This window comes from Giraffa tippelskirchi, chromosome 4, assembly GCF_054371585.1.
Source record: "Giraffa tippelskirchi isolate mGirTip1 chromosome 4, T2T-mGirTip1v1.2.pri, whole genome shotgun sequence".
NCBI lineage: Eukaryota > Metazoa > Chordata > Mammalia > Artiodactyla > Giraffidae > Giraffa > Giraffa tippelskirchi.
The window spans coordinates 57,405,141-57,549,319 of record NC_137278.1 but is presented as its reverse complement, the minus strand read 5'-3'; the positions used below and the strand labels follow the sequence as shown (position 1 = coordinate 57,549,319).

At 45.6% G+C, this 144,179-nt stretch overlaps 2 protein-coding genes, 2 long non-coding RNA genes, 1 other non-coding gene and 2 pseudogenes across 12 annotated transcripts; 4 read left to right on the top strand and 3 right to left on the bottom strand.

Moving 5' to 3' along the window:
• Positions 1-34,009: 34,009 nt before the first annotated feature.
• LOC145546517 (uncharacterized) lies at positions 34,010-40,034 on the bottom strand. Its single transcript, XR_014082981.1, has 2 exons — positions 38,977-40,034; positions 34,010-35,716 (listed from the first exon to the last, which is right to left on the bottom strand). It is a non-coding gene; the product is annotated as an uncharacterized LOC145546517 (long non-coding RNA).
• Positions 40,035-40,172: 138 nt separating this feature from the next.
• UXS1 (UDP-glucuronate decarboxylase 1) lies at positions 40,173-97,265 on the top strand. 8 transcript variants are annotated; one of them, XM_081593550.1, is made up of 15 exons: positions 40,173-40,297; positions 53,223-53,250; positions 54,441-54,489; positions 55,497-55,540; positions 59,483-59,543; positions 71,954-72,134; positions 78,639-78,743; positions 80,998-81,057; positions 82,631-82,752; positions 86,340-86,459; positions 86,959-87,002; positions 88,894-88,954; positions 90,533-90,590; positions 92,242-92,345; positions 94,401-97,265. In XM_081593550.1, the coding sequence occupies exons 1-15, from the start codon at positions 40,204-40,206 to the stop codon at positions 94,530-94,532; spliced, it is 1,263 nt and encodes a 420-aa protein (XP_081449676.1). In that variant the 5' UTR covers positions 40,173-40,203; the 3' UTR covers positions 94,533-97,265. The 8 variants fall into 8 exon arrangements, with proteins under 8 accessions (XP_081449676.1, XP_081449675.1, XP_081449681.1 ...); XM_081593549.1 differs by having other exon boundaries at positions 54,426-54,489; XM_081593555.1 differs by lacking the exon at positions 92,242-92,345.
• LOC145546516 (uncharacterized) lies at positions 55,542-60,798 on the bottom strand. Its single transcript, XR_014082980.1, has 2 exons — positions 57,767-60,798; positions 55,542-56,700 (listed from the first exon to the last, which is right to left on the bottom strand). It is a non-coding gene; the product is annotated as an uncharacterized LOC145546516 (long non-coding RNA).
• On the top strand, positions 95,232-95,343 carry LOC145504158 (U5 spliceosomal RNA). Its single transcript, XR_014052134.1, has one exon. It is a non-coding gene; the product is annotated as a U5 spliceosomal RNA (small nuclear RNA).
• A 14,344-nt stretch (positions 97,266-111,609) lies between the features above and the next one.
• Positions 111,610-112,868, top strand: LOC145545611 (cytochrome c oxidase subunit 3-like; annotated as a pseudogene).
• Positions 112,869-115,182: 2,314 nt separating this feature from the next.
• On the top strand, positions 115,183-117,055 carry LOC145545610 (NADH-ubiquinone oxidoreductase chain 5-like; annotated as a pseudogene).
• Positions 117,056-132,403: 15,348 nt separating this feature from the next.
• On the bottom strand, positions 132,404-142,073 carry ECRG4 (ECRG4 augurin precursor). Its single transcript, XM_081593563.1, has 4 exons — positions 141,562-142,073; positions 136,843-136,890; positions 134,762-134,919; positions 132,404-132,772 (listed from the first exon to the last, which is right to left on the bottom strand). Exons 1-4 carry the CDS (start codon positions 141,980-141,982, stop codon positions 132,614-132,616), a joined length of 786 nt encoding a protein of 261 aa, XP_081449689.1. The 5' UTR covers positions 141,983-142,073; the 3' UTR covers positions 132,404-132,613.
• Between the last annotated feature and the right edge of the window lie 2,106 nt (positions 142,074-144,179).

Below are 144,179 nucleotides of genomic sequence, written 5' to 3'. Positions count from 1 at the left end.
GTGTTCCTTTTTTGTAGATATTTGCCTCATTCCATCCCCAAGCTTTTCTGCTAGACAGTGTGATTCAAATCTATGTTCTAAGGTGTTTCGTGTAGTTGAGTCATTGGTTGGCAGCATAGTAAGTCAGGCTTTTCCACTAAAAGGGGAAACAGAGGGTGGTAATCCACAAAATAAGCTAATGTTAAATTGTTAGAAGAATCCCTTGATCAGAAATTTTAGCTTTGCGTTTTGTTGCTCTCTTTCCTGAAAATAACTTGAAGGTGCCCCAGATGTGTCCATCTACTGCTCTGATGCCTTGGATTTTACTCACTCTTTTCATGTTAAGAAAAAAAAAAAACCACAGTAATTGTTGTAGAGGTCTTTGTATTTTGAAGCTACCCTTTTGTAAGAGGCGCTTTTCCCAAATAAAACAATTTCTAACCCCCTCCCCCCACAAAAAAAAGAAAGGAACAGAGACAAACATGCTACAATAACACTAAGTGAAAGAAAGAGGGGTAGGTAATTCAGTTTAAGACAGAGGGGACCTCAGAGCAAAGAAACAAAATTATTAGCTTAGACATAGAGATTACAATGGCAAACGGGGTCAATTCTTCCAGAAGACATGACAATATTTCAGCTCAGTTCAGTCGCTCAGTCGTGTCCGACTCTGCAACCCCATGGACTGCAGCACGCCAGGCCTCCCTGTCCATCAGCAACTCACAGAGCTAGCTCAAACCCATGTCCATTGACTCGGTGTTGCCATCCAACCATCTCATCCTCTGTCCTACTCTCCTCCTCCTGCCTTTAATCTTTCCCAGCATCAGAGTCTTTTCCAATGAGTCAGCTCTTCACATCAGATGGCCAAAGTATTGGAGCTTCAGCTTCAGCATCAGTCCTTTCAAAGCATATTCAGGACTGATTTCCTTTAGAATTGACTGGCTTGATCTCCTTGCAGTCCAAGGGACTCTCAAGAGTCTTCTTCAACACCACAGTTCAAAAGCATCAATTCTTCAGCACTCAGCTTTCTTTACAGTCCAACTCTCACATGCATACATGACTACTGGAAAAACCATAGCTTTGACTAGACGGACCTTTGTTGACAAAGTAATGTCTCTTCTTTTTAATATGCTATCTAGGTTGGTCATAGCTTTTCTTCCAAGGAGTAAGCATCTTTTAATTTCATGCCTGCACTCACCATCTGCAGTGATTTTGGAGCCCAAGAAAATAAAGTCTGTCACTCTTTCCATTGTTTCCCTATCTATTTGCCATGAAGTGATGGGACCAATGCCATGATCTTTGTTTTTTGAATGTTGAGTTTTAAGCCAGCTTTTTCACTCTCCTCTTTCACTTTCATCAAGAGGCTGTACAGTTCCTGTTCACTTTCTGCCATAAGGGTGGTGTCATCTGCGTATCCAAGGTTACTGATATTTCTCCCAGCAATCTTGATTTCAGCTTGTGCTTCATCCAGCCTGGCATTTCACATGATGTACTCTGCATATAAGTTAAATAAGCAGGGTGACAATACACAGCATTGACGTACTCCTTTCCCGATTAGGAACCAGTCTGTTGTTCCACATCCGGTTCTAACTTTTGCTTTCTTGACCTGCATACAGATTTCTCAGGAGGCAGTTAAGGTGGTCTGGTATTCCCATTTCTTTCAGAATCTTCCACAGTTTGTTGTGATCCACACAGTCAAAGGCTTTGGCATAGTCAATAAAGCAGAAGTAGATGTTTTTCTGGAATTCTCTTGCTTTTTCTATGATCCAAAGGATGTTGGCAATTTGATCTCTGGTTCCTCTGCTTTTTCTAAATCCAGCTCAAACATCTGGAAGTTCATATTTCACGTACTGTTGAAGCCTGTCTTGGGGAATTTTGAGCATTACTTTGCTAGTGTGTGAGATGAGTGCAATTGTGCAGTAGTTTGAGCATTCTTTGGCATTGCCCTTCTTTGAGATTGGAATGAAAACTGACTTTTTCCAGTCCTGTGGCCACTGCTGAGTTTTCCAAATTTGCTGACATATTGAGTGCAATACTTTCACAGCATTATCTTTTAGGATGTGAAATAGCTCAACTGGAATTCCATCACCTCCACTGGCTTTGTTCAGAGTGATGCTCCCTAAGGCCCACTTGGCTTCACATTCCAGGATGTCTGGCTCTGGGTGAGTGATCACACCATCATAGTTATCTGGGTCATGAAGATCTTTTTTGTATAGTTCTTCTGTGTATTCTTTCCACCTCTTCTTAATATCTTCTGCTTCTGTTAGGTCCATACCATTTCTGTCCTTTATTGTGCCCATCTTTGTATGAAATGTTCCCTTGGTATCTCTAATTTTCTTAAAGAGATTTCTAGTCTTTCCCATTCTATTGTTTTCTTCTATTTCTTTGCATTGATCACTGAGGAAGGCTTTCTTATCTCTCCTTGCTATTCTTTGGAACTCTGCATTCAGATGGGAATATATTTCCTTATCTCCTTTGCTTTTCGCTTTGCTTCTCTTCCCAGCTATCTGTAAGGCCTCCTCAGACAGCCATTTTGCTTTTTTGCATTTCTTTTTCTTGGGGATGGTTTTGATCACTGCCTCCTGTACAATGTACGAACCTGTATCGATACTTCTTCAGGCACTCTATCAGATCTAATCCCTTGATCTATTTGTCACTTCCACTGTATAATTGTAAGTGATTTGACTTAGGTCATACCTGAATGGTCTAGTGGTTTTCCCTACTTTCTTCAATTTAAACCTGAATTTGGCAATAAGTTGTCCATGGTCTGAGCCACAGTCAGCTCCCAGTCTTGTTTTTGCTAACTGTGTAGAGGTTTTCCATCTTTGGCTGCAAAGAATATAATCAATCTGATTATATTTAATCAATCTGGTGATGTCCATGTGTAGAGTCTTCTCTTGTGCTGTTGGAAGAGGGTGTTGCTATGACCAGTGTGTTCTCACAGCAAAATTCTTATCCTTTGTACTTACCTTTTGTACTCCAAGGCCAAATTTGCCTGTTACTCCAGGTATCTCTTGACTTCCTACTTTTGTACTGCAGTCCCCTATAATGAAAAGGACATCTTTTTTGGGTTAGTTCTAGAAGGTCTTGTAGGTCTTCATAGAACTGTTCAATTTCAGCTTCTTTAGCATTAGTGGTTGGGGCATAGACTTGGATTAATATACTATTGAATTGTTTGCCTTGGACACAAGCAGAGATCATTGTATTACATTTCAGACTCTTGTTGACTATGAGGGCTACTCCATTTCTTCTAAGGGATTCTTGCCCACAGTAGTAGACATAACAGTCACCTGAATTAATTTCACCCATTCCAGTCCATTTTAGTTTGCTGATTCCTAAAATGTCCATGTTCACTCTTGCCATCTCCTGTTTGACCACTTCTAATTTACCTTGATTTCTAGACCTAACATTCCAGGTTCCTATGCAATATTGCTCTTTACAGCATTGGACTTTACTTCCATCACTAGTCACATCCATAACTGGGTGTTGTTTTCCCTTTGGCACCATCTCTTCATTCTTCCTGGAGTTATTTCTCCACTCTTCTCCAGTAGTATATTGGGCACCTACCAATCTGGGGAGTTCATCTTTCAGTGTCATATCTTTTTGCCTTTTCATTCTGTTCATGAGGTTCTCAAGTCAAGAATACCAAAGTGGTTTGCCATTCCCTTCTCCAGTGGACTACATTTTGTCCAAACTCTCCACCATGACCCATCCATCTTTGGTGGTCCTACATGACATGGCTCATAGTTTCATTGAGTTAGACAAGGCTGTGGTCCATGTGATCAGTTTGATTAGTCTTCTGTGATAGTGGTTTTCATTCTGTCCACCCAATGACAGATAAGGATAAGAGGCTTATGGAAGCTTCCTGATGGGAAAGACTGACTGTGGGGGGAACTGCATCTTGTTCTGATGGGTGGAACCATGCTCAGTAAATCTTTAATCCAATTTTCTGTTGATGGGTGGGGCTCTGTTCCCTCCCTGTTTTGACCTGAGGCCAAACTATGGTGGAGGTAATGAAGATAATGGTGACCTCCTTCAATAGGTCCCGTGCATGAACTGCTACGCTCAGTGCCCTCGACCCTGGAGCAGGCCACTGCTTACCCACGCCTCTGCCAGAGACTCCTGGACACTCGCAGGTAAGTCTGGGTCAGTCTCTTGTGGGATCACTGCTCCCTTCTCCTGGGACCTGGTGTACACAAGGTTTTTTTGTGCCCTCCGAGTGTCTGTTTCCCCAGTCCTGTGTAAGTTCTGTAAGTTCTGTAGTCAAATCCCACTGGCCTCCAAAGTCAAATTCTCTGGGAGTTTTCAGTCCCTTTGCCAGATCCCCAGGTTGGGAAATCAGTTGTGGGTCCTAGAACTTTCTTAACAGTGTAAGAATTTCTTTGGTATAATTGTTCTGCAGTTTGTGGGCCCTCTGCTCAGCGGCTCAATGGTGGGGTTAATAGCAACCTCTTCCAAGAGGGCTTATGCCACAGGCTGTGTGACCCAGGTAGCTGCACCCAGATCCCCTGCCTCTACGGCAGGCCACTGCTGACCCATACCTCCACAGGAGACTCAAACACAGATCTGCCTCAGTCTCTGTGGGGTCTCTGGGTCCTGGCATGCACAAGGTTTTGTTTGAAGCCAAACATGGTGCCTTTGTTTGTGTCTGACTCTTTGCCATCCCTTGGACTATAGCCTATCAGGTTCCTCTGTCTATGGAATTTTCCAGGCAAGACTACTGGAGTAGGTTGCCATTCCCTTCTCCAGGGGATCATCCTGACCCAGGGATCAAACCCACGTCTCCTGCATTGCAGGCAGATTCTTTACCATCTGAGCCACTAGGGAAGCCCTTGACAATATTTAATATGTGTGTATCCAAAAGAAAGCACCCAAATCCATGAGGCTAGAACTGCAAGAAGAAACAGGTGAATTCACTGTTACAGGCCAGAGAATTTAACTCCCTGCTAGCAGGCAGAAAATCAGGAAGGATCCGCATGGCACCGTACATAAACTGGACCAAACTGACATTTATAAAATTCATGTAAATGTATGGCAAAAACCACTACAATATTGTAAAGTAATTAGCCCCCAACTAAAATAAATAAATTTATTTTTAAAAAAATGCCTCATCCAACAACAGCATCATAAACATTCTTCTCAAGCTCACGTGGGACATTTACCAGTATATACCACATTCTGGGCCATTAAACCTACATTAACAGATTTAAAAGAATATATATCATACAAAGTGTGCTCTCGGACCATAATGGAACTTAAAGTCAATAACAGAATGAAAATCCCAAAATATTTGGAAATTAAACAACACACTCCTAAATAACAGAGGAATTTCAACAGAAATTCAAATACATTTTAAACTAAATGAGACTGAAACCACAGTCTATCAAAATTTGTGGGATGTAATGACAGAAGTGCTTAGAGGAAAATTTATAACGTTGAATGCGTACATTAGCAGAGAAGAAAGATCTAAACTCAGTAACTGAAGCTTTCACCTTAGAAAACTATACAAATCAGAACAGATTTAATGCAAAGTTAAGTGGAAGAAAATAAATTTTTAAAATCAGAGCAAAAATCAATGAAATTGAAAACAAGAAAATTATGAAGATATCAATATAAACAGAAGGTGTCTCTTTGTAAAGGTGAATAAGATGAATAGACCTCTAGCCAAGTTAACCAAGAAAAAAGAGAAGACATAAATTACTAGCATCAAAAATGAAAGACATGTCGTTACTACCGACTTGATGGACATTAAAATGATAATAACATTATACATAACTCTATATCCACAAATTTGGTAGCTTAAATGACATAGACTGAGCTCTTAAAAGATAAAATCTACCAAACTCACACAGGAAAAATAGATAATCTGAACATTTAATAAATTTTCAACATAGAAAGCTCCAGGTCCAGATGGGTTCACTGGTAAATTCTACCAAATATTTAAGAATCTATGCAAACTACTATGTGGGAAATACTACAAGGATATATGCTACAACACAGGGAATAGGGGAATACAGCCAGCATTATAATAACTATCAATAGAACATAAACTTCAAAAACTGTGAACCACTTACTGCACACCTATAATTTAAATAATATTGAATATCAACTATGCATTGATTTTTTAATAAACTAAATAAAACTTAAAAATCATTCCAATGGGGCAGGGGCTGTATGATACTATAATGGTCAATATATGACATTATGCACTTGTCACAAATCTATAGAATGTCCAACACAAAGAGTGAACCTTGATGCAAACTATGGACTTCCGTTAATAATGTGCCAGTGCTGGGCCATCCACTTTAACAAACGTACCGCACCTGTGCCAGGTGTTAACAGGGGCCCCTGAGGGACTGTGCATGGTACCTATGGGAAATAGCTCTACTTTCTGCCCGATTTTCCATAAACTTAAAACCACTCTTAAAAATAGTCTATTAATTTTTCCTTTTAAAACTGGAAAGGTGACCAAGTTCCGTCTCAACAGTAACCAGATGACCAAATACAGTATTTATTCCACGGGGCAAGGCCCAACAGGTGATGCCAGCTCTCTGCAGGGTAACCAGGTAGCTTGGGCTCCGAGTGGTCTCCAGCCCCTCTTCCCACCAGGGGACAGCCCAGGGGCACCCCTGCCCCCCGAAGGAGCCCCAAGTCAGCAGCATCTGCAAGCCTGGCAGCTGCTGGAATTTCAGGTTCAGCTTCCTTCTGGGTAGGGGCTGGGAGGCAGCCGGTACCAAGCCCGCAGGCAGCCACGAAGGGGATGAGATCCGAGGGGATCCTGCCGTCCTCAATGCCCACCGACCTACCGACGAGCCTACTGGCTTCCTCCCAGCAGCTTCTCCTCCTGCCTGTCTCAGCGTACACGGTTGCTCCACTTTCTCTAAAAGGAGGAGAATGACTCATCTTCTCCTGCTCCAGTGCCTTTCACGCTCAACAGTGATGCATCCATCTTTTTGTCTTACAGAGAAAATGGCACTGAGGCAGGGCAACATCATCCCCTGACTCCTCACCCAGGAGCACAGCAGCACCACACACACCCCGCCTTTGTCCCCTGGGCTGACAGTGAGGATGTTGTCTGTCTTCCCACCTGTGAGCAGTGACTCCCCCCCCCGGCCATTCACCCCATCAGCCAGTCTCCAGGGCCTTGTCCTCTACAGGACATCATGTGTTCAGTTCAGTTCAGTTCAGTCGCTCAGTCGTGTCCGACTCTTTGTGGAAAATCCTGAAAGAGATGAGAATACCAGACCACCTGACCTGCCCCCTGAGAAATCTGTATGTAGGTCAGGAAGCAACAGTTAGAACTGGACATGGAACAATAGACTGGTTCCAAATAGGAAAAGGAGTACATCAAGGCTGTATATTGTCACCCTGCTTATTTAACTTATATGCAGAGTACATCGTGAGAAATGCTGGGCTGGAAGAAGCACAAGCTGGAATCAAGATTGCCAGGAGAAATATCAATAACCTCAGATATGCGGATGACACCACCCTTGTGGCAGAAAGTGAAGAGGAACTAAAGAGCCTCTTGATGAAAGTGAAAGAGGAGAGTGAAAAAGTTAGCTTAAAGCTCAACATTCAGAAAACTAAGATCATGGCATCCAGTCCCATCACTTCATGGCAAATAGATGGGGAAACAATGGAAACAGTATCAGATTTTATTTTTCTGGGCTCCAAGATCACTGCAGATGGTGATTGCAGCAATGAAATTAAAAGATGCTTGCTCCTTAGAAGGAAAGTTATGACCAACCTAAAGAGCATATTAAAAAGCAGAGACATTCCTTTGCCAACAAAGGTCTGTCTAATCAAGGCTATGGTTTTTCCAGTGGTCATGTATGAATGTGAGGGTTGGACCATAAAGAAAGTTGAGCGCTGAAGAATCGGTGCTTTTGAACTGTGGTGTTGGAGAAGACTCTTGAGAGTCCCTTGAACTGCAAGGAGATCCAACCAGTCCATCCTAAAGGAGGTCAGTCCTGGGTATTCATTGGAAGGACTAATGTTGAAGCTGAAACTCCAATACTTTGGCCACCTGATGCGAAGAGCTGACTCATTGGAAAAGACCGATGCTGGGAAAGATTGATGGCAGGAGAAGAAGGGGATGACAGAGGATGAGATGGTTTGATGGCATCACCGACTCAATGGACATGGGTTTGGGTGGACTCTGAGTTGGTGATGGACAGGGAGGCCTGGCGTGCTGCGGTTCATGGGGTCGCAAAGGACGATCAAGTGTGGGTATGTGTAATAACTGTCTCTGCTGCAATTCGCCCTCTTTAATCAGACACATCCACCAGCTTTAAATTAACCACCTCCTGCTTCTCTGAGATCCTTCCCACTGCTTTTGAGTAAGTTTCTGCTTCTTGTATTTTAAAGCACACTGGGATGACTGGGTGGTGCTACTGGGACAGAATCTGTCTCCGAATGCAAGAGATGCAGGAGCTAAGGATCCGATCCCTGGGTCAGGAAGATCCCCTGGAGGAGAGAATGGCCACCCACTCCAGTATTCTTGCCTGGGAAATCCCACGGACAGAGGAACCTGGCGGGATAAAGTCCATGGGATTTCAAAGAGTCGGACACCACTGAGTATTTGAGCACAGCACAGGGATGACCTTCACTTGACCTTTGCCGCTACCCTATGTCCTCTTGGACCCTTGTAAGTCTCTTTAAAAGTTATTTAGAGGGTCTAGATGGAGTAATAAGTTCATGTTCTAGTCCACTCCCTCTGCTACCAGCCATGATACTTGAAATAGAGAGGAAATCAAAGTGAAATGACTTGTCTCAAACAACAAAACCAAAAAGGATAAACCATAAAGGAAGATATTTATAAGTCTAAGGACATTGAAATTGAAAACATCTGTTCAAAGAAAGACACCAAAACAAACTGAAGGGTAAGGCACAGATTGAAAAAATATTTTGTAATGCACATTCCTGAGAAAAGATTTAGGTACAGAAAACATAAGAAATTCCCAGATGTTAATAAGGAAAAAATAGTAGAAATCTCCAGAGAATAATGGGCCAAAAGGTGAGGTGAGGCAGAAGAGGAAGCCAAACTGCCCATAAATGAAATAAACACATTCACCTCCATTCAGGCTCATCCCAGGATCCCACTTTTAAGAGTCCTCTGACACATGTACAAAGAGGCAGATGATGGCGAGTTAAGAACAACTGTGTAACAGTAAAAACCTGAAACAGTTTAAATGTCCATTACACATGAGCATCACATATATACACATGTTCATACACGCATGCATTATACACATATTTCACAAACACGTGTGTTTACATTACATGCATGCACACATATGCATTCACGTTACATGCATATGGACATCACATACATGAATGCACGAACACACACATACACATTCCGTTACCTGTGTGTGCACCTAGTGCACACATATACACACTGCATGCACACATGCACATGAGCACACATATGCATGCATGTATATGCCCAGAAGCCTGTACTCTGTCCCATTCCACAATGCCCCCCTCTCTCAGCTACCAATAACTCCCTTTAAGGCAGTGGCTCATGAGCTATATTAAATGACATCCTCCAGTGTATTTAACTGACTCAAACACTAAAAGGTAAATTAAAAATCTGAAACAATCAATATGTAACAGTGGAATGACAAGTAAATTGCTCTTCTTTCATGTGAGAGCATCATGTCCTTCTTCTTTCATCCTCAATTTAAACCCCATCTGCTCTTAAACCTGGCCAAATTGCATGACAAGTCAGGAAATAAAGCACGTATGTTGGAACCAAAAAAGCCTCCAGCCATGTCTGTGGACAAAGTGCCAGCTTATTAACTTAGCGTTCATTTTATTTCCTGAAGTTTAATTTACTAGACTTAAAAACCTTTAGTGATAGAAAAGAGGAAACTTCAGAAGTGCTTGAAGCTTTAAAGCATTCATGTGATATTCTAGGAGATATCTGTGCAGAGAAAATTAGAAAATTAGATTGCAAAATAGAAACATTTAACCCCATCTGAGTCACCCGAGCCTCAACTGAGCCATCCCTGGTGGCTCAAATGGTAAAGAATCTGGTGTGCCAGGTGTAACTATTGAATATAATAACCTGTGAAGTGCTAGTGAAATAACTAATTTTGAGCCAGCCAAAATAAACATTGCCGTCACAGGCATTAGTTTCTGGGGAAAAAAAAAAAAAAAGCCGGCATTTTAAATGCACATAACCAATGGCCCAGCAATTATCCTTCTTAAACTCTATTTCACAGAGAAATTCATCCCTTTATAGTCATTGATTTGATGGGTCTCCATAGGTCACAGTTTAATCGACGTAAGAATATTTATTCACTATTTGCATTTAGAGGATTTCTGGAAGGGGAAGGTCACACGCAGGGCAGAGGTGTGAATAAATATCAACCAGAGGGCTGAGGACAGAGGTCCTCTGAGATCCTTTGATCCGCTCCTGCGGTCCCTGCCAGGCCAGGGCAGATTATAAGGTGAGTGATGAGTGAGAGGGGAAGCCAGCTCTCAGATCTCGGTGGTTGGATTTGGCTGTCTTACCTCGTATGGAAGCCAGATGGCAGCACCACCCGCGTCTTTCTCTGTCCGGGCCACGGAGCCGACGCAGCAGCTGTGCGGGTGCAAATGAGGGGTTCCGCGCCCTCCTCGAAGGCGCGCGTGCAGCCGGCCAGGGTGAGAGAGAGTCTCCCCATTGCACACAGCTGGCCCATTCGCTCAATACCTGCAAACCCAGGCCACAACGCACTTTCAAGTTCAGAGAGGGAGCTGTGGTCTGTTTGATTAGGGGGTTTGCACCAAACCCAACGGGCATCCCTGGGCTTCCCTGGTGGTTCCATTAGTAAAGAATCCGCCTACAATGACGGAGACCGGGTTCAATCCCTGGGTTGGGAAGTTCCCCTGGAGGAGGAAACGGCAACCCACTACAGTATTCCTGCCCATGGACTGAGGAGCCTGGCGGGCTATAGTCCATGGGGTCACAGAGAGTTGGACATGACTGAGCGACTAATATTTTCTCTTCAGAGGGCACCCCAACCTTTCATGGGATGACCCCAAAGCTGCTCCACTGTGCCTGGCCCAGCTGGGTCCCAGGACCACACAACCTGTGTGGTGTCCACAGGCCCCTTGGGACCACCAGGGCTAAGCCCATAAGGTCTCCTTCCAGCTGTTCTGTGCAGGAGGAACAGAGGACCAGGGGCCACACCTACAGTGCTGGACCCTCCGCTCTTTCTGTTCACCCAGAGGGACAGCCTAAAAAACACACTTATAGATGAAAAGGGAAGGAAAGCAGTGATGAGGGAGAGGGCCAAGCAGGCCAGGAGTCAGGGAGCAGAAACAGAAGAGATAGACAAGCAGCACAGTGTTACCCTGAAGCACGGATGCTATGGTTCTGAAATGAGATGGTGAGGGAACTTGCTCTCTCTGTGTCTCTCTGTCTTTGTCTGTCTCTGCCTTTAACACCCATTTCATGTAAAATGTGGGAAAGGAGAGTTGGATAAGATGAGTGCACAGATGTGAGATGCGAGTGGGGCAGATTGACAGGCAGGAACGGCTAAAAAGAAACCCTGCCAGCCTGTCTCGCCAGCAAATATGTCACTTGAGTCTCTCATCTCATTAGGGAAGTGGAAGGAACAGAAGGCCCGGCTTCTGCTGGCGGAGGGGGAGGGGGGGATTGTGAACGGGTGGTTCCACTTGATAGAACAGGTGGGGCGGGAGGTGGGGGGTGAAGAGACGCTGCAGGAGTCCACAACCCACAGCCGGCAGACACGTAGCAGACAGGACAGGGTGCCCCGAGCAGGTCCACCTGAAGGTGGCAACGATGAAGCATCTGAAAAGGCCAGGACCTCTGTCATGGGACCGAGGACGGAGGTTGAAGCTGTAGTTGAAACTGGGCTTCCCTGGTGGTCCAGTGGTTAAGAATCCAGCCTGCCTAACAAACACATGAAAAGATGCTCAATATCACTGATTATCAGAGAAATGCAAATCAAAACCACAATGAGTTATCGTATGGTAACGATAACTCTATATGCGAGACAGAATAAGAGACACAGATGCATAGAACAATTTTATGGACTCTGAGGGAGAATGTGAGGGTGGGACGTTCTGGGAGAATAGCATTGAAACATGTATATTATCATATGTGAAACAGAACACCATTCCATGTTCGATGCATGAGACAAAGGCTCAGGGCCGGGGCAATGGGATGACCCAGAGGGATGGGATGGGGAGGGAGGTGGGTGGGGGGTCCAGGAAGGGGAACACATGTAAACTCATGGCTGATTCATGTCAATGTATGGCAAAAACTATTACAATATTGTAAAGTAATTAGCCCCAAACTAAAATAAATAAATTTATTAAAAAAAAAAACAAAAAACCACAATGAGGTACCATCTCACACCGGTCAGAATGGCTACTATCCAAAAATCTACAAACAATAAATGCTGGAGAGGGTGTGGACAAAAGGGAACCCTCTTACACTGTTGGTGGGAATGCAAACTAGTACAGCCACTATGGAGAACAGTGTGGAGAGTCCTTTAAAAAGTGGAAATAGAACTGCCATATGACCCAGCAATCCCACTGCTGGGCATACACACCAAGGAAACCAGAATTGTGTACCCCAATGTTCATCGCAGCACTGTTTATAATAGCCAGGACATGGAAGCAACCTAGATGTCCATCAGCAGACGAATGGATAAGGAAGCTGTGGTACATAAACACAATGGAATATTACTCAGCCATTAAAAAGAATACATTTGAATCAGTTCTGATGAGGTGGATGAAACTGGAGCCCATTATACAGAGTGAAGTAAGCCAGAAAGAAAAACACCAATACAGGATACTAACGCGTATATATGGAATCTAGAAAGATGGTAATGATAACCCTATATGCGAAATAGAAAAAGAGACACAGATGTATAGAACAGGCTTTTGGATTCTGTGGGAGAAGGCGAGGGTGGGACAATCTGAGAGAGTAGTATTGAAACATGTATATTATCATATGTGAAATAGATTGCCAGTCCAGGTTCAATGCATGAGACAGGGTGCTCAGGGCTGGTGCACTGGAATGACCCAGAGGGATGGGATGGGGAGGGAGGTGGGAGGGGGGTTCAGGATGGGGAACAGATGTACACCCATGGCTGATTCATATCAATGCATGGCAAAAACCACCACAATATTGTAAAGTAATTAGCCTCCAACTAAAATAAATAAATTTTTAAAAAAATAATAAAGAATCCAGCCTGCATTGCAGGGGACACCAGTTGCGTCCCCATCCGGGAAGATCCCACATGCCTCAGGGCAAATAAGCCCATGTACCACAATTACTGAAGCTCATGTGCTCTAGAGCCCCTGCTTCACGAGAGAAGCCACTGCAATGAGAAATCCGCACACCACAACTAGAGTGCAGCCCCCTCTCATGGCAACCAGAGAGAAGCCCAAGCAGCAAGCAAGATCAGCACAAATAAATAAACAAATTTTGTTAAAAGTTGCAGAACAGAGAACATTTTGGGGAAAAAAGGGGGATGTAAAACAAAACAGAAAAGACCCGGCAGCTTTGTTGACACAAATCAGTGCAGAGATCTAAAGAGCCCTGGTGATGACAGCAACCTCCAGGCCACTCACCAAGGAAATTAGATGAAGATCCAAAACGTTCCCTCCCTGGAGTGAAGTGTTGACAGAAGCAGGAAAGCGTGAGCTCAGCAGCCAGCTCGGGAGGGGTGAGCATTGGCCTTGAAAATCTCGGTTCTGTTCCATTCTTTCCTCCCTCCCCCATCATGGCCCTGGAGCAGGGCAGTGAGTTTCTGCTCCTCGGGTTTAAGTGACAGCACCCAGCGGGTCAGAATCCACAAGGTGAACAGCAGAGAGAAGGGACAGGAAGCCCCTGAGGTGATGGAAGAGCTGAAAGGACAACATCACCCTCAGATGAGCAGCAGCAGAGGGGTGGGGGGTCCTGGAAAAGCTGGTTATTTGGGGGAATCAGGAACTAGGATTACAAGTATGTATGTTTAAATATAACCTGTATGCTCAGCAGACTAAGGATGAGATAACGCCATTTGCAGCAACGTGGATGGACCTAGAGATCATCATACTGAGTGAAGTAAGTCAGACAGAGAAAGATAAATCTATGATATCATTTATATGCAGAACCTTTGAAAAGATGACACAAATGAACTTATTTATAAAATAGAAATAGACTCACAAACTTAGAGAATGAAATTATGGTTGCCAGGGGGGAGGGAGGGGAGGATGGGGGGAAGGGATAGTTAGGGAGTTTGGGACGGACATGTATACACGGCTATGTTTAAAATGGATAACCAACAAGGACCTACTCTATAGCACAGAGAACTCTGCTCAGTGTTAGGTAACAACCTAATTGGGGAAAGAATTTTAAAAAGAATAGATACATGTGTATGTGTGAATATACATATTTACGGGATATGGATACTGGATAAGAATACTGGAGTGGGTTGCCATTCCCTTCTCCAGGGGATCTTCCTGACCCAGGGATTGAACCCGGGTCTCCTGCATTGCAGGCAGAGTCTTTACTGTCTGAGCCACCAGGGGAACTCCACACATATGTGTAAATATATATGTATACATATATATATATGATATGTATTAAATAAAAAATAAGCATATACATACCATACTGGTATATATAAAATATGTGTATTATATATATAATGTATAAAACTTATATGGGAGAAGTTAAACTCAATATTACAGGTACCATATTTTTAAGGAAAAAAATGAATATACGGCTGGACAAAAAAATGTTTTTCTGATTTGTGAATTCTTATGTGAAAATCTATAAACAGGTCTGAAATGAAGCCCGTTTGAAGGAGTCCGTAGGATGTGTGCTCAAGACCAGGCCCCTCAATGGACTCCTGGGTGCGCTCCTACCAGCCCAGGGGGACAGTCTCCTCCCTCCTGAGGGGCCGGGGAACCAACATTTCAGCCTCAGTTCTCATCAGCATGGCCGAAGGCTGCTCCTGCTGGTGTCATCTCCTGGGTGCTTCTGGAATGTTCTAAGCAAGCCGGGCCTGGCAAAGAAACCTCTCAGTGGAGAACCCCAGGTGCTTGCAATAGAAGCTTACAGAATGCTTGGGGAGGACCACACCTGAGGGGCCTCTGGCACCATCAGCATCCTCTGTGCATGCAGGTGGGAGGCAGCCGGCAGATCGTCATACAGCCTGTAGACGTGGCCCCTGGGGCCGGTGCCCTGGGAGACACAGACCACTGCCCGGCCTCCCCTGGTTCCCAGGGAGCAGCTGTTCAGTCTCAGGAACAGCCAGTCAGGTCTGTTCACACAATTCCTCTCTGCTCCTGGGGCAGCAGACATCCTCCAGGGCAGTTTTGACCCCAGGCCACCAAGTTCACCAGGCCCCGAGATGAAGATGGGAAAGTATTCTCTGGGAGTCACCCCGGCCAGCTGTGCCCGTCAGCAAGGGCTTTGGCCCTGGGCACTGGGCAGGAGGTGACCCCTGGGACGTGAAGGGGTGCCTTCTTTATTTTGCTGGCTGCCTGGGAGTTTTCATACATCCAAGCTGACTGGAAACCCTGGACATGACGTGCAGAATGAAAAAAAAAGACCATTGACAACTTAGTTAGTGGATTCTGCAGACATTTCACTTTCCTGATTTAGTCTGAATTCAGATCTGCCCCGATGTTCGTGTCCCCATCGAGCTAACAATATTTAAACGTCTAAATTGGCCAACAGCATGTGTAACTGGATGAATTTTTGTCGTGTGGTCCAATCTGAGTTGGTCTCTCACCCACCTTTGAAGGTACAAGACTCATTTCTCTGATTGTTCGCCTTCTGAAGTTTGATCATAGAGCATCTCTAAACAGAGTTTATGACATAATCAGCTTGAGATTAAAAATACCCATCTCATTTTTTTTTGGTTTCACAGCCGCTCCTGCTTCAAAAACCCATCGCTTTTCTGTGTTTATTGTCGTATCATTTATAATATGCCCATAAATCCAGAGCCGATTACTCCAGTCTCTCATTTGCTGCCAATAAAAAGTCCTCCACCATTTCAGCTTCTCCACTGATGGATCCTTTCCATAAGAAAATTAGAAAGCTTCCAACAATGCATCTGATGTACAATTTATGATGTTTTCTGCTTTCCAAATGACACAGGGGCTTCCCAGAAGGTGCTAGTGGTAAAGAACCTGCCTGCTGATGCAGGAGGTTGAGCACTTAAAAACAAACAACATGGACCCAGGGAAAGAGGGTTGAAGCTGATGCCTGTGCCCACCTGTGGGGCGGGGGGAAGCAGAGCTGGGGAGTGGCCAGAATGTACCAGTGAGGGTGAAAACCTGTGCCCATCACCCAGCCTCTCCCCTCCTCCGGAAGGGATCAGTCCGAGTGCCACAGCTTGGCTGCGGTCTCTCCCGGATTCCCTGGACACAGATCCCTTGCTTCACGGAGTGCTTTGCCCCTAAACATCTGCATGTACAGCTGCCAAAGAGGAGGCTTTGTGGCCTCTGAAATGATGGTTTTCCTCCTACTGTCTGTTTCTTACAACAATGTTGGGGAGGTTTAACCATGATTCATCTTGGTTTCTTGTAGTAGTAGTATTATTGTCATTGTTGTTATCTTAGCAGAGAGTCTCCACGCGTTTTGGCAGGAACAGGGAGCCAGTCTCTCCTGCTTCTGTGATTTGCAGAGATGGAGGGGCCGATGCTTTTCCCACTCTGCGTCGCTCCCCCCACTTCAGTCTGCCCTTCTTCCTCCTTTGTCACTATGACCCCTTCTCCCTCTAAAGAGAGTCTACTGGCAATTTTCCCTGTGGGGATCTCTGTTTGGGAGAAAGTTTCCTTTCCAAGTTTAGGGTCTTTCTGTACCTGACTCCGACCTCTCAGCACCTCACAGAGCCCTGCAGACACCCAAGGGCCCCCTCCAGCTCAGCCTGCCCCACCAGTGCCCGCTCTCCCCCGGGAGTTGTCCTGCCTTCTCTCTGGTCCTGGGCACAGGCATTGGTGTGGGTAGGGATCCCTCAGCACCAGGCTCTCCAGGAGATGCTGGATGCAGGTCTCTGCCTGAGCTGTCCAGTGCCACAGGCTGACCCACCACCCGGAGATCCATCTAGAACAGAATCTGCAGAAGAGAGGGGACATGCTGAGAGAATCTGCCAAGACCAGCACTGACATGAGCTCTTTCTTTGCAGCTAAGATGTTTTTATTGTCAAATATCTATGACCCGCCCCTCACATCCGTCTATCAGCTTGCTGAGGAAAGCTACCCTATTTATCCATCCTCCTACCCCCAGGGCCTGCGATGGTGCCCATCATGGAAGAGACACAATCAATCATGGTTGCATTGAATCAAGTCATGTTTCTTGCTGGAAACTGTGGTTCCTACCAGGGCTAGACAACCACTGGGAAGTAAGAGATGTGTGCAGTCCATACAGTTTTGAAGACCCAAACACATTTTCTTTTCTTGAAGGGACAGCAAGAGAACAAATAAACCAAGGAGACCTGAGGTCAAAGTGCTAAAATCTGAGCCCCTTGTTGATAAACTTCACTGATGGACACTCCCTTGTTTAGAAAAATAATTGGTGTAAAATTTTCAAAATTGCATTCTTAAAAAGTCAGTGTGGGACATCCATGGTGGCATGGTGGATAAGAATCCGCCTGCCAGTACAGAGGACACAGGTTCCATCCCTAGTCTGGGAAGATCCCTCACGCTGTGGGGCAACTAAGTCCATGTGCCACAACTACTGAGCCTGTGCCCTGGAGCTGCAACTGCTGAGCCGACATGCTTGCAACTACCGAAGCCCACGCCCCTAGAGCCCGTGCTCCACAAGAGAAGCCACTTCAATGAGAAGCCTGAGCACCACAACGAAACAGTAGCCCCCGCTCGCCACAACCGGAAAAAAGCCCACACAGCAACAAACACCCAGTGCAGCCAAAATAAATAAACAAATAAAATTATTTTTTTAAAGGTCAATGTAAAAACGGTAGCAGTTGTAATCATGCATTTTGTTGATTTGCTGCCTTGTAAGATACAGTCCCCGTTCAGGCAATTTTCAGAGAAATTTTGCAAAGGAAATAACTTTTATTTTCCTCTTGAAATGTCCATAACACCTCCATATGCCCTGCTCACTACAAACTTGGGGTCTTATTAGCAGAGGAGGACAGGGAAGACTGGTGGGCAAAGGCCAGTATTTGCCATTTTTGTCATTAGGGAAAAAAAAGTGGGTGCAGTTTCTGCAAGGAGCAGCAGAGGGCAGCAGTGGGCCCACGTCGCACAACAGTAGGACCCTAAACAAACCTTGAGTATCTGCCTCTGACTTTGCTATTTGAGCATCACTGAATGGGCTGCCTAAGCAGACAGCAGTGACACGTGTGATGTACCCGATAGCAACACTTCCAGAATTTAAACGTCTTGATGCCAAAATGATAAAAACATCTTAGTAGAGTGTAGAGTATAATAACACAAAGTGTAAGGTATGCAAGAAATCAATGAATCAAACTGTATTTAATATAAATGTTCATTTCAGTTCAGTTCAGTCTCTCAGTCATGTCTGACTCTTTGTGACCCCATGAACCTCAGCACACCAGGCCTCCCTGTCCATCACCAACTCCCGGAGTTTACCCAAACTCATGTCCATTGAGTCGGTGATGCCATCCAACCATCTCATCCTCTGTCGTCCCCTTCTCCTCCTGCCCCCAGTCCTTCCCAGCATCAGGGTCTTTTCCAATGGATCAACTCTTCTCATGAGGTCACCAAAGTATTGGAGTTTCAGCTTCAACATCAGTCCTTCCAATGAACACTCAGGACTGATCTCCTTTAGGATGGACTGGTTGGATCTCCTTGCAGTCCAAGGGACTCCCAAGAGTCTTCTCCAACACCATAGTTCAAAAGCATCAACTCTTCAGCACTCAACTTTCTTCACAGTCCAACTCTCACATCCATACATGACTACTGGAAAAACCATAGCCTTGACTAGACGGACCTTTGTTGGCAAAGGAATGTCTTTGCTTTTTAATATGCTCTTTAGGTTGGTCATAACTTTCCTTCCAAGGAGTAAGCGTCTTTTAATTTCACAGCGGCAGTCACCATCTGCAGTGATTTTGAAGCCCCCAAAAATAAAGTCAGCCACTGTTTCCACTGTTTCCCCATCTATTTCCCATGAAGTGATGGGACCAGATGCCATGGTCTTAGTTTTCTGAATGTTGAACTTTAAGCCAACTTTTTCACTCTCTTCTTTCACTTTCATCAAGAGGCTCTTTAGTTCCTCTTCACTTTCTGCCATAAGGGTGGTGTCATCCGCATATCTGAGGTTATTGGTATTTCTGCCGGCAATCTTGATTCCAGCTTGTGCTTCTTCCAGTCCAGCATTTCTCATGATGTACTCTGCATATAAGTTAAATAAGCAGGGTGACAATATACAGCCTTGACGTACTGCTTTTCCTATTTGGAACCAATCTGTTGTTCCATGTCCAGTTCTAACTGTTGCTTCCTGACCTGCATACAGGCTTCTCAAGAGGCAGGTCAGGTGGTCTGGTATTCCCATCTCTTTAAGAATTTTCCACAGTTGATTGTGATCCATATAAATGTTACATGATTCCAAATGAAAGTGTTCATGAACTGTGTTTATCATTTTCTGAAGACCAGGCATATCTGTGGGGACTTAGAAAACAAAATCTTGCTTACCAAAAAGGAACGTGTTAGTCACTCAATGGTGGTGTCTGACTCTTTTTTGACCCCATGGACTGTAGCCCACCAGGCTTCTCTGTCCATGGAATTCTCCAGGCAAGAATACTGAAGTGGGTTTCCATTCCCTTCTCCAGGGGATCTTCCAGATCCAGGTATCAAACCCAGGTCTCTGCATTTCAGGCAGGTTCTTTACCCTCTGAGCCACTGCTCATTTTATGATGGATAAGAGGTGGCCAAAATGACCCCACAGGATTTCAGAGATTAGGTCATGAAAAGCAATAGGGCTTCCTCTTGCCCACCCCTCTCTCCCTGAGAGCCTTAGGCCACAGGGAGAGGCCCCAAGCTCTGGCAGCAGCCCCAGCTGGGGTCTCAGCCCCTACACTGCCCAGCTGCTAAGTGGAAAGGAGTCAGAACCCGCCACCCCACCCCAGTCCCTTCTCAAACTGCAGATTTATGAGCAAAATACAGGTTGTGTGTTATTTGAATCCACTCAGCATTGGGGTGGGTTGTTTTGCAGCAAAAAACTAAAACAGACATCAAAAGAGAAGAGCATGTTATCTTGAAAAGAAAATGTTTGGTAAAGAGTTTTTTTCTACAACAGATGGGTCTATGGAGTTAAGCACGTTTATATTTAAATGTTAAAACATTTAGTTACAACTAAAAGTGTGCTGTTCTAGTTTTACAGGCATTCTCCTTAAGAATTCAGAAAGTTAAAAAATAGATTAAAAAGTTAAAAAAAATAAAAAATAGATAAATAAACTAATTTAAAATTAAAAAAAAAAAGAATTCAGATATCCATTTTACAGCAAATGGTCAGAAAGTCACAGAATTTAGAGCTGAAGTGACATTGATGGTCCCCAGCCTAGCTTATGCAGCACAGAAGCCGGAAGCCAGCGTTCTCTTTGTTTATTCTGCAGAAACTGGGACACAGAGATGGACTTTCCTGCTTGGCAAGAGCTCTCCATTGAGGGTGAATTATACTAAATTTGATAAGGACATATTCTTTCTTTCCTGATACAAAAAAAAAACCAAACACTTCTGTTTAGTAATTTGTCTCCAGTGTTATTAAAATTCCAACTTGCTCTCCATCCAGCAACAGTCCTACGGGCCCCACAGATAATTTAGGGCCTCCCAATACCCAGATGTCCCTCAAAGATAAGAGGGCAAAGGTCCTGATGAATTGAACATTTACTTTCTGTTACCCCAAAGAAGGGTTGCCAGATGAAACACAGCTCAGTTCAATTGAAACTTCAGGTAAACAGTGTTTTTTCTTTTCCTTTTCCTTTTTTTAACTGTAGGTATGTTCCATTCTTTCTTTCTTTTTTTGGCCACATTGAGAGGTTTGCAGGATCTTAATTCCCAGACAGGGCCGCTGGCAGCAAACACACCTAGTCCTAACCACTGGACCACCAGGGAACACATGTCTTGCATTTTATTGGCTGAATCTGGCAATAATACCCCCCAGAGACTCTTTCAAATTGAATCAGTCCGAGGCACCCAGAATGAATATGTTTAAAATTCTTCTGGAAAAACGGGGTCGGAATATCATGTGGAAGTTTTATGTTATTAGTATCATTTTATTACTGAATAGAAATAGAGACCCCCGAATAAGAGGAGCTCAGTATTTAAGATGAAGCAACATTTGCTACGTATCAGAGTGTCGCATTTTACCTGACTCTGGTGATCTGCACACAGTGGACAGCATGCATGAGGAAGGCTAAAGGCAAAATGTTCTCATTTTCATCAGAGACGGACATGGAGCTGCCATCTGACAGAGTCAGTTGCAGAGATCTCAGTGTGTCCAAAACCAGGGAGTAATCACAGCCTGAAACACACATGACAAAATTTTAACTCACCCACACACAAATAAAACAAAACATAGGAGTCCCGAATCCCACAGTAAGAGTTATCTTGTTAGGGGTCACCTTGGGAGAATTCAGCTATTGATATTGTTATTTTCTGCTGCTTTTCATCAGAGGGCTGTCCTGAGTAGCACAAGGTGGTCTGGGAAGTGTGACTCACACTCTAAAGTGCGGTTGCTTCTGCTCCATGGAACTCAAGTTCCCTGCAGAACCCTGGTGACCGGAGCATGAAAATGTGACTGTCAGCCTCTTACTCTCTGCAGGAAACAAGCTACAAGGGAGCAAGGGTGGTCTGGCCATCTGCATTGTCTGCCTATCAACAGACTGAAATGTCTAAAATGTACATAGCAGAACTCTAGTGAATGACACTGAGAGCCTGAATGAATGGAAATACACACCTATTTCTTTAGTGGAAATAATTAACAGTGCAAAGATGCCAGCTATCCCTAAGTCACTGCCAATCAAATTTCAGAGCAAGATTTTTTGAGGTGAAATATTCTAGAAACCCTGAGTTTCTGTAACCCAGCTGGCTCCACTCCAGCTGTGGGCAGCTGTCAGAGCACACACCAGGCCAGGAGAGGGTGGCGGTGGAGGCAGGGGCGGGACCCAGCTCTCAGTCTGGTCTTGGGGAAATCTCAGTCATTCCCAGACTGTCTCCCCCAGCATGGATTATATATCTGTATCACATTTGCTCACATGCTCTAGGGGAAGGCAGTTTGAGAAGCCCTACATTAAAGTCACCATTTGGTGACTTTTCATCTGGCAACAACCGCACCCTAACCTGCTAACCTCATCTTCAAAGTCTGCAAAGTGTCCTAAACTGCAGAGTCACCGAATCACCCCGCTGGCGTCATAGGTTCAGATACAGGGAAAAGCACAATATTTTGTTCAGTCTTCTCAAAATAGCAGCAGAGTCACTTCCCCAGATAACTGCCTTTAATAATGCCTTAAAGAGACTGAGAGGTTTAACATGAGTTGCTACCCTCGGGGCAGACCCTGAAAACCGCACAACATGTGCAATGTGCAGGATTTCTTTTCCTCCCAGGTCCTCAGGTCCCACTCTATCCCACTCCAGGCATCCAGTGAGTGACGTCAGATGGACGGAGAGCTCCCAGCAGTTAAGGGCAGCAGCAATGAGTGAGGCTGGAACAGTGCACAACAGTTGAGATCTTCCAAGAAAATCAGCATAAAAGACTGGTCAGTGACTCACTTGGCAACCAGAGAAGCTCACAGGGCGCCTGGCAGCTCCTCCAGCTCAGAAGTCGCTGGGCAGCTGGTGTGACTGGCGCTCAGCCCCTCGGGGACTCTCCTGGGCTCACGCTTCCCTCCCCCACCCCATCCGGGGAGCTTTTCCCAAGTTCAGCGTGTACAGCATTTTAGAACCAGTGCCAACAACTGAAGGGATGTAAGAGAACCTGAAATCAGTAGAGGAAAGCAGCATTTCTCATAAATGGAGTAACTTACCTAAGCCCCACATCATCAAACCGAGACTTCACTACTATTTCCACTCTCCCAGAAACAGAATCTGAACCTGGTTCATCAGGCATCGCCTGGCCAGCACTGGTGAGGACAGCTGCCTGGCAGACCCCTGCTGTCCCTCTCCCACAGGAAAGTGACCTTAATAACCAACCCATTCTGTCCAATGTAACCTCTTGCTCCCCACTCCCTTTTGCCCATAAAGTCCTTCATTCTATCCAGCTCCTGGGGCTCCTCTCTGTCTGCTGATGGGATGCTGCCTGACACATGAATAGTTGAATAAAGCCAATAAGATGACTAACACTTAGCTGAATTTTATTTTTTACCATTTAATATAGACAGATATCTAGACAGGTAAAGGATGGATGGATCGATTGGTTGATCGATCAATTGATGTAGAGATGATAGATAGATAGATAGATAGACAAGACAGGATATACATGTAAATCTTCAGATCACCGCAGGCTGGGGAGGAACGAGGAAGGGAGTGGAAGGCACTGGAGAAATGTGGGGAGGAGGTGGAAAACCACTGGGTGTGAAGCAGGTCCTGTGAATTGTTGAGCTGCCAGATTCAGCAAAAACACTGAGGTCAACTTCAATCATCAGAGGTTAAATTTTTCTTAACAACACAGCTTCCTTTAGTTAATATTAAATATCTCTATTCTACACAATGTACAAACACAAAGGATCAACAGAATAAACCTGCAACTTGAATTTATGAAATAAAACAGCACAAACACGGTGGGCTCTGGACCATCCGTGCTGCCTCCGCCTCCTGCCCCACCCCCTTGCAGCTCCCACTCATGCTGCCTGGGATCTGGTGTTTATAACAGGGTGTTCTCACCCTGCAGCATTTTCCTATGTGTCCGTGGACAATGTAGATTATCTTTCTGCGTGTTTTAAGTCTTTGACATGAATGATGTACTTCATGTCTTCTTCTGCAACTTTTATTCTTACTTCAACACATAATTGGGACTTATTTATGCTTCTTCTGTCTGTTATTTGTTATTTTCACTGATGTGTAGCATCACACAATATGAATGAACCAGTTATTTATTCTCCTGCTGATGGCCACTTAGGTCATTTCCACGTGTTAAGCTCCTGTAAACAGTGTCAAAATAAACATTCTTCCATACACTTCTGTTAGCACATGTGTGAACATTTCTCCAGGGTATAAAAGCAGGATTGGAATTTCTGGATCGAATAACAACATAATTTTTCAATTCTCTTCTTATGATAGTTCTCTTGATTGATCTCTATATCAACCAAAAAAAGATTTTTATGGAACAGAGATAAAAAATGTCTGATTCAACATTTCATTAATTCATTATAGTGACTATCCATCCTTGTTTTCAAGAATGAGATTGAAAATCTTGTGACTTATAAAGTCTTCTCAGATTTGAACTACATTGAGTTTCTTAGATACAAAGTAAAACATGAAATCCTGCTACCCCTTTTTATTGTCTGACACACCCAACCTAATCATTGTATTTCCAGCCAGGCTGTCATTCAAATATCAAGTTTACATGGCACACTCAGAATTTATGCACCAACCTTGGTGCCCTGAGGCTGGAACTCAGACCCTGTAGTTCACTGCTGGGTGACCGTGAGTTCAACATATATTAACTTTCAAGTCACTTTGTCTATAAAAGTAAGAAATGCTTAATGTAGTGATGAAAGATCAGAGATTGGACATGCAATAGGTTTCCTGACAGAAAAAGAAAAAAGAAATAAGAGAATTGCATCTGATGATGAGAATAAGTATCTAACTTCCAGTCTGGAAGGAAACTTCACTGCCCCCACACACACACACACTACCTATGGTCACAAACAGTCTCTGTTGATGGATTAGTAATTGGTCCATGCCCCTTTCTTAACCGCATGATAAATACCCACAGTTTCTTTTTTTTTTTAATTTTACTGATGTTTAGTTGATTTACAATGTTGTGTTAATTTCTGTTGTACAGCAAAGTGATTCAGTTATACGTATATATTCTTTTTCATATTCTTTCCTATTATGGTTTATCATAGGATAATATAGTTCCCTGAGTTATGCAATGGAACCATTCTATTAATACATATAATAGTTTGGATCTGCTAATCCCAAACTCCCAATCTATCCCCCCACTCCCCTCTCCCTTGGCAACCACAGATCTGTTCTCTGTGTCTGTGAATCTGTCTCTGTTTTGAAGATAAGTTCATTTGTATCATTTTTTTTTTAGATTCCACATATAAGTGATATTATATATTTGCCTTTCTCTGTCTTAGTATGATAATATAAATATACGTACATTTTCTTAGTATGATAATCTCTAGGTTCATCTGTGTTCCAGCAAATGGAATTATTTTATTCCTTTTATGGCTGAGAAATATCCCATTGGATATATGTGCCACATCTTCTTTATCCATTCATCTGTCAGTGGACCCTTAGGTCACTTTAGTGTCTTGGCTGTTGTAAACAGTGCTGCTATGAACATAGGGGTGCACGAGTCTTTTAAAATAATGGTTTTGTCTGAATACTCCCAGTTTCTTGAGGAAGACAGTGATTTGCAGTGATCTCCCTTGACATTCTTGGCTCACATAACTCCTGATGCAGCTAGCTGAGGCACCTGTGTGACCTCAGCCCCGCAAAAGCCATCTAGACTAGCATCTGCCCTCAACTGACCTCCGGCTGGGCTCCTGCCAGTTCTGACCAAAGCCCCAGTGTCCTTTTGAAGCATCTGCAAGTATGTTTCTTTTCCACACAGAAATCATTTTTATTCAAGGAGACTTCCCCCAACACAGTCATGGATTGCAAATAATCAAATGCCTTCCTCGCTCTAACACTCCTCCATGTGATCAGCACCTCTCTATTCTCTCTATCTCCGTGTACTTTTCTTGTCCTTTTTGGGTTTAATGTATGTTTTGAATCTTACAGCCTGTTTTGATTCCTTCTATATAAAAGAAAGTGTTTCATAAATTCCTAATAACTAATACATTGTCAAATAAGATTAGATGTTAAACGATTTCTGAAGCAAACCACATCATTCTAGGTTTATATTTGCCTTTTGTATTCTGACACCTTTTTACCGCCAGTGACATCTGTGCTAAGACGAAACAAACTCTGAAGAAACCCTGAATCCTGTGTTACTGATGAAACAAACCCTGAACACTGAGCAAAGTGTATCAAGCTGAAAATTTGCCTGGCATTTACTGGAGGCGCATGCCTTGCCTTTTAAAAATTTATTTGCCTGTCTTTTCTGTTGGAGCCTCACAAAGAGGAGCCCAGACAAAGCATCAGGCTGGTAATATGAGCTGCCTGACAAGTGCTCCATATGGACACATATGAGCTGCTAATAAGCTCTGAAAAAGATGAGGTCAGCACAGAGCGCTTGGCTCAGTCCATCCCTCTGGTTTATGGCTGTGCCGACCCTCATGCAGATAATGGTACAGCTTCTGCCTCTAGACTTCCTCCGAGGAGCCCAAAGTGCCTTGCAAATGTCTTCTTATCGATTTTCACGTCTCTGATGCAGGGTTTTGAAGGCAGCAGACAGAAGAGGTGAGTAGCCAAGCCAACCTGTTCAAAGTCAATGAGAGACCCAGCTCTGTGTCCCACAGTCCAGCCTTGGTGGGCTCCTCCCCGGCGGTGGGTCTGCCCCTCTACACATCTTCCTCCAAACAAGCGAGGAGCTTGCGGGGGCAGGGCAGGGGAGCGCAGGGATGGGGTTTCTCTGTGCCTTCAGTTTACTCATTTATATGGCTATTACTTCCTTTGGAGGCTTATCCCAGTGAAGGATTTCTCTACTGGGAAAACGACTTCCCACTGTCCCAGCCTGCTTTCTTGTATCTATAACACAATGGACAATGGCAGACACTGAGAAATTTGTTTAAACAGAAAAAGGAGAAAAGGACAGGAAATTTTTTAAAACTCCCAAAGGAAATACTTCCTTGACTTTAAATCAGCTTAAATATATATTTGTATATAACATTTACATATATTTATTATTTAAAATTTAATATACAAATTAATTTTATGTATTTTAATAAAAGTATACATGTATGCATACATATTTGACCTTTCAGAACTAATTAGAAGCAAACAAGCCTAAAGCATTTAGCTTTCTGACTTGGTTTTCTGGAGACTGGAACACAGCCCAGTAAGGGTGTCCAGGTGGGGCCGCGTGGAGGAGCAAAGCAGAGGCCAGTGGGAACTGCCGTTTCCACACACCAGCTGCTGTGCTGTCATCACCTGGCTTCTGGGAGGCTGGGCAGCATGGACCCGAGTGGCCTGTGCAACCTCCAAGGAAGCAAAAAGCACTGCATCCAACTCAGTTCCCAGCATCAGGACCAGAAATTCTCTGTTGTGTTGGGATGGGAGCGGGGGTATCCTGGGCTCTGTAGAGGACTCAGTGACATCTCTGGTGTCTGCTCACAGATGCCAGCTGACCCCTCCTGACTCTGCCAGGGAAAGACGTCTCCAGAACCAGTGTCCTTGGTCAGCCACCCTGAAGGGTCAAAAACTAAATGCTCCGAAAGCTGGCTGTTGTCAAATGTCACCAAGAACACTGTTGTTCCACGGGGGCTGACCCAGCACCTCAGTAGAAACTCGAGATAACAGCAGATCTACAAGACTTGCATTCCCCCTCAGCCTCTCCTGCCGTCCCCACACCCTCCCCGTCCAGGAACAGCTGCTCTGATGTCCTTTCCAGGGAAAACCAACCACCTTTCAAATGAAAACACTTGCTTTACTACCCAAGACTTTAAGGATGAAGCACATGCGTGCTAAGTTACTTCAGTCGTGTCTGACTCCTTGCGACCCCATGGACTGTAGCATGTCAGACTCCCCTGTTCATAGAATTCTCCAGGCAAGAATACTGGAACAGGTTGCCATGCCCTGCAGGGAATCTTCCCCCATCCAGGTTTTGAGCCCACATCTCCTGCAGCTCTTGCATTACAGGCGGATTCTTTACAGTCTGAGCCACTGGGGAAACCCAAGGATGAAACACATGTTCCCCTAATTACAGGCAGAGGGAAGGAAAACTTGGCCCTCTTCCCTTCTTGGTTCGTTGGCTGGTCTAATAATGAAATTGACAGAAGACAGACTAACAGAACAAAAAACAAATTTAATTTTGTCCATACATGCATGCTCAGTCGCTTAGCCGTGTCTGACTCTTATGTGACCCCCATGGACTGTAGTCCTTCAGGCTCTTCTGTCCATGGAATTCTCCAGGCAAGAATACTGGAGTGGGTTGCCATTTCTTACTCCAGGGGATCTCATAAAAATAGGGGATTCAAAGAAGTGACCAAAGCAGGCGGCTTTGATACTTTTCAGACAAAGAAACTGCACATTTTTGAAGAATTGACCTGACGAAAGGGGTTTGGGCTGGGTTAAATTAGAGAGGAAGTAACAAGGTCTGTTTGTACAACCTTCTCAGCCCTTAAAGCCTGGTCTCCGGGGGTAAGGAGGCTTCTTCCTCCTGTCCAGGGAAGGCACCTTCACCCAGGAGATCTATATTCTGTGTTCAGGGGGACAGAGCGGGACGGAGTGTATCAGCTGTTTCTTAAGTAACTTTAATTCAAAATAATCAATATGCCAAAATGGCATATTTGGGGTGGCATAGTCTGTTCCCCTTCACAGGTGTTAAGAATTCACTGAGGGCTTCTCTGGTGGCTCAGTGGTAAAAAAAATCATCTGCCAAGGCAGGAGACAGGGGTTCGATCCCTGATCCGGTAAGATCCCACATGCTGCCAAGCAACTAAGCCTGTGCACTGCAACTACACAAGCCTAACAAGAGAAGCCACCTCAATGAGAAGCCCACGCACCAACTAGAGAAAAGCCTACACAGTAGTGAAGACCTAGCACAGCCAAAAATAAACTTAAAAAAAAAAAAAAAGAATTCACTGAAATGTTGCACTTAGCAATCAACTTGAAGATGAACTGCTTTGCCCTTAAAAATGCGTTCTGATTGTAGGAAAACTTAGTGATTAGCCAAACAAATTGAGATATGCTATAATCATGCTATCACACTGAATCTTTACCTGTTGATGACTAAATTATAGATTTCCACTTCAAGAGTAAACAAATTCCCTTGCATTAGAATATCTTTGACTGTTGGGAGTTTGTAGAAAGATAAGTAATCAATCATTAAGAGTTTTTTCAAAGTGACTCAATTTACTGGTTTACAGGCAGTACTGTTATCATTAATTTGACTGTTACAAGTATTAATTAAGTTATCTACCATTTCCTTTTCTTTGAAATGCTCAGCTTGGACAAAGTGCAACCCCAGTGAATTGAGTCCAGTGGCTGCAGACAGACCTCATTTATAGCAAAAACAACAAAGGCAGTATTTTCCAAGGGAAGTCACCCGGCAGGACCCTGCTGGTACAAACATTTCGATGCTGCATCAGTAAGAATATACCACCATGCACAGTAGATCAAACACAGCCAGCCAGGAAACAATGGGACTGCAGGAAACGTTTTTGAAATGGGATCAAAGAGAAGCGAGAGGAGGCCAGGAGTTGAAGCCCAGAGCCTTAAAAGGAAGCCTACAGCAAGTGAAGTAGCAGTTATATGCCATCACCAGGGAGAAATCAGGAATTAACCAACAGAGAAGGCTGTGGTATGTGTTTATAATGAACTACAAGGAGAGACTCAGAGACCAGACAGAATGGCTTTATGCTACCTGACGATTATGGATTGGGTTGTAGCATTTGTTCTGAGAGTTGCCGGCACTGTGACAAAAACAGGATAGTAAGGTAGACATGCCAGAGCCCTCACTTGCCTTTTAACTAATAAATGCTACAGAGGCTACTTTCCAAAAAGAGACAGAGTATGCTTGGGGGCTGGAAGAGTCAGTACCGTTCAAATGAAAATTCTTCCCAAATTGATCTAGAGACTCAACATCATCCCAACCCATCTCCCAGCAGGCTTTTCCTGCATATATAGACATTTATGTGTATGGTGTGTTTATGTGTGTTTACCTGTGTATATATATATATATGTAGATGTGTGTATGTATATTGTGTTTATATGTGTGTTTAAGTGTATATGTGTATTTGTATAGACTTGTATGTATATTGTGTGTTTATGTGTGTATGTATATTTGTGTAGATCTGTGTGTATGTATATTGTGTGTTTGTGTGTGTATACATACATGTGTAGATGTGTGTGTATAGTGTTTGTGTATAAATATGAGTGTTTATGTGTGTGTATGTATATGTTTACATGTGTATGCACATATGTGCTTATGTGTGTAGGGAGGTGTGTGTGTGTGTGTGTGTGTGTGTGTGTATAGAGGTGGATTTGGGAAGGGAAATGTCAGAGGACCTGACCTGTCCGGGTCTGATGAGGAAACAGTCTCCACTCTCGGCCTTCTGTGTTCATAGCATCATCTGGGCTTCCTGACTCTGGGAAGAGCAGGAGAAGAGCATGTCAGGAGGCTGCCAGTGAAGGTCAAAGAAGCCGAAGGTGAAAATATCAGTGGAAGTGTCAGGGGCAGGTGTCAGGGGGAGAACTGGAATTCTACTACCTCCATCAGGTGGGAGCTCCTGCAGGGCTGTGTGCCCACTGCATCGGTACCCGGGGAGAGACCCACAAACCAGTCCCATCCTACCAGCAGCCCTCCTAGAGTGGGGTCTTCCCCTCCCAAACCTCACGCATATCCTCATTCTCTGACTGTAACCCAGAGTCACACAGGTAGGGCAGCATTCCGACCTCAGATGGGTGGGTGACAGTGCCAATGACAGCCCACAACCCCGCCAGGCACCTGTCTGGTTTTACCAAGTACATTCATAAGGTCAGAATCTCAACGTGTGGCCCCTTCTTGTAAATCCTGTTACCACCTGGATCACTCCCGGAGTTCATCCAATCCTCCACACAGCACATCCACTGGGGAGAAATTGCCTTTAACACAACCACTGAAAATGTGACCACAGTTCCTGTTAATTAACATCTCTTTATTTTCATTTGAACAGAAATAGGTTCTAGCAAATTGATGGGCATCTATTCAAATGAATCATTAAAAGCCCGCTGACAGCTGCTCACAGGCGATGATAAATGCCTCTCGTAGAGATTTATGATGGAGAAAAGCAATGCACCTCATTTGCCTTTTTCTCTCCAAGAAGGATGCACAGGGGCTCATCCTCAGGTTACCGTATGTATCACTTTGCTATCTCTTGCTTCTGGCAGCCTGAATCCAGAATATGAAGATAGACAGATTTACTGCCTGTATTGCCACTTCCCCCTCCCAGGATGGCAGAGATCAGTTTTTTGTTTTTTTTTTTTAATTATTTGTTTATTGGCCACAAGAGCAGCATGTGGGACCTCAGTCTCCCAACCAGGGATTGAACATTGGAAGTCAGGAGCTTTAACCAGTGGACCACCAGGGAAGTCTCATAGCAGAGCCCAGCTTTGCTTGAGACTCTGAAGAGTTTGACTGATCTGAGGTATTCTCTTTTTGGGAATCGTTCCAGGCTGCCCAAGGAGCCTTGAGGGACTTGGGGGAGGTTGTGGGCTCCTCTCAGAAAGGTTTCCCTCGGTCATCCGAGGGGCAGGCAAGACAGCATCTCACCTCTTGGCAGATCTCGTCCTACCTGGGTGTGGCACCCAGACAGCCATCTTCATGGTGAAGCAGTGTGGGAAGCGGCCAGACTGCCGGCAGCACAGGGGGACAAGGCTCCTGGTGCCTAAAGTTAGGATGGAGTGCCGTGCCTGCCCCTTCTCTGGACTCACAGGACAGTGGACATTTGATGTCGGTTGCTTTCCATGAATGGACCTGGGGCTATTTGCCTCCCAAACTGTTTTACTTGATAGCAACTGCTCTTATTAGAATCCTTAATTATGACCCCGGGTATCCTCGCGTGCTCAGCTGCTTCAGTCGTGTCCAACTCTTTGCAACCCCATGACTGTAGGCTGCCAGGCTCCTCTGTCCATGGGATTCTTCAGGCAAGAATACTGGAGGGCATTGCCATGCCCTCCTCCAGGAGGTCTTCCCCACCCAAGGACTGAATCTGCGCCTCTTGCATCTCCTGCATTGCACGTGGATTCTTTATTGCTGGTCACCAGGGAAGCCCCTTCCTCTCCTCAGAAGTGAAATTTAATGGGAGTATGAGGTCACATTAAAATCTAGACTTGCTGCCTTCATAAGCTCATCTCTGTTCCTCAATTAAATCATCGTGATAACCGATATTTCCATTCTGTCATGTTAGGACTAGTTGCTAACTTTAATCCACCCTCAATGGATTTGAATAAAAGCCGGTAATGAAATCAGGAAATCAGCCATGTTGGGTCCATAAGGAATCTTATGACTGGCAGGGCACTTTTACAATGCTTGGGTCACTAGGATCTTCCCAGAGCAAGCTGGAAAAGCAGCTACTCTTTGAACAGATGAACATATTTTATTATTTTTTATTGATTTTATTGATTTTTCTTTTTGCTTTTATGCTTCCACAAATATAGGCTGCTTCAGCAATAAATATGTGAAAGTTTTGTTTGAAAAGTTTAGACTGATTTATTAACAGCCATGCTTTCTTTTGTATTTTGGGCAATGAATCTGATGGAATTTGTCACAAAATGTTTCAAGCTGAAATAGATGTTACCAACCACATAACTGTTTTCTTTCATTCTTTCTACTGTTAATAAGGGGCTTACCTGATGGCTCAGCAGTAAAGAATCTGACTGCAATGTGGGAGACACTGGTTCAATCCCTGGGTTGGAAAGATCCTCTGGAGGAGGAAATGGCAACCCACTCTAGTATTCTTGCCTGAAAAATCGCACGGACAGAAGGGTCTGGGGGGCTACTGTCCATGGAGTCACAAAAGAGCTGACCATGACTGAGCAACTAAGCAGGAGCGCTGTTAACAGCGTGGGTTGATTGGTTGTTGGTTAATTCTAAGAAATCTTCAAAAGTGGATTAAAACTCTATAAAGCATTCTATCAACACATTTAATCACACAATACTTTTCCTTGAGCAGAGAGAAATAACTTAGATTTATGATGATATAAAGGGATTTGTGTTAATATGGTAAGCATAATAATAATGGAGCTTCCCTGGTGGCTCTAGTGGTAAAGAACCCACCTGTCAATGCAAGAGACAAGAGAGATGCGGGTTCAATCCCTGGGTTGGGAGGATCCCTTGGAGGAGGGCATGGCACCCCACTCTAGTATTCTTGCCTGGAGGATCCCATAGACAGAGCAGCCTGGCAGGCTACAGTCCATGGGATCACAAAGAGTCAGACATGACTGAACTGACTTAGCATGCATGCAATAATAATATTGTAGTGATTTTTTAAGACCTTTATCTTTTGAAGATAATTTCTGAAATATTTATAAGTGAAATGCTAGTGTCTGAAATTTGTCCTAAAATTCAGGGTGGAAACAGTGGGTGGAATAAAAATGAAATCAGATCAGCTGTGACTTGATAATTAATGAAGCTGATGGCGATAAACTTTTGCATATGTTTGAAATTTTCAATAACAAAAAGTACTTCTGAAAACTTTCAGGACAACCCAAAAATAAAATTTTAAAATACACTTTCATCTACAATAACATCAAAAAGAATAACAGAAAGAATACCTAGAAGTAAATTTTTTAAAAGAAGTACAAACTTAAACGACAAAAGTACGAAACAAATAATTTCATCTACATAATTGGGGAAGGATCCCATGATCATGGATCTAAAGATTTACTGTTATAATGTCAATATTCCCCAGGCTGATATACAGATTAAATCAATTCCTATTGGTTGGATGGCATCAATGATTCAATGGACATGAGTTAGAGCTAACTCTGGGAGAAAGTGAAGAACAGGGAAGGCTGGTGTGCTGCAGTCCATGGGGTCACAAAGAGTCAGACATGACTGAGCGACTGAACAACAATCAGAATCTTGGCCAACTTCTTTGTAGAAATTGATAAACTGATTCTAAAATTCTTACGAAATTGCAATGGATCCAGAATAGCCAAAACAATCTTTTAAAAGAAGAATAAAGTAGGAGGACTTACATTTCTCAGTACAAAGCAAGTATTACTGATGTGGGTTCTTGGACCCTTTAATCCATAAAAATTGAGGCCAGATGAGAAATTCAGGCTTTATTGGGACTTGTGCTGGAGCAGGAGGAGGGAGCAAAAATAAGTAACAAGTTAACTAACCCTAACTCTACCTACTCCCTTAAATGGAGTACCGGTGCAGTGGTGAGCTGATCCCGTAAGTGGAGGGAGGGTGGGGGAAGATCAGTGGTGCTTCCAGACACAGAACAACTAGACATCAAAATGAGAAACCCACAGAAAACATTTACAACAAAACTAGGAGACAAGGTACCTCTGTGTGCCCCAAGATACAAACATCCGCGCAGGAGAACTGAGAGAAAAGCTGACAGAAAAAGTAAAGGGGTCCTCCTGGGAGTTGACGGATGACTCCCGATGAGAATTGTTTCAAAGGATTTGGTTTAAAGTTCTAACATTATTTGCAAATTTTCTTTAACAGAGGTCCTAGGCAAATAAAAGCCAGCCTGCATTCCAGCTCTGTGTAGCTTTGTAATGGGCTCACCAGGTGGTGCCAGTGGTATAGAACCCTCCTGTCAATGCTGGAGACAAAGAGGCATGGGTTGGATTCCTGGGTCAGGAAGATCCCCTGGAGGAGGGCATGGCAACCCACTCCAGTATTCTTGCCTGGAGAATCCCATGGACAGAGGAGCCTGGCGGGCTACAGTCCATGGGGTCGCAAAGAGTCAACACAACTGAAGTGACTTAACGTGCGTGCATACATAGCATGCATTGTATCCCTAAAGTCCCTCCATGGAACTTTCTAGTGGTCTGGTGGTTATGACTCCATACTTTCACTGCCAAGGATCCAGGTTCAAACACTGGTTGGGGAACTGGGATCCTGAAAGCAGCACCGTTCAGCCAAAATAAATAACCAACTAAACAAAAAAGTTAAAGTGCCTCTTCTTTCCTCCCCTTTTTCTTTCAGTTGGACTGTGTCCTGTAATTTTTTTTAAAATTCCAACTCAAAACTCATCTCCTAAAGAAACCTTATAGGATTGGTCCTTCCAGGTTAATCCCTACTTGAGGATGACCCCCTCCAGTTCTCAGATGCCTAGTTTCCAGGATTCATTTCCTCGTGTTGAGGTTTTGTGCTTTTTCCAGGTGGGCCCGCCCAGTGAGTGGAGGTTTTCCTGGATAGGAGGCTGCTTTCTCTGCATCACCCCAGGTCGACCAGGATAGGTTAAGTAGGGCACAACAGGAAGGCCATTCTGATGCCAGTTCCTGCATGATCATGGGCAAGTGGGGACCATTCATCTTCCACTTTAAGCAGTCTGCCTACGGATGTGTGATTTCTGATGGCTCATCCAAGTGCTCTGTCTTGTTTTAAAATGCTGAGAGGATCATTAAAGAAAACCACAGTGTTCTTTTTACCTACTCCTGAGGGAAGTATTGAAAGTATTGCACTATACACAGTAAACTTCCCAACAGCTTTTCTGTTTGAAAACTTGTTTATAATTTAGAAAGCAAACTTAGGTCTAGGTGAGCCAAAGTGAGGTCCTGTGGTACATTTTCAGCAGCCCACTCAGAACATCATTGGTATTCGGCCAAAGGAATGAAGAGAAGTGGATATTACGCAAACCCACTTGACCAAGCATATTTTACAAGGCTGTCCTCCCCCGTAAAGGGTGATATATGATACTAATTTGCGATTTAGATACTAATTAAGCAGTTGGGAATGGGTCATCTTTTCCAAACAGGGAGATCTCCTTTCCATTTCAAACAGGTTTCGCCTCTTCTCCTGGGAAAGAAAAAAACAAAGATGGGTTATTAAACCCCGCCTTTTTTTTGCAAGGCTTTCGAGTTTTCACTCAAAATCCTCTGGTATCACTATATAACCATGTAGTTAGAGTGCTTAAAAATTAATTGGACTTCTAACAGTGAACAGATTCACAGTAGATAAGGTGCCTGTTGAAAAGGCAAGGCATCTGCATCTCAACTGCACATGCTGCTGCTGCTACTGCTGCTAAGTCACTTCAGTTGTGTCCGACTCTGTATGATCCCATAGACGGAAGCCCACTAGGCTCCCCTGTCCCTGGGATTTTCTAGGCAAGAACACTGGAGTGGGTTGCCATTTCCTTCTCCAATGCATGAAAGTGAAAAGTGAAAGTGAAGTCACTCAGTCGTGTCCAACTCTTAGCGACCCCATGGACTGCAGCCTACCAGGCTCCTCTGTCCATGCGATTTTCCAGGCAAGGGTACTGGAGTGGGGTGCCATTGCCTTTTCTGCAACTGCACATAATAATCGTCAAAAGCGGACTTTGTGAATTGTGATGTATGTCTGATGACTGCTTTTTATCTTCGCTGATGGGAAGTTAATTATGCAACACACCCCAGAGAAATCATCTTCTTTAATAGCCAATGCAAACTTCAGAAAATAACAAGTCAAAAACATAATTTGCCTGTATCTGGCACTTCCCTCAAGTCCACTGGTTGGTAAGTATTCACTGGGCATTCACACTACAGCTGGCACGTACATTAACAACCAGAATTTATTACTTGCTCATCAGAAACCTGGCTCTAGCGGAGAGACGATATTACCAGTTGGATACACAAATCACAGTTTATGCTTCCCAAAGGACGCAGAGGGAGAGCCTTAAGGAGACCCCAAAGGCAGCGTCTTTTTCTCCCCTCGACTCCTCAGCAACAAGAGCTCAACAGGTCCTTCAGCAGATCCTTCAAGTTCTATAGAGTTTAGAATTAAGTCACTTTAAAAATGACTAGTCCCAGCAGCATGATCTACTTCTCAACCTGATCTTGGCTGATTGCGGGTAAAACCCTCTGCTCAGATGCTCTGGGGCACATAAGCCAGGTGGACCAGGGAGGTGCAGAGGGGAAAAGCTGTCACATTGAAACAGGAAGAACACATCTGACTCCCTATCAGATCTGTTTCTTTTACCTTAACCTTTGTATCTGTTTGCAACAACCAACCCTTTAGATATAAAAAGAAAAAAAAAGTGTTAGTTGCTCAATTGTGTCTGACTCTGCGACCCTGTGGACTGTAGCCTGCCAGGCTCCTTTGTCCATGGGATTTCCCAGGTAAGTGGAAAACCGACTGGAGTGGGTTGCCATTTCCTACTCCAGGGGATCTTCCCAACCCAGGGATGGAACCCACATCTCCTACATTGGCAGGCGGGTTCTTCACCCCTCATTGAACCATCAGGGAAGCATTGGCTTAATAAGAAAAGTAGCAGAAAGAAAAGTAGATAAAGTGCGCAGGGGTTGGAGGCCTCGCTTCTGCACTCTCAGATACATTGCTAGAGGCTTTCTTATCCAACATTATCTGCACCTTTTTTTCCTGCTCCTCTAGCCAAACAGGTTCCACTATGTCCTATAGGGTCCTCTCCCTCCCCAACACCCCTGCCTGATGTGTGTGAGGAAAAACCTTACGTGTGATTTCAAATTCAGCCCACATAGCCCTGGCTCTGCACAGCCTCCCTCTTGCTGTTCTCACCTGGAAGGGTAGGTGTGCTGGTAAAAAAACAAAAAACAGAAAAAGGCCTGATCTGCAGGGCTTTAATCATCTTGGCTGTCAAGAACACTGCCTTGTAACTAAGTAGTCACTGTCGAAATATTCTTGTTGATGTATCCACTGAAAAAAAGGAGTAGCTGATAGCAAGGTTGAGGCAGGAAGGGGACCTGAGCACAGAACTCACTGGGGCAGAGGGCATGGGCAGCCAGAAGAGGGAAGAGAAGCTCAGGGAAGTGACCTGCCCAAGCCCACGGTTTCCTTGAAGAGCCCGAGGTGATGCCTCCTTCCCTGAGGCCTTCTCATCGCTGCTGGGCAAGCACTTACTGCTGCTTACTCCCAAATTCTGGCTTTGGTTGAGCTGAAAATCAGGGTCAGGGCCACCCACAACCTTCTGAGGGGTCATAAGGACAGCAGTGGCTAATCTACATGTACTTTTTGATGGTGTTCCCATACACTTCATCCCTTGGGGCAAGAGGCCTTGGCAGCAGTGTCTGGTGGTGGAAAGGAGGCTCAGGTAGGAAAGCTGGATTTAGGGACTTTTGTGCATAGGTAGAATGTGTTTCACAATTTCTAGCCTGCTTGAACAGATAAATATATATCAATGAAATACCATTTACACCCAAAAAGCTTGGAATCCACTTACAGCTTCTATCTGATTTTGCCGTAGGGCAAATGTTAATCTTTCCTCATATCTCTGCTGCTCATCTTTTATCTAAAAATCACGGAATTCCTACTGTATAGGACAGGGAACTCTACTCAATATTCTGTAATAACCTAAATGGGAAACGAATCTGAAAAAGAATAGATATATGTCTGGTGGTGGTTTAGTCACTTAGTCGTGTCTGACTCTTTGCGACCCTGTGGACTGTACCCTGCCAGACTTCTCTGTCCATGGGATTTTCCAGGCAAGAATACTGGAGTGGGTTGCCATTTCCTCCTCCAGGAGATTCTCCTGACCCAGGGATTGAACCTATGTCTCCTGCATTGCAAGCAGATTCTTTACCACTGAGCCACCAGGAAGCCCTAGATATACGTCTATGTATAGCTAAATCTTGGCTGTACACCTGAAACTAAAACAGCATTGTAAGTCAACTACACTCCAATATAAAATAAAAAATTAGAAGAATAAAGTGATCATGGTAAATAACAAAGTAAAATAAAAATCATGAAATCATAGGGTCAGAGGAGCTCAGAGCACTACATGCTCTAGATACATCTTTTCAAAAATTAGAGGTTTAACCCAAACTTAAAATGTTAACAATAAGGAAACAAAGTTGCTGTTGTTGTTGGTGTTTAGCCACTAAGTTGTGTTGTATTCTTTTGACCCCATGAACTGTAGCCTGCCAGGCTCCTCTGTCCATGGGATTTCCCAGGCAAGAACGCTGGAATGGGTTGCCATTTCCTTCCGCAGGGGATCTTCCCCACTCAGGGACGGAATTCTGCTTGGCAGATGGATTCATTATTATGGAGTCACCAAGGAAAAAAGACTCCCAGACAAAAAGAAACTTGTCCTTGGCTGGTGTCCTCACCTGCAAGCCCACCCAGGGGGTCTCTGTCTGCCTCCAAAGGAAGTGTCACCTGGCAGCCTTCTTGGATACTGGAATGGGTTGAGAGCGTGTTGAGGAGTGGGCGTCCTGACAGGAGGCCGTTTCAGATTGAGTATCGTCCTCTGGGAAAGGGCTTAACGATTTTCCTCTTGTTCCACAGTTCTCAAGGTTAATGGGGAGGCCTGGGACGGGAAGGCTGTCTTACAATCACAGAGTCATGGCATTTGTGCTGAGTAGTTAGAAAGATGTAACCAATTACTGCTTTGATTTATTGCTAATTGTGATGGTTATTTTTCTCGGAGGTTTATAACAAAGTTGAAGAAGGGCATTCGACTGTTTAGCAAAAGAGCCCGGCGTTCACAGAGGTTAGAGGCACTGCGGGCCGCTCTGCAAGGTCTATAAGGTCAGCCTGCAGCCCCCGCACTTTGGGTCTCCCTTCGGGTCGCTCCAGTCCTGGTTTGGCTAAGGTCCACGCGCACCTGTCTTCCTCCGCCAGGGGCCCAGCTCCCCACGGGTCCAGAACTCCTTTGGCATCTGTGCGTCCTTGGGCACAGCTCCTCGCTGGGAGCAGGCATGCAATATCCGCTTGTGGAAGAAACGAGCTAGGACAGCGCGTGCATCCGCATGCTCTCGGCACATAGCTATGGCTAGTGCACTCACTCTCCTGCAACGAGGCTTCCGTTTTTCTGCAGGCAGACGGCGCGGTCCACCCTTTCCTTCCTAGTCTATCCTCACTCTACATCACTAGCACTACTTTTTAAAATAATAAACGCCTTATTTTTAAAAGAAAGACGTCCTAGCCGATCAGAGGGGAAAACGCACGGAATCTGGACATCAGTGATATGTAGGGGACTAATCGTTGCCGCTGTTTCAGCTAAAGAAGCCGGGAGAACAGGTAACTTTCAGAGTGAGCGGGTAAAGAACTCCAAACACCTGCCCAAATACAACACAAACCAGCCCGGTGGCCGCCTGGTGCGCTGGTACCCAGGTCTGTGGCGCACCGCCCACCACGGCGTCCACGCTTTCGCTCGCGCATGCGCACGCGCCGCCCGCTGGAGCCGCCGCACTGCGCCTGCGGGGTGGGGCGGGGCGAACGCGGAGCATGCGCGCGGACCCCGCCGGCAGGAAGCGCGCGCGGGGCGGGGCGGGGCCTCCGGGCCGCCCCCGCCGCCGCGCTCGGAGTCGGGCGGCCGCAGCGCGCGGCCCGGGATGCTGAGCCAGCCGCTGCTTCGCCTAGCGTCGGCCGTCAGCCGCAGGAGGATGAAGTTGCTGCTGGGCATCGCGCTGCTCGCCTACGTGGCCTGTGAGTGCTTCGGCCATTCATTCCCGCCCGCGGCCTGCTCCCTCCAGCTCCGTGAGCGGCAGCCAGCCGAACAGCGGACCCTCGGCCCTCGGCCCCGCCGCACACCGGACTGCGGTCCACTGCTCCCGAGCGTGCGGCGCCGCTGGGCGGGACGCGGGGCTGCGAGGGCTGTCTGCTGGCAGAGCCCCCATCGCGGCTGTCAGCTCCTAGGAAAATTACTGAGCGTTTGGATGCTTGGAGCCCAGTGTCGCCCGACCCCGCCGGCCCGCGGCCGAGCCCAGGGGTCCTGGAGCCCACGGGTCTGACGCCCCGGGGTCCTTGCGCCCAAGTGTCTGGACGCCCCGGGAGGGGGGGTGGTCCTCTGCCCCCAGGTGTGTGCATCTGGGATCCTGGCGCCCAGGGGGCTCCCCGCGCCCAGTTGTCCGCTCCAGGGATACTGGCGCCAAGGAGGGGGTCCACGAGCCCAGGTGTCCGCACGCCCCAGGGGTTCCCCGCGCCTGTGTTCTGAGGCTGCGGGTCGACCCAGAGCTGAGGCGCGCCGCGGGGGTGGGGAGGGTCTCGGCGCCGCTCCATTTTGTGTGGTTCCCCTGTCATCACTCGCGGAGGCTTCGGGACAGAGGGCAGGAGGGGACACTTTGCTGACAGGTGGTGCACCCTGTGTCTTAGAGGCAGGAGCCGTCCCTTTAAAAAAAAAAAACCTATTGGATGGGAATGTGTTTTCCTTGATGCTATTAATATTTCCCCAAGTACCAAAATTGGACCGAGTGTGAGCTCGTTTGAATCCTAGCCACGAGGCTGATCCACGCTGAGATGAAACACCTGCTCACTGGTTGGGTTACCGAGGTCTGCCTCCTGAGTTGAGGGGCGCCTCCGGACGTGGCTTCAGTTGAGCTCTAGGCAGATGCGCCGTCATTGAGGCCCGGCCTGTCTGCAGCCCAACTGGGGGCTGTTAGATGCAAGCAGTTTGCCGGGGAGGAAAATGGCTTCTGAAGTGTATGCCAGTCTTGAGTCAGGAAGCAGAGACCCCAGGGGGAAGACTGCTTCAAGTTGTGTAATTCCTGTTAGGACTGTAGTAACAATGTTCAAACTTGCTGCCAGCTTCCCCATGTGTGGTGCGTCTGTTTCCTTGTCTCATTTAAGTATCTCAGCAGTCCTAGGAAGTAGTTCCTATCATTATTCTCATTCTAGAGGTGAGTCTGTTAAGACCAAGAGAAATTAGGCAAATGATGATCACACAGGTGAGAAGCTACAAAGACCAAGAATTTGAGCCCAGAAGGGCTGGGGACCTGCGACTGGAACCCAGGTCTGCCCGCAGGCTCCATGTTGATTTTGAGACTTCTGCAGGTCAGAGATCGTGGAACGTCATTCACCATTCTCCAGATCAGGAAATCCTCCTGTGTCCTTCCTTTTGTCTGCCAAGCCCTTGTCTTTGACCCTGTGCTAGGTCCCAGGGATCCCCAAGGTGTGCAGAACGCCTGGGCAGTGGTTCTCAACCTGCTGTGTGCATCGGAATCACCTGGAGGGCTTTCCAAACACACGCTGCTGCCTCCCATCTCAAGCTTATGATTCAGTAGGTCTGGGCTGTGGCCCAGCTAATAGTTTCACCTCATATGCTGTTGGTGTGTTCTGGGGACCCCCCTACTTGAGAACCACTGGCTTAGATGGTGAGTTGGCCACGAATTAGATTCTCACCTAAATGAGGGTGAAATTACAAACTGGTAGGAAGGAAGGGAAAGAATGCATGAGGGCTCCTGACAGGGGCAACCAGCCTGTTTTCCCGTGGAAGTGAGGCTTGAGCTGAGAAGTGAGGCATGTGTGGCAGTTAATGGGCTTCTGAGGTGGCGCTCGTGGTAAAGAACCTGCCTGCCAGTGCTGGAGACTTGGCTTCCATCCCTGGATCAGAAAGATCCCCTGGAGGAGGCCATGGCAACCCACTCCAGTATTCTTGCCTGGAGAATCCCATGGACAGAGGAGTCTGGCAGGCTACAGTCCATGGGGTTGCAAAGAGTGGGATGCCCTGAGGCATCCAGAGCAGGGCGTGTTCTAGGAATGCAGAGAAGGGAGTGTGTGGTTGGAGCGTAAACATGAAGCGGTGATGAGGCTGCCCTAGCTGACGGGCTGGGGCAGGCGGGCCTTGTGCCAGCTCACTGTGTGGGTGAATTTAGCTGTGAGGTTTAAGATAGGTGTGCAGGCAGTGTCAGTAATGGGCATGGGGTGGTAACTGCAAGACGCTTTACAGGAAAAGCGAGATAGCGACTACTGACAGTGTCCGAGAGCGGTGATTTCTAGTCTTGGCTCTCCTTGTTAATATCATAATCTTGTCTCCTTGTTTGAGAAAACTCCCTGCTCCCAGATGACACACAACCCCTTCTGGAAAGGCTCTCCCTGGTCCTCTCAGGCTCTCTCCCATCTTCCTCTGTCTCTTGAGCCCGTGTGGGCCCAGCCTCCTGTCTGCTGGTACGAAACTCTTTGGCCCAGGGCCTGAGCACAGCCAGGTTGTGCTGCCCTGGGTTCCTTGCCTGCACGTGTTTTCTCCTATGGGGTTCCAGTCCTTGTAGCCCTCAGGTCAGCGCTGGTCACTGGTTGGAGGAGCTCAGAGGCCTGATTGTCTGAGAGTCACACCAACCTACTAGGGGAATCCCTAGGCAGAGACTCAGATGGAATTACCTGTAGTGTTTTTGACATGAGTACAGTTTAGAAAGTCAGATTGCCTTTGCCTGGTTGCTTGGCGTCCCCGGGCATCTCTTCCCTGCCCAGGGGCAGGCGCTTCTCTTCTCTGAACTGATGATCTTGGTGTTTGTGCTATAGCATCCTCTGCTTCCTGGTTTTTCGTTTGTAGATACTGTTGTATACCTCGTGACTTTCCCCTTTAGAAGGTGACTGTTCTCTTTGCTTTCCCCCCACCCATGCTCACCCCCACAAAGACTTAGTGTGATTTTGAGGAGGTCAGCATTTCATGTTTACACATATGACTAAATGTTGGAGGAGAAAATGACAGCCCACTCCAATATTCTTGCCTGGAGAATCCTGTGGACAGAGGAGCCTGGAAGGCTACATCCATGGGTTCACAAAGAGTCAGACACAACTGAGGGACTGAGTACAGCATTTGGTGTTCACAGTACGACTAAATGTAATCCACATGAGCCAGGTTGTACGTCCGTCACCTTTTATTCTTCCTGGAGCTGATGCCTGTGCTCTGTTAACTCACTGCACTCCAGCGCTTGTCACCTGTGTCATCTCCCTCAAGATTTCCCCAAGGAGGGGCCCCTGGCCTCAGCTGCCCAGCTCTGTTGGCCTGGAGATCGCCTGTCCACTGACTTACCTCACCTGATGTCAGGGAGGAGGATTGGCAGGTGTTGACTGTGCCTTCTCTGTCTTCACATTTAAGTGATAGGCGGGTGGTGCAGAATTCTAGACAAGGCCCCTCAAAGCCTCTCAGGCAAGTCTCCATCCCTCCTGGGTCCTGGGGTCCAGGCTCCAGCCGGCACCCCTCTCTCTCTGTGACTTGATTTCTCCTGGGAGATCCTAGGTGCTCCTTCTGCCCCAGTGCCATCCTCCTACCTACCACACACCTCGGCTCGGGCTTGGTCTCTCCTCACTCTGGTGGCCTCTCTTGGCCTGTGTGCCCAGAGTGTGTCCTTGTGAACGGTATCCCTGTGGTGGATCACTGGCCTCCTTCAGGACCGTGGTGCTCACATGCAGACCCCTCCCAGAGTGAGGCCTGTGTCCTGGGGGTGGGGGTGGGGAAGCCAGGGGCCCCTGCCAGTCCACGGATGCTGGTGACATGTGCCAGGCGCCTCCAAGCCCTGGCCACCAGGGTACTTGCTTTGCAGTTCTGAAACTTCTGAACTGCCCTTTGGCTACCCCCCTCCCTGGAACATTCTCCCACGGGTGTGGGATTGCCAGGTCTCATTCATTTCGTTTCTTCACTCCTGTCATTTTAGACTTTTGCTCAACTTTTCGGGAACTTTGTCATCTTTATAACCGAACTCTTCCAGTGATGTAAAACATTTGTTTTTGCTATTATTTTTTGCTCATGAGACTTTTTTTTTTTTCTCTCAACTTAAAAAACTAAAGCATGTGGTCTGCTTGGTGGTCCTTTGCTCCCTTTTCTTCCATAGAGGGTCTCTTCCCTTTGGGGGTTCCTTTTTCCTGAGAGCCTTTCCTGGGAGGGACCCTGGGCCATCTGCTCCGTTTGAGCAGATCCTAGGTGCGTGGAAGGCCACCCACTGCCCCAGACCCTCAGCTGCCTCCCTTGTTGGTGGATCACTCAGCATCCCCTAGGGGCACTGCCAGCTTGCCTGGACATCTCAGGGGCCCCAAGGGAGAGCAGAGGGGCTGAGTGGTACCCTAGTCATCTCCCCAGCTGACAGGGGCTCGCCTGCTGCAGATCCTCCATCCTACCCTCTGCAGAGATGGGACTGGGCAGGGCTGCAGTTGGCAGGTGCCCCATGTCCAGGTGTACCAGGCAGGCTCCTTCCTCACCTGCCACAGGCTGCAGGCGCTTCACTTCTCTGTGCTGGTCCCAGGGCTCCTCCCCTTCTGCCTGTCTTATCTCCCCTGTCCCTTATGAGGACCCTGGTCAGGGGATAGAGGGCCCAACAGGATAATTTAGGGTTATCTTTTGGTCTCAAGATGCTTAATTACACCTGCTTAGACCCTTTTTCCAAATCAGATCCCCAGGTTCTAGGAATTAGGTTGTGGACATGTTTTGAGGACACCATCAATTTACACCCCTCTTTTTTTTTTTTTTTAAATCACTGAGGACTCAGAGGTTCTCCCAATCTTTGAGCACTTCCTTGATCTCCAGATGCTCCATGCTCATCCTGTGTTTTCTGTGCCCAAATCTTCAATCAGCCACTCCTCCAAGGCATTCTGCTTCCGTTCAGTGGAGAGTGTGGACTAGAACTTGGGGTCTCAGCACTGGCTGAGGTGCCCTTAGTGGACGGAGCCAGGTACAGATTTTTTCCCACCATGAGTTTATGCTGCTACCCCCAATTTGAGGTCATGATGAGGTTCTTCCTCCTCCTTCCCATCTTGCTAGTTCCTTCTTCCCACAGTGAAAATCTTGTTTCTGACATCAGTCCAAACTCACTTGATGCATACCACCAGGCAAAACAGTTTCAGAATTACTGCATCATTACCAGTACCAAGAAAATTCAGAATTCCTCTGTCATTCCTTTTGTCCTTACACTCTGTCACACTCAGGATGTGCTGTTACTGTGTCAAAAAAGCTCCGTGAAATGTGTTTTTCTGTGCCTAATACAAGTCATGTTCCTTTTTTCTGTTTGTTTGTGTTCCGTTTATTTTAGGATTTGCTTTTTCCTTTCCAATTGTTAAGATGTATAAGCCATTTACATGGTTCAAAAGTCAAACTGAATGAAAAGTTATGTGCAGACTTGTCTTGCTGCAATTGCTGGCCCCCACCCTCTTTCCCATTGTTCCTAGTCCGTTTTATGCATCTTAGGTTTCTCTTTGCAAATGCAGGCATTCATCTGTGTGTGTACAAGCACATGCTGTTCATCATTCCTGGAAGGTGTCGAACCACCTGGACCATTTTGTTCTCTTTTTTCCCTGCATTGTATTTCCTGGAAGCTCTGGCATCAGTGTATGGAGCACACCTTTGCTCTGTCTGTCACTCGCGTGTACGTGCCCTGAGCTATCCATGACCACCTCCTGTGCAGGACACTTTGCTTATTTCAGATGCCCTGCTCTTAGAAATAACCACCGCAGTGAGCAAGCTTGTGCCCACTGTCCCCCAGCCATGTCCCAGAACAGCTGTGCCCCCCCCCCACACACACACCATCAGAGCTTGTGGATGGCATACCAGGCAGAAATGGTCCCTCCTGCTTCAAGGGGCCTCTTGCTTCATATGAGTGATGTTGAGCATCTTTGCAAGCATTAAAGGACTGTTAATACCTCTTTTTCTGAAAACTGTACTGTTTTTGCCCACTTTTCTGTTGAACTTTGGGTCACCTTTCCCCTCGTTTTTAAGAACTCTTCATCTAGTGGGGATGTTAGCTGGCCTCTGTGAAGTGAATCGCAACTGTTTTCTCACACCTTGGGTGGAACAGAGGAAAAATGTCTGTGATCTCTGTCCCTTTGTGGCACAGAGCTCCCAGAACTCTCAGGGTTTCCCATGCTGTAGGGGCAACTTCTGTTGTTCCTAAGAAGCCCCTTTTGATCACTCTGAAATTTTGCCCAGGGGGTGACTCAGGGTGAGCCCTAGGTTGGCCTAGGATGGAGGCAGGTCATTGTCAGCCTTACCCACCCACCTCCAGGAAGGGGTTGGAGCTGGAGGTGGAGCTTTGTGGAAAATAAAAGAAACTCCTCAACAATGATATCTGATGGCTTCCCAGTAGGTGAGGCTCGGGCTCCCCCTGAGACCTTGTGTTCCTGAGCTGTAGCCTTCATGATGAACTGGTCGTTGTAAGGAAGCTGTTTCTCTGAGTCCTTTCTAGCAAATGATCAAACCCAAGAAGGTGGTTGTGGGTGCCCTGACTTAGAGCTGGTCGGTTAGTCAGAAGCACAGGTGGCCCTGGGCCTAGAGGCAGGCATCTGAAGTGGGGTGTCCTGTGGGCCTGGGCCTCTCACCTGTGGAGCTGTACTCAGGACAGGTCGTTAATGTCCAAAGGGCTGGAGGGCTGGTCGGTAGTGTGGAAAACCCACACTCCGGGAGTCAGCTGTGTTCTGGGAGTGGAAATAGACCTTAGCACAGTTTTCCTGTTTTCCCACATGGTTCTTAAGAAACTAGTCCAGGTGTCCAGCAGGATTCCTCAAAGTGACCGTTGGATTTGGGGTTTCTTTGCTAACTGGCCAGTTGGGGGATTTCATTGATCACCCTGTACTTTGCAAGCGAGGCACTCCCCTACCTGGATGGACAGAACCCCTCGGCTCCTCAGCAGATCTCAAGGGAACGTCCTTCGAGCTCTCTCACTGCAAGCTATGGAAATTGCAGTAATGCTGGAGCCCAGAAAGTTCTTCCTTGCGTTCCCCAGCTCCTTCTCTGAGCAGCTATACCCACTCGGCATTTTAAACGTGTGTCTCATGTGACAGCAGAAATGGCTTCTAGGAGGTTTCCCTTCTGGGTTTCCCATCTCACTTAGTGACATTTTTACATGTGAAGACTTTTTAAAGGAACAAATGTCATCTACAAAGCCTATGGTTTCTTGCATTTTTAACCATTTTATTTAAAAAAAAAAAAAAGGAACATCTTGGGGCAAAAAAAATTTTCCCATGGTAATGTTAGTGTGGTTTTCTTAGGAAAGTCTGTGAGTCACTCAAAGGTGTTTTATTGCCAGAGCTCAGACCTGCCAGTGGGGACTGCTGGGGCTACAGAGCAGAGAACTGGGGAGCCTGTTATGGGGCTCATCCTGGAGGCCAGCCTGGGGGTGGGGGTAGTACAGGGCAGGCACAGGGTCCCACAGTGCCCCGACACGCGGCCCGTGAAGCATGCCAGCTGGCAGCCTGCTGGGCTCCCCAGGTCACCTTCTCACCTGGGCAGCTTCGTCCTGTGTAACCACATGGGTGAACACAGACCTGGCCAGCTAGGCAAAGGTGTGGGGTTTGGGGTCAGCTCTCTCCAGGTCGGGAAGCGGAAAGGCTCCCCACTCTTCTGTGTGTGATGCTGTCTGAGCCTGAGCACCTGGTTCTTTCAGGGGAGTTGACGGGGGAGACTCCCTCCTCTGATAACCTCATTTCATATTTGGAGAATTTTAGCAGAAGAGTATCTTCGATTTGAACCTTCTGATCTGTTGAAACAGCTCTTCCGATGCTTCTCCTGTTACACTAATGATGCTTTGTGCCACTGTGGAGTTTATTCAGGGTTGGCAGATGTCTGTTTCTCTGGGGCCGGGGTTGTCGGGGTTCATGGGGTGAGCAGGGCACCACTGTCCTGGGCATGTTTAATGCTTTGATCACACAAGGCAGGCAGCCTGCATGGTTGGGGTGCAGGGTCCCCCAGAACTTCAGTCTGGAGCCAGGCGTTCTGCCCAGGTGGGCACCCTGGGCCTGCGACGTGGGCCCTGGGCACTGGGAGGAGTGTAGCCCAGATCCAGGGTCAACAGGGAATTAAAGGCCAGGTTCCTGTCTGTGCTCTTGTTCTGGTGCTTGTGTTGCGTAAGTGACCACCTAAGGACCTGGTGGGATGGAGCGGCAGTGGCTCACCATGCTCACAGCTCTGTGGGGTGGGAGTTTGAAGAGTCTGTTCTCTTTTTGGTGTTATCTGGGATGATGGCTGGGACTCAGAGAGTGGAACTGGAGGGTCCACTTCCAGAGGCTCTGTGAGCAGGTCTGCCCTGACCTTCTCTTCGCATACAGGTCGTTACAAAGTATTGAGTAGACTTCCCTGTGCTGTGCACTAAGTCCTCATTAGTTTCCTCTTTTGTATACAGTAGTGTGTGTGTCAGTTCCTAGGATTTATTTTAACTGCATTCACCCATTTCACCCACCTCTACCTCTACCTCTGGCAACTGGTAGTCTGTTCTCTGTATCTGTGAGCTTGGGTTTTTGTTATTTGTCTTTAGATTCTACATGTAAGTGAGACACCCTGGAGGAAGGCATGGCAACCCTCTCCAGTATGATTGCCTGGAGAATCCCAGAAACAGAGGAGCCTGGTGGGCCACAGTCCATGGGGTTGCAAAGAGTTGCACATGACTGTGCAACTTAGTATGCACGCACATAAGTGAGATTATACAACATTTGTCTTTCCCTGACTTATTTCACTTAGCACAGTGTCCTGAAGATCCATCCATGTTACTGCAGTTGTCAGGATTTCCTTCTTGTTACAGCTGAAACGTATTCCATTGCATATATTCACCACATCTTCTTTATCCACCCTTATTTCTTGAACACTTAGGTTGCTTCCATGTTCTGGCTATTGTAAATAGTGCTGCTGAGAGCATGGAGGTGCTTATATGCTTTTGAATAAGTGTTTTCATTGCCTTTGGATAAATGCCCAGAATTGGAATTCCTGGGTCATATGGTAGTCCTTTATTTAATTTTTTGAGGAACCTCCATACAATTTTCCATAGTACACCACTTTGTATTCCCATCCATGGTGAGTGAACTAGTGTTCCCTTTTCTCTACATCCTCGCCAACACTTGTTATCTCTTATCTTTTTGATAATAGTTATAGTCATACTTAATGACTTTATGATTTCATTAAATGAATGGCTATATCATATTCTCAGCTATTTGTAAGGGCTCCTCAAACAACCATTTTGCCTTTTTGCGTTTCTTTTTCTTGGTGATGGTCTTAATCACTGCCACCTGTACAATGTCAGGAACCTCTGTCCATAGTTCTTCGGGCACTCTGTCTATCAGATCTAATCCCTTGAATCTATTAGTCACTTCCACTGTATAATCATAAGGGATTTGATTTAGGTCATACAAATGGCTGTCTGAGGAGGCCTTACAAATAGTGGTGAAAAGCAAAGGAGAAAAGGAAAGATATACCCATTTGAATGCCGAGTTCCAAAGAATAGCAAGGAAGATAAGAAAGCCTTCCTCACCAATCAGTGCGAAGAAATAGAGGAAAACAATAGAATGGGAAAGACTAGAGATCTCTTCAAGAAGATTAGAGATACCAAGGGAACATTTCATGCAAAGATGGGCTCAATGAAGGACAGAAATGATAGGGACCTAACAGAAGCGGAAGATATTAAGAAGAGGTGGCAAGAATACACAGAAGAATTGTACAAAAAAGATCTTCATGACCCAGATAATCACGATGGTGTGATCACTCACCTAGAGCCAGACATCCTGGAATGTGAAGTCAAGTGGGCCTTAGGAAGCATCACTATGAACAAAGCTAGTGGAGGTGATGGAATTCCAGTTGAGCTATTTCAAATCCTGAAAGATGACGCTGTGAAAGTGCTGCACGCAATATGCCAGCAAATCTGGAAAACTTAGCAGTGGCCACAGGACTGGAAAAGGTCAGTTTTCATTCCAATCCCAAAGAAAGGCAATGCCAAAGAATGCTCAAACTACTGCACAATTGCAGTCATCTCATACACTAGTAAAGTAATGCTCAAAATCCTCCAAGCCAGGCTTCAACAGTATATGAACTGTGAACTTCCATATGTTCAAGCTGGATTTAGAAAAGGCAGAGGAACCAGAGATCAAATTGCCAACATCCGCTGGCTCATCATAAAGGCAAGAAAGTTCCAGAAAAACATGTACTTCTGCTTTATTGACTATGCCAAAGCCTTTGACTGTGTGGATCACAACAAACTGTGGGCAATTCTGAAAGAGATGGGAATACCAGACCCCCTTACCTGCCTCCTGAGAAATCTGTGTACAGGTCAAAAAGCAACAGTTAGAACTGGACATGGAACAACATACTGGTTCCAAATCGGGAAAGGAGTACATCAAGGCTGTATATTGTCACCCTGCTTATTTAACTTATATGCAGAGTACATCATGTGAAATGCTGGACTGGGTGAAGCACAAGCTGGAATCAAGATTGCCGGGAGAAATATCAATAACCTCAGATATGCAAATGACACCACCCTTAAGGCAGAAAGTGAAGAGGAACTAAAGAGCCTCTTGATGAAAGTGAAAGAGGAGAATGAAAAAGTTGGCTTTAAACTAACATTCAGAAAACTAAGATCATGGCATCTGGTCCCATCACTTCATGGAAAATAGATGGGTAAACAATGGAAACAGTGACAGACTTTATTTTGGGGGGCTCCAAAAATCACTGCAGATGGTGACTGCAGCCATGAAATTATAAACGCTCCTTGGAAGAAAAGCTATGACCAACCTAGGCAGCATATTAAAAAGCAGAGACATTACTTTGCCAGCAAAGGTCTGTTTAGTCAAAGCTGTGGTTTTTCCAGTAGGTCATGTATGAATGTGGAAGAATTGATGCTTTTGAACTGTGGTGCTGGAAAAGACTCTTGAGAGTCCCGTGGACTGCAGGGAGATCCAACCAGTCTGTCCTAAAGGAAATCAGTCCTGAATATTCATTGGAAGGACTGATGTTGAAGCTGAAGCTCCAATACTTTGGCCATCTGATGTGAAAAACTGACTTATTTGAAAAGACCTTGATGCTGGGAAAGATTGAAGATGGGAGGAGAAGGAGACGACAGAGGATGTTATGGTTGGATGGCATCACCGACTCAATGGACATGAGTTTGAGTAACTCTGGGAGTTGGTGCTGGACAGGGAAGCCTGGTGTGCTGCATTCATGGGGTCACAAAGAGTCGTAAATGACTGAGTGACTGAACTGAGATGAACTAATATCGTACTTTATATGATAGTTCTCCAATTGTAAGATACTTTGATTTATGCCATTTTTTTAGTTATAAATAAGACCGTCATTTGTGAAGGAAGCTTTCTTGTGTGTATACTTCTTTCTTGAGGATAATACTCAAAAGTAAGGTCACATGGTCCAAAAGTATAAATATATATATATATATATATATATATATATATATATATTTTTTTTTAGTGAATAGTGAATATATGCTGTGTGCTCAGTTGCTCAGTCATGTCTGACTCTTTACCACACCATGGGCTGTAGGCTTCTCTGCCCATTGAATATCCAGGAAGAATATACTAGAGTGGGTTGCCGTGCTCTCCTCTAGGGGATCTTCCTGACTCAGGGATCAAACCCAGGTCTCCCGCACTGAAGGTGGATTCTTTACCAGATCTGAGCCACCAGGGAAGCCCAAATAGTGAATATAGTTCAGCTCAATTTTAAAATTCTCCCATTTCTTGCTTACTTGCCACTTTTTAGTTATTTATTGCTTATCTTTTACTATCATAGTTTCTTCTGTTTGAACAAAGGCTGTGCTTTTATGCTTTCAACACCCCTTTGTTAACAGTGGGAATTTCCTGTGGTGGGTGTGATTTTGGACCCTGAGAGCTATCCAGTGAACATTTGTTATCCCTGCTGTGTACCTGAGGATGCAGTGAGAACGTGCCAGTCGCCCCTCACCTCGCCCCCCGCCCAAGCTCACAGAATCGCCAGTCCTGGACTCCAGGGTGTGTGTGTTTGCTCTGTGCCTCTCCCAGCACCTGGCAGCACCTAGGGGCACCTGGTCCCTAAAGGTGAGCGGCACTGGGGGGGTGGCCACGTGACGCCCACGTCGGGATGTGGACAGAGCATCAGCCACACCATTCTCTGAAGTCTTCTTAGTGAAGTAATCCTCTGATCGGGAGCTTCAAGTGGGTTTCATGGTCTGCTGTGTCGGTGGTCACCCCTGGTGAAATATTTATAAGTGGTTCACAGTTATTCAAATGTCTGTCATCCAGGAGGTAGCCCCGCAGGGGAAACTGATGTAGGGGAGATGAGTTGAGGGCCAACCACAGAGTCAGGCCGCCTGTAGCTTCTCTGGGTCTTGTTGACGTTTGATGGAAGCGGTGGGACTGAGCCCTGGCATCTCTTTTTTTCATGTGGTTCTTTGATTACTGTGACTGGCTCATCCTCAGTCACTGGACATACTGTGTATCACAACACCTGCCCTGGGACTTCCCTGGTGGTCCAGCTGTTGGGACTTCGCCTTCCAATGCAGAGGGTGTGGGTTCAATCCCTGGTCGGGGAGCTAGGATCCCATATTCCTTGTGGCCAAAAAAACAAAACAGAAGCAATATTATAGCATTCAAATTTCAATAAAGACTTTAAAAATGGTCCAGATACCCCGTGCTCCCCCCGAAAAAGAACCTTAAAAAAAAAAAGGCACATGCACCATTGCACTCCAGATCCCAAAATGTTATTCTAAATTAGGAGATATATAGGATCATCTTCCCACGTAAGTTTAGTAGGGCTTATTATTTTAAAAGTGTGCATTTTACTGTCTTTGTGAGCTATAGTTTTCTTAGTGTGCTTTAAGATTTAGGTTAAAAATTAATGTATTAGTTGGAGTCCTTGAACGTTGCAAACTTAAATATTGACTTTTCCTTTTTTTTTCTCTTACAGCTGTTTGGGGCAACTTGGTTAACATGAGGTAATTGATTTTTAATAACTTGGCTGTTACTTTTGGGCTGAAATGACACACCACTGTTACACACACACCTTGGAGGCACAGACTGATTGAGGACAGTGTAAAAGTGGAACTGAGCTTGCGGCTCACACGCCCGTGTGCATCTCTCTCTTGGATGCTCCGGAGGATGCAGCTAGTGTTCAGGCTGCCCCAGGTCAGCCCAGATGAGAAGAGGGGTCTCTGGGCAGCAGTGGTGGCTCCTTGGTGTTGTCCGCACCTGGCTTTCGGGCTCCTGAGATGTAAATGGCATTTCTGGGTGGTTAGAGCAAGTGCTGGGGTGCCTTTCCTAAGCCTATTAGGGAAACCAAGACTGCCCCCCGCCCCAGGAGCAGACCAGTGGATGCTGAGACCACCTTCCGTCACAGGGGAGGGGAGGCCCGAGGACCTTCCACCCTGGGTGGGCATCATTTGTGCCGCTCAACAGAGAACGAGGGGCCCTTGTAAAAGTCGAATCCTGTGTCAACTCTTGTTTCTTAAAAAAGATCAGTCAAAGTAAGGCATTCACTGTAAAACCAGATTTGGTGCCATGAGTACAATTTCACATTTAAAGAACAGCCCTCTCCACTTCGTACGTCTTGTGTGACAGTCAAAGAACAGCAGTCGCATTGTGGTGACAGCAGGGGCTGCAGGGCTGTGGGGAGGGTAGCTCTGCCCCACCCGCTCCACATGCCCAGTGGGGTTTGCAGGGTGGGTGGGGCCGCGGGGACCGACTCCTCCCCCTTGGCTGGTGTGTGTCTGCCAACAGAGGCCTCTGTGTGTGGCTGGAGGGCTGCTCAGGTCCCATTAAAGGAGCTCAGTCTTTTCAGTTGGAAAAGTTCCACTTTGCTTTAAATCCCAGTACAGTCCAGCAGGAACTTGTGCTCCTGTAGACACACTTCCTGCCCCTGATTTAAAATCGCACATTGGGCATCACAGGAAAAGGAGGCGATCTCAGTTTAGCAGAAACACCCCAGAGGTGGTTGCGATCCCTGGAGACGTACCCCCCAGTTGTCTGGTCCCCTGGCCTCCCCTCAGGGGGTAGGGTTGGGCTGATTGCTTGGGAGGAGGCGATGGGCTGCACTGGTGCTGCATGTTGGGGTGATTTGTTCAGAAGTAGACTTCGCGGTCATAGAGCCTTTCAGTCTATCTCAGTCTTGCAGTCTTCTACTCAACAGGTCCATCCAGGAAAACGGGGAGCTCAGAATTGAGAGCAGGATTGAAGAGGTGAGTCTGTGTTTTGTTCCCATTCTGTCCACTGTCTCTCCACTTAGTTCCTTTGTGCTGGTACCTTTATTGTGGCCACATTGTGCCAACTGTGATCCACTACCTTATTTAAGAGGACACTTGCTGTTTGTGAGGCTGTGGATGCACCTCTGTGTCAGCTTTGCCCATTTATAATGGTGCGACATGTTAAATTCTGCCCCATAGGCAAGATGGGTTCACGCTTTTATGTGACTTCTCAGGAGAGCCTTTCCAGGGTTCCAAAGAGAAAGGGCAGTGAGGATCTTTCCCTGGATGGAGACAGGGGTCCGCCTCAGCTCACCTGAGCCAGGGTGGATGGAAACATGGCTGGACTCAGATGCCGGGACCCTGGAAGCACACAGGGCAGCGGGGACACGCTGGTGGAAGAGGGGGCCTTGGCAAGAGCCAGGAAGTCTGGCCTGCTCCACACCTTCTGTTCAGAACAGTTGCTTGTGTTTTAGTCCAGCGTCTGTGTAGACAGACTGTTGTAACATGGACTTGGTGGGGGGGGTCGCTCACTGGGATTTGGAGCCACATGCTGATTGTTCCATGCAGTCCTGGCCCTGACATGTGGGTGCGGTGGACGCACAGCCTGCGGTGGACGTGTGTGCTGGGCTGACGGCAGGTGACACACAGGCAGCTCCTGGCGGTTCTCTGTCTGACATGAAGAGAGGCAGGGGTGGAGATTCGCCTGCTTTTGTGAGCCTGCACCACCTCGAACGATTCCCGTGTGGTCTGGAAGGAAGAAGGTGAATTTCCTCAGAGTTCAGGCATCTCTGGAGTCAGAGATTCCAGCATGCAGTTCAGCATCTTGGTTCTGGAATTGTGACTTAGGGGCCCTGAGTTAATTTCAAGCTGGAGGTGGATCGTAGAAGTAATTGGAAATCTGTTTTGTGTCATGTCCCATTCTCCTGGAACGTCAAAGTGGGTGGAAGTGCTGGAGGACTGTGCTTCTGCTTCAAAACTGATTCTGGTTATTTTTGTTTCAGATCATTGAACCACTAAGGGAGAAAATCAGAGATTTGGAAAAGAGGTATGTGTACCTGTTATTTGTGGTTTAATCTTTCTTGCCACCATTTTGTGCTGAAGTTATACTGCTTATAACATTTCAGTGAATGGGATCCAGAAATTCTGCCTTTGACAGGACTGCCATAGTTTGAGCAATTTTAATTGAAGCTTTAAAATAAATAGTTTAAGAAGAAACCCACCACAAGTTTTACATTGGCAGAAAGAGAAAAAAATCTGCCCACCAGTGATCATTTTTGCATTAACTTTTTTGAAAAGAATGTGAGTCATTTGGGTAACTTTTCTAAGACAGTGGCTTTGCACACAGGATCGCTTGAAATATGAGAATTGCATGACTCCTTTCGGTACCACCCGTATGACCATCACCCTAAAGAATTTTCTGGTAACTCGTTCCTGTCAAACATGAGAGTCACTTCTAACTTGGGGCTGCTTCCCTGGTGACTCATCCTGAAGGGTTCTGTCCCCCAGGTAGTTGAGCCAGGCAGGTGGCACCTGACTGACCAGGTTACTATTGGAGTTAGAAAGTCAGATGTGGATGTGACCTTGTGGTGGAAACCGGCAGAGCTCTGTCTAGTTTCATGTTTCCTGACTTTGTGTTAGAAATGTCCACACAGCCGTCCTGACCCTGGCAGCATAAGAACGTCCCTGGAGGGAACATGAACTCATTACGTGGGGGCACTGGGCCCACAAGAAGAAAGGATACATTTGAGAGGTCAGGGCCAGTTTACACAGGGAGACTCAGGGATCAGTGCTGTCTTAGAAGCCTGGGTTGTGGACTCTGTGGACCTTTTTTTTTAAAAAAAAAGAGTACTGACCCCCTGGGCCCCACTCCCTGAAATTATGATGTAACTGGGCATGCAGACTGGGCTTTGGGGGTTTGCAAATTTCCCCGAGTCATTCTCATATGCAGGCAAGTTTGATTTCTTTTTTAAATTTTACTGAAGTATAGTTGATCCACAGTGTTGTGACTCTGCGGTCTTTCTGTCTTCCTGATCACACACCCTAATAACTTGATTACATGCTTGATTCCATCTCCCCATCTTTAAGTATTCTTTGGATAGATAGCAGGTAATAAAGCTAATTAGGGCTTCCCTGATAGCTCAAACGGTAAAGAATCCATCTACAGTGCAGAAGACCTGGGTTCAATCCCTGGGTCAGTAAGATCCCCTGGAGAAGGAAATAGCAACCCACTCCAGTATTCTTGCCTGGGAGATCCCATGGACAGAGGAGCCTGGTGGGCTACAGTCTCTGGGGTTGTAAAGAGTCAAACAACGGCTGAGCGACTAACACTTTGACTTTCAATGCTAATTAAAATTCTAGGGACTTGCCTGGTGGTCCAGTGGTTAAGACTCGGAGCTTTCGCTACAGGAGGCATGGGTTTGATCCCTGGTTGGAGAACTAAGATCCTACATGCTGTGCAGCACGGCGAAAAAAAACCTTTGATTTAAAAAAAAAAAAAATCCTAAGTACTGAGGCTATGCTAATAAACAGGAAGGTTCGAGTCTGAAATGGGGTAAGTAATGAGTGCAGGATTGATTTGGGGGTGAGGGAAAGTCCATTATTACTGAATTCACAACTCCTCCTGTCTTCTCGCTGCTTCTCACTCAGAAATGTAGGCTCTGGTGGGCAGCCTCCCACATCTGCCCTGTGGCCACTGTGTCCCCAGGACAGGGCGTGGCCTAGAATAGGTGCTCAAGGTGAAGGTGCTTGAATACACAGATACGTAGCTGAGCCAACACCTGAGCAGAGTTTTAAAGGGGCTCCAGGCTTAGAAGAAGCCCATGCCTTGCCCTTGCCCTGCCCACCCAGCATGGGGCCCCGGGCCTGGCCACCTTGGTCACCCAGCTCTGTCACTGTGGCCTGGCCGGGCCATTGTTTGGCTCCTGGAGCTCTGTGCCCTGGTCCTCAAAGCAAGAAATGAGGGCTGTGAGATCATTTTTTCAGAGTTCAGTAACACAATCACGCATGTGGAGTCTGAAACTCAGTTGCTACACGTGGAAGAGAAACAAGGCACGAAACCCAGCTAGTGTCGTGTTTTCGTGTTTTGTAAACCAGAGGCTTAGCGCACACTCTTTGAAGCAGTTTTCTTTTAAGTGTATTTCCTGCAAGAAAATGTTTGACGTTTCTGCCTGGTGTAAATTATTGTTGCTCAGTTGTGTCTGACTCTTTGTAACTCCCATGGACTGTAGCCCACCAGGCTCATCTGTCCATGGGATTCTGCAGGCAAGAATACTGGAGTGGGTTGCTGTTTCCTCCTCTAGGGGATCTTCCAAGCCCAGGGATCGAACCCACATCTTCTGTGTCTCCTGCATTGACAGGATTTGAAATTTGTTTACCATTGAGTCACCAAGGAAGCCCCATGTGTAGATAGCGTGTCTAATTTCATGTTAAGTTTTTACTCAGGTACTGTGCTAAGCTCATCACTTGGATCGATTTCAGTGTCCACATTTGGCACCCCATCCCCACCCCCACCCCTGCCTTACCACTCTGTTCCTCCCACCCCTTCTGTCCCAAGTGCAGCCCTGGTCTGCTCCCGGTGACACTGTCTATAAACCCTGCAGGGGCTGAACCTCAGTGGGTGAGGGAAGGGAGGCATCAGGAGGACCTGGAGAAGGCGCAGACTGGCAGGCTTGAGAGGTGGGACAGAGCCGGGTCAGCTGTGCCTGAAGCTGCTGGGAGCTCAGACTGGGACTGGAGCAAAGGGTGTAGGGTCCTCGGAGAAGGGGGCTGGGCAGGTGTGAGGGTGCCCTGGCCAGTGCTGGGCTTTGCTTTGCTGTCCTCCCCGACTCCACTGCATCGAGCACTTACGAGGCAGCCGGGGCTCAGATGGCCCATGGGTTGCCCCTAGCTCCATGGAGCAGGAAGCCTCCGTGTGCCTGGAGCACCTGGGGGGCCTTTCTCCAGGGGTGGGAGTGGGGGTCATAGAACTAACAGTGAGTGTGGAATTCTCATCCCCCACACTGGGCATCTCCCACCTGCCTGCCTGTGTTTGGTGTCTGCAAAGAGAACTGACATCTTGAGAGTCTGGAAGTGCTTATGGGGGAATCGTGTGCCCTGTCAGAGGCCCCCCACCCCCCATGCCCAGCTCCCAGCCCCGGTGTCTGTCCGAGGACCTGTCCTGCTCTGTCCAGTTCCACCAGCACAGAGGAGATGTGTTCCATATCTTGGTGTGCTGGGGAGGTGGAGGGGATGGAGACTGGGCCCCCGCCCAGCATCTTTCCAATTAAAATAATGACTCCAGAGCTGGTCTGTCCACGTTTCTTTAAAGCACTTTTGTTTCTGACCGAGTCGCTCTAAGGGGATATTTCAAATCTGCATTTATTGACTCTCATTTGATACTTTCTGTGCTGTTTGTGCTGTACAGGTCCTGGGACATCCGTATGGGTTGGGGGACCGGTGGTGCCTTCACGGGGGTGGGAGACGTTGAAATATAAGACGAGACTCAAGACAAGATCAGATGGACCCCGGTGGGTAGGAAAGGCTGATTCCCAGTCACTTTGTCCTGGGGCCTCTGGACAGGGGAGGCTGGAATCGTGAAGCTGCCCAGTCAGGGGACAGGCAGGGGGAGTTGTGGTCAGCACCTTCTCTCTTACTCTCAGAGGCACAGTTGGCTGGGCTGGGTCTCCCTCCCCGGCCCGAGCCCATCATCTCAATGCCGTGATCTCTGGTTTGTGTTTAGCTCTGGCTGCCGGTGGTTGGGTCATCCTTTGATTTTCCCCGCCCAGGGATAACATCTCTTGTCATACCTGTTTGATCCTAGACAAGGGGTAGGTTCATCCTGAACTTGAGTTAGCCAGTGAGGGCTTGGTTCCTACACAACGCTCGTTTGGAGAGGAGAGGGGAGCCGACAGTAGCGGTTCTCACATCTGCATTTGTTTGGGGGCCAGGTGGAGAAAATACTCACATAGATGTTTGACTCTTTCTTCTATAATCTCTTTATGCTCTACAGCTTCACCCAGAAATATCCGCCAGTAAAATTTTTATCAGAAAAGGACCGTAAAAGAATTTTGGTAAGTTTACACATCTGATTCATGTTTGTGGTATCAAGGAATTTGCTTTTTAAATGAAAGTGTAATTTGCAACCCATAAAAATCACAGGTACAGTGTATACAGTTCAGTGGTTTATGGTTTGTTGACATCCTGATTCCAGAGAAACCCTACGCCCGTCAGCAGTCATCTCCCAACCCACCCCCCTGTCCCCCGAGCTCCTAGCAACCATGAGAATGACTTTCTGTCTCTATGGATTTGCCTGTTTTGTGTATTTCAAATGTTGCAATATGTGGTCTTTTTCTTAAGCTATGTAACATTTCTGGGGTTCATCCATGCTGTAGACACATCCAGTCTCCATTCCTTTTTCTGGCTGAATAGTATTCCATCATGAGGCTGGGCCCCGTTTTGGTTATCCAGTCATCATTTGATGGGCATTTAGGGTTGTTTCTTCCTTGAGGTTACTGTGAACATAAGATATAAGGCTCTGTGGACGTAGCTTTCTTGTTCCTGTAGGCATATATACACCTGGGAGAGGACTTACCGGGTTGTGTGGTGACCCTGTGTTTAACTTTTTGAAGAAATGTGAAATGGTTCCCAGAACAGTGGTCTTAAGAAACCTTTTCTGGTTCACAGACCACCTTGATGAATATGCCAGGGGCTTTCGTGGCTAGTGGTTACCTTGTTAAACATGAACACAAGTTCACCAGTGAAAGGACCCCATGTGGCTATCGTGTAGGAAGGTGTGTCCCAGGAGACTAGCACCTTTGTGTTTTGAGCCAGTGCCAGCTATGTTGAGATGTGATATACCCTGAGGTGTATATTTCAGTAGTTCTAGCATGTCCACAGTTGTGCAGCCATCACCGGCTTCAGAACATCTTGTCCCCAAAGACACCCCAAGCCCATGAGCAGTCACTCCCCATTCCCCCAGCCCTGCCACCCCGAGGCAACCATGGGGTTACTTTCTGTCTGTGGACATTTGTCAACTCTGGGTGCTTATACAGGTGGAATAATGCACAATTTGGCCTTTTGTGACTGACTTCTTTCACTTAGTGTGTTTCTAAGATTTAATCATGTTGCAGTGGGCTTCCGAGGTGGCTCAGTTTTAAAAACTCCAGCTGCCAATGCAGGAGACACAGGTTCAATCCCTGGGTTGATTGAAAAGATCCCCTGGAGAAGGAAACGGCAACCCACTCCAGTATTCTTGTCTCAGAAACCCCATGGACAGAGGAGCCTGGTGGGCTACAATCCGTGAGGCCGCGAAGAGTCAGACACAACTGAGCACGTGCACACGTTGCAGTATTTATCTGTACCTCATATCTTTTTATCACAGGTAATATTTCATTGTATGGATAGGCCACACTTTATCCATTTATCCTATGAGTCACATGGCAGCTCTGTTTAACCTTCGGAGGAACTGCCAGACCTTTCCGTGAAGTGACTGCACCGTCTCCCATCCCGTTACAAGCTTCAGCGTGTGCGGCATCTGATGTTTCCTTATCCCTGCCAGCATTTGTCATTACATGTCTCTGTGGGTAGCCCTCCTCGTGGTGTCAGGCGGTATCTAATTGTGTGTCTGTTTCAGATAATGTCTCTTCATTTATTTGTATTGGCTCTCTGTGCAGCACCTGAGATCTTAGTTCCCCACTCAGGAGTCAAACAGGGGCCCCTGCATTGGGAGCGCAGTCTTAACCACCAGACCACCAGGGACGTCCCACTCATTGTGGTTTTGATTTGAGTTTCTTGGTGGCTGATGACGTTGAGCATCTTTTAATGGGCCTGTTGGCCATTTCTTTTATTTCTGTGGAGAAATGGCTTTTCAGACCCTTAGCCCATTTTAAAACCGGGTTCTTTTTCTTTTCATTTTTGTGTTATAAGAGTTCTTCATCCTAGATACAAGCTTCTTATCAGATACACGATATGCAAATATCTTTTGTTTTTACCATTCTGTTTGTTGTCTTTTGTTGATGGTATTCTTCGAAGCTCAGAAGATTTAAATATTGATGAAGTTTATTTTTTCTTTTGTTCCTTGTGCTTTGGTGTCACATTGAAGCAGTCATAGTCTAATCCAAGGTCACTGATTTGCCATGTTTTTTCCTAATAGTTTTATAGGTTTAGTTCTTACATTTAGGTATTTTGTGTTCATTTTTATATGTGGATTTAGATATGGGTCTCCCATCCTTTTGCATGTGACTGCCCAGTGGTCCAGTGCCTGTCAAATTGTCTTTCTACCCTTAAAAAAAATGAACTGACCATAAACCCAAATGTTTATTTCTGAACTCTCAATTCTGTCCATTGACTAATGTCTGTCTTTGTGCCAGGACCACACTGTCTTGATTACTGTAGCTTTGTAGTAAGTTTTAAAATTGGGAATTGTGAGTTCTTCAACTTCGTTCTTTTCTTTTGAGATAGTTTTGACTGTTCTGGACCCCTTACAGTTCCTTGTGAATTCTAAGATCAGCCTGTCAGTTTCCACAAAGAAGCTGCTGAGATTCTGATAGAGATGCATTGAATCTGTAGGTCAGTTTGGGGCATATAGCCGTGATAATGATATTCCAGTTCTTGAACATGGGGTGTCTTTATTTAGGTCTTCATTACTTTCTTTTAATTTTTTCTTTTGTAGTTTTCAGAATATAAGTTTTGTACTTCCTTCACTGAATTTATTCTAAAGTGTCTTGTCCTTTTTGATGCTAGTATAAATTGAATTGTCAGTTTCATTTTTATATTGTGTATTCTCTTGTTGCTTTCCTGGTGGCTCAGTGGTAAAAAATCCACCTGTCACGCAGGGACGTGGATGCCATTTCTGGGTTGGAAAGATCCCCTGGAAAAGGAAATGGCAATTCACTCCAGTATTTTTGCGTGGGAAAGCCCATGGACAGAGGAGCCTGGTGGGCTACAGTCCATTGGTTTACAAAGAGTCAGACACAACTTAGTGACTAAAGAAACCAAAAAAGAAATTCTCTTGGTAAATAGAAACACAATTTTTCTCAATGTCTTGCAGCCATGCTGAATTCACTGATGAGTTCTAATAGTTTTAAGTGGATTCCTTAGTATTTTCATGCAGGTCATGTTACTGTAAATACAGGTGGTTTAGCTTCCGCCTTTTCAATATAGATGAATTGTATTTCACTTTCTTGCCTAATTGTCCTTGCTGGAATCTCTAACACTTGATGCTGAATAGAAGTGAGAGGAGCAGACCTCCTTGTCTTGTTCCCGATCTCAGGAGAGACGTTTCAGCCTTTCACCATTGAATATGGTGTTACCTGTGGGTTTTCAGAGGTGCCTTTATCAGGCTAAGGAATTTCCCTTCTCTTCCTAGTTTATTCATTTTGCAACCCACGTTGCATACCCAGGATAAATCTCAGTTGATTACCATGTATAATCCTTTTTCATATCTTCTGGATTTGATTTGGTAGTATTTTGAGAATTCTTATGTCTATGTTTATAAGAGCTATTGGTCTGTAACTTTCCTTTCTTATGATGTCTCTTACTAGTTTTTGTGTCAGAGGTATAATGGCCTTGTATGATAAGTGGTGTAGTGTTTCTTCCTCTTCTGCTTTTTGGGAAGACTTTGTGAAGATTTGATGTTAAATTGACCTTTGAACAACATGGGTTTGAGCTGCACTGGTGGATTTTTTTTTTTCAGTAGATACGCACTACAGTACTTGACTTCTCAGGTGGCTCAGGGGTAAAGAATCCGCCAGCCAGTGCAGGAGATGTGGGTTTGATTCCTGGGTCAGGAAGATCCGTTGGAGAAGGAAATGGCAACCCACTGCAGTATTCTTGCCTGGGAAATCTCATGGACAGAGGAGCCTGGTGGGCTACAGTCCATGGGGTTGTAAAAGAGTTGGATACAAGTTAGTGACTAAGCAACAAATACAAGACTGTAGTCCACCAGGCTCCTCTGTCCTTGGGATTTTCCAAGCAAGAATACTGGAGTGGGTTGCCATTTCCTTCTACAGGCTGCAGTCTACAGGCTACTGTCACAGAGTTGGACTTGACTTAGTGACTAAACAACAACAACAACAACAGTACTTACTACACGGTCTGTGGTTAGTTGAATCTGCAGATGTGGAACCACAGATGTGGATGGCCCACTGTGAAGTTACCTTGGATTTTTCAGTGTGTGGTGGTTTGCCACCCCTGACTGTTGAGTTGTTTGAGGGTCAACTGTAATTCTTCTTTAAATGTTTGCTGAAGTTCACCAGAGAAGCCATCTGCACTTAGGCTTAATTCAATCTCTTGTTATAAATCTATGCAGTTTTCTGTTTCTTCTTGAGTTAGTTTTGGTAGTTTCTGTCTTTCTAGGAATTCACTGCATTGGCTACATACCCTAAGTTTTGGCAGTGCTGTTTCTTCTTTGTCATTCCTATTAAAGTATTTTCTAATTTAGCTTATAATTCACTGTTTGATCCTTTAGCTTAAACACTTGCAGATTTCTCAGATTTGTCACTGAAGTCTAACTTCATTCCCTTATACTCAGAGAACATGCTTTGTATGATTTGAATCCCTTTAAATTTATTGAGGCTTGTTATGTGACCTACGATATGATCTGTCCTGGAGAATATTTCCTGTTCTCTTAACAACTTGTTGACCAGAGATGTATTAATATGTCTCTTGTTACCCAAATGGTATTGATCTGAGATGTATCAGTATTCACTTATATAACAAACTACCTGACACAGGTGTTGGTTTCTACAAAGATCCCCTGGTCACTAATGTGTTAGAAGAACTGTGTATTATATTGCTGTTGAATGGAGTGTTCTAGAGGTATCTGGTAGGTCCAGCTGGCTTGTTGTGCTTTTTGAGTGTTTATTTCCTCTATTTCTGCTGCGTAGTTCTGTCCAGTGTTGAGAATGAGATGTTGATGTTTCCAGTTATTCTTGTTGAATTCTGTTTCTCTCTTCAGTTCTTTCGGCTTTGCTTTACATATTTTGTATCTCTGTTAGGTGTGTAAATGTTTATACTGATTGTATTCACTTGATAGATCAACTCTTTTACCCTTACAAAATACCCCCTCTTTGTGAACATTTTTTGTTTTAACTTTATTTTGTCTGGTAGCTGCTCCGTCTTTCCTATTGCTATTTCTGTGGTCCTGTATTTTACAGTTTTACCTTCAGAGTGTTACACCTTTGAGTCTACAGTGACCCCTTTAGACAGTGTGCGCTGCTGCTGCTGCTCAGTTGCTAGTTGTGTCCAACTCTTTGTGACCCCATGGACTGCAGTCCAACAGGCTCCCCTGTCCATGGATTTCCCAGGCAAGAATACGGGCATGGGTTGCCATCTCTTTATAGAATGTTAATCTTTTGATCACCAAATCCACTTTCCTTTTTTTGTTCCTGTGGATTTGAATTAACTTTGGTGTCATTTCTTTACTGCAAACAACTTTGCTCTCACCTACCTTCTTTGTATTACTGTTGTCAAATATGTTTCTATATTTTATAAGGATAAATAACACAGTTTTTTAAGGATAACACATTTTTATAGGGATACATAATACAATTATATACATATTGTTTTCAACTGGCTTTTTTGTTGTAGTGCTAAAACATACATATAACATAAAATTTTTATTTTAATCAGTAAGTATGTAGTTCTTTGGCTTTAAGAGTGTCCACAATGCTGTGCTAAGCTGTTTGGTCTTTAAATTGAAAGCAGTTCAGAAAAGAAGGAAAAAATGCAATTATATTGCCTTTTGTAGTTAGTTACTCAATTACTTTGTTCTCCCCCTGCCTTCCAGGATCATTTGCCTTCAGCCTGAAGAATTTAGTGTCTCTTGTATGGCAGGTCTGCTAGCAATGAATTCACTCATTTTTTATCTTATTTTTGTTTTTTATCTCTAGAAGTTATCTTTGGTGTTTGTAATTCTTGGCTGCAGTTTCTCTCTACTGCTTCCTCTGTCATTTGTTATGAAATGTCAGCAGTGAGTCACGGGGTTCCCTGCACTTCAGGAGTCATTTTCTTTTGCCCCTGTTCAGTTTCCTGTGGCTGCTGTAACAGTTCCACCAACTCTGTAACTTATACCAGCAGAGACTCCCAGTTCTGGAAGCGGGATGTCTACACCTACATTGTTGGCAGGGCTGTCCTCTCTGATGGCTCTGGGGGTATCGTTCTAGGCCTTTCTCTCCACTGTACTATGGCTCAGAGTCCCCAAGCCCCCTGCTCTGTGGGGCTTCAGCCCAGTCTCTGCCTCCACTGTCACATGTTGCTCTCCCTGTGTCTCATGCTGGACTCGTGGTCCACCCTACTCCACAGTGACCTCACCTTAACTAACCACACCTGCAGTGACCCCATTTCCAAATCACGTCATGTTCTGAGACTCACAGGATGTACACTTTGCCGGACAGTATTCAGCCCAACGCAGCTGCTTTCAGACTTCACCTTTGTCTCTGGTTGTCATCATTTTTAGTGTGACATGTCTGCCTGTGATGTGTCTACCTGTGTTTACATTTTCCCGCTTGGACCTTGTGGAGCCCCTTGAACGTGTAGATTACCGTGTTTCATCAGTTTTGGGGAGTTTCAGTTATTCTTACCTTAGTATTTTCCCATTACCTGCATGTTGGGGTGGTCATCGGCACCTCATGTTTGTTAGAAGCTCTGCTCACATTCCCTTACAAGTTCTCTCCATTCTTCATGTTGCATAAACCCCCTCTGGTTCTGGCTTCACATTTGCATGTCCGTTCTTCCGCTGGATCCAGATTGTTGACTCTCTGGTGCCTTTTCCTCTTTGGTTACTGTACTTGATGACAGAATCTCCATCCATTTCTGTCTTACAACTTTCTTCTCTTTAGTCTGTCTCCACTTCTTCAGCTGGCTTACTCCAGTTCTTTGTGTATACTTGTGGTGGCTACTTTGGCGGCCACCAAATCTGACGTCTGGGTCCCATGGGCAGGTGTGTCGCCTGGTTGCTGTCCTGTGTGTGAGTCTCACACGGCTATTTCTTTGTCCATCTTGACATTTTCGGTAGAAAACTGGCCACTTTGGGTGGGACCTGTAGCAGCTCTGGATCCTGTTCACCCCTCCCCACCAGGCCTGTTGTATTTTGGTTTGTTGGTGTGTTTGTGTTTGTTCAGTGGCCTGGCTGGTCTACGTTGCTGTCATGTTTCCCCTGGAGTGTGAGAGTCCGGTGGCTGTTCGTCCGAGGCTGCAGCCTCGGGTGTGGACACGGTCACCCTGGAAGGTGGTCCCAACACGGTCTTTGTCACTGTTACTTTCTCTGATGGCCCTGTTGAGCCATCCTCCTTGTGTGGGGTCACAGCAACTGTTAGGCTCCTGTAACTGGCCTGTGCTGTCTGTGGTCTGTCCTTTCATCAGGACCTTACATAATAAATTGTCCCTTGGTCCAACCCAGTTAAATTCTCGCCCCTTTGCAGAGGGTGCTTTGAGCTAAGCTGTGGAGGTTTGTCCTGACCGTGGGGGCTCCGGGGTCTCTCCCGGGTCTGCCTGCTGAACCAGCTGTCCTTGCCGGGTGCCAGCCCCCTCTTCGTTGCTCTCCACCCCGGTCCCCCTTACGCTTGAACTTTTCCCCCTTTATTCCAAACAAAGTCAGCTCCTTAAGGGACAGCTGTGTTCTCTTTTTATTGACTCCTTCTGTCCCCAGGGAACAGTCTCTGAGCCACCTGACGGGAAACCTCTGGAGCTGGAGGAGGGAGTGAACCCTGCAGTGGGGGGAGCAGGAGGAGTAGCCCCTGATCTTCGTGCCTCACCCCTAGGCCACATGGGGGCTGGGCAGGGGTGACCAGGCCCCCAGACTCACAGCCTTCCCTGGGGGTGGGGAGGAGCTTCTGCTTTGGGGCGCAGGTGGGAGCTGGGTGGGGAAAGGGGGCACTTGACCACCGGGCTCAGGGGTCAGGAGTCCAGGCCAGAGGGGACCAGAAATGAGAAATGCTGGGGGCAGGATTTGCCCTCCCCAGTGAAACGCCGAATCTTGTCACTGGGAGCCCCTGCTTTTGGCCATCCCTGAGAATCTCACCTTCTCACCTGCTCTGAACTGGTGGAGGCGGGGCGGGGTGGGGAGGTGGATGGTGAGGCAGTGAGCGGGCTGGGGCTCCTATGTCCAGACTGAAGTTTAGTGGATTTTCTTGGATAAAGGTTTCTTCATCTGCCATTTACCTTAGGACAAAATCCAAAGACTTAAATATTGGGTTCTGGAGTTAGTTTTCACCAGTTGTGATTGTCTAGTTTCACCAGGTGTGTGGAGCACCTGATTAACTTGTGACCTTGACGTATAAAAGGTTAGGATTCAGGGGGGTCTGTTCATAGCCAGCATCTCTGTTGAGGGACCATGTGTCCCAGACACCAGAGTTGACATTCATGACTCGGAGTTAAACTGCTTCCCCCACACAACCTCCCTTTTCTTTTAGAAGTTACAGAAGGTCCCTGCCTGTTCGAGTGGCTCCATAAATCCCACCGTGAGCAGACTCTGAAGCCTGTGTACACTTGTGTTCTGGGTATTTTCTATCATATCAAAAATGAGCAAGCCTTTAGGCACAGATTGGGAGAGACATCAGTGAAGAGGGCTTCCCAGGTGGTGCTAGTGGTAAAGAACCCACCTGCCAATGCAGGTTAGACATAAGAGATGTTCAATCTAAGACAATAAGAGGTTCCAGTCCCTGGATCGGAAAGGTCCCCTGAAGGAGGGCATGGCAACCCACTTCAGTATTCTTGCCTGGAGAATCCCATGGACAGAGGAGCTTGGCTGCTACAGTCCATGGGGTTGCAAAGAGTTGGACACAACAGAAGTGACTTAGCCACAGACACATCAGTGAAAAGCTGATTTTCCTAATCTTCCTGCTACCATCTGTCAGAGTGATCAGAAAATCTGACACTCTGTGCTGATATATGAGCGCTGCATAGCCTCTCGAGGGTTCCTGTCACTGCCAAGGGGTATGGTTTTCCTGTCAATGCTGAACCCTGTGGAATTAATTTCACTTTCTGTACAATTACAGTCAATAGGCTTAGTGTTTTTCACTCTTCACCACCTCATTGGTTAAGCCACATTTCAGAGTCATTTGGTGCCTAAGGCTGGCATATGGCTGCTGAAACTTAAAGCCTTCTCAGTAATTGTTGAAGCCTCAGCACAAAGAAGAGATTTGCCCCAACAGACTTTTTTTTCTTTTTGCTGATGAACTGTGAGGCATGAGTTTGGGTGCTGACCTGAGCTGGACCTTGCTGGCACCCACAGGAGCATGTGGGACTGAGATCATGGACCGCAGAGGCAAGCGGAGCTGTGCAGGGTCTGATCCGTTCCATGTGCGAGGCCTGAGGAAGCTGTCTGAGTACTAAGCTTCTTCCCATTCTGTTTCCATTTGAAATGCTTGCCTGAAGGGATGAAGCTGAGTAGAAGAAACATTTTATAACCACCCAGCTATATTACATGGTGGCACTAGTGGTAAAGAATCTGCCTGCCAGTTCAGGAGATGTAAGAGTCATGGGTTTAGCCCCTGGGTTGGGAAGATCCCCTAGAGAATGAAATGGCAACCTACTACAGTATTCTTACCTGGAGAATCCCATGGACAGAGGAGCATGGCAGGCTACAGTCCATGGGATCACAAAGTGTCAGACATAACTGAAGAGACCTAGCATGCACACATGTAGCTGAGTTACATAAACCTAAGTACTTTAGATAGAAAGGAATTATTCCAGAAAAAATCTTCAATCTATTTTAAGAAAGGCTAAGGTACTTCCTTCTCCAGGGGATCTTCCTGATCCAGGGATTGAACCCACATCTCCTGCTTTGTCAGGCGTTTTCTTTACCAGTCCTGAAGCCATGAAATTAAAATCGCTTGCTCCTTGGGAGAAAAGCTATGACCAACCTAGACAGCATATTAAAAAGCAGAGACATTACCAACAAAGGTCCGTCTGGTCAAAGCTACGGTTTTTCCAGTAGTCATGTATGTATGTGAGAGCTGGACCATAAAGAAAGCTGAGCACCAAAGAATTGATTGTTTTGACTTGTGGTGTTGGAGAAGACTCTTGAGAGTCCCTTGGACAGCAAGGAGGTCATACCAGTCAATCCTAAAGGAAATCAGTCCTGAATATTCATTGGAAGGACTGAAGCTGAAACTCCAATATTTTAGCCACCTGATGTGAAGAACTGACTCACTGGAAAAGACCTTGATGCTGGGAAAGATTGAAGGCAGGAGGAGAAGGGGATGACAGAGTATGAGATGGTTGGATGGCATCACCGACTCGATGGATATGAGTTTGAGCAGGCTCCAGGAGTTGCTGATGGACAGGGTTGCTGGCTTGCTGCAGTCCATGGGGTCACAAAGAGTCAGACAGGACTGTACAACTGAACTGTAACTGTAACTGTATTCTTCCCTGGGAAATCCCATGCACAAAGGAGTCCGGTGGGCTACAGTCCATGTGGTTGCAAAGAGTCGGACATGACATAGCAACCAAACAGTAACAAAGGTGCTTCAAGCAGTTTTTCGTCGCCACTGAGACTAGTGAAATGTTGGCGGCTGTCCTGTATGGCTTAATACCCTGCTTTTCTGCTGGCTCCCAGGTCTCACCCAGTTATTTTAGGTGCAGAGATAAAGTTGGCATGCTATAGGACATCTTATTTTAGGAAGTGTTTGCATGTTGATATAGAGTTACATTAAGAGAGGTTAAATTTCTTCTGAAAAGATGTAAGTTTGCTGATGTAGAAACTGTGGGAAAATGCGATTAAACAAAGGTAAGACAGAATGAAATCTCACCTGACTCAAGCACTAGGGGTGAGCCAGATTGGAAGTTAGTTATTTTTCTGGAAAATTATTCTTTTAAATCACTGTGCAGGTGTATAGATGAAAATGTAGGAGTACTGAAGATAAAACGCACCCCAGACAAGTGGACAGGTGGCAGACAGACTATGGAATCAGGAGGACAGGCTGATGTGTCTTTCTCAGGGATCCAGGGATACTGGCCCAAAACTCCAGCCCCAAGATGTTGGTTCTCATCCCTGAAGCAAAGGGAATTAGAATACAGGGTTCCCGACAGAGAACAGATGCAACTGATGGGAGACTGAGGGGCATCAGGGCTTCTTGGTTGTGCATGTTCTAAACCTTCATATTTGTATTTTCATCTGAGCACATCCTCTAGTGGTGGGCAGGTGGTTCTTCTTGGGCTGGTGTGTTCCCCGCCCCACCCCACCCCCTCCTCCGCAACAGTCAGCCTTCTCCCCTGCTCCCCAGGCAACTTTGCTCACACCTGGATAAACACTGGAAAGACGCATGAGGTTTTCTATGAACAGAGGACTTCATGCAGAGTAAATGTTTTACAACCATAGACCTAGAGGTTAAGATGCTTTCTCCTTAGCTAAAAAGAGTACATGTTTTCTCTACTGTTAATTCTTTCACTTTGAAACAGGAGGGTGACAGGAATGTGAATTTTGAAGGAGGAGAACGTGAGATGGGTCGCCAGTATGAGTAGAGAATGTATTTTCCATCACACATCTGTCTTCTGGTTTATTATTTTTGCTCCTACGCTCCAAAAACAAAATGCACTTTATCTAGCCCCCTCTGCTTACATTATCTGGATCAAGTCTTTTTATTAGTTAAATTTTTTTTCAGTCATAATTGCCTTTTCACATTTGCTGGGTGTCTGTTTTAGAAGCACATTCCTGGTGATCCATTCCTGGTGATCTCTGGCCTCCGGTGGTCATTCAAAGCTGCCCCACTTCTTGGGTCTCTGACAGTGCATAACCAAACAGTGCAACTTACTCATGTAGGGCCTTGGTCTTCACCTAGTGTCTACTGCTGCTTATTTTGTTCTTGTGAACAGTTTGAAAGATCGTAGCTTTTTATGAGATTTCTGAGTCCACTTTAAACTTAACATCCTTCTTTTTGGTAGTTCACCAAATAGATGCATGTTCTGGTCACTTTTTACAAAAGTGATTCTAAAAGAATTAGAATCCCATCAGTGATGCTCAGTGTCCCACCCATATAGAACAAGGATCTTTTAATAATGTCAGGTTCTCCGTCGAAGAGTGCACTTTGAACTCATAACTGCTACTTTCCATATCACTTACTGGTGGCAGTTTGGATTTCCAGGCTGCCTAGACGTATACAGGTCCAACTCCCTGCTCTGGAGTCAGAGGACCCGCACCTCCACAACCTGCCTGCACACACCCTCCCCCACCTGCACATACACTCCCTTGCTCTCATACACCCTCCCTTGCCCGCACACACAACCCCTTGCCCTCACACACAACCCCCTCCCTGCACATACCCTCCCCTGCCCTCACACACCCTTCCTTACCGACACAACCCCCCCTGCCTGCACACACATGCCCCTGCCTGCACACACACACCCCTGCCCGCACACACCCCTCTGCCCTCACACATACACCCCTGCCCGCACACACCCTCCCCTGTTTAGTAGGGGCTACACTGGTACACATCCCTTGTACAGGGTGATCACCGTGCTCTCCCATGCTGTCCCCACGCAGGTAACTGGGGGCGCAGGTTTTGTGGGTTCACACCTCACAGACAAACTCATGATGGACGGTCACGAAGTGACCGTGGTGGACAACTTCTTCACGGGCAGGAAGAGGAACGTGGAGCACTGGATCGGCCACGAGAACTTTGAGCTGATCAACCACGACGTGGTGGAGCCACTGTACATCGAAGGTGAGCGACGGCTGCTGTGCTGGTTGGTGCCTGGTGGGTGGGTGGGCTTGATGGGGCCCCCAGATGGGTGGCTGACTTGGTCATGCTGAGTCCCTGTCTGGTTTTAGAAACAGTCTCACCACAACTCGGGCACTACCCTGGCCTCTGTGATGGAGACTGGGTTGGGGAACGGTCTGGATTCACTGTTAGGTGGCTGTCGATCTGATATTTACAGCAGGGAGGAATGTTCTCCTGCTTTGACAAGCATTTTGTGGGACTGTGTTGGTCTGTTTGTCTCCCGGGCTGGCATGCTGTGTGGGTTTTAACAGGGTCCCAGTGGTACCACTTGATCTTCATCTCCCCAGCAGAGCTCCACCAGCTTCTTCTTGGCACACATCTTGTTATTTTCAAAGTGTGACCACCGTGGTTTATTCTGATTTCCTATTTCCAGTGGGAAAGTAGCTGTTGTCTGGACTCAGGATGGGGTGGTCCGTGTGGAGGAGGAGCTTATAACTGGGGTGGCTCGGGTCTGGGCGGGTGCAGTGGCCTCAGGGCCCCCTTGTGGTGATGAATTATGAAATGGTCAGACAGGAAGCCTTATTGTCACAGGGGTTGCGACAGAGGCCTCTGCATTGTCAGGGTTAGAGGATTGGGAAAGAAAGTTGTTGCTTTGGAAGGAATTGTAATCACTGAAATAACTTAATCAGATTGTCTATGGCTTTAAAAGAATTCTGGATTTTACCCACCACAGCGTTTTAAGTTTCTGATGTTGAATCCACCCTGCAGATTGGCTCTGGAAGCAGTAAAGTGAACTATTCTCCCCCCACCCCACCCCCCAGCCCATTCAGGACATGGGAGATTTCTGAGAAGCCAGAGCCAGTGGTTTGTTGGGGTGGACGCCAGGCCGTCGGGACGGTGGTCGCTGAGCTGTGGCCCGGGACGGCTCCTTGGATGCAGGCAGGCGTCTGTCCCAGGAGAGGGCCCTAGGGACAGGACAGCGGGCGGTGACCAAGCTCTCAGAGCTAATCAGATGCTCCTGAAAGGAGGGGGAGCCCCTCGAAGAAGAGCTGGAAGAGGAAGGAGCTATCTTCATGGGCGGGTGGACTTCGGGTTTCTGATCTGACCGATTGGGAGCCTGGAGGAGTGAGGAGCCAGGAGGGAGCCCCTCCTGTCCTCACAGCTGGGAGATGAGCAGACTGATGGCCAGCAGCCTTCTCCGCTCCTGCAGGGGATGGAGGGCCCAGGGCACACTGCCCCCAGGGATCCCCAGGTGGTGCTGGACACAGAACCCCGACTGGGCAGAAGTGAGTGGGAGCTGCCCGGGGGCTGAGACAGTGTGGACGGGCTGTAAGTCCCAGCCTCAGCTCTGGGGGTCGGGGTCCCTTGTGTTAAGTCTCCCCTCCGGGAGCCCCATGAGGGGGATTCTCAGTGACAGGTTTCCAGCAAGGGGCGAGGGGGCAGGAGGAACGTGCCCTCCTAAAAATCCACCCAGGGCACTCAATTCTCTCCTGAAGACTCCTCAAGGGAGGCCTCCCCCCACAGCCTGACCAACATGGAGGGATGCCCCCAGCCCAGGCTCACAATGAGGAGACCCCATCCTGGGACCCCCTCCCCCCACCTCACTCCCCTTTCCCCTCAGTGGAGACCCCGAGGACAACAGGTGCGCTAGAGGAATCCCAGGGCCCCAGGCCTAGGTAAGGAAGAGTCTCTAGGGAAACCCAGGGACAACCAGGAAGACCACACCAAGGTCCCAGGGGATCAGCCTCTGACCCTGAGGGCTACAGGGCAGCGAGCGCAGCTTGTGTCCAGCCTGTTTATCCCCACTGTTCCTGGTGCATGGTGCATGTCCACAGTACAGACTTGGTCTAAAGAGGCAAAGCCAACATCAGACCTGGAGCAGATGTAGCAGGGACATGGAGTTACCAGAATGGCTGTTTAAATACCTCTGATCCATGTGCAGAGGACACGGATGGGTAAAGTGGAGTCTGCAGAGATGGGAGGGTCATGGGGGCTGAGAGATAGAATGTCATGGTCAAGAGGTTAAGAGTCTGGCTTTCTACGCAGGGGACACAGGTTTAATCCCTGATCTGGGGAGCTCCCACATGCTGCAGAGCAGCTAAGTCCGAGCAGCCACAAAGACCAGAAATAAATTACTAAAAGGCCAGAAGTAATTAAAAATAAACAAAATTTTTAAAAGTTACATAGAAGAGAATCTTAATTTTTTCTCTCCTTTTAAAAGATGGTTCTTTCCTAGTGATAAAAGTAATACACAGATGCTACAGAACATTTGGAAAAGTATAAAAAAGAAAATAGAAAATTAATCCTCATATCCAAAAACGCTCTCTCTGTTCTTATTAACATCTAATCATTTCTTTAAATGTGATCTTTTTAGATTAAATGGATGGTTAATAGGCAATATAAATTATATGGCTGGATTTTTTTTAAAAAAATTAAAAAGAAATTCCTTAAAAAGTCTTCCTCTTGCCTCTGTCTGCCACCTCACTCCAGGAGACTGCTCTTAACATTCGCTCATCTGCGGTTTCCTTCTGTGACCCAGTTAACACAAGCAGGTATTCGTGATTCTTTCCCACGGTAGAAAAAATAGCATTTTTTGTGTTGCTCTGAATTTTTTTCCCCTTGCTTTTTGTATCCTGGTCATCTTTCTGTATCATTCATGCAGTGCTACTTCATTATTATTTTATTATTATTTTCATTTTTTGGCACTTAGTCGTGTTCTGTTGTGCAGATGCACCAGGTCTTTTTACAGAGACATGTCTGCCCCACACTGTGCTGTTAGCATCTCCCCATGGCATGAACATAGCACAGCTTCGTTACCCCATGCTGCTGGGGGTGGGGCTTGTTTGCCGCACCTGGACGTCCAGGAAGTGGATGTGGCTTGGGAAGTGCCCAGTACAGATGTGAGGTCACTGCTGTCGTCACCCTGGGATGTGTCTGGGCTCCTGACATGTGTAGCCTATGACTCCCCAGAGCTTCCCTGAGAGCTTGTCCCCCTGCTTCATGGGCAGCATGTTTGCAGAGAAGGAAACAGGCAGAGAAGCCCTCGTGTCTGGGGAGCTGGGTCCTGGCCTTGATGGTGCCCTGGGAGGACATCCAGGAGCCCAGAGCCACGGATGGGTGATAGTAGTGACCCCGATATGCACTGCTATGTCCTGGGCACTGTTGTCACCTCTTTGTGGTGGACACTGTTAGTTCTCTGAACATGTGTGTCGGGTGGGCTGTTAGCCCTGGGTGCTGAGCCCTTTCTGTTAGTGCCTTGTACCAGGCGGAGGAATCCAAGGGGAGACCTGGTTGGGGAGGGGGCGGTGGTGTCAACACCTGACTACCCCTGCCCCGCCCCCTGCAACCCTGCCAGGTGATGGTAAGAGGTGGGACCGAAAACAGCATTTGCTGAGAGCTTTGGGTCAGTGTTTCTGTGGGCATTTGAAGAGTGCCCCTCAGATTGGAATGTTTCTGTAGAGTTATATTCAATAGTTTAGAAATTTTCCCACTTCCAGTGATGGTGCAAGTGTAAGCATTGAACGCATAGGCTTTGGAGCTCAGAGACCCTCCATGTAACATGGAATTCCTCCAGGGAAGCCAGCCCGTTGGGTGCCGCCTGTTATCGTGGGGGGTGGGGTATGCCAGCTGGTGGTGTGATCCGGGGCTGGGCCAGACCTCAAGCAGGCAGCCTCCCCTTGGCATTAAGTCAGTATTATTTGATACGAAGTCAAGGCACAATCCCACTCTTGATTTTCCATGCCAAGAGAAATTTGGTCTTTACACTTTGAAAAGTTCTGTATCTTCTGAAGCCCTGTTTTCCATCACAGATGCTGGTGTCGGGGAGCAGTGGTCAGGCTGTGTGTGCCACGTGGCCACGAGTGGCCATGACACGGCAGAGGTTTGACATAGGTCATGCAGGGAACCTGGTTAAAAAAACATTGTAAAAAGGAAAATACTGCAGGAAAATGTAAATATTCCGTCTCTCTCTCTGTGGATTTCCCCTTGGGTTGAAGATAGCACTTGATTTTTATTTTGGTATGGATTCTGAGCAGTAATTTTGAATTATCTCAAGAGCTGTTAGTTTTGAGCGCTTTTTCTTTCTGTATCTATGTCTCATGTGTGCAGAATTCATTCATTTGGGGTTAGACTGCCTGGGTTTTCAGAATTCACAGGAGGGCCAGTGTGCTGTGGCCACCCCACCCTGGGCCCGTCTTCCTTCCAGCATAAAAATAACATGTCCACAGCCTGCCAAGAACACTACTTTGAACCTATTTAAGGAAATTATGTGAGAAAGGAGAACTCGAGTTGGTTTTACTGTTTTAATCACTCTTTAACTTGAGCTCTTTCAGGCTCATTTCTCAAGGCTCCTGTTTTCCCAGCTGCGGTTCCGGCATGCAGCCTTGTTCACGGGACAGGGTGGCGGGAGAGTCACTTGGTGGCTGGCAGCCAGCACGGACGGATCGCCACGCCGGTCGCCCTCCCCTGGCTCAGGGGTTTGAACACCATGCTTGTTTTGGGTGCAGTGTGCCATGCAGTGGGCAGGCTCTGAGCGTTTTTTCCTGGGTGGTGAGAGTTCACCTTGGTTATTAATGCTTTGTGGTATCTTTCTAGCACTTCTCATGACTAATTTTTTATGCTTGTTCTGAAGTTTCCCCCACTGTCCTGCCCGTAATTCCTTCCAGGAGACTGTCAGTGACTGGCGAGGGCACTGGGGCCTTACTGTTATAGGCAGGATGTGTCCCCGTAGGAAGGAGACACTGCTTAAGGCAACATGAAGTCTAGTGTTACAGGGCGTGCCTTAGCCCTCCCAGGAGGGGAGAGGGGGGCAGTCATTTGCTCATTGGGTCATCTGTCCAGGGACACTGCGTGGCTCTCACCTCTTGGCTACTGTAAGTAATGCTGCCATGCATGTGGGAGCATGAGTATCTCTTTGAGACTCTGTTTTTTCATTCCCTTGGCTGTAATCCCAGGAGTGAAATGTCTTATCCTATGATGACTCCATTTCTAATATTCTGAGGGAATGCCCCACTGTTCCCATGGTGGCTGCAGCATTTACATTCCCACCAGCCATGCACAAGGGCTCCAGTTTCTCCACATCCTTGAAGACAGTGTCTGTTATTTTTTTGGGGGGGTTTTGGTAGTAGACATCCTGAGGCAGTACCTCAGTGTGGTCTTGATTTGCATGTTTCTGATAAGTGACATGGAGCATTTTTTCATACACTTATTAGCCATTTGTGTATCATCATTGGAGAAATGTATCAATATATTCAGTGTTTGCATCTTTTAAGTTGGTTGATTTTGTGTTATTGTTCATTTTAAGAGTTCTTTAGGTATTCTGAATATTAGCTTATCACATATAATTTGCAAGTATTTTCTCCCATACTTTGTTGATGGTGTCCTTTGATCCTGGCAGAATGTTTGACATAGTCTCATTTGTCTATTTTTGCTCTGTTTCCTTTACTTTTGGTGTCAAATTCAAGAAATCTTTCCTAAATTCGGTGTCATGCAGCTTTTTCCCTGTGTTTTCTTCTGGGAGTTTTATTCCTTTAAGTCTTGTGTTTAGGCTCTTAGTCTGTTTCGAGTTGGTTTTCGTGTGTGGTATAAGATCAGGGTCCAGTCTCATTCTTTTGCATGTGGATGTGCAGTTTTCCCAACACCATTTGTCAAAGAGACTATCCTTTCTCCACTGTATGGCTCAGCACCCTTGTCAGAGATCGTGTGATCATACACAGAGGGTTTATTTGTGAGCTGTCTACTCTGATCATTTGGTCTCTATGTCTTCATACCAGTAACACACCCTTTTGTTACTGTAGCTTTGTGTTGTGTTTTGAAATCAGAAAATGTGAGTCCTTCAACTATGCACTTTTTCAAAGTTATCTTGGCTAGTTGGACACCCTTGAGTTTCCGTATGAATGTTGTTTTCAATTTTTATTTATTCAATGATTTTTGGGGTCGAGGGCACAGATACTAAAGCATTACCTCTGTGCCAGGGGAGTCATGTGGGATCCAGATGTTTTCGCTATTCGTGGCTCTAAAACCACCTCTACATCGGTGTTTATATGCAGGATAAGTAGAAACAGAGCAAAAGCTCTCTCATCTCCCACACTTTCCTACCCTTTGTGTCAGATTTGTTTTTATAAACTTAAAATGTTGTTCATTTTGATATTCATGCTTCTCTCCGTGTCTGAGAACTCAATCTGCCTTCCAATCTGAGCACTTCATCCAGATAGATCTTCTCAGGGAGCAGTCCACTCGGCGATCAGACCGATTCTAGGTAGAGGGGAACAGGCCACATGAGGGGCCCCGGCACGCTGTTGTTCCAGACGATCAGACTTTGTTTCTGTTTAAAGTTCTTCAAGACGCACACATAAACTAGTTTCTAAGAAGAATAAAAGGTGATGAGTAGAATTTCGGTGAAAGATACATGAGCACCGTTTTCACACGGTCCAATTCTGGGAGGTCCGCGTCTTCCAGTGTTTCTCCTGGAAGTAACAGGTGTGTTTTGCCTCCCGCCACCCCTCACAGTGGACCAGATCTACCACCTGGCCTCTCCTGCCTCGCCTCCCAACTACATGTACAACCCCATCAAGACATTGAAGACCAACACCATCGGGACACTGAACATGCTGGGTGAGTCAGTCCCTCATCCTGCAGGCCGTCAGGGTGCCGGGACCAGGCGTTGGATCCTGACAGCTCTGTTCTTCAGTCCCCCTTCCCCATACATGCTCTCAGGGTGACTGGATTTGCCATCACAGCTCATCATGGGGGTCCATCACAGTGGGACTCGGTCTGCACTGCCTCAGTGACATCCCAAGCCTTCCAAGTGGCCGCCTGCCCCTCCTGCACTTCCCCTGCTTGTGGCATGTGTGCCTTGGGGCTGGAAGGGGCGCCGTAGGCTCTGATGTGAGGTGGGGCCTGGGCTGGGCCCACAGGGTTGGGGATGGGAGAGCCTCCTCATGGGGTTGAGGAAACTGAGCTCCAGACTGACTGCAGGCCTCACCCTGGAAGTGGAAGGTGAGTGTGAGGACCACCACAGGTGGCCGTGTTTGAGCCCACAGACAAATCTAGAGCATGGACCACGTGCACATGAGTGGTTGAGGTCAGAGGCACTTCTGTTCCCATGGGTTTAAAAACCAAGGGTTTTGATTAGGTGTGAAATGAAGAGAGGAACCGCTTCTTTAAATGTCAAGTGAAAAGTCAATTTAATTATGGAATATTTAAAGCAGATTCTGTAACTGGGTTTGGGAAACAGCCCTGCATTTCAATTTGAGAAAAGGGCAGCAGGGAGGGGAGCGCGGTCTCTTAGATAAAACCTTCAGGGCAGCAGGCTCTGCGGGAAGTGAAGGACGCTTTCTCTAACTCAGAGAGGGCACTGGTGTCCTGACTGTCAGGTGCATGTGGTGGAGACGCCCCTGTTCTTATTACTGCACGCACCTGCCCCCAACTCTCTCCAGCCCCCCACCCCGCCTCCACGTGGAGCTGGAGGCAGTGCAGAAACAGCTACAATGCTCACGATGTTTAGAAAGATGACCTTCCTCCCACCTGTTACAGGATGCTCCCTCCTGTCCGCTGACAGGGGTAGGTCAGATGAGGTTACACTCGGGGACTTGGCGACCATGGGGGATGGGGAGGTTCCCACAGCTGATGGCCTGAAATGCCCTTAGAGCAGGGGCCCCCCAGGTACCCGGTCCATGAGCCGTTAGGAACCGGGCCGCACAGCAGGAGGTGAGCAGTGAGTGAAGCTTCATCTGTATTTACAGCCACTCCCCATCACTCACATTTCCGCCTGAGCTCTGCCTCCTATCAGGTCAGGGGCAGCATTAGATTCTCATAGGAGCACAAACCCCACTGTGAACTGCACATGCAAGGAACCTAGGTTGAGAGCCCCTTATAAGACTGTGCTGGCTATTAATCTCAGGTGGAGCTGAGGTGATGCTGCTAGTGCCGGGGAGCAGCTGCAGTTAACAGAGTATCACTGGCAGAGAGGTCTGACTGCAGAGACCAGAATAAATCAGCTGCAGACTCATGTCAGAGCCCTGCCAGTGAGTGGCAAGTGACAGCTAAGCTGCATCTGGCGAAGTGTGTAATTATTTTACTATATATCACAGTGTAATAATAATAGAAATAAAGTGCACAATATATGTAATGTGCTCGAATTGTCCCCAAACCATCCCCCCACCCCCTCCACGTCTTTGGAATAATTGTTTTCCATTAAACTGGCCCCTGGTGCCAAAAAGGTTGGGGACTGCTGTCTTAGAGCTTGATCTGAGCACGGCAGGTGGCAATACTCTAGTCCATTCTTGCTGGGAGGGGTGAAGGCGAGAAGGGGTCAGAGCTAGACACGGACATGGCCAGTTGCTTTGGAGAAGATCCTGCTAAAGCTGGACCTCAAAGGAAAGCGGGAGTGGGGCAGAGGTGCCTGAACAGGAGATGGTCTTGGGCATAGTTGGAGGTGCCCAGGGCATGTGGGTAGCAGAGAATAGAAGGCTGACCATCAAGGGAGAGAGTGGCAGCCAGGGTTTGAAGGACCTTGCCCTCTGTCTACGGGGGTGGGGGTAGTTACCTGATAGAGTGCTGGTTGCTACGTTCAGGTGAAGGAATCTTTATAAAATTCCCCGAGTCATACCTTATAATAAAGCCCACAGACCGTGTGTTTGGCCCTGTTTACAGTTACACATGTCCAGCTAACTGCTGTGTTTCTGGGAGTTCGTTTATGCTTTTCTTACAGTTTGAATTTAGATTCCAAAGTAGATGCAGTAAGAAAGGATAACTTATAATGCACGGATGACCAGATACCTTTTATACTAAAACATTCCTTAAATTGGCTGTACGCTTGTGTTTTCCTTGTTCCTTGAAGCTGACAGTGTCCTACATGTTTCCGCAGGGCTGGCAAAGCGAGTTGGGGCCCGTCTACTCCTGGCCTCCACCTCAGAGGTGTACGGAGGTGAGTGGGTATCACTCCAGCCCCCTGGACAGCTGGCTTCTGTCACAGCAGCGGGGAGAAGGGACCAGTGAGTCTAGACTCGTTTCCAAAAGGCCCGCCTGGCTGTTTCTCTCCAGCAGGTAGCGGCCAAGGGGTTCCCTCCTCTGGGTGAGATGAGCCTTTTTCTTCTGCTGAAGGACCTCTCCCCACCAGGACTGGGTTATGTCACCTTGCCAATGAGCAGCGGCCACTTAAAAATCCACAGAAGTGTCTTTGCTCCAGAGGCACCTCAGGAGTCAGATCATGGAGGCTTTGCTGGTTTAGCCAGAGGGTTTGCTCTTTAGTGAAAGCAGCCCCCCTACCCCTTCCACTCTCCAAACCCAGGAAGCTCAGGGGTCAGGAGACAAATGGTGGGGAGACAAACATGTGCTGGTTGCCTCTGCTGTTTTAGGGTAGGTTCTGAGAGAGCCTTAAGTAGGTGGAGCTAGAAAACCCTGGCACCTGCTTTGCCCTCCCTGCCCCAAACCTTGAGGATGTGAGCGTTCAGAGGGGGCTGAGGCCCCCGTCCATCAGGGGCTCCTGCCCCAGCCCTGCCCACAGGCGCAGGGTTCTGGAGAACCACTTAGTGGATGCAGCAGAAGCCAGATGCTAATGCAATGTGATTTTCTCCAGGCATTGCTATCACGGCTGGGAAGTGAGAGGGCAATGTGGGAAGAGATGCCTTTTAGAAAAATAAATAAGGAAACCAAGTGAAAAAAATCATGGAAGCTGCAGTTCTGATGACGCAGCTCTGCTCTTTGCCTCCATTGGCAAGGCAGAGCACCCCACAACTCTGAAGTCCAGGCAGCGCCTTCCTCCCACCAGCTCCAAGAAGGGTTATTGCGGGGTTGGGGACCTTGTGTCCCCGTGCTTCCCTTCTCTGGACTCTGCAGAGCTTGGCAGGTCCCCACGCAGTACCAGGAGGCCCTTTGTATCATGTGTCCCAGAAGCAGCGAGGCTGTGTCCTTGTTTCTGTCTCAGTGCCCTGATGGTCCCTATCCTGCCCCGGACGTCTTTTCCACGACCCCCTACTACCCTCACTTAGCATCTCGCCTCTGACGTCAGCTTGTGAGTGATGTTGGGGTGACTCTCAGAGGTCCCTGGGTCTGCTGCAACAGTGGTGCCTGTAGACACCCCCATCTGGTGTGCCGGCCCCCCCAATGCTGAAAGGGGGACGGATTTGAGATCACGTGTCCCCTGCACCCTCACTGTTGCAGCAGCAAAGTGGCTTTGTGAGGGGGTGAAGCTGGGTCGTGAACCTCTGGCATTTCCACCCCACCGGTGCCAGCCGAGGAGCAGGTGTCTGTGCCCACCGCTTTCTGTTGGTCCTCTGCGGTGTTCAGGGCCTCTCTGTGGGTGTCCAGCCTGCCCCGCCCTTAGCAGAAATCCCGAGTCCCCTCTGATAGGTGTCTCTCCAGGTGAGATGCTTATCCTGGTCTTTCCCAAACTCCCTTTTGCATCATCGTTATCCATTGTCTGTAAAACATGTGAACTTGAACAAAGGGAGGTTCTGAAAGCACTTCCTCTTCCACCACCACCCCCCACCCTCCCGCAGACCCTGAAGTCCACCCACAAACTGAGGATTACTGGGGCCACGTGAATCCCATAGGACCCCGAGCCTGCTATGACGAAGGGAAGCGAGTCGCCGAGACCATGTGCTATGCCTACATGAAGCAGGTATCAGGGGCTGGCGGTGTAGACAGGTCACTGTGCTGGATCGAGTACAGTTGACCGTGGTTGACCCTGTCCACAGATGGGTTCCCCGGTTCCCCACTGTCGTAAATTAACGGTGCTGTCAGCAGCCTTTACCATGTCTCTTTTTTAAAAAATGATTTCTGGGGATGAAGCCTTGGGTTTTGAAGACCCTGGCGTGGCTGGATCAGCTTTATGACCAACCTCCCACCAGCAGTTAATAGTAAGTGCTTCAGTTTTCCCAAGGCCTCCAGGTTGGTGGACACTTTTTTTTTTTTTAACTTCTCTTTCTGTTATCTTGTGGGTATACTTCAATTTTGCTTTCACATGGGCATCTTCAGGGATTGTTATTCACCCTCTGAGTCCCTGCCTCCTTAGTCACCCCATGCTGCGGCCTGGGCTGCCCATGGATCTTTCTGTGTTATGGATTTGCTCACTCCCAGCTGAGGGGTGGGGGTCTGGGTTCCCACCTGGCTTCCCGCTGTCTGCCCTGGGCCGTGAGCTATTGCTCACAGGCCCTGTCCCGCCCATCTGAAGGCTGTGCAGACACCAATGAGATGTCCAGATGGGGCCCCAGCCAGGCCATCCATTGTGCTTGATCAGTTCTGGGGTTCTCACTGACATACTCTTTACTGGAGGGACATGTAGGTAGATGACTGTGGCCAGGTGCTTTCAGGACAGGCCTCTGTGACAGAGAGGCCTCTCTGTGTCTCGGACTGAGAGACGAGACCTCTGAGACTGAGAGCTCTGAGGACTGAGAGACTAGCCGGAATCCACTGCTTCCCACTGGCCGTCTGTTTTACACATGGTAGTGTAGTTATGTTAGTGCTACCTGTATTATTTTTGAGCCCAGAATATTTTGACACCAAAAGTTAAAATGGTCTCTGAGGAACACCCTCTGAGTATGTTGGTGCCTAAGAACACTAACTCGAGCATGTGAGGGGACATAATTACACTTCATTGTGTGATAAGTTTGTAGACTGTAGGCTGTTTTCTTTTGTGTTCAGTCTATGGGAGTATTTCTTGACTTTTATGGAGCTAAATAAAGATGGTGCACAAATAGGACATTTTTGTTGAACTTTCAGTTTTTGTTAAAAAATTAATAGTGTAACTTAATGTTGTAAGTGTACATATTAAGGTATGAGCTCATAATTGAGGGTATTTAGTAGCAGCATAGCCAACATTTATTGAGCACTGACTGTATGCCAGGACCTGTGGCCCACGCACAGGTCTTGAGAGAGTTACACTCTTTTGAAAATCTGTACAGTAATGTACCCACTGGGAGTCCTTTGTGTGGTAGCCCTCGGGAGGTGTCACTCTCTGCCCAGTGCATCTGCCGCAGATGCCGCCTGCCGGGCTGCCCACTGGGAACCCCAGCAAATGATGTTGCCTGTGTGCAGAAGTCACGTGGTGGTCAGGGTGACAGTGGGCATCCCCCTGGGGACAGTGTACAGACTGTTCCCTGTCATGGTGTCCAGTCTAGGAGTTTCCCGTGGACACAGGCTCAGCAGTTTTTGTGACACTGGGGTCTGGGCCAACAGGGACAAGTAACCTGTGGGTTCCTGTCAACACACCTGCCCCAGGACTCGTGTCTGCCCAGGTGAGCAGTGCATCTGGGATGTCTGGAAATGTACCCTGCAAGGCGTGCCCTGTGGGCCTGGGGGCATGTGTGGGTCTCCACTCTCCACAGCTCTCACCTGCTCCTGGTGGGGGCCCTTCGGTCCAGGAGACACATGTCTATTGTCTGATGGATGATGGATTGCTCTAAGAGTTCACTGATTCAGAGTAGGTGATAGAATCAGTTATCACTGACAAAGCAGCCTGTGAAATTAATACTTTGTAGAAGGCTTTTGGAGTTTAAAAAATACATACTTTCCTGATTACATGTTTGAAAGTGTGTTTTCCCCAATTACAGAAGTAATAGATGTTTACTGTAATGAAAATAGAAACGTTGGAAACAGCGTGCAGAAGAGAGTGAAGGTCTGCATCCCCATCATGTGGGACTCCCATTGCTGTGACCAGTGTTATGTGTGTATCTTCTCAGTCCAGTTGCCCAGTCGTGTCCGACTCTTTGCGACCCCATGAACCGCAGCACGCCAGGCCTCCCTGTCCATCACCAACTCCCAGAGTCCACCCAAACCCATGTCCATCGAGTCGGTGATGCCATCCAACCATCTCATCCTCTATCGTCCCCTTCTCCTCCTGCCCTCAATCTTTCCCAGCATCAGGGTCTTTTCCAATGAGTCAGTTCTTCGCATCAGGTGGCCAAAGTATTGGAGTTTCAGCTTCAGCATCAGTCCTTCCAGTGACTATTCAGGACTGATTTCCTTTAGGATGGACTGGTTGGATCTCCTTGCAGTCCAGGGGACTCTCAAGAGTCTTCTCTAACACCACAGTTCTAAAGCATCAATTCTTCGGTGTTCAGCTTTCTTTATGGTCCAACTCTCACATCCATACATGACCACTGGAAAAACCATAGCCTTGACTAGATGGACCTTTGTTGACAATGTCTCTGCTTTTCAATATACTGTTTAGGTTGGTCATAACTTTCCTTCCAAGGAGTAAACGTCTTTTAATTTCATGGCTGCAGTCACCATCTGCAGTGATTTTGGAGCCCCCCAAAAATAAAATCTGCCACTTTTCCACTGTTTCTCCATCTATTTCCCATGAAGTGATGGGACCAGATGGCGTGATCTTAGTTTTCTGAATGTTGAGTTTTAAGCCAACTTTTTCACTCTCTTCTTTCACTTTCATCAAAAAAACTCTTTAGTTCTTCTTCACTTTCTGCCATAAGGGTGGTGTCATCTGCACATCTGAGGTTATTGATATTTCTCCCAGCAATCTTGATTCCAGCTTGTGCTTCTTTCAGCCCAGCATTTCTCATGATGTACTCTGCATATAAGTTAAATAAGCAGGGTGACGATATACAGCCTTGATGTACTCCTTTTCCTATCTGGAGCCAGTCTGTTGTTCCATGTCCAGTTCTAACTGTTGCTTCCTGACCTGCATACAGGTTTCTCAAGAGGCAGGTCAGGTGTCTCTTCTCAGGCATTGAGCTAATCGCCTGTATCAGGTGCTAGGTGGTCTGGTTTTTCACTAAACAGATGAGTTTTTCAGCAGAATAGAAGGGGATGTAGGTACAATGTGGTCCTTCCCCAGGACAAAGTGCTGTCTTACGTTCCTTCAAATCAGCTATTAAACATTCACTGACATTTAAATCTCTGTTGAGTGATCAATTTATACAAAACTATGTGAAAGAGATTGGGAAAGAGATGCATAGCATGATGCTTGTTGAGAAAATAAGCAAAAAATGTACACCCATCATTTCCTCCTACCCCGATTAACTGCCTCTTGGGTTTCTGCAGTGTGTTCACGCCAGGGCCTCCTGGCGGTGGGATCCGGGGCTCCTGTGAGTTTGGGGTGACTCTGCAGACTCCATGCTTGATTACAGAGCACACACACATCCCGTGTGTGCAGGGCAAGGCCCCTGCATCCGGAAGGAGCAGTCACGGGCACGTCAATGGTGTATCCTTCGTCTGTGGGGCACGGGGCTCACATTCTCTCTGTTGCAGGAGGGCGTGGAGGTGCGCGTGGCCAGGATCTTCAACACCTTTGGGCCCCGAATGCACATGAACGATGGCCGGGTGGTCAGCAACTTCATCCTGCAGGCGCTGCAGGGGGAGCCGCTCACGGTGCGTGGCCAGTGGGCGGGTGTGGGGATGTTGTCTGGGGGGCTCAGGGTAAGGGCGTCCCATCCAAGGGAGCTGGCCCTGACTCCCATGTCCCTGCTACCCTTGGAGGGAGGGAGAGAGCGAGCTCACGGGAGCTGTGACTGAGGATGGGGTCGGGTCACCCTGTCCCCAGCCACAGACACCCTGGTGCCTTGGGCTCAGGGTCTGCCTGTGAAGATCCCTCTCTACGTGCTTTTGGCCCTGGGGCGCCTCCCTCCTCAAGGCCCCTCCCCCTGGGAGGGGGGTCTCCATACTCAGGGCCCCTCAAGGTGCCTCTAGGGGAGGCTTCAGGTCTGGTGGAGGCCCTCCCTCAGTGGGACCCTGGAGTGTCATCTATGGGGGCTAGACCCTAACCCGCATGACCTGGCAGGGCCTGAAACTGCACCCTCTGGATCCCGAGGGCATCAGGGTTGAGGTCCCCATCTGCGGTTTCAGGACCCTCACTGTCATCTCCCCCCAGGTGTACGGATCTGGATCACAGACGAGGGCCTTCCAGTACGTCAGGTAACACTCCGGGCTGGCCACAGCTCCCATCTGAGTTGCTCAGCCTCGGGCGGGACTGACCGCTCCGCTTCTCCCTGGGTGCCTTGGATCTCTGTGAGCGGAGGTCAGACATGCTGGTCCCTTGCTGCCACCTAGTGTCTGGTCGGCAGACCCACTGGCCCTGATGGTCACCTGGGGGCTCCAGGTCAGGCCGGTGAGGCGCTGGCCTCTGCCTCCAGCAGACTCGCAGATGCTGGAATCAGACCCTGTGGACACAGCCTGCTGGGTGGACGAGATCACCCTCATTGAGGGAAAGATAAGGCCAAGTGTCATATTGTCGAGGAATGTGGTGTCAAAAGTACATGCAGTTAAAAGCATTTTTAATAACTTTGTTGAATTATCTCACAGGTAGTATTTACCATTTTCTCGGTCATCCTCCTAAATCTAGCTTTTTTTGTCAGCCGGTTTTGTTGGTGACAAGTTTTACAGTGCAGTCTAGGTTCTAAGAGTTATTGTATGAGCAGTTACATCTACCAGATTGTTCTCCCACGTGCCAGGAGGTGGTGAATCCTGCATCGTTCTGTGGTGTCCTGAATCACTGGGCACACGCTAGTTGTGTGTTTTGGTACCTTGTCCACTAGGAAACGCCATTCCTGGTGCTCTGTGGCCACCCCGGGGGTGCTGTCAGGGGAAGTGGTGGCAGGTCTGGGTGGCCCCTAGCCCCACCCCGGCCCAGGCAGTCACCCTAACTTTTGCCTGGCTTAAAAGAAAGAAAAAATTAAACATGTAACCACTGTAGATTTTTTTTTTTTCCTGCAAGTGTTTGTGAATTTTCACATTTAGTCCAGAGGGAAGTTGTGAGTAAATGTATATAATGAGCAGTGTTTTTTTCCTCACATCTGTTAGTATGTTGGCCAGGAGGGCAAAGTGCCTGAGACCATCTTGTCACTGACCCACTTTGTTGCCCAAATATTCTAAGAAGGGATTTGAGCAGGACCTAGCAGCCTGTTTCCAGGTCAGGGCACTTGACCCCAGAGCCATGCTTGCTGAGGGAATGGGCGAGGTCCATGTCAGTGTGGGGACTGTGCTGCGGGGGAGGGCGTGCCTGCATCAGGTACTGCCTGCTTTAGTGACACATCTCCATCACACCCCCCACCCCGTCTGCGCACTTCTCGGGGATCTTGGCATCTTAGTCACATTGAATTTCCTCCAACAGCCTCATCAAGGCCTGCAGACTCCTCCAGCCATACCACCTCATGGAATATTCCAGAGTCTGTGCAGTAAACAAGACATCAGTCAGAACACATTGTTATTTCAAAGGCATCAGATATGAAATCATTTAAAGTAGCCTCTCAGATGCTTTTTTTTTTGCTGATGCATGGGTTGCGTTCTGTCCCAGCCAGTACAGGACGCGCCTTGCTGCCCGCCCTGCACAGTCCATGTGCCCCTCACTGACCGGACGCCAGAGTGCAGCCTGAGAGACCTTGATACAGTCATTGGAGTGTTGCTGGAGACCCTCTGGGCAGAATATCTCTGTGGGGCTGTGCTGTCTGCTGGTCTTGCTTCTGGGGTCACTGGGCCCTGACACACGAGGCTCCCCCGACCTCCCCAAACTTGGGGAATGAGCTTTCCTGGCCTCCACTCTACCTTGTTCAAGGCTCCCTACACAACGTAGGGAATTCAACCCCATCTCTCAGCTCCCATCCTGTCCAGTTGTCTGCCTACACCTGCCCACAGAAGGCAGCTCCCCAATACCAGCTTGTCTCCTAGAATACTTGAGCATCCTCCACGCCCTCTAGCATGCAGGATTTTATTCTGACATCCAATCTCTCTTCCCGGGAGGTAACTTGTGTCTGATGCACCACACCTGTGGGCATCAGCGGGCACCTGAGTGGCCTCCCCTCTTTTCCAGCGACCTGGTGAATGGCCTCGTGGCACTCATGAACAGCAACGTCAGCAGCCCTGTCAACCTGGTGAGTCCATCCCCACCGCCCACTGCCTGCTTAGCAGTCCATGCGCCTGTTTGCTACTTAACCAGCACTAGAGGAAAAATCACAGAACAGAATGAAACAGGAGTCTGCCAAGATGTAAGGCATCTGCGACGGGTGGATGAACCGCATAATAAACACTAACCTGACTCCGTCCACCTGGAGGCCAGGTCTTGGAGCTCGCAAAGCCTCTGTTGGCTGTGGGGGGTGTTTGTATGTCTTTTCTCCATCATGTATTGTGCAGTTTTGTTGTTGTCCAGTTGCTTAGTCATGTCTGACTCTTTGTGACCCCATGGACTGTGCACGTCTGGATTCCCTGTCGTTCACTGTCTCCCACAGTTTGCTCAAACTCATGTCCATTGAGTCGGTGATGTCATCCAACCATCTCCTCCTCTGTCGTCTCCTTCTTCTCCTGCAGTTAGTCTTTATAAAGCTCACTTTCCAGGGACATAGAAAGTGAAGGATTAGGATGGTTTCCCTCCCTTGTCAGGGCTGCCGGTGGCCCAGACCCGCCTTGGCAGCTTTGTGTCTGGCTTCTTGTGTCTGGGGCTACCCAGACACTCCTGGCAAGGTTGGGAGGTGGTTTAGCCTGCTGTCTCATTCAGCCTTTCGCCCCTCGTGCTGGAGGACATGCTTCTCTGCAGAGCAGCTTGTTGTCTTTGGTTCTTGCTGGCAGAAAACTCGCCCTATATTTATGGTAAAACCTTGGGCTTCCCTGGTGGCTCAGTGGTAAAGAACCTGCCTGCTAATGCAGGAGATGCTGGTTCAATCCCTGGTTCGGGAAGGTTCCCTAGAGAAGGAAATGACAACCCATTTCAGTATTCTTGGCTGCAGAATCCCGTGGACAGAGGAGCCTGGCGGGGTGCAGTCGAGGAGTCGGACATGAGTTAGCAGTTAAACAACAACAACCCTGCCTGCCTCTGTCATCTTCTTGGTTCAGGGGAAACTAGGAGATTGAGAATGAAGAGTACTTAGGACGTTTAGTTGCCAGACTTCATGGTGGTCTCTCATGATAGGGTGAGCAGGACTGGGAAGGGAAGGGGCTGAGGCTGCTAGCAGGTGTGAGGGGAGGAAGAGAAGGAGAAAATGGTTTTCCTCAAACCCCCCAGAAGTCACTTCCCCTTCAACCAGCTCCTGTCTCTCCTGCCGGCTGCCTGGAGCCCACATTTCTGAATACATTTCATTTCTGTCGGGCTTCATGTCTGAGCTCAGGAGTCTTCACTACCGAGGTGTTGAGCATGGTACCCCATCAGGGTATCGAGTGTCCTGGGGGAGCTCGCTGGCAGAACAAGCTTTCCTGCCCAGCAACAGTGTGGTTACAGAACCTTGGCACCTGGACACCATCCTGTACCTGGACCAGGGGACATGTCCCCATTAGATGCCCCCGACCAAGGCCAAGGTGGGGACAGGCATAGTGCAGCCCCCAGCAGCACTGTGCCTCCTGAGGAGCCCTCATGGAGATGGGAGTCCGGTGACTTCATGAGCCTGCAGGCACCCTGGAGGACGTGGGTGGTGGCGTCCTGTTGCATTGACACTGCTAACCGGAGACCCTCTCCTCCTCAGGGGAACCCGGAAGAACACACCATCCTAGAATTTGCTCAGCTCATCAAAAACCTCGTTGGTAAGTAGAACAGGGGCCTCCCTGAGTGAAGCTGGCCTGTCAGTAACACCTCGTCTGGACAGTGCATCGTTAACACTCACTGACTGAATTGAATGGGAAGCAGAACTGGGTTGGGAGCATCCCACTGTTTTGAGATGCTTTAAGTAATGGAAAGATGAAGGGGAAGGGGCTGGCTTGGGTCCCTGTGGTGATAGCAGGTCTTTGTGTAGCGGGAACGTCCGTTTGTCCCCTGTGCCTGAGACGTGATGTGGTCAGCAGTTCTGCACAGGTGACCGCTGTCTGCTGCCATGTGCTGGCCCTGACGAGCACAGGACTTCAGGGAGCAGGAGGGCAACACTGGCCTGTGTGCTTCTGATGGAGTCTGGGGGCCAGCTTTAGGTTCCATGTGCAGTCCTGGCCGCCCTGGCCGAGGGGGCAGGCAGTGTGGACCCTGGGAGTGGCTCCAGAGAGGGCGTGCTCTTAAGCTGTAAGCAGTTTGTGTGTTTCCAGTTGGCCATGGGCTGCCAGTGTCCACAGGCTGTGCCCTTTGTCCCAAGTGTCCTGGGGCTCCCAGGAGCCTGGCTCAGGAGTGTCTGCTTGCCACGGTTGGTCAAGAAATCAAAGTTCAGACACAACCAGATTGGATTGGGTTTGGCTAGACTGCGTGAGCAAGGTGTGGGACCGTCTAGATCCCCACTTTAGCTGGCTACAGTGTCTGGGGTAGTCTGTCCTGGCACCAAGCTGTCAGCGACCAGCCTGGACAGTCAGACAGGAAAGACAGAAATCTCAGCAGCCTCTGTTTACATTCTTCCCTGGCGTCTCCACTGGGGGTCTGTCCATCCTTCCCCAGTGGGGAAGCTCAACTTGGACCCTGGGCCCTGGTACCCCAAGTGAGGCCCTTGGACCAGCAGCTTCATCACCATCTTCTGAGAAATGCAGACCCACAGACCTGCCTGCGTGTCCCAGAGCAGAGCCTGCACGTGACCAGATCCTCAGGGTCCTGCTCAGCCTGAAGTGGAGAAGTTTGTCTAAATCCCAGGAGGATGGCTATGTGACACACCCCCCCAAACAGCAGTGGCTTCAGTCAGCAGCTGTTTTATTCACTCCAGATTCTGGGGTGGGGACTCCCTCTGCAGGCCTGGCCAACGGTCACTGGGATGGCTTCATTCCACTGGCCGGCAGGGTGTGGGCCCAGCAAGGAAGCTGGACTGGCCAGGCTTCTGTCCTTCTGCGTGTGGTCTGTCCAGGGTGGCTGGACATCTTTGTGTAGGTTCAGGGTGGCTCGTGTCGGGTGTTGGTGGCCAGGCCCATGTAAGGTGTTGGCCAGGGCTGGCCCACGTTCACTCCCCTGTGTGCTGCTCGTTAGGCGGCCTGACTGCAGGCCAGGGGCTCTGGTAGGGTGTTCATGGCTGGAGGATGGCTCGCCAGGGCATCTGGGGTGTGGGCAGTGGGCACACGGCCGTGTTGGCTGAGGGTGGTGGTCAGCGTGGGTCCTGCCCACTCACCCGCCTCAGGGTGGCTTAGGCCTGTGGAGCCAGAGCGAGGGGACTTGGACACATCACACCATCTGCATGTGTGTTCTTGTGCAGGTGGAACTTGATGTTCACGTATAAAAATCACACCTCAGTGGTTCCTGATTCTGTTTTTGTTTTTTTTTTTTTATTAAATTCAGGCAGTGGGAGTGAAATTCAGTTTCTTTCTGAAGCCCAGGACGACCCCCAGAAAAGGAAACCAGACATCAAGAAAGCAAAGCTGATGCTGGGGTGGGAGCCAGTGGTAAGAGGGGGGCAGGGGCTATCGCTGTCCCCGGAGAAGGCCTTTCCCCATGATTGTCCCTCACGGGCACTGCTGAGTGGGGTGGCCCTGGCTGGGTCCTCTCCAGGCCTGTGTCCTTCCTCCTCCGTTATGGGTCGTGACCTGGACTCTTGGGGCATCTGCCATTGAGGGTCTCACTTCACTGGCTTCACTTGGAAAGCTGCACTGAGGGGGCGACAGTGCAGGCTTAGAACTGAGTAGCCCTGCAGGGTCTGGCCGTCCATTCAGCCAGGGTGTCATGGGTGAGGAGGGCCAACCTTGGTGTCCATTGCCTGTCTGACTTCATCCAAACTGGCTCCCATGCAGGCCAAGCAGGGTGGGCGAGTGAGAATCCGAAGCCTGCAAACTGCAGACCTCCCGGCCTTCCCTGCCCTATTAAAGGCCTTCGGCCTCCCAATGTGGCTCCCCAAGCTGGGAATGCTGTCCCCTGGACCTGGTGTCCCCAGGTTCCAGGCATGGAACCCCAAGGCATGGGGCCCCCTCAACCAGAATGACTGCCCCTCTGGGGTAAGGGTCCCCCAGGCTGACTGCCTACCTCCTGGGGCGTGGGTCCCCTATCCCACTGGCTGACTGGCCTAACCGGACTGACTGTACACCCTGTGGGCTAAATGCCCCTTCCTGTGATGAAAGTCCCACAGTCCCCAGGCTGACTGCCCACCACCCTGCAGCCTGGGTCCTCTCCAGGCTGACTGCCCCCTCCTGGGACAAGAATCCCCTGTTCCCCCACCATGGGAATGACTGCCCCCTCTCCTGGAACCTGGGTCCCCCATCCCTCTTGGGGATGACTGCTCCCCTCCTTGGGCAAAGGTCTCCTTCCCGCCCCACAGCAAAGGTTTCCTTGTCTCCTCCCGGTAGACTTCCCCTCTCCCTGGGACATGGGTTGTCCCCCCAGGGCTCAGTGCCCCATCTCTGAGGTGGGCATACCCCCAGGCTGACTGCCTCCCTTCTTGGGCAAAGGTCCCTGGTCCTCCCACGCTGACTGCCCCTCTCTTGGGCGTGCCCTCGTCCCCCCAGGTTCACTGAGCCCACCTGGGGTGTGGGTCCCCTTCTTACCCTGAGCTGACTGCCCCCCTTAGGGCTGTGGTCCCTCTATCCCCCAGGCTGACTGTCCTACCGGGGCTCACTGCTCTCCTTTCTGGGCCTCTCCTTTCTGGGTCCCCCTCCCCATCCCATCCCCCCAGTTGACTGCCCTCCTCCTGGATTGTGAGTCCTCTCTGGCCTGACTGGTCCTCTCCCTGGGGCCTGGGTTCTCCCCAGGCTCACTGCCCCCACCTGGAGTGTGGGTTCATCTGTCCCCCCTGGGTTGGTTGCCCCCCCCCCCCGGGGGGTTGGGTCCCTTGCCCCTTGAGCAAACTGCCCTCCTCCTGGGGCAAGGGTCCCCCGTCCCCTGGGCTGACTGTCCTCCAGGTTCTCCAGGTGGACTGCCCTTGGGCTGCTGCTTTCCTGTCCTTCGTTGTGTCTGCACAACATGGGCACCTGCTGTGATTTCTGCTCCGCGTTTGCTCTAGTGGCCTCCGCATTATGAGGCTGCCCAGTTGCTGTCCCGGGTCCCTGTGCGGAGGGTGAAGAGTCCCTGGGGTTGAAGGTGCAGATGGTTTCGATTCCCTGGGAGTGACAGAGCAGAGGGTGTCAGGTCCCCGGAGGGGTTGGTGATGATGCAGAGGCTTCCAAGTCCCACGAGGATGGGTGACAGAGCAGAGGGTGTCAGTTCCCGGGGTGGGGGTGGGGGGCGGTGACAGAGCAGAGGATGTCAGGTCCCCGGAGGGGTGGGTGATGATACAGAGGCTTCCGGGTCCCACGGGGGTGGGTGACAGAGCAGAGGGTGTCAGGTCCCCAGGGGTGAAGGTCCAGAGGGTGAGTGTCCCCAGGAGAGTCAGGTGTGTGGATCTTACCTGGCTGCCTTCCTGAGCATCTTCCTCCATGGAGACTTCTGAGAGAAGGAGAAGAGTGTACCTGGTGTTAAAGTGCACCATGCAGGCGGAGGCTGCCCCTCATCCTCACCCTCTCTTTAAACAGGTCCCGCTGGAGGAAGGGTTAAACAAAGCCATCCACTACTTCCGGAAAGAACTCGAGTACCAGGCAAATAACCAGTACATCCCCAAACCAAAGCCAGCAAGGATAAAAAAAGGACGGACACGCCATAACTGAAAACCTCGCCTTTCGGGACCGTAGATGCCCTATTTCACACTTGACAGGATGTATTTTTTTTTTTTTTTTAAAGAAAGACTAACTAAAACAGGTGTCATGAAGAAAAAAACTGGAATTCATACTGAAGCTTGCTTTAAGAAATGGATGTGCCTAAAAACTCCCCTAAAAAAACTGCAGATTTTGCCTTGCACTTTTTAAAATCTTTTTATGTAAAATAGCGTCGATGCATCTCTGCATATTTTCAAGTTTTTTATCTTGCTGTGAAAGCCTATGTCGTGACTGTCGTCGACAGTTTTATTTACTGGTTTCTTTGTGAAGCTGAAAAGGAACATTAAATGAGGTGAAAATGCCGATTTATTTATGAAGTGGGTACTTATAAATGAGATGTTATTCTATGCATAGAGGAGAAAAAGCAGACCAGCAGTAATGTCAGGTGGGTGGCATACTGCATTAATTCTCAGGCAGAGAAAAGAATTCTGCTCGAGAGCTTTGTGATGTTTCTTCTAATGCAGAATTTTTCCAAGGTCTAGTTTTCAGTTGCAAACTTGACTTTGAAATGTTTCTGTTGGTTATCACGATCAAGGATATTTGAAATCACTACTGTGTCGTGCTGCATATGGGGTTGGGGTGGGTGGGACAAAATTAATATTCTTGGTTAACAGTGGTTAAATATGCTATTTTAATAAAATATTGAAACTCATACTCTGGTTTCTCTTCAGACCATATAAATCTTCTGCCTTTTACTAATTTTTCTAAGAGTAACAATTCTGAGTTTGTACCCAATTTTTTGAGGCCTTGCTCTTGCAAGGCTAAAAAAAAAAAGAAATTTAAGCTCACTTTAACAGCTGGCTTTCTACTTTGCATGGTGCATCTTGGAATGTTAAGAAAAATATTAGGATTTAATTTTAAAGATTGAATGGCTACAAAAAATAATGGTGAATTTGATTTTAAAGAAAGTTCTGTAAACATCTAGGTTGGTATAATATGTAACTTGATGCATGGATGTGGGCTAAAACTGCATACAGTGTTCTCTGCTGTGTGTACCCAAGGTTAGCATCGTTGTGTATCCTTCTCTGGGAGCACAGACCAGATGGAGAAAAGGAAGTGCCAGTACCAACCTGTGCTGTAGAAACTGAGAACTTCTACTTTCACGAAGAGTTCTTTCAAAGTTTAGTGTTAGGTTTTTCTAAGTTCCTATTCTAACAAATGGAAGAACATGTAGGGAGTTAAAGCGACACATTTTTGAGTCAATTGGTGCTGCGTGGTGGTGACATGTCCTGCACGGACATCAAAGCGATCAAAGCATGACGCAGGGGGCACTGTGCTTGTTTCCATACTTATCAGGGTGACCTAGGCTTGTCTGTCCTTCAGAATCTCCTGGGGATGTATTTTTTAATCAGACCTGTTTTTCCAATCAGAATCTCTGGGCTCACACCAAGAAGCTGTGGTTTTGTTGTATTTGTCGTGCAGAGTAGGAGTGTTACAATGTGAGAGGGAGAGGACTGAGGATGGCTTCTTATATTCGGTTGTCATTATTTTGGCCTGAACTGAGTGACACACCATTTTTGGGGAACTACTGGTAGTTCCCAGGGACACCAAGGAAAGCATGCAGACATGGAGCTCCATGGTGCTCAGCTGTGTAGTGTGTTTGGGAGAACCCCAAAGCCCCAGGTTCCAGAATTCTCTCACCTTGTTTATTGCTAATATCTAGAATTCTTCTGGGAGATTAATTCCTTCAACTTTCTTCATAATTTTCATGGAATATGTTCAAAGAACAAGGGACAGAAAGGGGGAGCTGAAAAAAATATTCCAAGAAAAATGGCTGACAGTTTCCTGACTTTGGCAAAGCCACGTAAAGGCTCAGATTCAAAATGCTGATGACCCCAAGTAAGATAAAACCAAAGGAGTCCACAGCAAGACCTCACAGTCAGACTCAAAACTAGAGCCGTAGGAAAAGAACCTAAAAATGGGCCAAAGAGAAACAACTTGTTTCCTCCAGGTGGTGATATCTTAACACAGAATGGCAGCAAGTTCCTAAAAAACCAGGGAGCCTGGAAGTGAGGGCACATTTCTCGTGGACTGAAAGAATTGTCATTTCAGAATTCTAGTGAAAATATCCTTCAGAAAGGGAGGAGAAATTGAGACATTCTCAGAAGTAAAACTGAGAAGTTTTCACCAGCAGTCCTACCCTAGAAGTATGACTAAAGAAAAGTTCTCTAAACAAGAAGGAAACAATAAAATGGAACCTCGAGACATCAGAAAGGAAGAGCGTGGAAAGTAAAAACGTGGGTAAATGGAATAGGTTTTCTTTCTTTTCTTAAGTTTTCTGAGTTACCTTTTATGGTTGAAGCAAAAATTGTAACAGTTTTGTGGTTTTCAATGTGTGGAGACACAAAAGACCCCAAATAGCCAGAACAATCTTCAGGAATAAAAATGAAGTTGGAGGAACCAGGCACTCTGACTTCACACTATACTACAAAGCTACAAAGTAATCATAACAGTATGGTACTGGCACAAAAGCAGAAATATAAATCAATGGAACAGGATAAAAAGCCCAGAAATAAACCCATGCACCTATGGTCAATTAATCTGTGACAAATGAGGCAAGAATATACATTGGAGAGTCTCTTCAATAAACGATGCTGGAAAAAGTGGACAGCTATATGTAAAATAAAATGAAATTAGAATACTGTTTAACACAAAAATAAACTCAAAATGGATTAAAGATCTAAATGTGACACTGGGTATTTATAAAACTCCTAGAGGAAAACATAGGCAGAACACTGACATAAATTGCAACAGTATCTTTTTTGATCCCTCTCCTAGAGTAATGGAAATAAGAACAAAACTAAATAAATGGAACCTAATTAAATTCAAAAGCTCTGCACAGCAAAGGAAACCATTAACAAGACGAAAAGACATCCAACAGAATGCCAGAAACTATTTGCAAATGATGTAACTGACAAAGGATTAATCTCCAAATTTTACAAACAGCTCATGTGGCTCAAAAAAATAAAAATTTAGGCAAAAGACTTGAAAGTGAAAGTCGTTCAGTCATGTCCAACTCTGCAACCCCATAGACTGTAGCCACCAGGCTCTTCTGTCCATGGAATTGTCCAGGTCAGAATACTGGAGTGGGTTGCCATTTCTTCTCCAGGGGATCTTCCCAACCCAAGGATCGAACCCAGGTTTCCCACACTGTAGGTGAATTCTTTACTGTCTGAGCCACCAGAGAAGCCACATCAAAAAAGGCAGAAGACCTGAGGAGACATTTTTCCAAGAAGACATACTTATGGCCAAGGGGCACATGAAAAGATGCCCAACACTACTAATTATTAGAGAAATGTGAATAAAAACTATAGGAAGGTATCACCTCACATCAGTCAGAATGGCTGTCGTGAAAAAGTCTGCAAATAATATGAACTCCATACACAAAAATAAGCTCAAAATTATTAAAGACCTAAATGTGAGACCAAACACTATAAAACTTCCTAGAGGGAAATATAGGCCGAACACTCTGACATTAATCACAGCAACATCTTTTTCGATCCATCTCCTACAAAAATAAAAATAAACAAATGGGACCTACTTAAATGTTTTTGCCCAGCAAAGGAAATAATAAAAAGTCCACAGATGGGGAGAAAATATTTGCAAATGATGTGACTGAAAAGGGATTAGTCTCCAGAACTTACAAACAGCTCATGGTGCTTAACATCATCAAAACAACCCACTCAAAAATGGGCAGGAAACCTAAAGAGACATTTCTCCAAAGAGGACATACAGATGGCCATTACGCACATGAAAAGATGTTCGAGATCGCTAATTATTGGAGAAATGCAAATATAACTGCAATAAGATAGCACCTCACACCAGCCAGAATGGCTATCATCAAAAAATCCACAAATACTGGAGAAGGGAACCCTCCTACACTATTGATGAGAATGCAAACTGGTGCAGCCGTTACGGAGAATAGTATGGTGGTTCTGTAGAAAACTACAATTAGAGCTAACATACCCTGCAGTTCCAGTCCTGGGGTATATCCAGAGGAAAACATGATCTGAAAGGAGGCACACACCCCAGTGTTCATTACAGCACTGTTTACATTAGGCAAGACATGGAAGCAGCCTAAATGTCCATCAACAGAGGAATGGATAAAGATGTGGTACATATATACAATGGAATCAGTTCAGTTCAGTCACTCAGTCGTGTCCGACTCTCTGCGACCCCATGAATTGCAGCACGCCAGGCCTCTCTGTCCATCACCAACTCCCGGAATCTACCCAAACCCATGTCCATCAAGTTGGTGATGTCATCCAACCATCTCATCCTCTGTCGTCCCCTTCTCCTCCTGCCCCTAATCCTACCCAGCATTAGGGTCTTTTCCAATGAGTCAACCCTTCGCATGAAGTGGCCAAAGTATTGGAGTTTCAGCTTCAACATCAGACCTTCCAATGAACACCCAGGATTGATCTCTTTTAGGATGGACTGGTTGGATCTCCTTGCAGTCCAAGGGACTCTCAAGAGTCTTCTCCAACACCACAGTTCAAAAGCATCAATTCTTTGGCGCTCAGCCTTCTTCACCATCCAATTCTCGCATCCATACATGACCACTGGAAAAACCATAGCCTTGACTAGACGGACTTTTGTTGGCAGAGTAATGTCTCTGCTTTTAAATATGCTATCTATGTTGGCCATAACCTTCCTTCCAAGGAGTAAGCGTCTTTTAATTTCATGGCTGCAGTCACCATCAGCAGTGATTCTGGAGCCCCAAAAAATAAAGTCTGACACTGTTTCCACTGTTTCCCCATCTATTTCCCATGAAGTGATGGGACCAGATGCCATGATCTTAGTTTTCTGAACGTTGAGCTTTAAAACCAACTTTTTCACTCTCCTCTTTCACCTTCATCAAGAGGCTCTTTAGTTCTTCACTTTCTGCCTTAAGGGTGGTGTCATCCGCATATCTGAGGTTATTGATATTTCTCCTGGCAATCTTGATTCCAGCTTGTGTTTCTTCCAGCCCAGCGTTTCTCATGATGTACTCTGCATATAAGTTAAATAAGCAGGGTGACAATATACAGCCTTGACGTACTCCTTTTCCTACTTGGAACCAGTCTGTTGTTCCATGTCCAGTTCTAACTTGCTTCCTGACCTGCATACAGGTTTCTCAAGAGAGAGGTCAGATGGTCTGGTATCCCCATCTCTTTCAGAATTTCCCACAGTTTATTGTGATCCACACAGTCAAAGGCTTTGGCATAGTCAATAAAGCAGACATAGATGTTTTTCTGGAACTCTCATGCTTTTTCGATGATCCAGCGGATATTGGCAATTTGATCTCTGGTTCCTCTGCCTTTTCTAAAACCAGCTTGAACATCTGGAAGTTCATGGTTCACGTATTGCTGAAGCCTGGCTTGGAGAATTTTGAGCATTACTTTACTAGCATGTGAGATGAGTGCAACTGTTGTGGTAGTTTGAGCATTCTTTGGCATTGCCTTTCTTTGGGATTGGAATGAAAACTGACCTTTTCCAGTCCTGTGGCCACTGCTGAGTTTTCCAAATTTGCTGGCATATCGAGTGCAGCACTTTCACAGCATCATCTTTGAGGATTTGAAATAGCTCAACTGGAATTCCATCACCTCCACTAGCTTTGTTCGTAATGATGCTTTCTAAGGCCCACTTGACTTCACATTCCAGGATGTCTGGCTCTAGGTGAGTGATCACACCATCATGATTATCTGGGTCGTGAAGATCTTTTTTGTACAGTTCTTCTGTGTATTCTTGCCACCTCTTCTTAATATCTTCTGCTTCTGTTAGGTCCATACCATTTCTGTCCTTTATCGAGCCTATCTTTGCATGAAATGTTCCTTTGGTATGTCTAATTTTCTTGAAGAGATCTCTAGTCTTTCCCAATCTGTTGTTTTCCTCTATTTCTTTGCACTGATCGCTGAGGAAGGCTTTCTTATCTCTCCTTGCTATTCTTTGGAACTCTGCATTCAGATGGGAATATATTTCCTTTTCTCCTTTGCTTTTCGCTTTGCTTCTCTTCCCAGCTATCTGTAAGGCCTCCTCAGACAGCCATTTTGCTTTTTTGCATTTCTTTTCCATGGGGATTTTCTTGATCCCTGTCTCCTGTACAATGTCACGAACCTCTGTCCATAGTTTATCAGGCACTCTTGTCTATCAGGTCTAGTCCCTTAAATCTATTTGTCACTTCCACTGTATACTCACAAGGGATTTGATCTAGGTCATACCTGAATGGACTAGTGGTTTTCCCTACTTTCTTCAATTTAAGCCTGAATTTGGCAATAAGCAGGTCATGATCTGAGCCACAGTCTGCTCCTGGTCTTGTTTTTGCTGACTGTATAGAGCTTCTCCATCTTTGGCTGCAAAGAATATAATCAATCTGATTTCGGTGTTGACCATCTGGTGATGTCCACGTGTAGAGTCTTCTCTTGTGTTGTTGGAATAGGGTGTTTGCTATTACCAGTGCGTTCTCGTGGCAAAACTCTTATTAGCCTTTGCCCTGCTTCATTCTGTACTCCAAGGCCAAACTTGCCTGTTACGCCAGGTGTTTCTTGACTTCCTACTTTTGCATTCCAGTCCCCTATAATGAAAAGGACATCTTTTTTGGGTGTTAGTTCTAAAAGGTCTTGTAGGTCTTCATAGAACCGTTCAACTTCAGCTTCTTCAGCGTTACTGGTCGGGGCATAGACTTGGATTACCGTGATATTGAATGGTTTGCCTTGGAAACGAACAGAGATCATTCTATCGTTTTTGAGATTGCATCCAAGTACTGCATTTTGGACTCTTTTGTTGACCATGATGGCTACTCCATTTCTTCTAAGGGATTCTTGCCCACAGTAGTAGATATAATGGAATAGTACTCAGCCATTAAAAGAATGAAATAATGCTATTTGCAGCAACATGGATGGACCTAGAGAGAGTCATACTGAGTGAAGTAAGTAGAGAGGGAGGAATATTGTATGACATCTCTTATATTTGGAACCTAAAAAGAGGTGATACAAATGAACTTATTTACAAAACAGAAAGACTCACAGACTTGGAACTTACGGTTGCTGTGGGGGAAGGGTGGGGGGAAGAGGGAGTTTGAGATGGACATGTGCACATTGCTGTACTTAATTAAAATGGATAACCAACAAGGATCTACTGTGCAGCACAGGGAACTGAGCTCAATGTTATGTGGCAGCCTGGATTGGGGGGTAGTTTGGAGGAGGATGCAACCCTATGTTCATTGCAGCACTGTTTACAGTAGTCAAGACATGGAAGCACCCTAAATATTCATCAACAGAGGAATGGATATAGAAGATGTGGTAACAAATATACGTGGGACTACTACTCAGCCATTAAAAGAATGAAACAATGCCATTTACAGCAACATGGACAGACCGAGATTGTCATACTAAGTGAAGCAAGTTAAAGACAAATATCATATACTATTGCTTATATGGGGAATCAAAAAAAGGATAGAAATGAACTTATTTACAAAACAGAAACTTACCAAGAGGAAATGGTGGGCAGGAAGGATAGACTGGGGGTTTGGAATCAACATGTACACACTGCTATATTTAAAATAGACAACAAGGACCTACTGCATAGCATAGGGAACTTTGCTTAATAATCTGCAATAAACTCAATGGCAAAAGTATTTGAAAAAAAATAGAAACATATATATGTACAACAGAATCACCTTGCTGTACACCTGAAACTAACAATATTGTTAATCAATTACAATATAAAATAAAAAAAATGTTTAATGTGAAAGTGAGCTCAGATGGTAGGAGACCCAGGTTCGATCCCTGGGTTGGGAAGATTCCCTGGAGAATTCCATGGACAGAGGAGCCTGGTGGGCTACAGTCCATGGGGTCAAAAAGAGTTGGACATGACTGAGCAACTCAGATTTTCACTTCACTTTCACAACTATGCTATATACAGGGCTTTGAAAATATGAAATTCAGACTTCTTACAAAATGACAGAAGCCATGAATGATCAAGATGAGGAATGAAACAAGGAATACACAAACATCAAAAGGATTAAAAGGAAATATACAACTCTACATAGATTTGACAACATAGGTGAAATAGACCAACTCCTGGACAAGTACAAACTCTCACAGCTTGTGCTCATTCAGTCATGTCTGACTCTTTGCAATCCCATGGTCTATAGCCTGCCAGGCTCCTCTGTCCATGGAATTTCCCAGGCAAGAACACTGGAGTGTGTTGCCATTTCCTCCTTCAGGGATCTTCCCAACAGGGATTGAACCCACATCTCCTGTGTCTTCTGCATTGGCAGGTGGATTCTTTACCACTAGCGCCACCTGGGAAGCCAGATGAGGTTGCAGTGATGTGACATTCAGATGTAAGGAGGAAATGGTGAGGGTAGTGTTTTTTTATTCCCAGAACAGAACCGTGTCTGAGTCACCTGGCTGACTAGTAGGAGGGTCACTGAGGGGCAATTCATCACATTTTTCGTCCCTAGCTCCCTCGATCCAATGGCAGAAGGTGGAGTCTGTCTGCTGTCAGTGTGGGAGTACAGCTCAGTGGTGTTCCTGGCAGCATCTGGGCTTTACTAATGGACACTCCACGTGTTCCCTTCCACAGTTCCTGGCTTGGTTTCACAAAATTTGCTTCTCAGCAAAAAGGGAAAGGAACTAGAAATCCGAAAATAGGATGAAAGAGTTTCATTAAAAGCAATAAAAATCCAACCCTGAGCTGGCATCAGATGCTCACCACACAATGTGGGTAGCAGAGTGCATTCCATACCTTTTTAGATTATGTATATGTATAATATATATACATGTATATTATGTATATATGATGATGATGATGTTAGTTGCACTTTGTGACCCCATGGACTGACTGTAGGCTCCTCTGTCCATGGGATTTCCAGGCAAGAATACTGGAGTGGGTTGCCATTCCCTTCTCTTCTCCAGGGGATCTTCCCGACCCAGGGATTGAACTGGGTCTCCCGTGTTGCAGGCAGATTCTTTACCATCTGAGCCACCAAGGAAGTCCATATTTATATATAATATAATATTATATATTATACATTATTTAATTATATATTATATTAATAATATATAATACATATTATACACAAATATGTTAAATATCGAAGAAGGCAATGGCACCCTACTCCAGTACTCTTGCCTGGGAAGCCCCATGGACGGAGGAGCCTGGTAGGCTGCAGCCCATGGGGTCGCTAAGAGTCGGACACGACTGAGCGACTTCACTTTCACTTTTCACTTTCATGCACTGGAGGAGGAAATGGCAATCCACTCCAGAATTCTTGCCTGGAGAATCCCAGGGACGGAGGAGCCTGGTGGGCTGCCGTCTATGGGGTCGCACAGAGTCGGACACGACTGATGGCGACTTAGCAGCAGCAGCAGCATGTTAAACATATTAAAATACATATTAAATATATAATGTATATGTTAAACATTAATATATAATGTGTATAGTAGTATACATATACATATAACATCCTCTTCAACAAACCCTAGGAAGGAATAAAAGTAAGCATAATCATTATCCATAAAAATATTAGGTCAAGGTGTAACCTCTGGGATGGAAAAAGAAATGGGCTACATTTTCTATTTTAAGAATATGCTCTCTATATGAAAATTCTTATGAACTCTAAGAGCTAAAGGAGGATTTAGTGATAAGAGTGCTTAATTGAATAAGGCCATGAAGCACGCACACACTGCCTGTCATCTCCCTCAAAGAATATAACAAAATACCTAAAATTATTTGTAAGTATTAACTGTGTGAGAGGAAACAAGTCATAACAAGGTCACATACCAGAAAGTGTGCTTGGATAAATCACAGCATAGCTTAAATAAAGCACCATAATTTGTGAATGCCATGAACCAAATCTGTCCCACTCCTTTCCCCGTGATACTAGCACAACCAAATTAAATAAAACATTTACTTAAATATTCAAAGTATAGGAGATAGAAATTTGAATAATATTTGGTGTTATAGAGAAAGCACCACAAAGGAATAATGAAAGAAAAATTAAAAGTAACAAAAAGCACAGATTACGCCTTGTACCTTCTGCATAATGATTCAACTAGCAAAACTTTAACAGAGAATTTAACTTATCCGAAACCAGATAACCAGAGTTACTTACAAACAGTTTATCAGAACAAACTCATCTATGTGGCAAAATAGAAGTTTGTAGGTAGGGGTGACAAGCCTGACGAGCCTGCTGATGGCTGATTGTCCAGGAAATGAATTTTAGTTCAACTTTTAAAAAGCCAAAAATCCCCATAAATCATAATGTATTTTTAGGAGTTAATCTTAAAAGATACAGCCTCTTAGAAACAGATACAATCTTCACTAGAGAGTAAAAAATAAACACCACCACAGTTGGCCTAAAAGCAACCATCAATTAAGAAAGCGGTAAAGCTCAACATTTCCTTAATACCAATAGTAAATAAATTAACCTATTGCTGTATTACTGGACTAATCTTTTAAATAATAGAAACAATCATGTTCATGAGTAACAAGAAGTATTTCTCCTTGCCTAATTTTATATCATCAACTATTATTATTTAACAGTAAATAAACGTAACTTAGCATTACATTGGGCTTCCGTGGTGTCTCAGATGGTTAAGAATCCACCTTGCCAATGCAGGAGACCCAGGTTCAACCTCTGGGTCAGGAAGCTCTCCTGGAGAAGGGAATGGCAACCCACTCCAGTATTCTTGCCTGGAGACTTCCATGGCCAGAGGAGCTTCAGGGCTACAGTCCACAGGGTCCCAAAGAGTCAGACGTAACTGAGTAACTTAACACTTTCACTACTTCAGCATTAAATTATTTATGAACCATACTGTTAACCCAACACAGGTATGCACCCAAGGAAAGGTTAAAAAGAGTAAAAGGAGCTCTGCAATCACAAACACCACCTATTTGTCAAAAACATGACCTATATTAATAGCACAAGTAGTATTAGAGACACTGCCTGCCCAGTGACAATCATTCAACGGCCACAGTATCCTGACTGTGCAAAGGTAACAAAACCATTTGTTCTCTAAATAAGGACTCTAAAAAATGTGGCCATTTATATAATGGCCACACAAAGGTTTTACTGTCTCCTACTTTTTATCTGTGAAATTGATCTTTTTGTGAAAATGTGGGAATAAACAAGATGAGAAGACCCTATGGAGCTATAAGTCATTAACCCAAAAATACAAGATTAAGCCATCAAGGGATAATAAAACTATGGGCGCTGTGCTAAGTCGCTTCAGTCGTGTTCAGACTCTTTGTGACCCCATGGACTGCAGCCTACCAGGTTCCTCTGTCCATGGAATTCTCCAGGCAAGAATACTTGAGTGGGTTGCCATGCCCTCCTCCAGGGCATCTTCCCGACCCAGGGATCAAACCCACATCTCTTATGTCTCCTGCATTGGCAGTCAAGGTCTTTACCACTAGTGCCACCTGGGAAATCCTACTCCAATATAAAATGACAATGAAGAATGGAAAAGGTTAAAAAAAAAAAAAAGTGGGGCATGAAGAAATGCTGCTGCCTTGTGGCCATGTTTTGTAACTACAACTATAAAAGCTGTGTTGACAGGGTACCCACAATACAGGTATAGGGTATTCACAAGGTCCAAGGGGTTCTAAGTAAACAACTGATCTCCTGGACTTTCCTAGGGGTGGTCATTGAAAAAGAATTCATAACTGGGTAGACCATCACAAAACCAATTTTAATAGGTACCTTTAACTCACACATTTTTTAAAAAATCACATGAAAAGATGTCAACAATGCTAAATATTAGGGAAGAGCATTTGATCCTGCAATGAGGTATCACCTCACACCAATCGGATCAGATGAAATAACACCAGTCAGATCAGAATAAAACTATACAGGTTAATAATTTTGGTTGGGGTGACCTTGGAGAACAAAAAATCCTCCAAGTGATTTTAAAGCCTAGACCTACTGGTCAAATCACATTATCACTTATTGATCCAAAAATGAATCAGCAGAACAAGTTACCCTAGGTATAACAGCACAGTCCTATTCTAGAGTCCATACTGACCATAGGCTTTATGGCCTCTGTGTTGGATCAGGGCACCCCAATGGTGTGACCACTATTAAAGTTTCCTTTGTATGATGATTAAAGTCCTACGTGATCTGAATTCAGACTGGTATAATCCAGGTTGGTTTCTATCTATTATACATTTCTCCCAGTAGGAAAGGACAAAAGAAATAAAGCCAACTTCAAACAAGCACCTTAAAAATAATCAATGATCTCATCTTAATTAATAAGCATAAAATCTTACCTAAGAACAGGGCTTAATTAAGGTGACAGAGCCTGGTAACAGTAAAACTTAAACCTTTATAACCAGAGATTCAAATCCTCTCCTTAACAAAATGTTCATAATTAATATTTTAATACTTACAGTCCCTGTCCTTTTAGCCGTAGCATTCTTAACACTAGTCAAATGGAAAGTTTTAGGTTATATTCAATTTTGAAAAGGCCCAAATGTGATAGGACCATATGGTTTACTTTAACCCATTGCCAATGCAGTCGAGCAGTTCATTAAAGAACCATAATCACCAGCCACGTCCTCAGTCTCTATATTCATTTTAGCACCAATTCTAGCCTTAAGTTAGCCCAGACCGTTGAATCCCCTACCTACCTATACCTGACTCTCTCACTAACATAAACTTAGAAGTCCTATTTATACCAGCCACATCAAGTTTAGGCGTGTATTCTACTGTATGATCTGGATGGGCCTCCAACTCAGATATGCACCAACTGGAGCCTTATGAGCAGTAACACAGACAGTCTCATATGAAGTAACACTAGCAATCATTCTCCTGTCAGTCCTTCTAATAAGTGAGTCTTTGAGCCTTTACACCCTCATCATCACACCAGAACAACTGTGACTAATTTTTCCATCATGACCCCTAGTCATAATATGACCTAACTCCACTTCAGCAGAAACCAGCCCAGCCCCATTTGATCTAACAGAGGCGGGATCCAAACTCATACCAGGCTTTAATGTAGAATACACAACAGGCCCATTTGCCTAATTATTTACAGCAGAATATGCAGATACTATTATAACAGGTATTTTCACAACAGTCTTATTCTTATGAGCATTCCACAACCCACATATACCAGCATTGTATACAATTTATTTTGTTGTTAAGTCACTATTATTAACAATTTTCCTTCCTATAAATTTGAGCATCTTACCCCCGACTCTGGTATGACCAACTAATACATTTACTCTGAAAAAATTTTCTACCCCTAACACTAGCCCTATGCATATGACATGTTTCATTATCCATTATATTATCAAGTATTCCCTCACAAACATAAGAAATATATCTGATAAAGGAGTTACTTTGGTAGAGTAAATAATAGCAGTTTAAATCCTCTTATTTCTAGAGTTACAGGAATTGAACCTACCCCAAAGAATCCAGAATTCTTGGTGCTACCACATTACACTACCTTTTATAAGTAAGGTCAGCTAATTAAGCCCATACCCCTGTCGAAAATGTTGGTTTATACGCTTCCTGTACTAATAAACCTCATCATTTCTATTATCATCTTATCAACCATTATTTCAGAAACTATAATTATTAGTTTCCACTAACTAGTAATCTGGATTGACTTTGAAATAAATATATTGGCCATTATTCCTGTTGTGATAAAAAATTTTTAACACACAAGTCATAGAAGCTAAATATTTTTTAAAACAATCTACCAAATCACTATTACTTATAATAGCTGTTATCATTAACTTATTGTTCTCCAGTCAATTAACTATTACAAAAATGTTTGATCCAATAGCATGAATAACAACAATAGGCCTTACTGGGGCTTCCCAGGTGGCGCTATCGGTAAAGAACCTGCCTGCCAATGCAGGAGACTTAACAGACACGGGTTTGATCTCTGAGTCAGGAAGATCCCCTGGAGAAGGAAATAGCAACCCACTCCAGTATTCTTGCCTGGAGAACCCCATGGACAGAGGAGTCTGGCAGGCTACACAGTCCAGGAGATCACATAGACTGGAGCAACTTCACACAGCACAATTAGCATCAGGCTGAATTTTATCAACATGACAAAAACTTGCACCCATATCCATACTATATCAAATCTCACCATCATTAATTTAAGCCTAATACTAACTGTATCCAAACTATCTATCCTAACTGGGGGCTGAGGAGGACTAAACCAAACACAGCTATGAAAAATCATAGCCTATTCATCAATTGCCCATATAGGATGAATAACAGCTATCTTATCACATAATCCCACTGTAACACTACTAAACCTAGTCATTTATATTTTAACTTTCACTATATTCATGATGAAGAAGGGTAAGTGTATGGGCTATAGCCTGCCAGGCTCCTCTGTCCAAGGAATTCACCAGGCAAGAATACTGGAGTGGGTTGCCATTCCCTTCTCCAGGGGATCTTCCTGACTCAGGGATCGAACCTGAGTCTCCTACATTGCAGGCAGATTCTTTACCATCTGAGCCACCAGGGAATCCCCATATTCACAATACTTATATGCAACTCAACCACTACCACATTATCATTATCACACATATGAAACAAAATATCCATCATTACAACTCACATTCTCGTTACTTTACTATCAATAGGAGGTCTCCCTGCACCATCAGGATTCATACCTAAGTGAATAATCATTCAAGAAATGATAAAGAATAATAATATTATATTACCTACACTTATTTACAGCACTACTCAACCTGTATTTCTATATGTGACTTACATACTCTAGCACTAACCAGGTTTCCTTCCACAAACAGCATAAAAATAAAATGATGATTTGATCTCACAAAACAAATAATTCTTCTATCAACAATTGTAGTATCTGCAATAATCCTACCCCTAACACCAGTTCTCTCAGTACTGGAATAGGAATTTAGGTTAAATAGACCAAGAGCTTTCAAAGCCCTAAGCAAGAATAATTTACTTAATTTCAGCTTAATAAGGATTGCAAGATTATATCTTACATCAGTTGAATGCAAATCAAATACTTTAATTAAGCTAAATCCTCTCTAGATCTGTGGGCTAATTTTCCCACAAATTTTTAGTTAGCAGCTAAATACTCTAGTCAACTGGATTCAATTTACTCCAGCCACAGGAAATTCAAATACAAAGCTCCTTCTTTCAATTTGCAATTCAACATATAAAATTCACCATAGGACTTGGTATAAAGGGGAATAGATCCCTGTCTTTAGATTTACAGTCTAATGGTTACTCAGTCATTCTACCTATGTTCATTAACCACTGATTATTCTCAACTAATCATGAAGATGTAGGTACTTTCTATTTACTATTTGGAGCTTGAGCCAGAATAGTCGACACAGCCCTAAGTTTATTAATCTGTGCTGAGTTAAGCCAACCTGGAACCACGCTTGAAGATGGTCAGATCTATAATGTGATTGTAAGAGCATTTGTAATCATTTTCTTTATAGTAATGCATATTATAACTGGGTTTTTAGGAAACTGGCTAGTTCTTCCGATAATTGGAGCTTCTGATATAGCCTTTCCCCGTGTAAATAACATTTAACAAATAACATTCTGATTACTTCCACCCTCTTTCTTATTTCTGCTTACCTCATCAATAGTTGAAGCAGGTACTGGTACAGGCTGAACTGTCTACCCACCTTTGGCTGGAAACTTAGTAGTTTCCACTGGAGCTTCAGTAGACCTTATTACTTTTTACCTATATCTAGCAGGCATTTCTTAAATTTTAGGTGCTATCAATTTTATCACTACAATCATTAATATGAAACCCCTGCCATATCCCAGTATCAAACACCATTATTTGTATGATCAGTCCTAATTACTGCCATACTACTATTATCACTACCTATATGAGTGGCTGGTATGCCTGGCATGCTGCAGTCCATGGGGTCGCAAAGAGTCAGACATGACTGAGTGACTGAACTGACTGATTACTACATAATTAACAGACCAAAACCTAAATACAACTTTTTTTTTGATCCTTCAAGAGGAGGTAACCCAATCCTGTACCAACATTTATTTTGATTTTTCAGACACCCTGAAGTGTACATTTTACTTTTACTTGGGTTTGGAATAATTTCATATATTGTAATCTATTATTCAGGGAACAGAGAGCCTTTGGGGTATATAGGAATGATATGAGCTATGACACCAATTGGAGTCTTAGGACTTATCTTATGAGCCCACCATATATTCACATTAGGAATAGATGCTGACACACAAGCATATTTTACATCAGCCACTATGATTGCTGCCATTCTTACACAAGTAAGTGTCCAGTTGACTAGCCATGTTTCATGGGGATAATATTAAACGTTCTCTGGCCATGACTTGGGCCCTGGATTTCATTTTTCTTTTTACAGTAGGAGGACTAACAGGAACTGTCCTGGCTGACTCACCTTTAGATATTGTACTCATGATATGCATTATGTAGTTGCCCGTTTCCACTATCTCCTCTCAATAGGAGCTGTATTTACCATTATCAGAGGCTTCATACACTTATTTCCACTCTTCTCAGGATATGCTCTTAACTACACATGAGCAAAAATTCACTTCATGATAATAAGTATCCATGATTATAAAGAACAGACTTGAACATTAGTACTAATATTACTCAATTTATTTATTGGATCAACAAACTTACTAGGATTATTACTTCACTCATTCACACCAACTACACAACTATCAATAAACTTGGGATAGCAATTCCCTTATGAGTAGGGACTGTCATTACTGGTTTTTGCAATAAAACAAAAGCATGCTTAGCTCATTTTTTACCACAAGGAACATATTATCATCGAAACTATTAGCTTATTTATTCAACCAATGGCTTTAGCCAGATGACTAACAGCCAATATCACAGCAGGTCACTTACTAATTCATTGATTGGGGGAGCCATTCCAGCACTAATGAGCATCAGCACCCTCATGACCCTCATTACATTCATTATTCTCATTTTACTTACTATTCTTGAATTTGCTGTTGCCATAATTCAACCCTACGTGATTATTAGTAAGACTTCCACCTACATCACAATGCATAATGACCCACTAAACCCACACCTATCATATAGATATTAAACCCCAGCCCCTGACCCCTCACAGGAGTCCTTTCAGCTCTTTGAATAACATCTGGCCTAGTTATATGATTTCATTTTAATTCAACAGTATTATTACTACTCAGTCTACTAACTAATGTCCTCACGATATATCAATGATGACAAGACATCATTTGAGAGAGTACTTCTCAAGGTCACCACACACCAACCGAACAAAAAGGACTTTGGTATGGAATAGTTCTATTCAACATTTCAGAAGTCCTCTTTTTTTTTTTACCAGCTCCTTTGGGGCTTCCCAATGACTCATTGGAAAAGACCCTGATGTTGGGAAAGATTGAGGGTAAGAGGAGAAGGGGGCAACAGAGGATGAGATGGCTGGATGGCATCACCCATACAATGGACATGAACCTGGGCAAACCTCGGGATATGGTGAGGGACGAGGAGGTCTGGTGTGCTGCAATCCATGGGATTGCAGAGTCAGACACTGACTGAGTGACTGAGCAACAATGGCTCAGCGGTAGAGAATCTTCCTGCAGTGTAGGAGACACAGGTTCGATCCCTGGGTCAGGAAAATCCTCTGGAGGAGGAAATGACAACCCACTCCAGTGTTCTTGCCTGAAAAGTCCCATAGACAGAGAAGTCTGAAGGGCTACAGTCCATGGGATCACAAGGAGTTGGACACAACTGAGTATTGGGCTTTTTGCTACTCTCAAGTCTTGCCCTAACACCCAAGCTGGGTGGATGCTGACCACCCACAGGGATCTTCCTTCTTAATCCCTCAGAAATCCTACTCTTAAATTCTTGTGTATTATTAGCCTCCAGGGTATATATCACCTTATATATCACCTGAGCTCATCATAGCTTTATGGAAAGAAACCAGAAACATACACTCCAAGTCCCTTTTATTACAATTGCCTTGTGCCTCTACTTCACACTCCTACAAGCCTCAGAATATTATGAAACATCATTTACCATTTCAGATGGATTGTATGGCTCAACCTTCTTTGTGGCCACAGGATTTCAGAGGCTTCATGTAATTCTTGGATCTACCTCTCTTATTGTCTGATTTTTACATCAATTAAAATACCATTTTACACCCAACCACCTCTTTGGCTTCGAAGCTGCTGCCTCAGCTTTGACCCTAGGATCAGCTCATCTTCCTTTCTCTATAAAATTCTTTTTAGTAGCCATTACATCTCTTTTCTATGGTTTAGAAATTGCGCTCCTCTTACCACTCCCTTGAGCATCATGAACATAATTTAAACACTATACTCAATATAGCCCTTTTCCTAATTTTATTCTTAGCAATAAGCCCAGCCTACAAATGAACTCAAAAAGGACTAGAATGAACCAAATATGGTATTTAGTTTAAAATAAATGATTTCAACTCATTAGATTATGATTAAATTGATAATTACCAAGTGTCTTTACTATATATAAATATTATTGTAGTACAGTATCCCTTGTAAGACTATTAATATATCCATTTTGCTTAATATTATTATTATGCTTAGAAGGCACAATATTATCCCTATTTCATTATAGGAACCCTAATAATCCTAAATACAGTACTTGGATTATCTCTGCTAGTAATAGTATCAAATACTGACTATGTACAAAAATCTCAATTTACTCCAATGCTAAAAATCATTATTCCCACAGGAACATTAATTATATTAATACCCCTAACTTAATTATCAAACAATAGTATAATCTGGATCAATACTATTACTCACAGCTTATTAATTAGTCTTACAAGCCTACTTCTTAAGCAATTCGATGAAAATACTCTTAATATTTCATTAGTTTTTTTCCTCTGACTCCTTATCTATACCACTACTAATTTTTACAACATAATTATTGCCTCTGATAATAATAGCTAGCCAATATCACCTATTAAAAGAATCATTAACCCCCAAATTATATATTACATTAATTATAGTTAACACTATATTAATTATACCTACAATTATTTCTAATCGTAACTATGCACAAAATTTATTGCTACAGAATTAATTCTCTTCTACATCTTCTTTGAAGCAACACTAGTCCCAACACTTATTATTATTGCTTGATGAGATAATTAAACAGAACATCTTAACTCAGGGCTCTATTTCTTATTTTATACACTAGTAGGATCCCTCCCCCTTGTAGTAACACTGGTCCCTATCCAAAATACCACAGGGTCCCTGAATTTCTTAATACTTAAATACTGAACCCAAACAATATCCAACTCTTGATCCAATGTTTTTGTATGATTAGCATGCACCATAGCCTTTATGGTAAAAATACCACTACACTGTCTTCATCTTTGATTACCTAAGCACATGTAGAAGCCCCATTGCAGGTTCCACTGTTCTTGCAGCTGTGCTACTAAAACTTGGAGGCTACAGCATATTATAAATTACAATAATACTAAATTCACTAACAGACTTCATAGGATATGCTTTTATTATATTATCTTCTTGAGGTATAATTGTAACTAGTTCAATTTGCTTATGTCAAACAGACCTAAAATCACCCATCGCATATTCTTCTGACAACCATATAGCACCAGTAATTGTAGCTAGCCTTATCTAAATACCTTGAAGCTATATACGGGGTGAAAATGAAATCATTAATCACAGTCTTGTCCGACTCTTTGGTATCCCATGGATTGTAGCCTGCCAGGCTCCTCTGTCCATGGGATTTCCACGTAAGAATACTGGAGTGGGTTGCCATTTCCTTCTCCAGAGGATCTTCCTGACCAGGAATCAAACCCGGGTCTCTTGCACTGCAGGCAGATTCTTTACCATCAGAGCCACAGGGAAGCCCTTATATAGGGGTTACCACTCTAATAACTGCCCACGGCCTTGCATCATCTACTATTCTGTTTGGAAAATTCAAATTATGAACAAATTTACAGCCAAACAATAATTCTAGCCGAAGACCTAGAAATATTTCTCTCATTAATAGCAACCTGATGATTATTACCAAACCTGGCAAACCTACCCCTCTACCATTAATTTAATTGGAGAATTAATTATAGTAGTATATTTCTCATGATCAAACATTACAATTATTCTAATATGAGTCAATATAGTAATTACTGCCTTATACTCCCTATACATGTTAATCATAACACAGCAAGTTAAATATACACACTGTACCAACAATATCTCACCATCCTTTACATGAGAAAATGACCTATATCATGCCACATCTTACCCTTCCTACTCCTATCACTAGATCCCAAAATTGTTTTAAGTCCCTATACTGTAAACATAGTTTTTAAAAAATGCTAGATTGTGAATCTAGTAGCACAAGATTATCCCCTTTGTATTTACCAAAAAATCTGCAAGAACTGCGAACTCATGCCTCCATGTCTAATAACACGGCTTTTTCAAACTTTTAAAGGATAGTAGTTATCCATTGGTCTTAGGAACCAAAAAATTGGTGCAACTCCAAATAAAAGTGATAAACTTATTCTCCTCTTTCACACTAGCCACTCTATTTACATTAATTATACCAATCATAATGACAAGTAGCAACATCTATAAAACATACACCAATCAAATGTAAAAACCACTATTTCATATGCCTTAATTATTAGCATAAGCTTAACAATAATATTTATTCATATAGGCCAAGAAATAATTATTTCAAACTGATGCTGAATTACTATCCAAACTCTTAAATTAGCACTCAGCTTCAAAATAGATTATTTCTCAATACTATTCATACCAGTAGCACTATTTGTCACATGGTCAATCCTTAATATGATATATGCACTCAGACTCCAATATCAATCAACTCTTTAAGTATCTTCTCCTTATTACAATATTAATTCTTATTACTGCTAATAAACTCTTCCAGCTCTTCATGGGATGAGAAGGAATAGGAATTTTATCTTTCCTACTTATCAGATGATGAAAAAGACAAGCAGATGCAAACACAGCAGCCCTACAAGCAAACTTATATATCTGTATTGGAGATATTGAATTTATCAGAGCAATAACATGATGCCTATTCAGCATAAATTCAGAGGATTTATAAATTTTGGTGCTTGACTTAAAGAACTCCAGTTTACCTCTGGTAGCCGCAACTGGAAAATCCACTCAATTCGGCTTCCACCCATTACCTTCAGCAATAGAAGGCACTACCTCACTCTCGGCCCTACCCCACTCCAGCACCTTAGTGGTAGCAGGTTTTTTTTTTTTTTTACTCATTCATTTTTATCCTTTGACAGAAAATAACAACTTTACTCAAACAATTATATTATGTTTAGGAGCCATTACCACACTATTTATAGCAATATGTACTCTTACCCAAAATGATATCCAAAAATCCATTGCCTTTTCTACCTCTAGTCATTCAGGCCTTATAACAGTAACAATTGGCATTAACTAACTTTACCTAGCATTTCTTCACATTTGTACTCACACTTTTCTTAAAGTTATATTATTCATAAATTCTGAATCTATTATCCACAGCCTGAATAATGAATAAGATATCATAAAAATAGGACTATTGTCTATTTAAGGCAATACCATTTACCATGATGCAGGAGATCTGTGTTCAATCTCTGGGTCGGGAAGATCTCCTGGAGGAGGGCATCATAACCCACTCCAGTATTCTTGCCTAGGAAATCCCATAGACAGAGGAAAGAGGAGCCTGGTGGGCTACAGTCCATGGGGATTTCAAAGAGTCAGACATGACTGAGCGACTAACACTTTTACTACAACAGCCCTCATTATTGGCAGCCTAGCACCAACAGGAGTACCTTTCCTCATTGGATTTTATTTCAAAGACCTAATCATCGAAACCTCCAGCATGTTTTATATTAATGCCTGACCCCTTTTAATAACTCTAATCACTACCTCCCTCACGGCTGTCTACAATACCCGCATTATCTTCTTTGAACCTCTAGGGCAACCTCGATGCTCTACCTTAGCTGTCATTAATGAAAACAACCCCCTCCTAATTAATTCTATTAGATGCCTACTGATTGGAAGTGTTTTCACTGGTTTTATTATTTCCAACAACATTCCTCCAACAATTCCCCAAATAACTATACCCTACTACCTGCAATTAAACTGCCATTGCTGTAACCATTCTAGGTTTCACTCCAGCACTTGAAATTAATAGCATTACACAAAACCTAAAATCAGTTATCCATCAAATACATTCGAGTTCTTCAATCTCTTAGGATATTTTCCCATCATTATTCACTGCCTTGCACTCTATCTAAATCTATCAACAACCAAAAATCAGCATTCACCTTTCTAGATTTAATCTGATGAGAAAGTATTTTACCAAAAACCACCTCCCGTATTCTAATAAAAATCTCCACGTTAGTATTGGATCAGAAAGGCTTTAATTAAATTATATTTCCTTTCATTCTTCATCACCCTTCTCCTTAGCATGATTCTATTTTATTTCCATGAGTAATTTCCATAATAACCACAACACCAATTAACAATGACCAACCAGTGACAATCACCAATCATTCCTATAGCTTCTTCATTAAAAAATCCAGAATCCCCTATATCATAAATTACTCAGGCCTCTAAATCATTAAATTTATACACAATCTCCACCTTCTCATCCTTTAAGGCATAGAAAACTATTGAAAATTCCATAATTAAACCAGAAAGAAATGCCCCCAGTACAGTCTTATTGAAGACCCAAACCTCAGGGTACCACTCAGTAGCCACAGACATTGTATAACCAAACACCAACATCCTTGCTAAATAAATTAAAAATGCTATTAAATGTAAAAATGACCCACCAAAATTTAATACAATACTACAACCAACACTACCACATACAACCAAACCAAGCCCACCATAAATAGGTAAAGGTTTTGAAGAGAAACCCACAAAACCAATCACAAAAATAGTACCTAAAATAAATACAATGTACGTTATCATTATTCTTACTATCTGTTATTCTTACTAATCTAACTATGACCAATGACATGAAAAATCATCGTTATTCAACTGCAAGAACACTAATGGCCAACATTCAAAGATCACACCCCCCAGAAGATAAGGGCTTCCCTCGTTGTTCACTTGGTAAAGAATCTGCTTCCCATTGCAGGAGATTCAGGTTCAATCCCTGAGTCAGGAAGATCCCCTGGAGAAGCGAATGGCTACCCACTCCAGTATTCTTGGCTGGAGGATCCTATGGTTAGAGGAGCCTGGTGGGCTACAGTCCATGGGATCACAAAGAGTCGGACATGACTGAGCAACTAACACTACTTACTTGCAGAAGACAATGGCATAATAATAGAAAAATAATGAAGGAAAATGATTGGTGACCGAAATTCTAAGCTCAGGTAAACAATAATTCAATAGAGAGAGCATATTTAGACAATATAAAGGAGAAAGAATTTGCCACTAACTAAACCTCACTAGAAAAACTACTAAAGGATAAACTCCAGAAAGAAGGAATTTCAACTCAGAATGAACAAATAAGACCAAAAGAAAAAAAAGAAAAGAGTTGACCAAATAAATCAGTAAATATGTGAATTGATCTAACTATAATCAGTTGTATAAAATGATAATGTCTTGAACAGTTTGAAAACAAATTGGAAATAAAATACCATAAAAAAAAGAAAATCACACCCACTATTAAAAATTACTAATAATGCGTTTATTGACCTCCCAGCTCCATCAAACATCTCATCATGATGGAATTTTGATTCTCTGCTAGATATCTGTTTAATTTTATAAATCCTAACAGACTTGTACCTAGCAATACGCTACACATCAGATAAAACAATCACCTCATCAATCACACACATTTGCCAAAACGTAAATTACAGTTGAATTATCCGATACATACGTGCAAACAGGGCTCCCATTTTCTTTAACTGCCTGTTCATCCAGGTAAGACGTGGCCTATACTATGCCTTCTTGGAAATGTGAAACATTGGGGCTATTCTATTAATACTAGTCACAGTCATAGCCACAGCATTTATAGGCTATGTACCACCTTGAGTACAAATATCATTCTGAGGAGCAATGGTAATTGCTAATCTCCTTTCAGCAATCCCATGTATTGGCACAGATCTTGTTGAGGGAATCTGAGGTGAGTTTTCAGTAGATAAAGCAACTCTCCCACAATTCTTCCTTTGCCTTTCACTTTATTCTTCCATTTGTTATTGCAGCACTAGCTGCCATCCACTTAACTATCCCTCCATGAAACAGGGTCCAATAATCCAAAAGGAATTTTGTCTGACATAGACAAGAAACCATTTCACCCATATTATACAATTAAAGCTATTTTAGGCGCCTTGTTACTAGTTCTGATATTAATAATATTAGTCCTATTTTCACCTGACTTATTAGGAGACCCTGACAACTATGCCCCAGCAAACCCCCTCAATACACCACCCCATATTAAACATGAATGGTATTTCTTATTCACATATTCAATCCTTCGATCGATCCCTAAAAAACTAGGAAGGGTTTTAGCCCTTATCTTTTCTATCCTGATCAGTACTAATATCATTGCTTCATACATCTAAACAATGAAGCATAACATTTCTGACCGCTTGTGCTTAGTTGCCCAGTCATATCCGACTCTTTGTGACCCCATGGACTGTAGCCTGCCAGACTCCTCTGTCCATGGGATTCTCCAGGCAAGAAAATTGGAGTGGGTTGCCATGCCCTCCTCCAGAGAATCTTCCCCACCCAGGAATTGAACCCGCATCTCCTTTGTTTTCTGCGTTGCAGGTGGATTCTTTAGCTGACCCCTTATCCCATGTCTATTCTGAATTCTAATAGCAGACCTATTAACACTAACATGAATTGGAGGACGAGCAGTAGAACAGGGTCATCATTACGATCAGACAGTTAGCATCAATCCTGTATTTTTCCCCTAATTCTAGTACTAACACCAGTAACTAGTATCATGGAAAATAGTCTGCTAAAATGAAGAGTCTGCAGAGTTTATTTATTACCCCAGTCCTGTAAATCAAAAAAGGGGAAAAATAAATCTCTTTAAGACTCAGAAAGAAGCTAAAGCTCCATCATCAGCACCAAAGCTGAAATTCTACTTAAACTATTCCCTGAAATTTTGTTGTAATACATTGTCAAGATTTTTAAGTACTATGTCAGTGTTGAAATAACCTAATTTCACCAAACCCCCCCATGTACTTCATGTATACTTACCTCTCCTTCTTCTATTACATATATATAAAACATATAATTATATATTGTATTATATATTAAATATAGATAATATAATTATATATAAATACATATATAATTATATTAACTATATACAATTCTATATACTTGTTTTAGCACACCAGGCTTCCCTGTCCTTTACCATCTCCTGGAGCTTACTCAAACTCATGTCCATAGAGTCAGTGATGCCATCCAAGCATCTCATCCTCTGTCATCCCCTTTTTTTTCCTCCTGCCTTCAATCTTTATCAGCATTTGGGTCTTTTCTAATATATATTAAATATATATATAATTATATTAACTATTTAATATATATTAAATATACATAATTATATTAGCTATGTATAAATATATTAACTGTAACATCTGCCTCATACATGGGCTGCTTCTTGGTTTCATTTTTAAAGTAATGTTATTTATTTATTTTTGGCTGTGTTGGGTCTTTGTTGCTATGTGGACTTTTCCCCAGTTGTAGAGAGCAAGGTCTTCTCACTGCAGGGGCTTCTCTTGCTGTGGCTCCCAGGCTCTGGAGCACAGGCTCACTAGTTGTGGTGCAAGGGCCTAGCTGCTCCACAGCATATGGGATCTTCCTGGATCAGGGATTGAACCCGTGTCTCCTGTACTGGCAGGCAGGTTCTTTATCACTGAGCCAAAGGAGGCAAGAATATACAATGGAGAAAAAGTCTCTTCAATAAATGGCACTGGGAAAACTGGACATGCAAAAGAATGAAGCTAGAACACTTCCTGACACCATACCCAAAAATAAACTCAGAATGGATTAAAGACCTAAACATAAGACTGGATAGTTTATAGAAGACAGAAATCAATATCTTTTTGGATCCATTTCCTAGAGTAATGAAAATAAAAATGAAAAACAATCGGACCTGATTAAACATAAAAGCTTTTGCACAGCAAAGGAAACTGTAAACAAATGAAAAGACAACTACAGATTGTGAGAAAATATTTGCAAAATCATCATTTGCAAATAATGCAACCAATAAGGGATTAATTTCCAAAATATATAAACAGCTCAACTGCAGAAAAAAAAATAAACCCAATCAAAAAGTGGGCAGAAGATCTAAAGAGACTTTTCTCCAAAGAAGACAAATGAATGGCCAACAGACACATGAAAATATGCTCAACATTGCTAATAATTAGAGAAATACAAGTATCACCTTACTCCAGTCAGAATGGCCACCATTAAAAAATCTATAAACAACAAATGCTGGAGAGAGCATGGAGATAAGGGAACCCTCCTGCACTATTGATGGGAATGTAAATTAGTGCAGCCACTATGGAAAACAGTACAGAGTTCCTTAAGAATCTAAAAGTGGAGTTGCCACATGATGCAGCAATCCCACTCCTGGGCCTATATCAGAGAAAACTCTAATTTGAAAAGATACATGAACCTCAACGTTCTTCTATTTACAACAGCCAGGACATAGATGCAATCTATATGTCCATATACAGATGAATGGATAAAGAAGATATGGTATATATATATAAGTGAAATATTACTCAGCCATAAAAAGGAATGAAATATGCCATTTGCAGCAACATGGATGGACCTCGAGATGCTCCTACTAAGTGAAGTAAGTGAGAGAAAGATAAATACCATATCACTTTTATGTGGAATCTAAAATATGACAAAAAATGAACTTATTTACAAAACAGACTCACAGACATAGAGAACAAACTATGATTACCAAAGGGGAAGGCGGTGGAGGGATAAATTAGGAGTTGGAGATTGACATACACACACTATTATATATAATATTGATGAGGCTTCCCAGGTGATGCTCATGGTAAAGAACATGCCTGCCAATGCAGGAGATGCCTGAGACAAGGGTTCCGTCCCTAGGTCAGGGAAAGTACTGCATTATTTGCTTTTGTGTGTAGGTGCTCAGTTGCCAAGTTATGTCTGACTCTTTGAGACCCCATGAACTGTAGCCTGCCAGGCTCCTCTGTCAACAGGATTTCCCAGCAAGAATACTGGAGTGGGTTTCCATTTCCTCCTCCAGGGAATATTCCTGACCCAAGGATTGAACCTGCGTCTCCTACATTGCAGGCGGTTTCTTTACCACTGAGTCACCAGGGAAGCCCATTATTTGTTTTTACTAACCCTCAACTCAAACTTAGCCTTTTGTTCATTATAATGGTTGCAGACAACAAACTGCAATAGTATTGGTTCTTACCTTGGAGTATGTCACCTAGTATACCTGTCACCTGGGTTTGATCCCTGGGTTGGGAAGATTTGCTGGAGGAGGGCATGGCAACCCACTCCAGTATTCTCGCCTGGAGGATCCCTATGGACAGAGGAGCCTGGCAGGCTACAGTCCACAGGGTCACAAAGAGTTGGACACGACTGAGTGACTAAGCACATACCTGTCAGCAGATCTTGTTATTTGTATCATTCAGAAGCACATTTGTTACTATATCACTAATTCATGTTTTAAAGTGTTGATAACTCTTTCAATATAATTGTTTTCATCTGTAATCTTGTGCATTTTAGTTTAGACATTAAAAAGCATTATTTTTAGAAGAGATTTCCCAGACACACAAAAATGGTGAAGACCATAGGATTTTAAGTAAATGGTCAGGGGACATCCCTAGTAGTCCAGTAGTTGAGAATCCGCCTGCCAATGCATAGGGCACAGGTTTGATCCCTCGTCCTGAAAGATCCCACATGGCTTGGAGCAGCTGGGCCGGTACACCACAACTACTGAGACGGAACTCTGGAGCCCACACACTGCAACTACTGAAGCCCATGCTCCTCAACAAGAGAAGCCACCACAATGAGAAGCCCATGCACCACAACTAGAGAGTACCCCCAGTTGCTGCAACTAGAGAAAAGCCCATGCAGCAATGAAGACCCAGTGCAACCAAAAATAAATAAATATTATTTATTAAGACCTTACTTTCCAATGCAGGGGTGCTCGTTTGATCCCTAGTTAGGGAGCTAAGATCCCACATGCCTCATGGCCAAAAAACCAAAACATAAAACAGAAGCAACATTGTAACAAATTCAATAAAGGCTTTAAAAGTAGTCCACATCAAAAAAAATTTTTTTAATAAATAGATAATCAACTGGGAGTCTCTAGCAGTAGAGCAGATTAGATAACCTGGGCTATCAATGCTCCAATGGGAGCAAATGAAATGCCACATATGACTTTTTAAAACCTTTTTAAAATGCATCTCTTAGAAAGTAGGGATTCCCAACCTCTGGAATCTAATGCCTGATGATCTGAGGTGCAGCTGATGTAATAATAATAGAAACAAAGTACATAATAAGTGTAACATACTTGAATCATCCAAACACCAACTCCCCCAAACTCTAGTCTGTGGAAAAACTGTCTTCCAAGAAACCCATCCCCAGTGCCAAAAAGGTTAGGGAAACTGTCTTAGATGATACAAAAGTCAGGGATCTGCAGATTCCCAAGACGAACAGGTCTTCCCTGATGGCTCAGCGGTAAAGAATCCACCTGCAATGCCAGAGACACAGGCTCAATCCCTGGGTGGCAAAGATCCCCTGGAGGAGCAAATGGCAACCCACTCCAGTATTCTTGCCTGGAGAATCCCATGGACAAAGGAGCGTGGCAGGCTAGAGTCCATGGGGGTTGCAAAGCGTCAGACACGACTGAGCAAGCATGCACATTATTGCCAAGATGAAGGGCATGAAGACTTTGCCTGGAGGAGCCTGCAGAGTCCCACAGAGCCTATTCTTCTCTGAAGTCTGCCCAGCACTCGGGACAGGAGACAAAGGCCCGATCAGATGACCCAGATCAGGCTGAACCCCCAGAAGCTCCACCATGACGTGGGGTCGGGGTCAAATCAATCCATCACACTGAAATGTGCAGTGAGGATGCTCTGGGTCGGGGTGGATGGATGGGTGGGGAGAGGGCACCAGGAGAACAGGAACCACAAAGGGAGGGTCTGCAGATACACACGTGGAGTTAATCTACAGAGGGGTCCCAGTTTGCAGACGCCCACACTCTAGCCCTGGCACCTGCACTCTGGGCCTCAAGCAACAAGAAATCCAAGTGCTGGCTGGAAGAGTCCAACTTAATTCAGGCTTCAGTTATTCATGAACAAAACAGTTCCAAAAATAATGAGCACATTATGGGTAGAAATCACAGGGCACCTAACCAAGTCTAGGAAGCACAGAGAGTTCCAGGCAGGATAAACCCAAGGAGGAACACATCAAGACACGTAGTAATCAAACCAACAAAGATTAAAGACAGATAAAATATTAAAAGCAACAAGGAAAAACAACAAATAACATACAAGGGAACTCCCATCAGGCTATCTATCAGCTGATTTCTCAACAGAAACTCTACAAGCCAGAAGGGAATGGCATGATATATTTAAAGTGATGAAAGGAAAGAACCTACAACCAAGAATACTCTACCCAGCAAGACTCTCCTTCAGATTTGATGGAGAAATCAGAGGCCTTTCAGGTAAGCAAAAGTTAAGTGAATTCAGCACCACCATACCAGCTTTACAACAAATGCTAAAGGAACTTCTCTAGGCAGGAAATAAGAGAGGGAAAAGACCTACCTCAGAAAATAAACCCCAAAAAATTAAGAAAATGATAATAGGATCATACATATTGATAATTATTTTAAAGTAAATGGATTAAATGCACCAACCATAAGACATAGACTGGCTGTGGATGAAAGCATGTATGCACTTCTACTTACCACATCACTCTGCTTGACCCCCCAAATTGTATGTAATTATTTTCTATTGTTAGGTTAATCATGTTCCCATTATGGCTTGCAATTGTAATTATCTTTGTCTGGCTATTGACTATGAAGACTGATAAACATCTTTCACTATTGTGATTATGTAACCATTACTCACTTAATGCCATTGTATCATGATTGGTCAACAGAAAAATTACAGAATTCTATATCATCAAAACTACCATTTAATAGAAAAAAACTGTAATCACTTTTTAAAACCCAGATATCAGAATTATCTTGGAATTTTTTGAAAAATACAAATGTCTAGGTATTACTTTTATTTCACAAGAGCTCCAGATATGTTTCTAATGAGCAGCCACATTTACAAACAACTGGATTATATGAGGATCTTTTACTTTTATCTAGTTTGTTTCACTTTTTCTATTTCATATTCAGTGCTGCCATTTTGTTTAGTTTGTTTTACAATTTCTCCATCTCTTTTTTTGATATTCTTTCTTAAGCCTTTATCAAGCGTAGTACAAAAGCTCTTGTATACATATATATAAATAATATGTAATAATATATATTTTATAAAACTTATGAATTTTTGCTTAACTAAAAAATGTATGACATTTTGTTTCCATTTGTTTGACTTAGTATGAATAGAATGCTAGATTTCTAATTTAAAAAATTAGACATGCAACAAGCAAACAAATGTTTGCTATAGCACAGGGAACTGCAGTCAATAAGTGTAATAATATATAATGGAAAGTAATTTCAAAAATAATATATGTGTATATGTACAACTGAATCACAAGATAAAGAATTCTACTTTTTGAAATTTAGTAATGTTTACCCTTTTGCCAGTTTTACTAAATGTTCTATGGATATCTAACAATGTATGAGATACAAAATTTTAAATATATTTGTGTAGGATATAATATTAATATAAATAGAAATCTATTATATTTAAATTATTAATGACATAATTCAAGATGCTCCTATTCTTATTTTTTCTGCACTTGATAAGGTATTCTCAGAGAAATGTTAAGATGTCACTATGATACACTTTTTTCTTTTCCCTTATATGTCTTCTGATTTTTACTTTATGTATCTTTGTTTTTTTGTTGTTAGGTATTTATGATGTCTATCTTATTTGTGAACTGTACCTTTTATCATTAAAAATATTAATCTTTGTTTCATTTAAAAATAAATAAATTTAATTAAAAAAAGAAAGAAATCACATGACATCCAGAAGGTGGGACACCAATGAGTAAGAAGCAGTGGGGGGCAGCCAGAATTGACCTGAAAAGACTTTAGAGTCTGGAATCTGCCTGCAATGCAGGAGACCAGGGTTCAATCCCATGGTGGGGAAGAACCCCTGGAGAATGGAATGGCAACCCACTCCAGTATTCTTGCCAGGAAATCCCATGGACAGAGCAGCCTGGCAGGCTACAGTCCATGGGGTTGCAAAGAGTCAGACACAACTAAGTGACTAACACTTTCACTTCTTTCAAGCACATTTAAAAAAGGAAACATAGTGAAATTTATAACCTGAATAAAGTTCAAGAAATAATGGAATGGGGGAGAAGTAACATTCAAAGGAATAGAATTTTTCCAAATTTGTTGAAAAACAGCAACCCTGAGATGAAGCCCAGTAACCCAAAGCAGTACAAATACACAGATATAAATGTAAGTAATAGAGGTGCATCTGTTATATAAGGCAGTGGGGAGGACAAGTGTAGTAGAAAAGCTCTTGTATACATATATATGAAAAGTATGTATAATACATATATTTCAGAAAACATGAATTTTTGCCTAACTAAAATGACAGGTTATGGTGAAATCCTTCACACAGCAGTGGAAGCCACACAGCTGTAGGATAGTGTCTCCCAAGTGCTGATTAACTCAACCAAAACCCTAAACCAAGCAACACAAGGGAAAGTGTGGACTTGGGGAGTTGACCATCAAAGGACCAGCACTAAAGGGATTTTAAAGGATGGTATTGAAGTCAAAGGAAGAGGAGCTCAGATACAGGGTCTGAGTCTCAAGGAGAGATAGTAAGCCAGGCTGGATATGATATGTGACATCTAAACAAACTAGTGACTGTAAATGAGGCAAAGGTAACTAACATGGGGAAATAAGCAGACGAAGTTTTAACTTATTTATTTAGGCTGTGCTAGGTCTTTATTGCTGCACATAGGCTTTTCTCTCGTTGAGGCAAGCGGGGGCTGCTCTTCATTGCAGTACTCAGGCTTCTCATCACAGTGGCTTCTCTTTGTTGTGGAGCATAGGCTGTATGGCACACAGGCTTCAATAGTTGCAGCACGTGAACTCATTATCTGTGGTGCACAGGCTTAGTTGCCCCATGGCATCAGGGATCTTCCTGGACCAGGGATCAAATCCATATCCCCTGCTTTGGAAGGCAGATTCTTAACTACTGGGCCACCAGGGAAGTGCCCAGTAGACTAGATTTTAAATGCTGAGTTATTGTAGCTTATAAATTGGGAGAGGAGATCGCAAAATGAAGTATTTGGGGGTCCTTGTATTGTCCAGGAGATGACTATGGCTATTGACTGCCTATAACTTGTTAAATATGGATTAAATGGGCAAACACTAATAGAACAGATCCCTTCAAAGGAAATGAAGGGAAAAGAAAGATGTAAAGGAAAACAGAAGAGTCCAAATGATGGCAAGACAGGAAGAAAAGGGAGGAGAGGAGCAGGTAAAATGGGACAAGTTCAAAGTGTGATGTTAGAGATAAAAATCACTAATCATAATACATGTCAATGGACTGAATTCTCCTGTTCAGACCTTAAAAGTTATACCCTATTTAAAAAAACCAAAAAACAATTTCAGCAATGTACTCTTTACAAAAAACACACCAAAAGCACACAGGAAGATAAAAAGTCAAACTATGGAAAAGAGAGAACAGGCAATTAGTTGTCAACAGAAGGCAAATATTAATAGCAAAAGAGAATTCAGGCAAAAAGCATTATTAGAAATAAGGCAAAGTGATGCATAAAAGTAAGTGACTCCATTCACCAGAAAAATTTATCATGTCCCGTGTGAATATGTGTATACATGTTAAGTCACTTCATTCGTGTCCAACTCTTTGAGACTCTATGGACTGTAGCCCACCAGGCTCCTCTGTCCATGGGATTCTCCAGGCAAGAATACTGGAGTGGGTTGCCATTCCCTCCTCCAAGGGATCTTCCAGACCCAGGGATCGAACCTGCGTCTCTTACATCCCCTGCATTGGCAGGCAGGTTCTTTACCACTAGAACCACCTGGAAAGACCATAGCTTTCTATGAAGCCAGATTGACAGAAATTAAACAAAAAACTAGTCAAATCCATCGTTGGATTTCAACACACCTATCAGAATCAGTAGACCAAATGGACCAAGTAAATTAGTAAGAAAACAGAGTATGTGAACAATGTCACAATCAGACTTGAGCTAATGGACTTGACTGCATTTGATGTCTGGGAAATACACATTTCTTTCAGGCACACAGGAACCCCTGCTGGGCTGGCACACACTCAGATGTAAAGCTGGCCTTGGTATACTTCAAAGAATTAGGATCTGACTACATTAAACACACACACACACAATGCAATTAGGTAAGAAAACAAAGCCAATAAGATAATTAGAAAAATTCATTCACTTGGAAATTGAATAACACTCGTAATCAACTCATGGGTCAAAGGAGAAATTATAATTGAAATTAGGTGATTTCATCATCTAGCCTTTCACATCAAACTCATGGAATACAGTTCTTGAAGAGGAAACTTGGAATAGTAAGTATTTGCCTTTGAAAAAAAAATAAGCCTCAAAATTGAGCTAAATCAAAGACCCACAGATGCAGAAGAAAGGAAATTAAGTGAACATAAATTTGTGACATAGAGAAGCATACAAAAGAGCACATCAACAGGCAAAAACTGAATGTTTGAAAAGATTCATTAAAAAAAAAGGCACAAATGTTTGAAAAGACTTTTTTTAAGGCACAAATGGAATGAGAAACAACCACAGATGTTACAGAGAAATAAAGATTAAAGGATATTAAGAACAATTTTCAACACACTTCAAAACTTTCCTATAATCAATGACTACCTAGAGAGATAGAATTTTGCAAAACAAATTCAAGGAGAGAAACAAAGTTAAAATATCCTTTACCTGTAAAATAAATGCATTCAAATAGTCAAAAATTTTATTAATACCATGAAGAAAACACTCCATCCAAATGGCTTTATCAGAATGCTAACATTCAGGACAGAGAATTCCATCTCTATATAGAAAAATACCAGAAAATAATTTATTTTAGGAATCCAGCATAAGCTGGACACCCAAACTGACCACAACAGAACCAGAAACAACTGCAGGCCAATCTTCCTCATGGACATGGATGCAAAAATTCTGAACTAATATTATCCAACCAGATCCAACAATGAAAAAAATCATGATCAAGTTGTTTTATTCCACTTCATTGATGACTCAGACAGTAAAGAATCTGCCTGCAATGCAGGAGACTTGAGTTCGATCCCTGGGTCGGGAAGATCCCCTGGAGAAGGGAATGGCAACCCATTTCAGTATTCTTGCCTGGAGAATCCCATGGACAGAGAAGCTTGGCCAGCTACAGTCCATAGAGTCACAATTCAATTTCTTAATGTTAGAATTTTATTAATTTGTTAATTAACAGATTTAAAAGGATGATTTATCAACAGATAATCTAGGATTCAGCATCCATATGACATTTTAAAATCTTCTTAGCATATTTTTTAAAGAATAGTAACTTTCTTGAGAAAAGGCATCTACCAAAAACACTCAGCAAACACAATTTATGGAGAAGCACAGCAACATTTAAGATTAGGAATGAAACTAAGACATGCTCTCCATCACTGCCCAGCCCCCTCCCCAACACTGCACTGGGGTTTGAGCAGCACCATAGTGGTTAAGAAACAGAAGCAAAAGTCTGAATGTAACTCTATTACGGAGTCCAATCTCATACCCACAGGACAGGCCAATAAGTGAAGAGACGACTTGTTGGGGCAAAGAATAGTGACTTTATCCAGAAAGCCAGCAGATGCAGGAGACGGTGGAATTATGCCCTCAGAGAACCATCTTGCCTGAGTTAGTCAAGCTCCTTTTATAATAAGGGGGAGGGACTACAGCCACGCATTTCCGGTTCCACCTCCCCATCCCCCCACCCGCAGCCTCTGGAGGCGGCATGTGAATTTCATCTTCCTGTAGACACTCACAGGTGGGCCTAGTCAGGAGGTTTCCTGGGAGTTAAACAAAGGTATTTTAGCTTCTTGCTCATTATCTGGGAGGCAGGGGTGCCCAAGATGGGCCATTATGTATGCTGCTGCTGCTGCTAAGTCGCTTCAGTTTTTCCAGTAGTCGTGTATAGACGTGAGAACTGAATCATAAAGAAGGCTGAGCACCAAAGAATTGATGCTTTTGATCTGTGGTGCTGGAGAAGATTCTTGAAAGTCCCTTGGACAGCAAGGAGATCAAACCAGTCAATCCTAAAGGAAATCAACCCTGAATAATCAACAGAAGGACTGATCTTGACGCTCCAATACTTTGACCACTTGATGCCAAGAGCCGACTCATTGGAAAAGACCCTGATGCTGGGAAAGATTGAGGGCAGGATGGCATCACCGACTCAATGGACCATGAATCTGAGCCAACCCTGGGAGAGAGTGGAAGACAGGGAAGCCTAGAGTGCTACGGTATGCTGCTGCTGCCGCCAAGTCGCTTCAGTCGTATCCAGCTCTGTGCGACCCCATAGATAGCAGCTCAGCAGGCTCCCCCGTCCCTGGGATTCTCCAGACAAGAACACTGGAGTGGGTTGCCATTTCCTTCTCCAATGCATGAAAGTGAAAAGTGAAAGAGAAGTTGCTCAGTTGTGTCTGACTCTTAGCGACCCCATGGACTGCAGCCTACCAGGCTCCTCCATCCATGGGATTTTCCAGGCAAGAATGCTGGAGTGGGTTGCCATTGCCTTGTCTGGCCATTATGTATAATATAGGCTTAAAGGCAACATCCCTTCAGTGACTAACTTGTACAGAATACAAAAGCTCTTTCCTATTACAACTCTTGGGCTTCCCTGATGGTAAATAGCAGAGACATTACTTTGCTAACGAAGGTCCGTCTAGTTGAGGCTATGGTTTTTCCAGCAGTCATATATGGATGTGAGAGTTGGACTATAAAGAAAACTGAGCGCTAAAGAATTGATGCTTTTGAACTGTGGTATTGGAGAAGACTCTTGAGCGTCCCTTGGACTGCAAGGAGATCAAACTAGTCAATCCTAAAGGAAATCAGTCTTGAATATCCATTGGAAGGACTGATGCTGAAGCTCCAATAGTTAGGCCACCTGATACGAAGAGCCGATTCATTAGAAAAGATCCTAATGCTGGGAAAGATTGAAGGCAAGAGGAGAAGGGGCCGACAGGATGAGATGGTTGGACAGCATCACTAAGTCAGTGGACATGAGTTTGAGCAAGCTCTGGGAGTTGGTGATGGACAGGGAAGCCTGGCGTACTGCAGTCCATGGGGTTGCAAAGAATTGGACATGACTGAGTGCCTGAACAGTAAATTACAACTCTTTTATATTAAAATATAAAATAGTACAGCTGATGCAGAAAACAAATGGTGGTTCCTCAACAAACAAAACAAATTACCTTATGATCCAATAATTCTACTTCTGGGTATATGCCCCAAAGAACTGAAAGTGGGGACAGAAAGAAGTATTTGCAGACTGTGTTCACAACATTAGCCACACCAGCCAGGAGGTGGAAGGAACCCAGTATCTGTTGGTAGATAAACAAAGAGTGGTCTGCACACAAAATAGAATATTCCTCAGCCTTAAAAAGGGAAGAAACGCGGTATGCTACAAGGGGGATGAAGCTTGAGGACATAATGCTCAGTGAAATATTGAGTCAGTAACAAAAGAGGAATACTGTATGATTCCACTTACAGGAGGTCCCTAGAGGAGTCAAATCCATTCAGACAGAAAGAAGGTGGGGCAGGGCTGGGAACTTATGGTTTCATGGACAGAATATCTGGCTCTGGAGATGGAGATTGGTGACAGTTGCACAACAATGTGAATGAACTTATTGCACCTGAATTGTGCACCAAAAAATGCTCAAAACGGGGGATTTTATGTTGTGTGTGTTTTACCACCAATTTTTAAAAGTTGTAAGGATTTTCCAGAAACACTGCTCTCCTGAAGCTGGTATCCGCCACCAAGCCCAGGGGTTCATTACCTGCAGCCTGTGAATAATGGGGTGTCTGAGATTATGTGCAAATCACGTAGCAGTTTTGTGAGAAAGCTTCCAGCAAGCTGTCAGAGGGTCTGTGAGTACAAGAGCCATGCTGAGGGCCCCTCCCCTCTGCAGGTGTCACCTCCCCACCTCCCTCCCCTCCCTTCACCCACCCCCACTTTTCCATTCACTCAGGCTGTTTAAACACGATGCAAAGTATATTCTTAAATCTTGGATTCATTAGACAGGGTTTAACTTCTTAAGGTAAGTGAAGCTCTGAAATCAACCGAACTTTAGTGGTTTTTCTATTACCCATTTTTCCTGCCTGATAATATTAAACAGGTCTAGCTCTGGCTCGGGCCATGGCAGAGCAGTCAAACTTGCAAAACCACATCAATGATTAGATCCTCCAAACTGTGTTCTGTGATCTTAAATAATTTCCAATAAATTTTCTTGCTGGGTTTTGCTTGTGTGTTTGCATTTAGTGTGGACTGAATTCTAACACACTGAAGACCCCTGCTCTGTTCCGTGGCTTGGGATGGTAGGGACTCTTGGAGGGGTCACACTTGGTGCCTCTGAGAGGTTGAGAAACATCCAGGAAAGGAAAACTCTCGCCAGCTTAAGTTTCATTCATACTTTCAAACTCAGACTTTTAAACAAAATGCTTTTTATTTCTTGTTTTAAATGGAATGCAGTGTTAGGAACTTGCATGGACTCTCGAAAGGCCTTTATATTCTCTGTGTTAATGCTTCCTTTCTGGCCATAGAAAGCGAGTAGGGAAGATGGGCCAAGCCCAGACACGGCAGACACAGCCCGAGTGCTGTGCAGAGCCCACGGCCTGAACCTGCCCAAAGAGGTGGTCAGTAGTCATCGTAGTTCACTCTGGCTCCGTGCCAGGAGCTGTGGGCACTACGGGGGCCATTGGCCGCATCCTCATCGTAGTGGTGCTGGTAGTAATCGTAGTAGTCATGCCCATTCCGATTTCTGTTCAGCCAATAGCTGATGTCATCCTCAAATTTCTGGAGAAGAGGGTGAGAAAGGATGGGATTAAAGACACCATTTCCCAGAGCACATCTTACTGGTGATGTTTCTCTGGTGTTTTTCTTCAACAATGAATGACCCCTAATAGAATAACTCCCGCAACAAGGTCCTACTGTATAGCACAAGGAGGAACTATATTTAATATCCTGTAGTAACTATAAGGGAAAAGAACCTGAAAAAGAACATATATATATGTGCGTGTGTATCTGAAACTAACACAACATTGTAAATCAATTGTTTTTGTTCAGTCACTAAGTCATGTCCGACTCCTTGCGACCCTGTGAACTGCAGCACGCCAGGTTTTTCCTGACCTTCACCATCTCCTGGAGCTTGCTCAAATTCATGTCCATTGAGTCGGTGATGCTAACTATCTCATCCTCTGTTTCCCCCTTCTCCTCCTGCCCTCAATCTTTCCCAGCATCAGGGTCTTTTCCAGTGAGTCATCAGATGGCCAAAGTACTGGAGCTTCAGCTTCAGCATCAGTCCTTCCAGTGAATATTCTGGGTTGATTTCCTTTAGGATTGACTGGTTTGATCCCATTGCAGTTCAAGGGACTTTCAAGCGTACTTCAATAAAAGAGTACTTCTCAACTGTACTTCAATAAAAAATAATAAATAGTACTTAAAAAAAAATTACTCCTGGCTACAGCATCCCTGGGCCAGAGGTCAGTTCTAACCAGCAGGAGAGCACTGCTGAAAGCCTAGTCCCCAAAGGGATATGCACCCCTTCCCTTGAACCCCTACCTGTGAGTTCTGAATATACCCCAGACTTCAGCATTCTTCTCTTTTTTGGTAAAGAAAGCAGACATCTGCCCAATGCAGTAACAACTGGGCCTGCCCCCAGTACTGGGTGTCTAGTGTGGCAGACGCTGACCCCCAGTTCTGCCTGGGCTGCTGCACAGGCTATGGGCTTAGTGAATGGTGGTGAACAGAATCACACTACAGCCTCAGGGCATGTCTGGTGGTGACTCTCTCACACCTGTAGTGATGCTCAGACAGGTCTGGTGCACTGACTCAGGCCACAAACACTGACTACGTGGGCACAATTCCACCCTCTTCATCTGCTTGGCCTGGAGCTCCGACGTCCACCGACCTCAGCCCCCCACCAGTCTCTGCTTTCAAAAGAAGATGGCTTGCTTCACTCACAATACGGCAGTTTGTCACATAGTGTAGTAGCCTCATTCTTTGGTTTTCCTCATTTTATAATCTTGTTTGAGGTTTTGCCTTAAAATAATTTTTTTTCAAAAAGCTTAAAAAATACTTTATAAATACAGAAATAATGCAGACTTACATTTTTAAAAAAGCATGGTGGGAGGGAGACAAAGAGAAAGGGGCTATTTCCACTGCCAATCCCTACTGGTGTCTGGATGCATGTCCTTCTAGTCCCATCTGTGCATATGTTAGAACCTTACTGGATCCTCACATTTACTCACACTCAGATAAAACCATACAGATACGGTCAGAGGGTTCCTTGGAAAATCAGACTCTCCCTGAATCTAAGTCCCAGCCTCTCTGGGCAGAGAAGTCTCTGGAATTCTGCTACCAAACCCTGATGGGAGGGATCCCATTGGGCACAGCAGGGTGGAAAATTCCAGCCAACACCCTTACACCTGACGGTCACGTGGTCCAGTGCCTGGCAGCTCTGGCTTTGACTTCAGAGCAAATAACAGAACTTCATTCTCTGCCCATTTCCCTGCATGCCCTCCCACCATCCAAGCCTCTCCCCCACCCCCCCAACCCTCATCCCCCCAGGGAGAGCCAGGCCTCTGCCCCCCAACCCCCATTCCCTCAGGAAGATCCAGGCTTCTGCCCCTCACCTCCACTCTGCCCTGTAGGAACCAGCTCTCTGTCCCACCTACCCCCACGGGATCCAGGCCTCTGCCCCCCCCCATCCCAACAAGGGGAAGCCAGGCCTCCGCACCACCCCCACTCTCCCAGGCCTGCCGCCAAGGGAGCCAGGACACCCACCGCCTCGTCGAAGCCCAGGTACAGGAAGTGCTGGTACCATTGCTGCACCTCTGGCCTCGAGCGGTCCCACAGCTGCCGCTTGGGCCTCCTAAGGCTGCTCAGGAACTCCTTGGCACTGCTCTCCTGGACAGCCACTGGGGTCGTAGCAGGAGCAGGGGCTGAAACGAAGGGTCCCCCCCACCGCCAAGTACAAAGATGATTTCTTTCCTCACTGGGGTGAATCGCTCTTCCACATCCCCTCCCACCCCACCTGGCAGGAAATGCTCTGTCTGGCACATCCTTCCTGCAGGATACGGGTACAGTGCGGTCTCCCTCACTAGGTCCCACCCCGGGCTCTGGGGTAGTCAGCCCTGCCCTCTGGGCACTGCCATATCACAGGCCTGGGGTTGGGGCAGGAACCGAATTCAGCTCCTTCTCTGCAGCCCCTGGCCACATTCAGACCCAGGTCCAGCCCTGAACAGGGGCTGGTGCTTCCCGGTTGGCTCTGCTGTCAGAAAACCACAGTGTATCCAGTGCTGCCTGGTGGGTGTTCACTGTCCAAGTAAACAAGAGCCCTCTGGGCCTGCTTAGGAGTCCAGGGGAGAGAGAGCTGGAACAAGGGGGGCCCTGGGCAGGCCAGCCAGGTGAGTCCAGCAGGGGCTGCGGGGACAAGCGGTGCCACCTGGGGTCCCACTGTGTGACCACTGACGATTGGACTGCCTCTTAATGGAGTGACCCTTGCTTTCCCACGGCTTCCCTGAATGCCTTCTGTCATGGGCTCAGTGCTCAAAGGGCCCCAGTCCTGCAGATACACTCAGGGAAGCTCTGGGTCCTGGGCTGGCCCTGCTGACCGTCTCTGAGCCCCTGTCCCCTCATCTGTGACGCTGGATGGACGGTCTTTGCCTGGAGGTTGGCATGGAGGCCGTGCAGGAAAAGGAAGTCAAGTGCCCTTGTGTCCTTGCTCACGTGGGTAAATACCAGCACGTTTGTATTCTCACCGCCTGCTCGTTTGGGCATTTCCCTCTGGGCCTGTCACACTGTTTCGCACACAGTAGGTGCTCAACATGTGTTTCTTGGCTTGAGCTGGATAAACACTGAGGGTGTACACAGAGGAGCCCTGATTTTCTCAGTCACTTTCTCTCTGGTATCCCTTCCACAGGTGGCCCTGCCAGAACTCCCATCAGCCCTGGTATCTCTGGGAGATGGCTGCCTAGCCCAGGGAGGGGGCCGTCTGAGGGGCCTGGGAGGTCAGGGGTGGACGAAGGTCTCAGGATCAGCTGGAAGAGCTGGGGAGATGCTAGGAGTCCCTCTCCATACTGAGAGGGGCTGCATGTGTTCAGCAGGTGTGTGTCAGGTCAAGGGGTCACTGCAGACCCCCTGGGAAGTAGCTGCATAAGCACCAGGGCCCCACAGCGGGGATCAGACTTCAAATTCAACCTCCTGGAGCCCCATTGACTCAGGGGAAAGAAAAAGTGGTTAAAAGTTCACCTCAGAAATTCAGTCTTCATTCTAAGGAAGAGATAACCTCCTGTTTTCCAGGTGAAGACGCACAATCCGAGGGAGAATGGTGTTCACAGGACCACAGGATGATGGAACCCATTACAGGGGCCCAGGACTCACCTGCGTGGCTCCCAGACTGTTCAGGTGCTATTGCCACTACCTGAGGCATGTTCTTCACAACAAGTGTCAGCAACACAACGGTCTTTCCGGTTAACCCTCTCCCAAGGGCCACTTGGGTATGGGGGACGCCCACAAGCCCACTCTGTGCTGCCCCAGGACTGAGGCTGTGTGTGCTCTAGACTCAGGCATGTGCTCTAAAGGGCATCAGCGTTCTAAAACAGCCTTCACTGAACACTGCCGCTCTGTTCCTTTTATTTCTGAATCTACACTGACAGCTCTCAGAGAAGCATTAACTGGCAATAATATTTATCTGATGAAATACCGCACCGCATCCCCACAGACCCACCCTTTCTATCTGCTAACCTTTTAAGGAGTAAACACTTTTCATTTTCCAAACACAAGCCTCCAGTGAACACATCAACATCCCCATTTCCCTGCAACCTGGTGAAGAATGCCCCCTTATCCATGTAGGCTGTATTTACCTTCTCGTTTCTGAAGCAGCAACTTGAGTTTGTTTCCACTTATGCCGCCTAAAGGAATGAAGACAGAAATCGTTTCAGGGTTGTACTGCACCCTTAAATTTCTCACATGCAAAAATCCACATTGGAAAAAACTCACTTCATGCCCTTATCCTGCTTGGGCAACTTGGTATCCAATGGCTGCTGCATTTCCTGTTGTGTAGAAAAGGCCATTCAGGCTGCCCGTTGCTCAAACTGGTGCCAAGGACTATGGCTGAGCAGGACACTTTGAGCTACTGGCGATCATCTGAACTATTCTCCAGGAAAAGTTAACGTTGTCCTTTGAGCTCTTCTATCATAGTATTCAGGCAGTCGCCAGGAGTTAGAGGGAGAATAGATACATGTGTATTGCATGCATGGCTGAGTCCCTCTGTTGTTCACCTGAACTATCACATTGTTAACTGGCTATGTATACATGCGTGCTCAGCTGTTCAGTCAGGTCCGACTCTTTGTGACCCCATGGACTGTAGCCTACCAGGCTCCTCTGTCCATGCGATTCTCTAGGCAAGAATACTGGAGTGAGGAGTTGCCATTTCTTTCTTCAGGAGATCTTCCCCACCCAGGGATTGAACCCTGGATCAAATCCTGCATTGGCAGGCTGAAACTTTTTATCACTGAGCCACCTGGGAAGCCCATATTGTAGTATAAAATTTTTTAAAAAATTAAATAATATTCAGGCAGCTATCTGTCATATGTACCTGCCTGCAGACTTTATTTTTCATGGTGTAGTCTACTGAATAGTGTCCCCCCAAATTCATACCACCCAGAACCTCAACATGGGAACTGATTTGAAATAAGGTCTTTGCAGATGTAATAAGTTAAGGATCTGGAGGTAACATGATGCTGGGTTTAGGCTGGTGTCTCAACCCAGTGACTGATGTCCTTACAAGAAGAGGTGACACCACACAGATGGCAGTCGTGAGAAGATGAAGGCAGAAGTGGGGTTTCTTCACCGCAAGCCAAGGAACGTGCCTCAGTGCTCTCAAAGTTCAGCCCTGTATTGTTACTTGCCCTGACTGTCTTACAATCAGGCATCATTTGTACCATTTACTGTTGTTTGTATTCAGATCTAGAAGTGTTTATAACCTGCCCAATCGTTTAACAGGAAATGATGAGTTTGATCTCATGGAACGCCCCCTCTGCCCCATGAGCTGGTTTGAAGACTGTGGAAGCCTTTGGTCTCTGAGTGCTACTTACAGGAATGAGGCTTGTCCTATGGAGGGGGAACCAGAGGCCCTGGGAGAGAGCCCAGCCTTGTAAAGACTGGGCAGAGCATCCTTAGGTATATGAGCCACAGTCTGGCCCAAGGATGGAGATGCTGAGATGGCGGTATCCATCCTTCGGCAGGTCCTACCCTCCCCAACTGTGACCAATTTGCAACTGCAAAGGTGTGGTCTTCTCGAAATAGGAGCCAGAACTCCGGCCAGATTTTCAGAAGTGTCTGGGGCCCAAAGAAGATTAAGAAACTCTGCTTAAAGAATTTATTATGTAGTTGGGGAGAAAAAAAAACACATTGGTAGCCAAAGCTCACAAATTGGCTGCTCACCGCTGAACGTGACCTGCAAGTGTGTTTTCTTAGGTGCCCCATGTTTACAGATTTAGTATTTGAATGTTTCCGGACCCAGGTCACTTGGCAGACCCCGGGGTCTGTAAACAGCACTTTACCTCTCAAGCCCCCCACAGGTGTTTGAATCTGGGTGCCTCCCACCTGCCTTTAGAATAGGGAGCCAGGTTTGGGGGGAACTCTAGGGATCCCACTGCAAGACAAGAACACAGAGGGGCCACCCTCATGTCTTCAGAGGAGGGCTAGTGTCTCTGGGCAGTGGGCTAAGTGGGGAGTGGTCTGAATTCAGAATTATCGTCTACACTTCCAGTCAGTCTACAGAGATGTGGTTGTTTAAAAAGCAGGTACAATTTTAGGCTGCATAAATAAAAGGAGAGTATCTTGCAGAAAGGAAATACTTGTCCTGCTTCTGTTTCGGCTTGTCTCTGATCAGCCCACCTCTTTACTATCTGATTCAGGTGCTACCATGTGACCTTCAGATGGTCACAGAAAAGCAGGAGTTCCGGCAAAAGGAAAAAGTTTTGAAAGAGGAAAAAGTCCAGAAGGAACAAACGGCCCGTGTGTGTGATATGATAACAAATTAAAGGAATTTAGATGTTTAACTGAGGCTTCCCTGGTGGCTCAGATGGTAAAGAATCTGCCTGCCAATGCAGGAGACCAGGGTTCGATCCCTGGGTTGGGAAGATCCCCTGGAGGAGGGCATGGCAACCCACTCCAGTATTCTTGCCTGGGGAATCCCCATGGACAGAGGAGCCTGGTGGGCTACAGTCTGTGGGGTCCCAGAAAGTTGGACATGACTGAGCGACTAACACACACACATACACACACACACACACAGATGTTTAACTAGAGGAAAGAAACTTCTGGGAGCAGAGCGATGGATGGCTCTAAGGTACCACTGGGCCATAGATTAGGGTGGGCAGCAGGCTGCCAGCACCAGACAGCCACCCAAGGCTGGAGCAAATCACCAGAGAAGCTTCCCATCTAGAATCACTAGAGGTATCTGAGCATCAGTTGTGAGTCAGCACTGGGGAGGCTGCTGCACGGGAGGTTCAGTTACACAGGGTGGGACCACTTTCAGTCTGTGCTTCCCTCCCAAACTCAAGAGCCAGCGAAGGAATCTACCTTTGCCAACATGGAGAGGGCACGAATCTGAGCATATTTTAGTATCTTAATACGCATGAGTCTCCAACAACTCAGAGTAGTAGCCTGCCGAATTAAGTGCCACCCCTCTGTCTGTCTTCTGTAAGAGTGCTTTAATATTGATGAATTGAAACAGACATTGGAAAAGTGAAAAGTATTGGTCGTTCAGTTGTGCCTGACTCTTTGCGAACCCCTTGGACTAGAGCCTGTCAGGCTCCTCTGTCCGTGGAATTCTCCAGGCAAGAATGCTGGAACGGGTTGCCATGTTCTCCCCCAGGGGATCTTTCTGACCCAGCGATTGAACCTGGCTCTTCCTCATTGCAGGCAGATTCTTTACCATCTGAGTGGCATTTGCACTGAAGCTGCAATTTCTCCCAGCAAATGTGTGTCACTACTACCCCAGAAAGGTGAGCCTCATCAGATTCAGCTACGCAACTGAAAAGGGTGAACAAGTTCTAAAATGATAAATATCAGCCATGCCATGGTGCCAATTACTACCCACTGAGCTGCAAATATCAATGTGTGAGTGTGGACACCATGCTAACTTTATTTGAAGAAAGGAATAAAGAACAAATGAGCCACTGTGGGGTTTGTCTTGTAGCATCATGGATTTCTACCCCAACACCACTGGTCACCATTTCCAGGCTGTGCTCATACACACTCCTGAGTTGATCAAGTCTAGCTCTCTGGCATTCGATCTCCCAGCAGGTTTGGAATTTCAAGATGCCCCCTTTGAAGCTCTTGATAAACTGACCAAGAAAGGGCAATGGTCCCTTTCTCCGTTAAATGCTTTTGGGTGTCATAAAATCACCTTGGGGACTTTACATAATGATTTTCATTTGGTGTCATAAGAATTTTCACATTCCAGCTCAATGATCATAATATTTTAACCAACTCCTATCACTGCAGTCTTGGTATAAATGAAATAAAATACAAGTCCTGAAAAGAATAGGTTTCTAGCTGATGTCCACTTGCTGTATTTAGATGTGGTTCTTAAAATGGGAGGAACAAGCCGGAGATGGTAAATCAGGTAATGGGGAGTGATTGACTGGCCTCCCCTGTGGTCCTAAATTAGAAAAGCAGTCACCCTAGCCCCTCTGTTGTGCTAATGCCCCCCAGGGCTCCCATTGCTCCCCTGCCCATGTTTGCTCTTCCCTACTTGTACTGACCACCCAAAACAAACATTCAGCAACCAAGGGGGTCCTGCCTTTCCACCCACCTTGCTTGGCTGCTTTGCGATGGGAGAAACTTCAGTCTCAGGTTCCTGAGCAGGTCACCCTCCCACCTTCCAGCCCCTGCATCTTCCCAGTAGACCTGGGGTCACCACCCCACCTCTCACACCCTCAAAGGCACCCCTGCCTGCAGGAGGCCACTCCTGAGCCATAAAGGCTGGCAAGAGGGAAGATAGTGCTCAGGGTGAAACCTCCCTAAAGTGGGTGCCGGGGTTCAGAAGTCCGCACCCCACCCTCTTCATCTGCACCCTGTACATGAATGCACACATTTTCTAGGGAATGAACTGGGATTTCCAACCCATTCAAGAGGGTCTCCAAGAAGTAGAGAAGTAGAAGAATTTCTCCTTTCAGAGCTTTTCCCCAGCGAGGAGGTGAGGCCCTGCTCCTGCTCGCGCAGATTTGCAGGCCTGGAACTTCACTGAGCCGAGGCGCCGGGAAGGGAACCCCTGGAAGGGACCCTGGGGATGAAGGCCCTTTGACTCCTCTGAGTTCTGGGTGCCACCTGCCTACAGTGCCCACTGCGCCCTGCCCCTCGCATTCTGTCCAAGCCTCCTCCGCCGCTTTTCCCAAGGTTGCCGCGGACACCTGAGACCCTGCCCTTGACCCTGAATTCTGCCACTTCCCACCTTGCAAGGGCACAATCCAAGACCGTTTTCAACTCTTGGCCCTTGCCAGGGCTCGGGATGTGTGCCTTGGTCTCCGCGCCCTCCTCTCGGCGTTAGCGCCAAGGAATCGCCCCCTTACCTGGGCCCACGCACAGCAGCAGCAGCAGCGCCAGGGCCGTCATGACCAGGAAGGCGGGCCGCGCGGAGGAGGTGGCCATGGTTGCAGCGGTTGCGCTGGAGAGAGATGCGCGCGCCTTGGCCACTGCGCGGGAAGGATAAGGAAGGCTTGTTCTGGAGGACCCGGCGCCGGCGGACTGCACGCTGGAGAAATGCGCTCGAGGGTACTGGACGGGCGGGCGGTCCCTGAGTCCGGGTCGGGGCGGGACCCGGCAGGCGGGCGCTGTGCCGAGGGCCGCGGGCCAAGCGTCGGTGCCAAGTCTCCGCGCCCCTCTCTCCGGCAGCGGCTCCTCCAAGGCCACGGGGCTGCCAGCGCCGGGGCCACCAAAGACAGCGGGCGAAAGGCAAGAGAAGTCCGGCTGCCCCGGGAGGGGCCGCGGCATCCAGCGGGGAAGGGCTGGGTGCTCTGAGGGTCCCCGCTCAGGCCTCGGGATCTCACCGCTACCGGCCCTCCCGACCACAGTCCCCTCCTCTGCGCGCCGCGCGCCCTGGCGCCCCCCACGCCCGCTCCCTCCCTCCCGCGCAGGCCTTTGGAATGTCCTGGCTTTCCGTCGCAGCTCTAAAGATGCCTTTGGCAGCTCTGTGCTTCGTGCTGTTTAAGTCTCCACTCTCCGGGCTTAGAGCTGCATTCCAGGAAAACATCTCGCTCCAGAGACTCCAACAGACGAGCCTTTCAGTAATCAGAAGAGGGTGAGCCCGCAAGTGTTCACACGTCTCCATCATGTGCCCCATCCATGCACACTGAAGGGGCACTCGGCATCCGCGTGAGGCCATGGGAGCCAGAGCCGTCCTCGCCCGGCCCGGGCCTGTGTACACAGGAGGACCCCCGCGGGCTGCGCGGCTGCTGGGAACTAACCCCTCTAGGCTCATCTACACCGCGGCCACCTCACCTTTAACACCTTCTTACTCTGTACCTGGGTTTCCCCAATGGCTCAGGAGGTAAATAATCCACCTGCCAATGCAGAAGAGACTCGGATTCGATCTCTGCGTTGGGAAGATCCCCTGGAGAAGGAAATGGCAACCGGTTCTAGTATTCTTGTCTGGAGAATCCCATGAATGGAGGATCCTGGTGGGCTACAGTCCATGGAGTCGAAAAGAGTCCGACAGGACTTCACGACTAAAGTGTGCAGATCAAATATATAACTTCACAACAGAGATGTTGCTACGTTCCCAGCTCTGCAGGAGCAGATGTTCCTCCCAGCTTCTAACCCGACATATAGTGTAATAGTTTAGTTTGAGCCAATCCTCTTGTTTTGAGGTGGGAAGATTATTTAAAGTCTTTACTGAATTTGTTACAGTATTGCTCCTGTTTTATGTTTTGGGTTTTTTGGCCTCCATGCATGTGGAATCTTAGCTCCTCAACCAAGGATTGAACCCGCACCCCCTGCATTGAAAGGTGAAGTCTTAACCACTGGACTGCCAGGGCAGTCCCTTAGATAATCCTCTTTTAAAAATACTTCATTGGTATTTTATTTTCATTTCCTTAAAGAGGAGAAAAAACCAACAACAATCTCAAAATAAACACTTTTGGTTACTGGTAGGAAGACACTAGTGATTAAAAGGACTAAGAGGATCAGATTCATTACTGTCAATTGAATCCAATTTAATTCAGTTCAATCCTTATCAATATCTGTTTCTCAAGATGCTCAGTGGACATTCCTATAAACAGTCTTCTGAAGTGACATGTCTTTGGCTCCCATGTTCACGTCTGCCTTACATGTTATTAGTACCATTTATCAACATGAATAACAGTGCACAGAGCCCTGCATCCTCCTGTCTCTCTGTCTTTTGTCTGTTTCCATAGGTGCCAGGTCTTTGATTGCTTGGGTCCTACTGACTGGGCTCTCTTTCTCTTTCTCTTTCTCCTGCACAAACACAGAAGGGTTCCCTTGTAGAGGAGGGCAGGGGAGGGAAGGTGAATTTTGATGGCCCCAGGAGCCATAACTGCTGCTTCAGTAAGAGGCTCAGGTGTGATGTGTGATGAAATCCCCCATGCTCATTCACAGGGAGACAGCCCTGTGTCAGCAGCAGGACCCCCTCCCCTTCACCACCTTCCTGGGGTCTGCCAAGCTCAAGTGCCCAGCTGGAGATGCTGTGCCTGTCCCAACATCCACATTCCTTTCTGTTTGTTTACTTGTTCAACTGCATTTGCTTATAAAATGAAGCACTTCAAAAAGTCCTTTTCGTCCTATTTACTTAAATCCACCAACCCCTTCTTCCCTCTACTCAAGCTGGTCTATTCCTCATTCCACTGTTTCTCAGACTCGGTCTAAATGTCCCAAGGTGCTTGTTAAGGTTCCTGGGCTACATTCTTTAGAATTCTGATCCACTTTGTCCTGAGTGGAGCTCAGGGGTCTTTGTTTTTCTGGGGGATGCTGATGCAAGCAGTGCTTAGGGTGTTTTCTGGGTCTCCATCTGCACCGAAACCCACCTGCCGCCTTCAGCCTCTGCTCCACTGACATGCCTACATGTGGCCTGTCCAGCTTGGGGGCCTTAGGTTAGGTCCAGCAGGGGGGCTCAGGGCTCCCAAAGAGAGCATTCTAAGATCAGCTGTTCCAAAAGACAAGAAGAGGAAGCAGC

Bases quoted from the DNA above. Each gene is read 5' to 3' on its own strand.
- UXS1 (XM_081593549.1), top strand. From the start codon at position 40,204: ATGCTGAGCCAGCCGCTGCTTCGCCTAGCGTCGGCCGTCAGCCGCAGG. The intron at 55,541-59,482 runs GTATGTGTACCT...TATGCTCTACAG, and splicing joins ATCAGAGATTTGGAAAAGAG to CTTCACCCAGAAATATCCGC. The intron at 88,955-90,532 runs GTGAGTCCATCC...TCTCCTCCTCAG, and splicing joins TCAGCAGCCCTGTCAACCTG to GGGAACCCGGAAGAACACAC.
- ECRG4 (XM_081593563.1), bottom strand. From the start codon at position 141,982: ATGCCGCGGCCCCTCCCGGGGCAGCCGGACTTCTCTTGCCTTTCGCCC. The intron at 136,891-141,561 runs GTAAGGGGGCGA...TCATTCCTTTAG, and splicing joins GCTGCTGTGCGTGGGCCCAG to GCGGCATAAGTGGAAACAAA. The intron at 134,920-136,842 runs GTAAATACAGCC...CCTTCGTTTCAG, and splicing joins GCTGCTTCAGAAACGAGAAG to CCCCTGCTCCTGCTACGACC.